The following is a 102,812-nucleotide window of genomic DNA, read 5'->3' on the forward strand; positions in this document are numbered from 1 at the left end:
CAGCTTTTCTGTGCAAGATGAGGTAAGGCTTTTTCAGACCTTGAGGATGCACCTAGAGACTGGGATGGAGGAGGAGTTAATGGGGAAAAGAACCAATTTGTTCTTGCAGGTCACTTCCACTGGTTTTGCTTTTATAATTAAAGTTTACTGGAGCACTTGAGTATCATATACGGATTAAAATAAATGAGAGCCTACTGGTATTAGCTAGATATATGGAATATTTTAAACTGCTTCAACAGGCTTCAAAAATAATCTCCAATATCTCCAACATTTAATGAATAGTCCGCAAATAAAAGGGCTTTGAGTAAAAGACACGTACCTAACTTGACAAAATTAACATCAAAGAAGCTCCTTTGCTATAAAGTTTTGCTATCAGATGGAGGAATTGCCTCTATTCCCAATAATAAAGTTTTTGAATTATTCTGCCCTAGGTATATATATATATATAAATCTTTCCAGTAAATAGAATTGTTCATATTTTGGTCAAGATGACAAATCACGAATCCCTTCACAAAACACCAGTTCTGTAATTTTCTCAATAGTTTCACTGCAAGACAACAATGTTATTTTGTACATTTTAAACCAGAGACACTCATTTCTTGACAAGTATTACTTAAAAAGTGGAAATTCTCTAAGCTACACCAAAACAATGGCATTTTCTTCAGTAATCAATTTTATATGACTGGGTTGCTAGGCAAGGCTTGGCCAGTTCTTTAGTTCTGTACCATTTGGAGTCACCTACAGTTGTTTCAAATGTGAATGGCATATTGTCCTGTTAAAATCTCTGCATCTTTTCTTCAAACTCTTTTTACACATTTATATTCAGAAAGCTATGGAAATAAAAGCTAGAGGAAACAAAATCCCAGTGGATAAGCCATCCTACTGATATCTATGAAGAAGTATCTTGGCATGCCTGAACAGCTCATTGCCATTGCTGCAATCTACCTGACCATCACTTTACAATGCACAGCTACCAGTCAGGTGCAAGGACATTGTATCAGTTTAATTAATAAATGGATTAAAAAGTGGTCAAGAGAAACACTTATATTGTGTGCATTTGGCTTCCACTCTGAGGATTCATCACCAATCTTTCTACAGCCACCAGTTCAGTACAGAAGGATTGTCAGTAGATCAAAGCTCTCCCTGGGTAATACCTAAATACCTGACCCCCAGCACCGACCACCTCCTCTGATTCCTCTAAATATGCTGAATACCCAGCAGATCATAGTAATGACACAGCAAAGAGACACAAGTGCCAAAGATTTGCAGTTCTTTCATTTACTTTTCCACCCTGGCATTATGACCAGATCTGTAGATATTTCACTCTTATTCTTAGAAAACAAGTCAGTTCTTTGTACGTTGCCTTTCATTTTATCCGAAAGTTCTAGGGCTAAACTGATGCTCAGGGGTGCATACCCTCACTCAGGAGAAAACAAAGGTGCCTGTTAATGCTGTCTGCTCTGAATGACAAATCTCATACTGGAAACAAGACAGGAAAATCCTGACAGTGGATTCTACCTACTGCTGTGTGTGATAAGGCAGCACTCTGCATAGTAATAGTGATTGCAGCTTCCTTATTCCCTCCTGGGCGAGCTTTGCACAGGGTCAGGTTTTTGTGACCATTTTCATTCCAGCTCTGCTGTGTTATTTCAGTACTTCATTGCTGTACTGTCCACACTTTTTATAATATGCACAGTAATTTTCGTGTTTACTCCAGCTTTGCAACAACGTTATAAAGGCTACCAAATACTGCAGGATGCAACTGTTCATTAAACATTTTAACATCATTTATCAGCCTTTTCCAGTTATTTCCCCTCACTCTTCAGAAACTCCTCCTTCCCTAGAGAACCACAGTACCCAGTGTCAACCTTTAAGAGCATTATACCTTCTTATCTTCCCAAACATTCAATACCAGATACAGTAGTGCCTGTGGTTCAACCTTACAGGAACTTCCCCTCCAAAAAATCTGCTTTTCTAATTCAAGCTTCAGGCATAAGATAATTCTTTGGCTAACCATCACAAATTATTTGTTCAATCTGCTTAAGGGAATCATTTATTCCCATACTCTGATTCCCAGGTGCATAAGATAGAGGAACTAATTATGCTTGTAACTTCCAATAGCCTTGGTCACTGCACTGCAACTACTCCAAAAAATGGTGAACCACAGTGGGAAAAAGCTCACTTTCTGCAGAAATACTCAATATGCTGTATGAAGTATAAATGTACCTGTATCCCACTATCCTTCACTGGGCCTTTTTCACTTTAGCCAGTTCATCTGACTTAAGCAGTGACATACATATGCTGATGCCACCTGATGTAATTTATCCCTGCTAAGGCTCTGACATAGTAACTTCTAAATCAGAAATCAACACTGTATGTTTTCTCATTCTGTAATAAATGGAAAATACTGTGATTCAGAGTTACAAAAATGCTCTCAACAAAAATGCTGAGAGAGGTGTTTAACCTGATCCTTGCATGCAACTAAGCTATATTCAGGGCAAAACTAAAAATATGCATTGAAAACCACTTTGTCAGCTGCTCCCAGCAACAACAGCTGGTAAAAATCCTTTAGCATCTCTCTGAAAAGGAAGTGAAACCTGGGGCATCATCATAGCCAGCTGTTCACCATCTGGGATTTCCCTCATATTGGCAGGAACATTTAGGTCTGTATTTCAGGTGGCTTTGTAGCCCCCTTGAACAGACACATATAATCTAAGACAGAACTAAGGTGCACAACTCAGAATAGATTGGTCATGTTTTGGATCCCCAGCTTGCTCCCCCAAGTCTGAATGAGCAGTTCAATGACTTGGTCTAGACACTACTCAATTAGCTCTTTTTCCCTGCTCACCTTCCTCTTCTGTCCTCCCATCCCTGCAGTTCTCCTCAATATTACATTACAAGAACAATAAGGTTGCCAAGTTTAGCCCCAGAAACAACAAAAACCCCCAAACGAACCAAAAACCAAGCCCCAAACAAACCAAAAATCCAGACTCAAGTAGATTTTCAGGTATGGAAAATTCAGTTCAAAAAGTTACATTTTGGCAAAGACCTTCTCTTCAATTGTTCCCAACAGAAAGTCTCAGCAGTACTAAGCAATTCTGTCAGCCTCAAGAACAGTAAATACTTCAGTAGTGCTGTGCATACACACACACACGCACACCTATTTTCATACTGTGCACAGATTTCCTGCACAATAGGCTAATTTCAGTTTTCACATGCTTCACAGCTTGGTTTTGATCAGTTACAGAAAAGTGGATAAAGTACCAGTGTTGAATATTTATTTGCTAGCTTATTTCATTTCAGTGGTTAAGGGGAATAGCGCATGGTTTCCTAGACAATACTTTCATCAAATTGCTTCTCAATTGGTCTGATGTCATCCAGAGTTAATGTGTTCATAATGAATAATGCATTAGGAAGGAATATTTTTCACAGATACAATAAGGAAATAATTTTAACTTCATATCAGCACTGTTTCAGACTTTTCAGTATAATTGCACAGTCAGGTTTTTTGTTGTTTGTTTGGGGGTTTGTTTTTCTGGGGCTTTTTTGCACTATTACAGCATGAACAAGCCAAAAGAAAAATCTGTCTTGCAAAGATGACAATACACTGAGCTCAATTTAATCAGTCTGAAAGTTTGTGGTTTGAGGACTATACATCATCATGGTAAGCTCCTAAGAGCTGACTGTAGAGGCTTCTAGTCATGGACCTCTGTGCATGAAATCCTGTAACTCATTAAACCACTGCTGTGCCTTCTCATTGCTGGAAATCCAGAGCACAGATTTGGCCTTCCTGTTTATGAAGCATTCTCTGAAAACAGCTATTTTCCTTGTGAAATAATTCATAAGCTGTTTTAAGGAGCTTCTGTGATAAAGGTTTTTCCTTTACAGGGAAATTGTTCATCACAGTTAAGTTGGGCCTGACATTGACAGGTTGTTTTGGAATGAGAAAAGATTAAACCCCACATTTCTCAGCTTATTCTTAACGTTTTAATTCCTACTCTTTACAGTGTCTACTTAAGAAGAGCTGGAGACTGCAAGTTATGTGGGCCAGCCATATTTAAAGGTACTCCTCAGAGCTGCAACAAGCATTTGATTTACATCAATTCTTCGAATAAAGCAGTTTATCCAGCCTGGCTTTCCATCAGCCAGTGACTTTCTGTGCTTCAATGAACACTGAATTCTTTGCAGCCATCCAACCAACAGCAATGGAGTCGAAGGTGCTTGGGCCCTACATCCTCACTGCAGGGGCTTGCAAACTGTTGTTGTCCTTTCGAGTAAGGATTCTTCCTGGAAATTCAATCAACATAACACAGTTCTATTCTTCACTCTGATTTCTGTGTAACCCTTTTAACTTGGACACCCCTAAGCCATCCATCAGAGGGTGACAGGAAACTCTGAGTACATGAGTGAAGAAGGTCACAGGCTGGATCTCTCTGTGATGGTCTCAGTGTCAGAAACTGAAATTGGAGCTTTCCTACTCTAATATGATGAGAAAGCTGAAACAACTTTTTAATGTCTTCATTTTTTCTCATCTTTATTATGAATATAGATGTTTCTGAAGAATTCAGCCATTTTCCAGTCAAATGTTTTGCATTTCATAAATAAAGTGATGCCTGATGAGTAAGTAGAGACAGGTTGGAATGGCTGAATGTATCCAGACCAAGGCATCCAAATCAAGAAAACATTTGGGCACATTTAAATCCTGCCAAGCACCACTGCAGGTGGGCTTCATTCACCCATGACCTTCATGGGGACCAAATCAGGATTCCAGGTTTGTTCAGGCCCATATCAAGGGCAATCAGGATCTTGTTAAGTCTCTGAACACTCAGTTCTCCTGGTGAGCAGGTGATGTGTCATGGAACTGCTTCCCAAGGAGCCGGCAGAGGAAAAATGTTATAATTTCATATGAAAACAATCAAAGCATTTAAGCAAGCAGAAATATCTTAGCAGCAGATGAATAAATTGTGCAGAATAAACTACAGCACCAAGCATATGATACAAAAGAAACCTTAATTTAGATGCTAATTAACCCAAATGTAAGAATTGCAGGGTTAATTAAGCAACATATCCCTCCCACAATTTTATCTGCTGCAGACACAGGTGAGATGAGAAAGATCTTACCATTTGATCAAATTAGCTACAAGCCACAGTGGAGACTTCTGATAAACATTTTTTGAAAGCATTTAATTATGAGCCCTAAGTAGGATGGATTCTGCATTGCTTTACATCCATTTTTATTACTGGACATGACATATCAAATGATCAAGAAAACAGTCACTTCAACAGCTATGTAATAAACCTTCTCCTGCAGCACAGTTGTTAAAACAAAACATACTTCTAATCAATTTACTTCTAACCAGTAGGCAGCAAACTCATTAAGTTTAAATTAAATCCTTATTTCAAGCACAGAGTGTAACCACTCTTGGTACAGTGACTTGTTCCATGGCAATTCTCTTTTCAAGCTCTGTTCTAAGTTATCCTTTTCCTTGTCTGTGACACCACAGCAGCCACCTGAAAAGCAACATTCTCTGCTTAGACTCAGGCAACTGGTTTGTTGGCTAATGGGAAGAGAAGCCTTCATGTAGGTAAGATCCCTGACTAGACTAAGTTTATTCTTTGGCAACTGGGAGAATTCCATTACTGTCTTCCTTATTTGAGCATTGATCCTGCAAGAACCATCAAGATCTGCCTTCCCCTGTAACATCTAAAGACCTTCCTTCCCTAACAAGCCAGCCTGCAAACAGAAGACTTGCTGTTGGGAGCAGACCTCAGGCACATCTTTCTAGCTGACAAGTCTCCATTCTCCATTTGTACCAACTCAAGAGTGCAAAGGTAAAGCAGCCAGGCAGGGAATCTTTCACATCTTGATGGCATCCAAAGGTGCACACTATGTTAAAACTCCCATGAAATAACTAATTAGAAAAATGGTTAGAAAAATATTGTAATTGCAGGCCTTTAGCCTCAGCTGATATCAGTGGGAATCAGGTAGCTCAGTATTTTAAAAAAATAAGATCTAGAACCTAAATTGTTTTCTTCAGCTATTTAATTCCAGAGATTTAGCAAAAAAGGGCCCTGGCACAGAATTCAAATCACAACTCATTGCTCATAAATAGCACTATTTTATCAGCACAGTAAATCACAGGAGGAAAAAATATCCTCATTAAGAATATTCAGAATGCTGCACAGGATTTTCAGATTAGTTGAACTTTGATATTTAAGCAGTAACTGCTGAATTTGGCTTATCAATACTTTACCAAATGACAGAGGCCCAGACTCAGGATGCATTGGGGATTTACAGAAAGTCGAAGAAAATACCTGATCTATTATGTACCAGGAAAATTTATAAGTTGCAAGCCAGCTCAGTGTCTCCAGTGCAAAAGCTATCTTGGTAGATAGGCCAGAACCCCAGTTTAAAAAAGCTACAGAAACAATAACTAATTCTCCAAAGATCATCCTGAAAAAAAGGATAAAGTAGCATTTCTCCTTCATGGCTTCCAGGTCCAAATATTTAACAGGGTATTTTTGACCATGCACTGTCCTGTACCAAAGCAGCCAAGATAGGGGGAAAAAAAATATTATTGTATTTTCCAAATCTGCTGTATATTTTTCTAAGCTGTTTCTTAACCAGTCAGTTATCTTCATACATTTAAGCTGGAAAGTTCCTTAGCATAACACTAGAAATTCTAGTTTAGTTTCCTGTGCTTTCTGGAAGTACCATGTTCTGCAGAAAGCAAAGGAATCAAAAATATTTTCACTGCTGTCCCATGAAGCAGTTGCTTCATCAGTGTGCCCTGAGCTTAAATCCTGAATCACTGCTGTCTCCAGAAAACAGCCTTATTTGAGAGAGTTTATGTTGCAGTTACTGGTTCCCAAAGTAACCCAGATTAATATCTTTTCAACTTAATGCTCAAACTACCAGAAAGTGTCCCAGTTAAGCTCACTCCAGAAGAGTTAATGACAGAAAAACACTGAATTGAAAATTCTTATCTGTTTGATAAAAAAAGCAGGGTAGAGAGATGTCTTACACCAGGGCAAAAGGAGAATCAAGACATAGCAGACTATGCCATATTTTTCTGTCAGCACTTCAGAGCTTGCAAACATTTATCTCCCCATTTTATAGGGCTCAGTCACTTCTCAGAGCTCTCCCATAAGCCAGGCACTTTAATGTTATCCAAATATTGAGCTCCCTACAAGTCAATAAAAACATTTATTGACTTAAAGATTCAGTCTATAAAAACACACAATTAGAGGACTTCTGTTATAAAAGAGTGACAAAGTAGGAAGAGAAACTGGCAGGTAATGGATTTGACATTAACTTAAAAAAAAGTAATCCTCTGGCATTACTCTTTGTAGCATGCACACTATGAAGCACAGTAGTTGTAGTCACTGGAATAAAGCTTATCTAGTATTAAAATAGGTACAGAAAAATGTGCACTTACAAAGGCACACAAGGTTCTACTCTGCAAACATTAGGAAGAAGTGGTCCTTGGGTCTTATTGGCATCCTCAAGTTGGTTCATCTAAACTGTTTATGATTATTCACTTGTTTATCATTCCTATCACATACTGAGGTGACTCAGATGAAAACCCTCCTGCTCTATGTCAGCAGCAAGATTCTGCAGCTCTTGCAGTGCAGGATGTCTAACAGACCCAATACCCATTTATGTTCCATCAATCACTTGTATATTTGTTTCTGTCCATTTTTTTCCATTTCTGTTTTTAACACTATGAAGCTTGTTGCACGGTGCTCCTGGAAAAGGAGGGCTGCTGCTGCAGCAGAACTTCATTTTAGCCCAGCTGAAATTTGAAAGAACAAACCCCACATTACTCTCAGTAAGTGCTGCAGAACAATATCTTCCTGTAATGCACCAAGGAATCACACAGAGCTGAGAAGATGCTCCTAAGGACAAAGAAAGTCTGCAACAGAGCACAAAAGGGAACCGATGTCTGCAAAAAATCGGTTTGGTTTTAGCTAGGGGTGAACACAAGTTCTTTCCCTACCATAAAAACCTAGTCCCACTCCTAACTGGTCCTCTTTATTAAAGCATTTATTAAAGTATTTATTATAGCAAAACGTTTTCCCTACAGTTGAAAGGGTCTCTACAAATAAACAAAACAAACCCTCTTCTCTTTAAAAACAAAAAATGAAGTTACCCTTCTCTGTTAAAGGACCATTTTTGTTCTGTGAAATCAATAATTAGCAGTAAGGCTGTATCTGATTGTTTCAAAAAGCCACAGATATGCCAACACGGTCACAAAAACGTAGAGAAGCATTGTTTGTTCAAGTTTTATGGTCATTAGAAAACACCATCTTAGGGTGGATATTTAACTATGTGCTTTTGCTTTATCTAGTAATTTCAGATTTCTTTCCTTCCCAAAGCCACAGGTATTAATAAAAAATAATTTTAAGAAATATTTGGCAAATTTATAATGAATATGCACCAACAGTAATAAAGGAAAAACATTAATTGGTGTTTTGGAGCACTAGACAGCATGAACCTAGCCATGGAGAAAGCAGGAGTTAGTTGAGAATTAAAATCTTTCTAATTCACTTGTAATAGCTGCATAGCAGTTATTAAAACTTCATTTGCAATGTAGATTTCCATACCCACTGAGAAGTTGTATAGATTCTATATGCCAGCAGTAAAATCAATATAACATTCTGTAATGCATTGGCAGGGAATCACTTACTCTTCTTGCAAACACAATTCATCAGGACTCTGACAGCTTCCAGGCACACAATGGATTCCATTAAAACAAGGATTCATGTTTTTCCTCCTCAGAGTACTTGAGATCTATCCACATTTAGCAAAAGCCCAGTAATTACTCTTGCAGCCCAGGCCTGAGGAGGGGCAGGGACTGAGCTCTGCTCTGGGGGGACCAGGGACAGCACCCAGGGAACGGCTGGAGCTGTGTCAGGGCAGGCTCAGGTTGGATCTCAGGGAAAGGTTCTTCCCCCAGAGGGTGGTCGGGCACTGCCCAGGCTGCCCAGGGCAGTGGGCACAGCCCCAAGGCTGCCAGAGCTCCAGGAGGGTTTGGCTGATCCTCTGGGGCACAGGGGGTGACTCCTGGGGATGGGCCTGTGCAGGGCTGGGAGTTGGACCTGATGATCCCTGTGGGTCCCTTCCAGCCCAGCACATTCTGGGATTCTGCTCTGTCAAACTGGCTGCTTTTTGTGGAAGTGGAAGTGTCAGTGCTCATAATGAATCCTTTAATTGTCCACATAAATGGTCTAAGTTCTTCTGCAGAATCTTCAGTATGAATGCAATACTCTCAATTATATAAAACATCAATCCTGTCTCTAGTTTTTTTTTTCATAATTAAGTCAAATTATGCAGAGTCAAAGAACAAACAGTGCTTGTTTGGGTCAGGAGCCACTAGGTGAATGGTGGCACTGTGGTAGTGAAATGAGAATGGGAAAATTATGACCTTAAAAGGCCATAAAGCACACAGTTTTTTAAAAAAAAGCCCAAATAGATTTCCTCATCTGATAAGCTTGTGTTGTCAGTGTTTCATACGGAGTCAATGAAGTGTAAGGTAAAAAAATTACTACATAAAATAGCTACAAAAGAACTATAGCTTTATATCACTGGATATAAGCTTAATAATGATTCTTGGAAATTAATTTTATCAGTTATACACATGATTGAAATAGTTCCAGCATTATAATACTGATGAGATAATTAAAGTAATTAGAAACTACACCTTGAACAGTCAGTCAGTAAAAACACCTTGAATCATAATCAAAACCTTTTCTTTCCTAAAGGAAGAATCTTTTTTCCATATTGCAGATTTTTCATTGCCTCTTATTCATTTTCTTCAGACAGTGATTAGAATAAGCCTTGTCAGTGGTTGGAGAGAACACATTAGGAATGATTTTACATAGATAAGAAAAAAATCAATATCCCATTCCTGGCATTCAGAACCCTTTACATCTGACCTTTTACTCCCCAAACATGCTTTCCCTTGTTTCTCAGAAAAGCTCACTTTACAGGAACATCTGTCTTAGACAAGACATTTGCTCGTACACTTAGAATAAAGGTTTGAATTTTATAATACAGAATACTACAAGCCAGTTTAACAGAATTCATTTGCTCTGGTCCAGGCAAAGGCTTAGTTACCGCTGCTGTAAATGAACTTCTGGAACACTCCTTTTCCAAGCATCATCTCCTTTTCTCACCAGTGTTACAAAGGCATGCAAGGAATACCATTTAAGACAACTTGAAAATTCTAATCTTTGAAAAATTCCAGGAGTGCAGCAACTAAGATTGATTTAATGCAAGAGCAGACCAGACTTTAATTCAGTTCTCAGATTAAATGCAGCTAATATTTCATGTTCTACTCTGAAGTTCAGAAAAATTCCATCTCCCTGTTTTTCAATGTTACCATTCCTTAAGATGTCAGCTTCTTGCATATTTTTAAAATTTATTTTTAATTTTTATTTCTGGTCAAGAAAAATAGTTTGCTAATACTTCTACTATATTTGTGTACAGAGGTGCCAGCCAGATCACATCTTATTTACGCTGAGTGCAAACACCCAATGTTTAACGAGCAGTTAAGGGAAAAATATATGTAAGGAGTTTTACTGTATTCAATTTGAGAGCACTGAACACATCCCAAATTCCAACCAATCTCTATTGAAAGGCTTAAAAGTTGGCCAAGATTTCTGTAAATAAAAGCCAAAGTCCAGAGAAAATGGAAAAAAAAAAAGCTGCTTCAGCAGCAGTTCGCCTTTTCTTGCCACAGATAACCATTTGACTGTGAAGCTGATATGATTTTGACAGTTCAAGTACAAATTTGCCTTGATTATTGATAACTGCCAGACACCAACAATTTTCCTGGCCCTTAAGACAAGTTTTTCCAAATTAGAATGCTGTATTAAGATCTCCTCCCATGAATCGATTATGGAAAATCACTACTTTAAAGTATTTTTCCTTGAACTTTCACATGTAAATGATTAAAACAAGGTCTTAGACATGTCCTTTTCAAGCATGTAAGATTCCTACTAAGAAAAGTTAAACAAAATTGTTTTGCATTACATGGAACTTACTCCAGGGAAGCTGAAATACTCCAGCAGAACTGCAGCCTGAAGAAAAGTGATTCAGAAATGAGCCATATTAACTCCGGCTCCTACCCCTGATAGTTTCTGTCTCAGCTTAAAATCATCGTACCATATGTCAGCACAGTAAAAGCCATGTTCCTTAATTGAGGCAATGTTTTTAAAACCATGGCATTCGAACACTTGTGCGTTGGTTTTGTACCGTAAACCCCCCGTGGGGCGGGGCTGGGCCGTGAGGGGCCGCGAGGGGCCGCGTGCGCAACCGCCGCTCGCGCGCGCCGCGAGGGCCCTCGGGCCGCGCGCCAGTCCGGCCGCGTGTCCGTCCGTCTGTCTGTCTGTCTGTCCGGGAGGAGCCTCCCCACCTTCCCACTCCCTGGGGCAAAGGGCTCCAAGGCTCGTGCCCTACGGGGCTCTTCTGGGCCTTGCTGTCCAGTCCCTCCGGGCCTTGGGGCTTTCCTGCCCCGGGCCGCGCCGCAGCGCTGCTGTCTCAGGGGAGCTGCGTGGCTGCTGCGCCCTGAGGGGCCCGTGTCCCACACCGGCCGCAGGTGTGAGCCGGGAAACTCTTCTGTGGCTACTGCAGACTTACCTGTGGTGGTGGGCTAGAGGAGTAGCAGCTGCGTCGAGGCCCCTGCTAAGTTATCCGTGTGGGAGCGGGCAGGGCCGAGGCGAGGAGCGGCCTTTTCCTGTATTTGGAGAGAGTTCTCCTGCAGTCCGCGGTGTGGTTTGGCTTGTGCTGGGGCAGATTGCAGTGCTCTCCTGTCTGGGGGATGGGAGGTGGCTGAGTAGATGATATTTACTGTAGCCTAAGCATCTTTATTGAAGGTGGTGTAACCATGAGCTGTGGCTGAAGCTCTGTGCTGTCTGGCACTTTCCAAATGCAGTGTTGATGCTTATCAGCTCTTCCAGTATAGTGCATTGGAAAGCAGTAAAATGTTTTACGATATCAGTGTGATACATTTAATGTAAACGTGACTGTTGCTTCTTTCCAGTGGTAAAGAGGTGCTATTTTGACTTAATTGCAGGTTTGAGTCGTGGTTGGACCAGAGCTCCCAAGCTTGCCTTGCTCGGATCATGAGGAATAGCAGAAGACACTGCTGTAGTTGTGGCTAAAAGGGTGAGGTGCTCTCAGGGTATTTCAGCCAATGCCCTCCAGAAAGGGAAGAAATAAAATTTTAAAGTAGCGATTAGAACTAAAGCTAAGTGCTACTAAACAAATAGCACTCATCTGAACTACTTGAGGGCTAAAGGTAAGTTGGACAGTCTTGTGAAGTGCCTTTATTAAACATGTGAGTAAACGGACTAAACCGCAGTTGCCACTGCGTGGTTTGGATGTATTCCAGTGTGTCACACAAATAAGAAATTTATATAGTTATGCTTATTATTGTGAGAGGGACTTTTCTGCTATTTTTTGTACCTGTATGGACTCCATAAAGCATGTCTATTATTCTGCTGATGTGGTGACTAGATAAGGAGCTGGTCTGCATGTTTAATTCTTGGTCTTGCAAGCTGGTGAGTATACTAGATCTAATAAACCATGCATATAGCTCACTGATTTACTCATTTGGCTGTGGTTTTGCATGCATTTGTATAGTGTGCTAAACTGAAATTGCCCTACTGGATAATCCACATAGAAACATATCTTTTTGAAAATCAGTAGGAAATGTTGGCCACTGCTACTTATCATTCTTGAAGGAGGTACTGAACGCTTCCAATTACATCAGTTGGGTGATTTTAATACCAGCATTAAGGGTATTAATATCAAATGATGTAGTTATGCTACTGCAAGCAGTATGATCATTTGAGTTAATGCCAGGGAGATCTTTCCTCCTTCCGCACCAAAGCGCACCGTAATCGTACCCAGAGCTATGCATCTTTTATGTGTTCTAGTTCATGGGTATTCTGCCTGCAAAACTAATGGGTACGGGTTTCTGCAGTGCAACTTGCATATTTCTGGCAAATTCTAATTTTCATAATGTAGAAATGTAAAGATGATAGGGTGTGTTTGGTAACGTTGGCAACTACATCCAGAATACAAAAATTACGATCTAAAACTGAGGTTAGAAAGAAATGGGCTGAAGGCAGTGGAAGGCAAGGTCTGCCATATCTGTAAGTGCATTACATTTTCAAATGTCTGTGATTAGGAGTGTAGGAAAGCTCAGTCCAAAGCAGGTATGAGGAGCATAAAGGCCAGATATACAGCCTGTGAGCTGTTTGGGTTTTTTTGAATTATTGAATGACTACAGAATGTGTAAATGATTGTTAAATGTGCCAGAAAGGTGTGTGTGGTGCCTTAGCAAGGAAGAAATTTTCTACCTTTTTTATAATGCATTTGTGCCATTTTAGAAACTCAACACCTCTATTTGTAAATGTGCAGTGGAATAGTCTCAACATATTATAAACAGTGATTAGGTAACATCCCTTTGAAAAATGTAGTTTGTGTTGATTTAAAAGTCCTAGACATGTAGAAAATCCTGTGGTGATTTTCATGTGACAGCTATTATTTGGTGCTGTTGCACACAGAAGAACTATTTCTAGAACAGAGTTATTCTGATAACTGTGTTACACTCTACCCTATGAGCAGTGGTTAAAAGATTGCACTTTAGCACTACCTACAAATCCATGAAACTTACACATGCAGCTTTTCGTAGTCATTTTTTTCCAGATTATGATGAATAATTTCAGCTTAACATTTAATAAAAGTAAAAAGCGCTTAACAGACCTTTCTTGTATGCCTTTGGTACGAGTGATGGAATTCAGTAATGCTTAAAGGAATTTCCTTTTTTTTTTATTGTCACTTTATTAGCTGATATGAGAATTAATGGCAATTCAGCTGTGTAGTCTTAATGGCCTAATCATTAATTTGTATGGGAGTTACTCTAATAACAATTAGAGAGAGCTCATTTGTTATTAATGTGGGGGCAGCGAGCATGACTTTAAAATAATAATCCAATTAACATGCATTAAGTGGAAATTTTATAGTTACCCATAGCATGAGTGGCTGCTGCTGTAATTTGAAAATAGTATTTCATGGCATCAGGCAACAACCTCTAACAGCTCCTGCCGGGCCAGCCTGGCCTGTGTGAGAACGGCCTGTGGGGCTGTCACCAGAGCTGCAGGGTGGGCATGTGCTCTGCAGAGAGGCTGCCCTTACACCAACCCCCTGACTCGGTACAAGCAATGGTTTGCAGCCTCACGAGGTTCATCCTGTGCATCTGTGCTTGTAATCTGGCTCCTGGTTTTGAAAGGTCCCGTGGAGTGCCCTGTGGATGGACCAGTAACCTCAGATCGGGGTCTTTTAAAGAACGAGCCGATCAATCCTATCGGATGTCAGGAACTGAGTGTGCTAAGCTGGCAGCAGGCAGGAGGAACCAGCACTGATTGCCCTCTGTGACAAGTTTCTGCAGTGCCTCTTGAGAGGCCACAAAAAGGCATTTACAGAGGGAAGCATAATCCCTCTAGGTATGAGATGTACAAAGTACTGATTAGGCAGGAGGGGAAAGTAATTGGTGAACTGGAAACTTTGTGTTGATAATATGATAATACAAATTTCTAGGCTACTCACTCAGTGAAATAAAGGTGTAAAGGCAGGCTTACAGCTAGATTTGCTGGCAGCCCAGCTCTAAGCTCTAGAGGTGACCATGCCTTTCAACATCCTGTGCTGTTGCACATTAGTACAACACTGTTGACTAGGTGGGTAAGTTGCTGTTATAGTACAGAATATAGTTGAATTTCTCTTGCATCACTCCTGATTTTTGTTTTATTTAATTAAATGGGAAAAATAACTTTTATTTGGATGGAAAAAGGCTTTAAAATGAATGGTCTTTTTCTGAAGTTGTGTCTTGTGATAGTTACAATTGTGAGAGCTCCTGCTGCCCCTGCTACCAGTGCTGCCTTAGGTGTAGGTGTTGATGCTTTCAGCTGACTGCTCAAGGAAGGAAGGAGTGATGCACCTTTTGCATTACAGTAGATAACAGTCTGGAGTGACCATGTAGCCCATACCTTAAGAGGAGACAGCCTTGTCTAAATCTAGACAAATCTAGAAGATCACTGTTTCCAGCAGTCACTGCTCTGTGACCAGATGTGTGCTGAATGCCACTGATCAGGACACCTTTAGGCAGAAGAGGTCACAGCTGCTTCCTTTACTGATGATCCCGTGCTTTGTGTGAGCTGGGAGGAGAAAGGTTACTCTGTTAGTGTGGTTTGAGGTGTCTTGCAATGACAAGTCCACCTGAAACACGGGGGTTTTTGCTATTGCATTTGCCTCTGGCCTTTCCCAGTCCTGAAGGGTGAAGCAGAACATCGTGTTAGCACAGAACATCACACAGGGGTCGTGCAGTCTTATGGGAATGAAATAATCTCTGAATGTGGGAGGTTTTCTGGGGAAGAGGCCATTCCTGGTTCTGGAGGAATGAAAGCAAAAGAGTATGGGACATTAGAAGACTACACTAACACTCCTACATATTTGGTAGAGTTGACCTATGGCAATACTATTTTTGATAAAGACTGGTGGTATTCAGGCTAATTGTGTCCCTGAAAATGAAATGTCTCTGGGAACTCTTGCTGTTTGCAGCATCCATACTGAAAAAGCATGATTTTAGCTAGATGGCTAAACTCTGGGGGAGCTAATAGAGGAAGAAATAATGTACAAGAGTCATGAATGTTGATCTGTATCTGGTGGAAACTGGTGTCTGAATTAAAAGAAAATGTGCTACCCTGAGTCAGGCTGAAATTTTTACTTTTCCTGATAGAGGTAAATATTCAGCCTTGATGCTTCTACTTTCTTATATGCTGCCTTTTTTTTTTCCCAAGAAAAAGGCTAGAAATCAGAGCCTTAATATGATAAAATTTCTTCAACCTTTCTCATGACTGTGAAAAAAAATAGTGAGGAGTGGGTGCACAGGATGAAAACATAGTCAAGTGGGTTGTTAACCTAATTTTATCTGAGGCCAGTCAGGTCCTGCTTATCCTGATGACAAAGATAAGCTTTGGTGTAGCATCTTTACAGTGAAACTACATTTTCCTGTATTTTACAACCTCCTTATATGCTGGAGAACATGATAGGGACTCCAGTAAATTTGAACAGGGTGCTCTGCTGGTAGTGGCCGAGCTACAGCTGTACTGTGGCATTGGTAGCACAACAAGGTGCAGCCTAAATTAATACTTCTTTCTTGTACAATTTTGAACTGTTCTGAGTGTCTTGAATGGCTCAAGATTTTGTGCTAGTCAGCTTTCTTAATTTGGCAAGTACTTAGGAAGCAAAGATGACTGCAAATATTGTTGGCAGGCATTTAAGGTCTAAAGTGTATATTTTGAGGTGGACTGGCTTTCCATGCTCTTCCCTGTATTGCCATGTATGAGAAACAAATAACGATTACTCTGGATACTTTTCACTTTGCAAAGTCTAGTGAATGAAAACACCTTTATGTTAACCAAGGAAGTTTGATGTGGTTGTACTTAGCTATAATGGTCAACCAGTCCTTACCTCCTGTGCTGTGGTGCTTTAGGTTCCGTCGGAGGGATTTTGTGTGAGAAGTTTGAACATGAACGTGTGTTCTTCTGTGGCACGTTAATGCTGCTGTAATTTAGTGTGAACAGCTTTCTCTGACTTTATAGGACTTGTTGTAATAGGAAGGACACTGCAAGTGAGGCAAAATAGCCATCCTGGAGTTCTGTACCAATACCCCAGGGAGCTTGTTCAAACTGCAGTGTGTGTATGTATAAAAAATAAAACTTGCAGAAAGGCAGCTTGAAAAATGGCAGTGAGAAGAATGACAAGTTCTAGACAAGTGACTTCTTACCCACTACAGAAATTACGTTTGCTAACAAAATGTAGTTGTGTTCCAAGGGCTGGCTGAAAGGCTGCTGGTGGTGTTCTGAAGGAAGCATGTCAAATTTGGAAAGCCTTCTCAACATACTTTGTGCTGAAAGTGTATTGAACTGGGAATGTTCTACCAAGTTCTACATCGCCCCAAGGCAAGTGGATTATTGTTGAAGAAAGAGGAAATATTGACATAAGCTGAACAATAAGAGTCAAGAGGAGAGGTGGTCCCCAGGTGGACTGAAATATTTTAGCCCTGTATCAAAATCCTTGGGTATTGAAAAAATTCAAAAATCGTAACTGTTTCATGTTTCTCATTCAAGGGGTAAGTGGTGGTGTTCAAGTACCTTGTTGACCTAGGAACAGTGTGACTTTGTTACCTATTCCCTTCTGTCTTTTAGATTTGAGAATAAAATAGAGAAGACTTTTTTCTACTTGGGGTACTTCACTTCTGGAGAAAAGCACTTGAGAGTAGAGGCTCATCTGAATCAGTGTTTTCTATTAGGCTGAATAGAGATACCGTATCCTGCTTGGCTGAAAGAGATAAAAGTGCTGCTCCTCCTGTTGTATTTATCATACCTCTGTCATGCTCCATGAATGCAGTAGTGAAAATACTTTTGGTTCCTAGCTTATTGATATTTGCAGCAGCAGAAGCAAGTACATCTTGGAACTGTGTAACGTTCCCAGAGGATTTTTAGGTAAAATTGTTGTGAGGGGAAGTACATTCTGTTCTACAGTAACCACCCATATCTCCTCCTCAAGTAATCTGTCATTTAATTTGCAGCTACATCGTTGCTATTACTTGCTAGAGATTAGGGAAAAATGAGAAAGAAGAGTTAGATGTAGGCCTCTCTTCTGTCCAGTGAGCCTTTGAAAATTGTGTGCAATGTCCAAGTCAGGGTCAAGCTGACTTTGCAAGCAGTCATCCACATCCACCTCTTCTGCAAATTCACAGCCTTAAGGTGAGGCTTTAGTGTCTTCCTGCTGACCCCTTGGGAAGCTTGTTTGTGACCCTCAGTTTTCACTGCTAGATTTAACATGGGAGTTGGAAAGTGTCCAGCTATACCAGTTTATGGCTGTTAACTGGTGATTTTGGTGGTTCAGAGCAGTGTAAAAGACTAGCTTCTTTAGTCTGCACATCAGCACTGAACACGCAGAGATGGCATTTAGGCAGTCACGGAAGAGAAAAAAATCATGTAAGCCTTTGATATTCACAACCTTTTATGACAATACATTTCAGAGAAGTTATTAATAGTATCAAAAAGTGCTTTCTGAATTTTTAACCCTTCTGTGATAATAGATAAAATGAAATGCACACAGTAAAATTAGAAAAAACTAGTTGTGCCTTGTCGAAGCTGTTGATGGTGTAAAATTCTCATATCCTTTTTTCCTTTGGGTGACATGTTTCTAGTCTCTAATCTAGCCTCATACAGGAATTGATACATATCTTTCATTCTTGTTGCCTTTCCTGTACTGGCTTAGTTCTGTTATACTCATTTTGAAATAAGGAGAACTGGAAAAGCTCAAGATAAGATTTACTCCATGAATTTATACAGAAAATGTTAATATGTCACTCTGTTCTCAGTCCTTTATTCCTCACAGCATTTTTCACATCACTTCTGAATACTCTGAATAATGCATGTTCCAACACAGGTCCATCTGGGACCACACTAGTAAACTTCTTTTATCATGAAAAATTGCTTTCCTACCTACTTTGTTGTTTATCTTTTAGTGGGTTATTAAAGCTTGAAGGCTGCTGCCTTTTATCTGCAACAGCTATACTTCTTTAAGAGCCTTTGAGATATCTTGACTCAACTCTTTGAAAATCTGAGTTTGCTTTTACCCTTGTCCACAGCTGTCCTACTCCTTCAAAAAAATCCTGATAAATTTGTTTTCTTCCTTTGGCAGTGGTATGCCTCTTTTTACGAAGTTGTTTTAGCCAAGATATCTGATATAATACAGAATGACTATATAAAGTCTTATAATATTATGTCAGCATATGGAATAGGTGATGGGGTGGGGAGTGTTACCCTCAGAACTACATGAGTATCTGGTAAAAGCCTGTATAAGAGCAGCCAGAACTCAACTGCTCCTCTTTCCTTTTACCCTTTATCATTTGCAGCTTTGGTTCTGCTAGCATCTTTACTTGGGACATCTTGCTAGTCGTGTCACACACTTTTTCCTTCCATCTGTGAGGCAGCTGAGCCATCCAGGAAGGTCTTTTCTGTAGGCTTCTCTATAGTTGCCCAGGTTCTTGTCATCAGCCTTGCTGTAAACTTCCTGGGGTAGCCCCCAAAGAGCTTCTGAAAAACACAGTAATGCTCAACAAACACCTGCTTTCATAGTGGAATGTTCTATGCAAACTGAATAAACAACCAGAGGCAGAGGGGGTTAGAGAAAGTCTCATCTTGGGTGCTGTTACCAGAACATGGAGCCATGGGCAGTAGTTACACTTAGCCTTAATAAAAATTACTGCCTTTACTGAGTGATGTACTCAGCTTGTTGGTTCAACAGAATCCCAAGACCTGAAAACTAGTCCCTCTTAGAAGGTAGTACCTAGTTGGATACCTAACCCTTTACAACTTGCTGTTTTAAGCTGGCTGTTGCTGAATGGATCTAATCCTCAAAGGCATCAGGCTTCAGTTAGAAGTTTAAATTCAGTCTAAATGTCTGGCTGGGTAAGATAACTGGATGCAGAAAGCAAGGTATTTGAGGCTCACTTTCAAAGGGTTGTGCAAGGTCTTTGAGGCTTGTTTTCAAATGCTCAGACTTATAGCTCTGTGGGTTTTTATCTGTTAGCTCATCACTTTCTGGTGGTACTGGCCTAGTGGTATATGCAGTTCCTTATCAGATTTCCCATGTGAATCATGTCTTGATGTTTTTGTTTCCCTGGAGACTCCAAAGGTTGTCTCTGTCCTTGTCTGCTTTGGGTTGGATGAGTCTTGTTTACTGATCAAATTCTTTCTAGTGGCCTCACCTTGGATATTGTGGCAGTTTTGGGCACCCCAATGTAAGAAAGATACTGAGCCATTAGAGAGTGTCCAAAGGAGGCAACAAAGATGGGGAAGATTTAAAGCCGTGTGAGGAGCAGCTGAGGGCACTTGGTGTGTTCAGCTGGAGAAGAGGAGACTGAGGGGAGACCTCATTGCAGTTACAACTTCCTCATGGGGGGCAGAGGAGGGGCAGGGACTGAGCTCTGCTGTGGGGGGACCAGGGACAGGACCTGAGGGAATGGCCTGAAGTTGTGTCAGGGCAGAGTTAGGTTGGATATTAGGAAAAGGTTCTTCCCCCGGAGGGTATTTGGGCACTGACTGGGCTCCCCAGGGCAGTGGGCACAGCACCAAGGCTGACAGAACTCAAGGAGTGTTTGGATGATCCTCTCAGGCACAGGGTGTGTCTCTTGGGGATGGGCCTGTGCAGGGCTCAGGGTTGGACTTGATAATTCTTAGGAGTCCCCTCCAACTCAGCATATTCTGGGATTTTGTAATTGCCAAAACACCTTCAGATCCTGAGTCTGATCATTCTTCCCTAAGAGCCAGCAGCCAGAGGACTGAGCTTGCCTGCTTGCTATATTTCACAAATGTTCTGTCATATCTCTGGCCAGAGCTCTGATTGCTTCCCTTACTCATCTCATGAGGATGTATCACACTGTGACATCACCTTGTCACATAAACTTCATCAAATACAGAACAGCTGGATGTCAATCTTTAAGGTCTTTTGGATTCTCAGCAAATACTCATATCTACCCAGGAGATATATTATTATTTCAAAGCCAGACCTTTAGTTGAAAGTAAGTCATATTATACCTTCTGGTTAAGGAGGTTTTCTTGAGTGTGTTTTGCAGTGAATATTGATGTTGGCAGATGTTTATCTATAAGAGAATTGATAAAACATCTTTTCAGAAGAAAAAGTGATTTGCTTACGTGCAAGACCAGCATGTTCATTTGCCCTTGGAGGCAAATAAGGAACCAACCTCTTTGATACAGAGTTATTTTTGTCTTCCTCTGAACACTGCTTATCATGCATTATGCATGTTTTTTTTTTTTTAAAACGCTGTCAGCAGATACAACCAGCCATTAACCTCAAGTACTTCCTATTTAAAGATAGCACCTGTAGTCAGTTCATTCAATTGTGTGGGACAGAGGCCTTAGGTCACTTGCTGATGATGGCAGAGACCTGATCCTGAAATGGTATGTCAGCATTTTGCATCCTGTTCTCTTTGGGAGAGCACAGCTCCATGTATCTGGAATCTGCTTTAGTCAGATCTTCCTGTTCTCTGGACTGCAGGGAGTTTTTTCAATATTGCCTTTTTGTGTTACAAAGATAGGAAGATGGGACTTGTTTATAAAGCAGTAGATCAAGAGGTGGTGGGAATAGATGTGCACCCCTGGGGCAGAGTGCCCTCGGCAGAGAGGGAATAGTGTTCCTGGTTAATGTAGCATATTTGCCACTGGACAATGGAAGCATCCTCAGAGCATGCAGCCAAAGTTCAGCTGGAGTTGAAGTTGGCCAGAAATGTGGGGGACAATAAAGAGTTTTTTCAAATGTATTAATGGCAATATGCAGCATAGAAATAGCATTGGCCCATTCCAGGATGAGGATGGTCACCTCACAAACAGGGACAGAGACAAGGCAGAGGGGTTTAATGCCCTGAGCTGGAGGACCATGACTGTGAGAATGAGCAACTCCCAGTCCACCCTGAACTTGTGCAGGATCTGCTGCAGCTGGATCCCTACAAATCTGTGGGGCCTGATGGGATTCATCCAGGAATCCTCAAGGAGCTGCTGATGTCATCACAAAACCTCTCTTGATGATTTTTGAGCGGCCTTGGGAATCTAGGAAGGTCCCAGCTGACTGGAAGCTGGGAAATGTCCCAATTTTCAAGAAGGGCAAGAAGGAGGACCCTGGAAACTACAGGCCTGTCAGTCTCACTTCAGTGCCTGGTAAAATTCTGGAGAAGATTATTCTGGGAAGCATTGAAAAACACCTGAAAGACAATGCAGTCATTGGTCACAGCCAGCTTGGCTTCAGGAGAAGTTTATCCAACCTGATTTCCTTTCATGACAAGGTAACCCACCTGGTTACCAGGTGGGAAGCCAGTTGATGTAATCTTTTTGGATTTCAGTAAATCTTTTGATCCTGTCTCTCCCAGGATCCTTCTGGACAAACTGTCCAGCCCACAGCTGGATAAACACATCCTGTGCTGGGTGAGCAATTGGCTCACGGGTTGAGCACAGAGGGTAACAGTGGTGACCTGTCACTAGAGGGGCTCTGCAGGGCCTGTGCTCTTCAACATCTTCATAAATGACTTGGACACAGGACTGACAGGAACAATGAGCACGTTTTCAGGTGACACAAAGCGACAGGGGTGGTCCTATGCAAGGCCAGGAGTTGGACTCAGTGATCCTTGTGGGTCCCTTCCAACTCGGCAGATTCTGTGACCTCTGCAGGCTAGGCTAGATCTATGTTGAGCCCTTGTGTCCTGCTGTGTGAAGCTAATAGGCTATGTAGCTGGTTGAATATTTTTTTAATGTAGAAAAGCTTAGGCCACTTTTATTTAGAAAGATTTTCTGGGAGGCTGATACCACATTACTGACTCACTGTGAGAGAGGATGGTGGGACAGACAAGAAGGCGTGAGCAGCGAGGGAACGTCGTCTGCCTGAGCATTTGTTGCCTAGATTTTGAAAATACTGTTAGTTCCAATTAGAGCCATCTATTCAAATTTGTTCCTCAGTATTCTGTTTTGCCTTGTGTTAACTACATTCATGGTGTAGACTGACAAGATGTTTAGCGGTCCTGGCAGAATTATGGTTGACTGATGTAAACATTTCCTGCCAGCATATGTTGAATAGCTTACTTTTGTCAAAGTCAATTCATCCTGGTCTCTTCCTGTCTGGATCAGTACCAAAGCAGAGTCTGTACTTGCAGGAGTGAACAGCTAGTCAATCTGTGAGAACTCTGTTATTCACTGTATCTCCTGAACTGTATTTGCTGCTGCTTTGTTGAAATACTCACTCATTAATTTGGAGGGAGAAGACTCCCTCCTGCTAAAATTTAGAACTGTTTAGAATAATTCTGGGATTTTGGAGTTTCACTTGGTACATTTTTTGGCAGGTGAGCAGTGTCTGGCTTGTTTGGTGCCTCTCTACCTTGCACCAGCTGGAGCTTGACCCAATGAGTAACAGACATCTGTGCAGAAATTGTACTCCAAACTGCTTATGTAAAAATTTCAGAGGGATGAAGCAGTTTTGCATTTACAGCTATTGTACCTACACATGTGAAATATGAACAGGCCTCTAATGTGCTGGAGAGTGGATGTTTTGGTAAATTCATTTTTAGGCAGTATAACCTGTAATTCCTACCAGCCGAGATCAGAACCCGACCATGTCTAGAGTTTGTCTTGAGGGAAAACACGTTCTGAAGTGGCTGATAGTTAATTTCTGAGATAACATACTTTGAGTCTTCCCTGTGTGAAGTGGATGCTATTTTATTTGCATTCAGTACAGCATTTGCTGTTACTTCCAGGACTGACTTTAACTCAGTGCATGTGTGTTGTGGCCTATCAGAATCGTGTCATACAGACAGGAACAGCTGTAGTGCCCGTGGTCCTCGTGGCTCTGTGTGAGTTTCTCAGATCTTCCTGAGGCCCTCAGCCTTTCAGGACAGGCTGCAGCCAGCCTGTGCTCTGACAAAAGATCAGTGAAATGAATTTAATCTCAAAACAAGCTGTCAAAAAGTATTTTCCCTGATGCTGCTTGTAGAATCACCTTGACGCAAGTGAGAGTTGGAGGAGGCTCCTTTGTCACTGTTTAGCATCTGCTACATTTTTCCTACCAACCTGGGTGGATACTGTAACATCTGCTTACATGAGTTAGCAAAAGATTACAGGTTTGCTTGGAAAATTGTATTCCAAATACTAATGCTGTAGTTAGTGTTCTGCTTCCCCCTCAATTTGTTAAAACTGTAACAGGAAAATTTAAAACTACCTTCTCTTGCAGTGGAAGTTGCTTTTTCTGAATGATGGATATAAGTGTAGCTAGCACTTTCTGGCTCCAGCGTGCCTAATTCATCTTGTGATTTGCAGAAACATGGTACTCAAGCATACAGACTACTTTACTACTTGCTTTCCCCCAGTTCTGCCATCAGAGGAATTGAAAGTGTACTCTGATCAAGCCCATTGAAGACAGACTTCCCTGCTGATGTTTGCTGAAATGCCCCTGTATTTCAGGAGCTGACAATGGCCTGGTAGTGGCCTATCTCTGACACAGAGAGGCAGGACTGAAGGTACTGGACCAGAGTGTTGCCAGGCAGCTGTGCCTCTGCACAGCATGAGCAGACAGATCCTCAGCTGCAGGACCATCTCCTTGCACGGCAATGGATAGGAATGCTCGTGTCCTTAGTGTTGTGGGTTAGCCTTAGCCAGCAGCTAAGTACCACAGAGCTGCTCACTCACTCTCCCTCCATGGGATGGGGAGGAGAATTGGAAACAGGGTAAAATCTCTGGGTTGAAACAGGAACAGTTTCATAATTGAAATAAATATACTGCTACTACTAATAATAATAATTGTAATGAAAAAGAGAGAGAGGAGAATAAAACCCAAGAAGAATAAGTGATGCACAATACAAATGCTTACCACCCACTGATGGATGCCCAGCCTGTCCCTGAGCTGCAATTCACTCCTGGCCAAGCCCCCCTGGTTCACCTGCTGAGCATGAGTTCTGTGGGATGGAATATCCCTCCGGCCAGTTCAGGGCACCTGTCCTGTCTGTGCTCCCCCAGCTCCCTGTGCACCTCCTCTCTGGCAGAGCACGGGAAACTGAGGAGTCCTTGACTCCGGGTAAGCAGCACTTAGCAACAGCCAAAACATCAGTGTGTTGTCAACATTATTCTCAACATTACTCTCATACTAAATCCAAAACCCACAGCACTGTACCAGCTACTAAGAAAACGCTAATTCTACCCTAAGTGTCCCGAATCAGGACACTTAATCAAGCGATACAGCTACATAGGATGGAAAGGAGGTCTGGTATTTATTTCCCTCTGTAAAACCAAGCTGAAATATGCAAAAAAATTATTAAGAACAGTAGAATTGGCTGTAGGCATGGAGTCACATTTCTCTCTTTCACTCGTGGAGAAAGCTTATTGATTGTGATAAGTTACTGATCTTACATGAATTAAAGAAGCATTTCCCCTGTTGCTGGAGAGCAGTGATGTTTATTTTCAGGACAAGAAAACTTGACTATGGGCAGAAATTAGTGCTGTGCCACTGGCCCTTTATCTTCATCGTGAATAATTATCTGGTACTGCCTGTGTAGGAAAGAAGGCTGTGTATTTTTTTCTCACTGGATCCAACATAATGTAGTTCTGATATTGTACCCTGTCAGCCAGCACATCCTCCTGTCCCACAGCAGGAAATGTTGTCTTATTACAGCCCACTAAAGTGCCAGTTGGGCATGTAGTGAGCCTGGGACAGCTGTGCTGTTGGTGAAAACAACTCAGATCAGCACCAGGGTTACTGTCACTGTGTATGGCTACACACTGAGGGAGGTAGAAAACACCTTATGGAGCTGGAGGTCTGCTGGGGTAAATATAGAGCGTTTTGCTAAATGATCCAAGTGATCTGGTGAGTTACTGGGATGGGAACATCTCTCACCATACCATTTTTCAGTGAAAACTTAGGGAAAGAGTTGATTCGATGACTGAATCTAAGTGATACTTCTAAAGTAACAAGGAAAGAATTAGTGCAGTTGTATTAAGATCTGAGATTCTCATCTTGAATGTAGTGTATGAGTTTTGGTCAACTATTTCCAAGAGTTCAGGTAGAGTAAGAATAAATGAGGAGAAAAGCTGTTAAGCTACTCTAGGAAACAGATCCAATTAATGAAGAGAAGCTAATCTTGTTGGGAATATTTAGTTTAGTGCAGTGAGTGCTGGATTGTGGACTGTAAACCGTTAGGAATAACTCTGGGAATGGAAGAGAATGAAGGGACCTGGAAAGAGATGGCCCGAGAGCATGTAGGTGCAAACAAGTGTGAAGAGGCATCTGTTGCCAAATTAGAAGACTTCTGCCTAACAATTGGTTGACTTTGGAACACTTTTTCCATAGCAAGTGGCACAAAACCAGCTGGTTGTAGTATGAAACAGTTGGAGAAACAGCTGTGTTTTGTGGTTGCCTGAAACAAGAGGACGAGTGATCCAGGAGGCACTTGTAGTAGTTTCCCTTTGTCAGTGGCTCTTTGCTAGGAGTTTGACTTCATTAGGTTAAAAGTTGTGGCTGTTGTCTGGACTGAAGTTATTTTTGTTGTATAAGCAGTAAAAGACAGAATAGTTTAGTGTATTTTCTAGCAAGCATAATATTAAACATACAGGGAGACTGAAACCCTGTTTTAGCCAGGCTTAATATCTCTCTCTAATACTGCAGAAAAAGCTACTTTAGTAGTTGCATTGTACTTTTCTTTTAGAAGGATGAGCTTGAAGGTTTGTTCTGTTCCCCCTAAATTCTTTACAGTAGAAATGAACCTAAGGAGGTTCATTCTTCTGCTTTCAGGATGGAAGTAAGGACCAGAGAAGGGTGGTCTGGCAGGTGTACTGAGCACTCACCTGATATTATGTTGATCTCCTTTTGTGAGCAAGAGGCCCTTGAAGCCCAATAGAATCCCAGTTCAAGCAGCAGCTGCTCCTCTTGTTTCTGTAGGGTCTGCTAGATCCTGGGGCTGTGCTGATGCAGTAATAAAAGGTGGACTTGACAAACCCTTGCTTGTCTAATTACCTTCTGGGTTTGTATGCTCATCCCAGGTTTGTATGCTCATGCTTCAGACCCAGGAAGCACAACAGTTCCTGCCTACTCTGAGTCTGATTTTAGTGGTTTTGGACCTCTCACATCTGCTCAGACTGCATGGAATGTGCTGGTATTTTGCCACTTTTTTCCTGCACAGATCATGTTGAAATATTTCAATGATCCATTGTAAATACCTTGCAGAATTTTTTCCTCTACTCACAGATTGTCTTCCTTCATTAATCATTGTAGTTAACTTGTATTTGCCTTGCTATTTCATGTGCTGTCAAATACAGATATGCTATATGCCCTCTTTAGCCATGTGTTAAGGATATTTTCTAAAACAACTCTTAGTTTTAGTCTGTACACTCTGATAGCTGTGACAAAGCTTGCTGTAGAGCAACTAATACCTGTGAAGGAGGTCAGAAATTCAGGGTTCAAAATGAGATTTCCTCATCACCATAACCTTTTTTCAACATGTAGGTCAAACTGCCTCCAGAATTGCATCAACACCCCGTGCTTACACCCTGACACCGTTCTTAAACTTCCATGATCATTGAGCCTTCCACCATTCTCAGCTCTGCCTTCCTGTGTCCTCAGTCACTGACTGTTTGGGTGACAACAGGTGTATAACTTCCCTGAAATAAGACCTCTATTAGTTTTAGTAATTGTGCTCTTATGATATATGTTATTAGCCTTGTCACCTGTCTTCTAGATAAGCCAGTGTGTCAGTAATTTATTAGACTGAAGGAGTGGAGCATCTTTAATAAGATCTTACTTTACCTGGATCAAAGCCAGGGAAAGCATTAACTCATCTACTTTGATCTCTACCACATCAATTCAAATAACTTAATGAAATTATTGGGCTTTCTTATAGTCAGCAGCTTTTTTTGTGTACTACAGTTTAATCCTGTCCCAAAAATACGCGTTTTGACCATTTGGAAAAGTGCTCAGAAATGTTCATAGGTGAGAACTGTCCAGTGTTTCATAGTGACCCCTCATATCACCAACAAGTTGATCAGACAATTCTATTGTTTTGATGAGCTTGCTGTTTTGGTTTAATTTTTTATTACAAGTACTTCTGCACTGTTCCCTTTCAGAAGGGACAACATGATGGCTGTAGCTGAACACTGGAGGTGCTTTCATAATACAAAGCTTCAAGGAGAATCTGAACAGTTAGCTCTGGGTAAGAAGCCAGCACATCCAAAACCCAGTCATTGTTCCTAGGATATGTATGGGATCCTGAAGGCCCTGTGTTGTGTGGCAAATTGCAGAGCTCTGAAGCTGCCTAATCTTCTGTAGTTTTGCTGTAATGAGATGAAATGGGAAGGGCAAAGTTATTAGATGATACCTCAACTACAGCAACAAATAATCAAGGAATGAGGATTACACAGCAGATGAGTGGAATATTCTCACTTTGATATCAGACCTGGTACTATTATGTAACTGTAGCAACTATTTTTAGGGTCCAGGCCATTTCTACCCTTCCTCTTGAAAGGCTAAGCCTTAGTACACTTATCAGGTGCACTTCCCAGTTTGCACACAGGTTATATGAAAGCCTATGCAAAATTTGAACACTTGAAATATCTTGTGATTCATCAGTAAAATGCTTCCTGCTCTAATCCCTCGGTTTTCTCCTAGGCCTGCAGATCAAATCTGCAGCAGATATCCAAGGAGTGTTTTGTTTAAACCACCTGGGCTATACCTAGACTAAGGAAACTAGTTAGTTCCCTCTGTGTGCTGAACATGAGATAGATTCAGGTGTGCTAACTTCCTTTTCAGCTGTGGTGTTTCTGGCAGCAGTTGGAGCAAAGCTCAAATTGTGTTCAAGTACGTGCATGATTCTGTTATTAGCTGTCAAATTACTAGAAACACTCCTGTGGTAAATCTGATTAGCCAAAATTAGACTGGCTTCACAGCACGAGGTTCAAACCTCCTCTTTCAGAAAATAGTTGTGACTTGAGGGATGATTTGGGAAACACACTATGCTGTGGTAATTAATTGCATATGGTAAAGCATTTCTGATGCAGCAGACCTAATCAGCTCTGACTAAATGAAGAATCTTGGAAAAATCTACTTGCATCAAGAGTGTTATTCCTTAGGTATGTGAAATGTAATTGTGCTGAATCAGGAATGCTGTGCTACAGAAAGTAAATTTAGGTCTTACTGTACAGAATGAAGCGAGGACATGGAAACCTCGGGGTATTTTGTTGTTGGATTCCAAATTTTGGATATGAGAAAAAGAAAACTGCTAGGTTTAAACAAAAGCCTTGGGCTGACAGAGACTGGGAAAAAACCTCCATCTAGAGTCCAGGCAAGGATCCATTGATGCCATGGGTTTGGAATGTCCTGCCCAAGCCCGGAGAAACCATGCCCTGATTTCATCAAACCTGTGCAGAAAACCTTTTGTGTTTTATCTGTCCTTTTGTGTCCCCTGTATCCCCTGCATTTTGCAATCCTGAATACCTTTCTTCCCCCATAAAATCCCCCAAGTTGAAGTAGGGTTTTTCCTATGATGTAATTGTAAGACCTCCAAGATTTGTTAACCTGGGCTTTTCCCTATTCCTTCATCCTTGTGAAACCCTCCAATTTTAATAGAATAATTATGCAAACACCTGATGAATATGCAAACCCCCTGTTGAATATGTAGACCCTAAACCCTTTAAATATGACCTTATGAGTCCAATAAAGCATTCCAGTTTCTTGCCTCCCCTGGGATCATCTTAGCTTTATTGACCTCTGCATTTTGTCCAGACCATTTTTCTTTCATGGAATCTCTAAGCTTTTATTTAACCATGGTTCTGTAAAGCCAGGTATTGCTTAGGATGGCAGCCCTTAGTGACTGTGGGCCTTGGCTTTGGCAGTTGTCAGGTGTGCACCTGAGCCACTGTGTCTGTGCAGTTAAAGGAAACCCTGGCAAAGTCCAAGCTTGTGTTTCTTGGAGCTCTGCAGTCAGGATCCTGCTGCAGGGTTTGCTGGAAGTGGGATTTGCTCTTCCTGTGGCTTATACTAGGGTTGCTACTCCATTAAAACTGGTCATATAAGTAAACTGCCTTCATGGACCTGTGATGATTGTGGTTCCAGCCTGTGGGTGCTTGTAGGGGGAGCTTGTTCCCTTTCCTGTGTGTAAAGTCAAACCATTGCAGGCCTGGTGACAGAGCTTAGCACATTCTGAAACATCACCCATCATTTGGTGGATGATAGGCAACGTTGCTTACAATTTCAAAATATGCTTGTGATATTAAATCTCTATCAGATTCCTCTTAGCAACTACACAACTAATCTCATATAAATTCTCAGGTCATTCTTTGTACATAAGAACATAAGACTGGAGTCCAGTCTCACCTGCTGAGCTAATAAGGCTCTGTGTCAAAGGCAAGGGTAACTCAATATACATTGGTGTCAGTAGAAGCAAGCTGTGTGATCTGCTGCAATCTGACACTGTTCTCTCACTGTCATCACAATTTTAGGATATTTTACCTATACTAAAACACATTGTTCCTTTATAGTAAAATCTTCTGAAGGCAGTAGTCCTTTCTGTAGCTACACAGTTGGGGGAAATAGTTCTTTAAATGTGGAATGTAGCTGTTGCTGTATCTGTTGATCTTGGATTCCCCTAAGGAAACCATATTGCTGTGAGGGTCACCTGGCTGGTTGAAGAACTGCAGTGTTTTGGTGACAAGGGAATGTGACACACATTCTTGGACCTGCTCCTAGCTTTACCCTTCTGTTCCCATAAGATAGAGAAGTCAAAACTAGTTCAAAATTGATCTCTGCAGGCAGAGAAGTGTTTTTTTTCATGCTTTTCAACTCATTTGATGAGTGTGAAGTTCAAGACTCCCTTCTGATTTTCTAGGAAAGTAGCAGCAAATGGATAAAAACTGGAGTTTGATCTCTTGCTTGCTTTTAGTATCTATTGGCATATTATATGTGCAGTTTCAGGGGAAACAAATATGAGAATTTGCATAGAAATCAAAAACCATTGGGTTTTGTTCTGAAAAGAAAATCAGTGTTTCAAATACCTGGGCCAACCTTGCCCTCTGGAAAGCCAGCAGCATGGTGCCACTCACTGCTGTGAGTGTTCTTCACTGATACAGAGCCAGTTAGAGTGGCCAGTCATGTGGAAGTAAGAGCAAGGGGGGGAGTCTTAGCCTTCTGTTTGTGCTTAGTGCCCTGCTGAGGCTTGTATGGCAAACTGAGAGCTTGCAGGCCAACAGTGAGGTGTTGAGTGTTTGGATGTGTGAGGATTTTAATACGACACTTTCTACAGCATTGCAATGTTTCAGAGGAACAGCATCGGGGTTCTAAATACTTTGATTGTTTTTCAGAATAAATCAGACTGAATTCCACACATTGTAAACCATTTTTCTCAGGGGATCTTTTATTGATTACCCCACGGTAGCACAGAAGTCCCAGTTCTTGCTGTAAGGTAAGTGCCCATGTCTATCCTGGTTTTTTCTAAAGAAAACAGCGTTTTGTTAGTGATGACTTGACAACACTTGATCAAGTGTTGACAATGTAAGACTACAAAGGACTGGTAAAACCATCTGAGATGCCTGACATATGACAGCTGTTGGGAAGAAGGAGCTGAGAAGTAGAGAATAAGTTGGAAAGTTTTATGATGAAGGAAAAGTATGTAGTACAATATGTGGCCATTCATCCATAGCCTTGTTTTAGAATTTGTCTTTGGGAGTTCCCTGCCTAATGCTTAACAACTCTGCAGCATTCTTTAGGTTCTGCTCAATTAATGTTAACAAGCTGTTGTCAGCCTTCATGAGAAGACAGAGCTATGCCTGTGATGTGGGCTTTTGTTGAGGAATCTGTGTACATGTTCTAACCAAAAACGGTGGGCAGCAGTAAGTCAGTTCTGGTACACTCCCTTCTTGGATCACTGGAGTCAAGTTTTCTTTGCTGCATTATTTATATTATCTAAATTATTTGGTTTCCCCTTACTTTGACACCAGCATATACCAAAACAAGTCAAAAGCCCCCATCAGACTAAGCCCTGGCATCCAGGTTATCTGACAGCACCAGGGGAGGAAGGAGAGGAAAGATGTAAAATATGGTATTTTTTTGGTGTGTGAAACCCCTGCTACCCTAAAGTCTAGAAGAAATTTGCACATCAGAATGGTAAAATCAAACCCAGCATTTGGGAAGCTGATAGCACTGTGAGGGGTAGGCTGTTTATAAACATCACCTTGAAGAGAGAAAAGTCAAGTTTGGAGTGTATGACTCAGCAGGCAAACAGAGGCTGCTGGAGCTATCAAAACAAGTAGGTTTAGCCCTTGCTTCCCTCTGCTCCTGACAATTCACCTCCCTTCCTACCTCCCAGTGATCTGTAATTGTTGGCATGGAGATTAGGAAAATAAACAGAAAAGGCATGTTTAATGTACAGGGAAACGCTGAACAGAGCGGTGGAATGTCAGTTCACAGCAATGGTCCTCCAACTTTGAACTGTACATGAAAAGGAAAGCATTTAATGTACTGTCTAGATAGTTAGTTGGGCTAGAGGTAACAGTATTTATGCATGAGTATGTTTATCATTAAAACAACAAAATGTTCTACCTGGTACAGTCTGTTCTTATTGTTCCTGCCTTTTTAGCAATCTCGAAGATATAAGACAATGGTGTTCTGACATAAATTAGGTATATAATGTAAGGTTGGCTTCTCACTGTGATTGTATGAAACTTCTGAATGTGGGGAAGGATGTGGGAGGTGGATCCTACATCTTGACTTTTGAGGAAGTTCTCAGTTGTTGCTGAGATACCTTTCTCCAAGCAATTTTGAAACTAAATGGTGGTTTAGATTTTATCCCTTCTTTACCATGCCTTTCCTAGCCAGCATTTGAAAAGTGGAGTTTCATCAATACTGTGGTAATGGTAGAGTCCCATTTGGTAACTCATAGCTATATTCTATTTTAGAAACGAAAGAAGACTTACTTAGGTTGAATCAGCCTATGAGTAACTCCTGCTGAAGACACAGTGTTGTAAGTCAGGCTTTTACAGCTTGTCTCTTATTCCCCTTGAATGCCTTTTTGACTGCATGGGAAAGGGGCTTAACTTTGGCTGTAAGCCTACTGATTCTAGGTGCTCTTTTGTTTAATTTTTAGATTTTGGTCTAAATACTAAATGGTACTTCTAATAATATTTGAATTTTGGAAGTAATAAAGCATTTGTTCGCTAAGGAGAAAATGTAAGACACTGAATATGCTTAAATTGTTTATTAAAAAATCACGATTGCTGCTTTTGCTAGGAGTAGCAGTAATAATGAAATAAAAACTAATTGTTAAGTTATTAAAACTATCCTGGCCAAAATGATAACCAGATTCTGACGTCTTGTTGAGTTACCTCTAAGCAAAGCTCTGAAACAGCTTCAGGCTTTCACTGTTCAAATTCTATAGACAGGGCTGACTAAAATAACCAGTGGAACTCTTCAGCTTTGTTCTGTAAAGTTGTCTCAAAACTCCTGCTGTAACTGAGGGGTTTTGCTGCTGTTATAACTGACCAAAGAAAAGCACAAAACCTGAGCTGTTAGAGAGACAGTGAACAAAGCAATATGCTGATCTTCCAAGGGGATGTTTGCAATAGAGGTGAAGTGCTTCAGGTCCCAAAGATGCCGAGGGACCTCTGACTCCTAAAGGAGCTGTAGTGTGCTTGTCTGTTTGGAGTTGGAATCTGACCTGGAGCATGTGGAGGTGGGGGAGACATTTTTACTAACTTGGCTTCCCTCGGGTCATACTCTCCCAGAGAGGTGTGAAGCCATTTCAAATGAGATAAATGAATCCATGCAACAAAAGCATTTGCTGCAGTTCACCATTCACCCAGGACTTGCTCTGTTATGCTGATATTTATTGACTGATTTTTTTAAAAAGCAAGAACAGAGTTGCACTGGCAGAGAGGCACAGGAATTTGGCATTGCTGCCCATACCCTCACAAGAAACAAAGAGAAGTAGCAGGGCAAATGATTAGGATCCCCACGAGTTCCAAGAACGTTAGGGGAAAAGGGATCGATGGCATCTGATGAAATTTCTTTGCCTGTGTGACCATGGTGAACACTTTTAGGCTCTGTGCACTGTTATTTGAAGGTAGTGTGAAAACACAGAGACAAATCACTTCCCTATTTGTGTGTTTTCCTTCTGTGCTGCTTCTCAGTTTTTCTGTTTTCATTCACTACCACCTTGCCCCTTTCAGTGGAAATGAAATTTAATACTTGAATTTCCTTTTTTGAATCAGTGCTGATTTCTGTCAGTCAAGCAAAATGAGATTGAATATTGCTGGCACTGAAAGTGAGGGACCAATTACGCTGCTTGTCCCCCCTGTATGTGCTGCAGACTGCAGCATGCTTTCTCTGGGCACTCATTTTCCCAGTTTCATGGAATGGACAGCTGGAATGAGACTCCTGCTCTGGGCTGCCTGTAAATCTCAATGAGGGAAACTCTTCAGAGGATGGTTTTCAACACCTTAATTAGTTCTCTGCAGTGTTGTTTTTCTCCTGACTGCGTGAAGTCTGACATCCTGGGTTAGGGTGCAAAAGCTCCGTGCCTAAAATATTACAGGAGCTTTAATTAGATGTTTTCTGAACTGTTGAGAAGATATTCCTTGATGGTCAGATTTTCTAGAAGTGCCATCTTAAGACCAAAACCTCTAATCTTGGAATAAGAGAAGACCTGAGTTGATTTCTCAGAAATCTTGTTTGACTTTGAGTAGGTATCCTAAGGCCAGTCCTCTGTGCGTGGCCTTATCTTCAAATAGTGAGTTAATGACCAGCAAGCTCTTTGCAAAGCCACAGTGAGCTGTTGGGGACACACTGTGCTGTCAGCAGGAACTGCTTCACACTTACTGCAGGCTTTCTGAGTTCATACAACTTCCTTCTGAGGGGTAGGTGTTAGTAGGAATTTGTGTCATTCTTCCTATGTAGTTTCTTCCTTCATCTCAAACACTTTTATGGTTTACCCTAAACTTCATGAAGTAATCAAATAACTAATAGAATACCCAGAGAAAGAGTGTAATGGAATTCATTGATCTTTGGGTGTTCAATCAGTCAGAACCAGGAGTAGAAAATACCACTGGAGGGAAGAGTGTGTTTATATATGCAAATGTGTATATATATATATGTAATTTTGTCATTATGTCAACTGAAGCCCTGATATGCAAGTGAAATTTGGCAAGCAGACCTAGGGTCCTGTGCAAATGTACTGGCTAAAATAGAGAAGGGGATTTTCCATCCTGTTCAAGGGTATCAGCTGGGGTAGGACGTGCCAATTTAGTTTATTTGCCTCAAATTCTGACCTTTAAAACTGACAAATCAGCACTTTCTTGCCTCTGGAGGATTTGGGACAGGGATCCAAGAAACGCTTAAGGGTCTTTTACATGTAAATATGAGGTACCTGTGATAACCTCTCCAAGTACCTGTTGTTCTAATGTGTTTGTTTATTATAGGTATGATTTCCCTGTAAGTGTGATAGGTAGGGAATAAAAGAAATATGTTCTTGAAATAGTTAAAAGTATTTCTTAATTTTCACAAATATGTCTTTGCACTGAAAGTAATTACATATGATTGATAAACGCTTTTGCCTTTATAGAGTAATTATGGAACATTGCAAAGGGATAATAAAAATAACTTGTTATTTTATGAAACAGTTTAAACTGCAACAACTAACAGACAACACACTTAAGCATAAGTACAAATGAAAGAAACATTTAGTTTTATAGCTCACTGTAGTTGGGGAATCTCTTAGCACTCTATACTCGGCTCATAAAACTTCAAGTGTTTCTCAAGAAAGCAAGTTTGCATTTCCTTGCAGTTCAGTAGGTCTCAACAGTCTTCCAGCACTCTTAAACTAGAAATGAATTAGTCTGAATAAAAATAGTGTTAGAATGCCTTAGGGTTCAAGCTGATGTTAGAGCTTGATGATGCCCTGATTTTATTGGGATATTGTATAGAGGCATATTAAAAGACAAATTCTGCCTGAAGAATATAGCAGTTAAAGAAAGGTCTGTGAGGGAGACGAAGGTGTGAAAGTGGATTGACTCGCCCCAGTCCCAGAACTCGTCGGTTGCCATGCCAAACCTGGCATTGCCTGAGCTCCCATCCAGAAAAGATCAAGCTGAGACATGTTCACAAAATATCAGGGGTTTTGCTTTTTATCACTTTTTTATTTTCAGAAAAGACAAATGAAAAGTGTGAAGCTTCTCCATATGTGTGGGTCAACCAGCTGCCCTTACCATCAGTGCTGGCACTCCAGCCAGGCACGCTGTAGGAATCTGTGCTTGAATTTGGGTTTGTTCTGCTGGAGCCTCCAAGCACTCTGGCCACGAACAGAGGCCGAAAAATGCTTCATGCTTGCCCTGAATTCTGTCCTGTTCTGAACACATACGAGTAATTGTTAAAAGCTCTACATCTTTTGTCAACATGTAGGTACACATTTAATCCTACACATATAGTGATGCAAAGAGAACCTTTCAGTTCTGAATGCTGATCCAGACTGTAGGTTATATAGATTTCGTGTGGATTTTATGTCCTTCCTTAGTTGGAATCCACGTGGGAGAGGGAAGAGGTGTGATAGAAAACCCAATTTATTCTGAGCCAAAAGATTATAACCTTGAAACGTTTTATTGAAGCGCTTTGATGAGCTGAGATAGATGTTTCTTTCATGAGCAGATGTTCCTCATGGCAAGCAAACTGTGCTCAATTATGTGCATTGTTTTCATGGTGGCAAATAACTGCTGCCTCGGAGGGGCTGGTTGGTACCACGGAGCTCTCATTTCAGAGGAGCTGAAGGCGTGGTTCTAGCAGCAAAGTCACAACGACAGCTGACTCAAAAATTACTTTTAGGGGTTTTTCTGTGTATTCTACCTGGTTCACTGTAGGCAGGGGATTGCTATAGCAGTAAAAAGGAATGAGGCCACTCATTTATGGTCTCTATCAAAATAAATAAATTCTAACATCTGGAATCCAGGCTTTCAGTTTAGGTTTTGTTCTTTCTTTCTAGTAGATTAAGAGGAACTTTTCATTATTAGTCTCTGCTGCCTTTTTCTTCCTGAAACTGAAAACCATGTTCTCAGGGGTGTCTGAGGACAAGATGTGACTCTAGCCATATTAAGAGTGTGAAGAAGACATATTTGAGACTTGAGCTTAAATAAAATAACTCTTCAAATGCTTAATTTTCTGAACACTTGCTCTGAAATGCTTTTATTCCATTTCACACAATGAGACCTTACTAATTTTGTCAATATGTGTAATTAAACAAGAAGGAACTTGCAAATTATTATTTTAAATACCCTGTTGAAAATGTGGAGGGGTGTGTGTGTGGGAAACCCTGTTTTTGAGCTACTGAACCTAGAAATGGAGCTGGCTGTGGTGGTAAGTCTTGGACATGGGAGAGCTGTGAGAGTGAGGAGGGGTCTGATGGCTCTTGGGAAGGGAGGGGTTGCTTTGCCCACAGGTGCTGCTGCTGAGAGGCTTCCTGAGCAAGTGGTCAGAGAAGCCCTTAGGAAGAGGGGTGGTGGTGAAGTGTTTGCTAACTCAACTGCTGGCTCCAGATATTTTAATCTCTTGTGCTGGTATCAGTTTATGCTCTTCACAGCTCTGCTGGTTGCAGGTAATGGGACATGGCTCTGTGGGAACCTGTTTTGCTGAGGATTGTCTGCGGTGCCTAATCCTGTTCATGAGGGGCAGAGGCTGATTTTTATTTTTTCTTCATGTTACATGTATGCAGTGTGAATGTGGCTTGTGCTTGTTGGCTAGCACAATATTCCAAATTTCTATGAAGCAGAGAATTTCACGCTTTCACAATTGGAGTCAGGTGAATAACTAGCAAATGCTACTTTCCTAACTCCTGTGCAGTACAGCAGTTTGAATATTTGGCCTATATCTTCCTTTTTGCTCCAGTAAAAATAGGTACAAATTATATAGATTATTACTTTAAAATGATACTAAGCAGTCAAACTTGCTGAGCGATACAAACATAAGCTGACAAGAGTCAATTAAAGCAATTCTGTAATTAGGAATGCATGTTATTCTTGTCAGTAATCCTGTCCATGAAACTATGCCTGCATGTAAGTGGGTTTAATTGCATGTATTGAAATAAAAAGACTGACTATTGCTTATTTGGTTGTAGAATTCTGTTGTTTTCAGAACTCTGGCATCTGTGTACCAAGGTAGGTATTTTAGAATTTACCTGCTAACATACAGCCTTGTATTAGTGTCCACTGCATAAAGGCAGGAGAGAAAGTAACAGTGCAGTTACAAGTTACAGTTGGTCTTTGGAGGAATTCCAAGTGATTTGAATGTACAAAGGAACAGGAAGATGTGATTGAGAAAGTTAGCTCTGTGCTTGGACTCTGATTTATGGTTCATGAAGTCTGGTTTTGAGTGGACTTGCACTTTTTCTCCTGTGCACAAACAGCCAGAACTTTGACATGAGTGTAAAAATACATGAATCCAGCCCTCTTTTCCTTAGTCCAGCTTGACAGGCACTGAAAGCAGCAACTGTGAAGGAAGTGCTACTCAGTCTTGGATTGCAGAATGATCAGGGCAGATGGTAACGTCAGGAGATGGAGCTGCCAGATTCTAACCTGTCAGTTCAGAGCATGGGCAAGCTGCAGCTTTACAGAGGCTTAACACTGCCAAATTTGAAAGATTTTAGAGGGCTAAATAAGCAACATTCCTGACAGCTTGATAATTTCCAGTCTCTGCTCAAAAGCAGATGGATATAAAAGCTTTTAGACTTAACAGTTGTTTAAAATTGTTGACAAAACAGCGTTCTTTCACTGAGCAAATAAACTCTCTCTGCGTGGTTGGAAGAAAAATCCCAAGTCTGAGACAGTCTTTGTGGGAAATGTCATCCTGAGTGACTTGGGAAAGGGAAAAGTGATTAAATGAGGTCTCAAACATGGAAAATGTTAGGTTGCTTTGCCTGTTAGTGCTGGCAGCTTTGGCTCTCTGGTAGGCACGTAGCACAGGGAACCTGTTGTGGCAAGGACTTGTATGCCCGTGTCTTGCTGGCTGCCAAATGTGGCTTGCCAACCAGTCTGCTTTGGCTGTGCCTTGGATACTTGGCTCTCAATGCATGCATGGCATCAGCTGTCTATTAGAGGCAGTTTTCTAAAGAAAGCCTAAGAAACAAGGGAGATTGAAGTTTGTCATTGCCTTCTACTCAGCCTTTTTCTGTAAGAGGTTGCTGCAGCAGCAGCAGTTGATCTAGATGAGATGGGTAAACATTTGCAACATTTCAGGATGAAATTTGGTACAGGTGGAAGAATGGAAGTTGCAGAAGTGTATTTATATGAGCCTTGTTTTATTCAGTGTTGGGCCAGTTTGTACATTTTTTTTTTCCCCCCCGTGCACACTGGAAAAAGAAAAAGGTCTAGCTTCTCTCACTTGCACCATCCATAACTGGATATCCTGTAAACAACCTAAATATGCCATCTAGACTGGACCTTTCCTTGGGTTCAGGTTTGTGAAGAGGTTACACTGTTGCATTGCACTTCTGATATGGTACAAACAGGTTGCAGCCAAGGTTGACTCATCCCATGCTTTCATGCAGTTCAATATTCACCTATTGGCTTCTTTAAACCCAGGCTATTAACTACCTTTTCAAATTCCATTGTTCTTAGCAAGACAGGGTCCTTGGAGCATTCCATTGCACCTTTGATCTGGAAATTGTTGGCCCTGTGGCTTGCCTTCTGATGTTTTATTGTCTGGTCAATTTGGACAGGAAAACCAAAGATAAGCCACAGGGTGAAATAGTTTCCTGCTATTAAATCATACATTACAGCATTTTATTTCTCTGATACTGTATTTTTATTTATCTTCAATCAGCAGTTTGTTCTACAGATGTGTTTATTCATTGTCTTGAAAGTCATTGTTCTCAGATCTATGTGCAAAGCAAAGTGTAAATGGTCTGCTTACTAACATCAAAGGAAAAAAATTTAGGTTATTAGATTTCTTGATATTGAATTCTGTCTGCATATTCTTTCATGCCTCTGCTTCTGTTGAGTGCCTGGAAAAGGAGTTGTTCCACCTGAGATATTTTATAAATCCTACGTGGTAAATTTTTCTTCTCATAAGGCAGGAAAAATCAGGAGCCTTTGCTAATATTTAGATTGGTGTCAGCAAGGTTCAGTCCTTTCTGTAGATATCTTGTTGACTACTTGGTCTTTGGAATTTTGGAATGATCTGTAGCAAAAACGTGTCAAACTACCCAGAATGATATTTTGCAGGTTTTAAGGAATCTAGAAAATCCAGACATTCAGTGCAATTCTGAAAACCCATGACTGCTCCTTCAGGCACTGACAGTCTGAAGGGCTGTCGAGTTTGCTTTAGCTGGGGCTGTGGGGGTGTCCCTGCCATGGCACTGCTGTGGGGGTGTCCCTGCCATGGCACTGCTGTGGGGGTGTCCCTGCCATGGCACTGCTGTGGGGGTGTCCCTGCCATGGCACTGCTGTGGGGGTGTCCCTGCCATGGCACTGCTGTGGGGGTGTCCCTGCCATGGCACTGCTGGCTCCAGCCCCCGGGGGTTGCACTGTCCCAGGGCGTTGGTCAAATGGCTGAGCCCTTGTCTGCCTGCAGCATCTTCCACCTGCAGCATCAGAGAGAAATGGGACTAGAGTTCCCTGCCAGATCCTGAGATCCCGCTGGGGACTCTCTCTTGGAGCAGTTAAATGAGGTCCTGAAGACGTCCCCATGCCCAAGGAGCTTTGAATAAAAACTGTTTTAAAATACAATTGAGGGTAAAATACAACAAACCCTTGAATATAATAGTAAAAACCTGAGGTGCATTGGGGTCAAGCTTCTCAGTTGCTTCATACCGGGGTTTCATTCTCTGGGGTACCACAGATCTATTGACAAATCTCCTGTTCTCTTTTCCATTTCTCATAACTCTCTTCATCCTCAGTCCCGACATCTCCCCCTTTTCTGTTATCTGAGAAATAGATTTCTGTTTTTAGTAGCATCTTTTGAATGCACAGGACTCTGAATAGCAGGAGGGTTCCAATACCGGATACCTTTAATAGATTATATAGAGAGGGTCCTTATGCACTGAATAGTGCTCAGTCTAGAATTCCCATTGATGATTTTGACCGAACCAAGAACTTTGTGCTGTCTGCAATTAAAATCAGAGCAGACGCTTCTGCTCCCCCTCCATCACTGCCCTCCATCCCGACAAGAGAACAGCCATTCAGAGGGGAGGCAGCTCTTCTCCCCTGCTCCCCCCTTGGGGCAGGTCTGCAGCAGCTGCCACAGAGTGTCCTCACTCCCCTAAGCTAGTGACAGTGACAGCTGTGCACTGACACGGCCCAGCAGCTGTGGATCCCTCCAGGGAAGAGTAGCACTGCACTTAGCAGGCTGCATTTTACGGGTCTCCATGTGGAATAACGAGTCTCCCCTCTGGAACACTGAATTGGAGAAGTTCCCCTCTGTACCCCAGGCACAGACCACCCTGGCTGTTGCACTTCACAGCTGTTGATGCTTAGTTAGATCTTTGCTGAGGTTGTAGTAAAACAGGCTTTTGACTTTACAGATTCCCCCAATTCCATTCCCCCAGTAGTGGCCTGGAAGCCACCCTGTCACTTGTACAGTAGGACATTAAGGTCTTGGAAGGGTGGAACCAGCCTTTCAGACTGGCACAGGAAGGTGGACTGGGCTAGCAAGAGGTGACTGGTGTGTCCGAGGTGAGGGATGCAGGATGTGCTGTCTGGCAGCTCTGTGGAAAATGTGTAGGTATGTGGATGCAGGGAGGTTCTGACTGACAACAGAAAACAGTGCTTAAAGCTGCTGGGCCTCATCCTCAGTGTGTGGTGTTTTGTAGGACTTTTAGCAGGCTGGGAGTCTCCAGGCTGTTGCTAAAAGCAGGGTGTGCACGTTTCTATGCTTTACTGTATCAATTGTAAAGAGTAATGGGGATTAGGCTTATACTCATATTTTCCTTTTCTTATTAATTACCTGTCAACTGAAAGAGAGAAGTTGGAAGATTGTGTACTTGTTTCCTTTCTGTTTGCTGCTGTAGCCCTGCATCACTGTAGCCAGTGACAGTCAATTGTCTGAACCTGCAGCAGATTTTCAAATGGGTTAGTTTTTATTTTCCCATCTGTGCTGCCTTCCTCCTGGCTTGTGTTCGTTATATGTGGGATCCTTCTCTGGCTTTGTTCACGTGTGTTCCAAGAAGAAAAGTGTCCAAGCAGAACATACATTTTGCAACAATTGTCCCCAACAAAGTGCAAATTTGAGAACTTCAGTAAGTGAAAGTATTTTAAGATGTTTAAACTGAGATAAAATGGCCTGCAGTGATCTTGCAATTGTGTAACTGTGAATAGTTTCTGTCTAAAAGGAACTAATGTAACTAGGGAAGACAAAAATAAAGTTTTATTTTTTTAATCCTATGTGTACATGAGATTTCACAAAGGACAGTCCTGGGAATACAGTGTGTATTATTCTCTATTCAAGTGCACAGCTTTGAGTTGTGCTTCTGTTGTGGGCTTCTTATGGAGAATGATTCAAGCTATGAGATAATTAAAGTATGAAAATTACCTTGGAGGAAACAGTGCTTTGTGAGTGGAGTGCTATTCTGTGATGATGACCTGGAATTCATTCAGAGGTTTTTTATGGAACACAGGCTTAAATAACTTCAGAAGAACTTTCAGGAGAAAGCGATGAGGAGGCTGTAACATAAAAAGTGCTTTTGTTGTCGGGGAACTAAGCTGCTAAAGGGGAATCAGAAAAGCAATAATATGGCTTTGCAGTTAAAATTTTGTATTGGGATTTCAGAGGCCACAGGATTTCATGTCCCAGGCTGGCAAACTGCATCTCTTGTGAGATGGGCAGCTCAGTGTCTCTGCTGTCATTCTTCCCCTTCTGATGAGTGCAGTTCTGTCTTGATATGTAATGCAAGTGAAAGGGCAGAGATGGAAGTCTCTGAAAGCAGGTCTGAGATAAAGTGAATGTCTTAGTGGGACCAATTAGTGTAAGGTGGCTTCTAACCCCTCAGTTGTACCAAGGCTGAGTCAACTCTGCATCTGTGTGGAAACAGTAATTGGAAGAAAATCCTTCTGACTTCCTGGTGGGCCCCACACCTTTCCTGCCCACACCCCACTCTTCTGGAGTTCCTTTAAGACCTTTTTGGTTTTAAGCCCTTCTCTGAAGAGCAGGTCTGCTGAAATCTTTTCTTGTGGCTTTGTTCTCATGCTCAAATCCTGCTTAATGAAAACTTTTTTTTGGTCCTAAAATGAAGACATTTTGTGCAGAGTAAAGGCTTGGCTGACGCTGCAGATTTCCCCTCAGCAGGGATATCTGCCCTATTGCTGCTTATGTACATGAGGCTTGAGGCTTGCAGGAACAACTCTTGGTGACCTTTCCTCTTGTCAAACTGCTCTAGGTCTACTGGTTATATGCTTAAGGTTTCATGATTAGACACATGCAATAAATCTGGGTAGCAACTCTTCGTGTTTTCATCAGATTCTCTATTTTTGGCTGAAAGTAAAATTTCTGATTCAAAGGCTTAATGGCAAATATAATTAACTTTTTCATTAAACATTTTTTTTATTTAAAAACCGTAATGTTCAAGAGCTTCAAGCCTTTTTTTTTTGCAAAGCCAGGTGCTCTTACCATAAGATAGATGTAGCTGTTGGTGTTGGAAGACATTGTCTGTAATTATGTTTCTTTAAACAGCCTAAATTGGAAGATGGCCTAAAGGAATAGGGAATTGCAGAGATGATACTTTATCTGCTGATCTCCATTTTTGTGAGAAGAAGAAAGCAAACAATCTACGTTCAATGAACTTGCTGAAACTTTAAGGAGCTAAATCAACTTTTGTGTAGATTCTTGAGAGGATACTAGAGAAAAACTGGGATTCTGCTGAATGAAATAGCTTCCACAAAAGTGAAGAAAAAGGTTGGGCTGTAGATCTCTGAGACTACATAGAAAAGGTTAGTCTTTGTATTGGATCATGGGAAAAGGGGAAGGTTTGGCTGAATAGTGTTTTATCTGAATTGGTTCTCTCAACCCAGCTATAAATCAAGGCTTGAATTGTGTACTAGTGAGTGTAAGATACTGAGATATAAATCAAGGCTTGAACACTGTACCTGTGAGTATAAAACACTTGATGTTGTACAAGTCAAGGCTCAAAACCTGCCTGTATGAAAAGTTTGGAGAGATAAATGGGGGCACTTGGACACTGGCTGTTTGGAATATAAAAGAGGGTTCTATGTCTCATTTTGACATTAGTTCTTGTACACATGTGTACATCACAACTGCCAATTCAAAGAAATCCTCCAGTCTCATACCTGCCTGCTGAGATGGCAAGCACTTCAAAAGTTATTTCCTGCATGCAGTCTTCTTCAAAATTAATTTCTGTACTTTGCCTGAAAGAAAGAGAATGTTCTTTTGATAGCAGGAGCTTGTGTATTTTGGTATCAAATATAATGAAAATTTCTTACATCATTTAAATGTATATCTTGTTGAAAGAAGGTGGCTGCTTTTCATCTGCTTACAAGGTGGCATGTTTTTAGCTGGGGAATATGTTGTCCTAAGCTTTCTAGACAATCTGTTTTGAAGAGGGATTGTGACTTGGTTGCCAAGCAATTTACTTTGGCTAATAGTCCTTTTAACTTGTCGTTCTGTGGGAGGCATTGTTTGCCTACTCTGCTGAAGAATACTTATCAGGGATTTTCTCTTTGGGTCCCCCTGATTCATACGGGTTAAATCAACTGCCTGTAAGGACCCCACATCAAATTAATACGGGGGGAACATTCTGGGTGGAATCTGAGGGACGACAGGGTCATGGATGAAATGTAAACATCCCTTAATTACTCTCAGCCTCATTCATGGCCCCTTGATCCAGGCAGGGTTGCAGTTGTCAGTCTCCTTGAGGTGCTGGAAGAGTCAATAGAGGAAGCATTGTAATTTATCTGCTTTTAATTAGTTACTTCTTCATTTTCTGTAAATGGCCCTGATTTGTGATGTAAGGCTCATGTGATCTCTCAGTGATTTAGTAAAAATGTTATGGAAGAGATTAAATGCCTATATTGGCAGTCTTCCTGAATGCTCTATGTTAGTTATTAAAACTATTTTTATTTCCATATTGTTGAAAGTCATGGCAAAGTTTTATTAGTTCCCCCCTCAACATTTTGTTAGCAAGCCAGAGATTTGCCATCTTCCTAGTTTCCCATGTTTCTGATAGAAAGAGGAGTGAGATTTACTGTGCTGTGCCATCTGTGCAAGGCAGGAGACATTAACTTGTTTGGCTATAATACCTTCACTTCAAGTTGAATTACAGTTCGAATTTCAGTGTTGCAGAGATGCATCACAGCCTTTGCTTTAGAGTTGTAGCTTAAACAAGGTATATGAGAATAAAGTAAATAACTCAGGGCGAGTGCTCTTTGTTTAGGTGCAGGACCTCTATGAAGAAGAGGACACTTGGCACAGTACAAAAATCTGGGAAGCTTAATGAAATTACTGAGAAGCAATGTGGAAACAGTACCTCTCCATCCATGCATTGTCTCATTTCCAACTATACCCCTTCCCAATTTTCTCATAAGCATAAATAGTTTTCTCCAGAAGAAAACTTTAATCTTTCCTGGAAATGCAGATGGAAATTTAAGGGTAATTGGCAACAAAATAGAATAGTAGTATACTTTTTAGGTTCATTAATGCAGTGTATTTGAAGATTTTTGTGCTGATTGTGGCTCAATTTCTGGACAGAAACAAGCTATCTCTTCTGTTCTCTAACCTATGTAACTAATATTAGTCTTCATTCTGGAAGATGCTGATTATCTGATTTCTCGTGGTGGAAAATGGTTGAAATGACCTTGAGGATCATGCTTTCCTGATTCATAAGGTAAATATTCCCTTCTTCACAGAACTCCTTAGTGGAAGTGAATGAGACACCCCACTGCACTGCCTGTGGTTTAATCTCCTGTTCAGCACAGGAGCAGAAAATCCAGAATTCAGTTTCTGCTGGTTCTGAACACAGAAGGTGTGGGGGTTCTGACTGCCCAGAGCAGAACTTGAGTTGCAGATGGTTTGTGTTCTGCTACAGCAAACTATTGCCCAGTGATACAGAGAAACCCAAGCTGCCTCACCTCCCTGGGTCAGCAAAGTGCTAATGTAGGGAGAGGTCCTGTGTTGGAAGGCCTGGAGCTGTGTTTAGGTCTTGTTGAGTAAGACTAAAGTCAGGGAACACTAAGATTTGTATCTATTAATTGTTTACTCAGTTAAGGGGGAAAAAGCCAAACTGATCATGTAATTAAGGACTAACTTGCCTGCAACTAGACAAAGGATGATTTGTAGCTGTAACTCAGTCTGGGTCCTTCCTGACTTGTGAGTTACTGGCTCTGAGCTATAATACTGTAGTGTAGATTTAATGCTCTCCAGATATATTTTTCAGGAACCTATTTGCATGTTTCTAAATTTTATAACTTTTTGCTATTTCGTAGCTCAGTTTGACTTTCCCCTCCTTTGTTCTTTCCTTTGTTGTTGTTTAATCTCCTTGGTGACCTCAGGCTGAGCAAGTAAATGGCAAATCTTAATCCATTTCCTACTTCGTATCATAAATGTGATCAAATTCCTCCTTTTCAGAAAACCTCTTTAGTTAAGAGTATTTATTTTTATAATTGCTACATGGAACCTCTTGTAGTAGGTATAACTTTTAACCCTTTCTTGTTGCTTGGTTCCAGCTCCCAGATATCTAAACTTTTCTGTTTACATAACGTTTCTCAGATGATCTGAGCTGAATTTAAAGCAGGAGGAAAATGTGCAGTAGATTCTTCCTTGCAGTAAGGCTGCCAAGCTCGTGTCATCTGTGCAGTCATTTTGATATTGAAAGGTATCTAAAGAGCAGGGCAGCAGCTCTGCTACCTTCTTCCTTCCTCTTTGCTTCCACTTATGTGGTTAATATTAGGGATATGATCAGGTTTCTGGGCATCCTGATCACTCGGGCTCTCAACGCTGTTAGTTACTGCGCTGAGGTGAAGAAACAACATTTCCATACCAGCTGAAAGAAACACAGTATTTCTGCAACTGTGTTTGCACGAGGATTTATGCTGAACTGTATTGGCACAGTTTAAGGATCATCCTAGCAAATTTAGGAGTCATCCAGGAGGGCTGGGATAATTGTATTTGCTGTAAGTAATGAAAAACCACCACCAAAAAAACAGCCCCACAACTTATAGATGTCAGTAGAAACAACAGTTGCAGCTGAAACTTAAAAATTCATAGCCTGAAATCCCTGTATGGACCATCCATCATATGGGCACCTATTCAAATGAATATTTGTGAAGTATCTAATACACCAGGTGCTTGGCTCTGTTAATGACAGGACTGTGGGTAGTAACCTGTTCAGTTCCTCCTGGGTATGTGATGTGTCCTCTGCTGGGAAAACTGAAGTGGCAGCTTAGAGCTGGGTGTCTAAATGTTCCCCTGGAACAAAGTGAACACTCTGGGCTTCCTTTCACACAACAGGAGGAAGCATCTTTCAAAGATCCATCGAACTCAAAGGCAATTAATCACCAGAATAGTGGTTTAGATTATTTTAAGTGGAGTTCTAAGGAAAGAGCTCACCTGAGGGCTGAGTAAATGAATATTCATTCCTTGGAGGGAGGATGGAAGGGAAGGTTAAAGAGACCAGTGGGCAGATTTTTGGTAGAATATCAACCTGCAGATCCTAGACTCTTATTTTGAACATCATAGAGCAGAAAACAATGAATTTCTTCACAGGAGGAGGGAAAGGGTCTCAGTTTAACGACACGGTTGCTCTTGTTAGAGAAAGATGGCTCAGAGGAGTGCTGGTACTGCTGCACTTTGCCCAGAGAGGCAGAGCTTTAGAAGCAGTGATGTGTCAGCTGCTGTGTCACAAATCTCAGTGAGACAGGCTCTGAAGGAAGAAGCACAGAACACTGCTTATTCTTAGATTGCTCAGACATGGTATTTTTGTGGTGGTTTTTGAGAATGCAGTTAATTACGCCCCCGTGATCTCTCGTTCTGTACATTGTGAAACAATAATCACTGCTACTGAAGCCATTCTAAAAGCAGAGGGTTTGTTTCTTATTCACTGCAAGTAAAGGGGTTGTTGCTGTTCTTTTCAGCCAGCACAGTGTCCTTCATGTTTGTGCCTCAGGTTCAAGCTCAGGGTATCGAGCGATTACGTGAACCCGTTTAGACCCTACTGTGAATTTGGTTCATTTCCTTCTGGCAAATTTTAGTCCTCCCCTAGAATTTCTACCTGGAGAAGGCTGATGACCTGCTGGCATCCTTATGCTGGTAATCTTTTTTCCTTGTTTTGGGTTTTTATTTTCCCTGTGAGAATGCTACCAGAGAATTAGCTAGCATTCATGCCCACAAATTACAACTGTCTCTAAGTATATATGTAGCTTCGCTGGTTTTCCCATTTGAATTTTTGAATTAACTTTCTTCCCTACTTCCCCCAGGCTTTTACGGTGTCGAAATGTGAGTTAGCTTGCTAAGAATCCATGCTAATGTCATCTTGTATTCATGGACTCCAGCATATTTATGCAGGATAGGTTAATTCAGATTAGCCCAACTGTTCCAGCCATTGGTGTTCACAACCGGGAAAATCTCACTGAGCTACCACAGTGTGGTTCTATTAGTGCAACGACTGAAGCATGAAATAACCCCCTCAGCCCCAGCAGAAAATGAAGCAGCAAGAAAGACCTCAAAATCAGAGCTTTTGTTTTCAGTGTAGCTTTACCAAATATGCAAAGGCATCACTGGCTCACTCACGATAACTGAGTTATGTGATTATGCAACACCCCTGATAATGCTGTCTGAGCACATGGGGGAAATTAAGGTAGAATTTTACTTGTACATCATTCTAACAGTCGATGCACCTTATGGTGAATTGAGTTCCTCAATCGGAATCACGTTTTATTTGGAGTGCCCATCATCCAATTACCAATGCTCAGTTCAGATGCATTGTAAGGGCTTGCAAATGAGTTAAACCTCGATATTTTTTTAACAAAATGACTTCTAACGCACTGTGATCACTTGTGATCAGAGAATGAGTGCACTGAATCTTCCATTGAGGTGTGGAAGTCTTTGACATTGCCAGTGAGAGCAGATGAACTCCCTGCTGTTGGTTTAACTGGTTGAAATGTGTCAAGGTGCTCTCCGTTTGGTGGGTGGGTTCATCTGTCTTACCTGCAACAGGAGCACTGCTGTATCTTTGAGCATGCACTTGGAGTTGGCTTGGGAATTTTTTTGCAGCAGTGCTGGGACACATCCCATGAGGAAATAGTAACACGATGAGGAACAACAACTGAAGGTCATGCTGTGGTTCCATGTGACAGCCCCTCAAGAGGATGCATGATAGGGACAGCAGAGTGCATTTAGGGCCTGTTTTGTCCAGTCGTGTGTGGAGCTGGGAAATAGTTACTCTCTTGAGCTTTGTGCAGCAGCAGGATGCCTCCAGAGCACTGGGGGCCTGGTCTTGACCTCAGATAAGAGATCTCATGCCTCTCTTGGATAGTGGAGCTGCTCTTTCTTTTATTTATCACTTTCTTTCCAGCACAGTTTGCTTGTTTGGGAAGATTCATGCAGCCTTTCTAGCACAGGTATGAGCACTAACCTGGACAAAGCTTGTCTAACTGGGTAAGAAGCCCTTTTTAGAATTTGGGTCTGTTTTTCAGCTTGAATGACATGAGTTGAATATTCTGCAGCTTTTATTGTTTGGCCTGTAAACTCTGCTGAAAGGGCACGCTGTGTTAAAGGAAGAGGAATCAGCTTTTTTCCTACCTCTCCTTCTCCTCAGCTAGAAATGGACCCACTGATTGTCCAAACTGGGCAAAGAAAGTTCCCATGCAGTGCATGACGAGTTTTGCCTGTGTGGGCATTTCTGTGTCTGCAAGTGAAGACAGAGCCACGTGCACCACATTGACCAAAGGCAACATTTTCTCTCTGGGGACTTGTCCTTTGTAGTTTATGAAATCAACCTTTGTGTAAGTGTGAAAAAAGCTACAGGAGATTTTTGTTCCCGTGGGAAATCAAGTTTCTTTTTCCAGTACTGGAAGATAAGAAACCAGCAAAATCCAAAGTTAGAGGGGAAAATAAAGCTGATTTTGAGTAAAACAATGCAAATAGTATAAAATTTCAACTAAAAAAAGGAGTTGTTGCCTGTAGAGAGTACTGAGGCAAGTGGAAACTGACCATCTGAGCTGAACATTTGGATGCTTCTGTTAATACAGCCTGACCTGCAAGGAGGAGAAGTGAAGTTGCATACATTCAGTATAAATATTTTTATTCAGAACGCCATGGAATCTAGTTTGCATTTTCGTAGAAGTCACTCTCTCCTTAAAAATAAAGCTTGCTTGTGTGTAACAGCTTTGGTCCAACCTGGGGGGGGGGGGGAAGTGCTTGACAAGACCCCGAAAGCTGCCCCATCTGGTTTCTTGTGCAAGTGCTCCTTGGATGCTGCTCTGCTGGGCAGATTTTTTGACAGGGGCTGCTGGTGTCCATATTTTTCAGTCCTTCCCCATGAGCAATGTCAGGCCTTGCTGTGAGGGCAGGCAGGGGCGAAGCTGAGTTGCCTGGACTGAAGGATCCATATCTGGAGGTACTGGGAACGCGGGATAGGCAGGTTGAAATTTCACAGCTCTGAGAGAATGAAGAAAAAAAGCACACCCAGAGAGTAGACTGCAAAGTCTAAAGGACGAAATTAGGAGGATATAGGAGTAGGGAAAGTGGTGGCTGTGCAATGATACAGTGTAGGGGCTCAGGGGGAATTAAGGAGCATAAGACGGCAGAGTTGGGGGAATCTTCTCCATTTCTACCTTCCCTGCCCCAGCATCCTCCAAGGCCTGTGATATGGGTGGATTTAAGCAGTGGGACTGCTGCTGCTCCCTTTCCTACTGCTATCTTTTTTCAAGCTTTGTACTGATGTCTCAAGTTGCTTTCTGTGGTGCTGTGACACTACAGTGCTCTAAAATGTCTCAGAATTATCCCTTTCTCCTGCAAGGGGGAGAGACATAAGTGCTGTACTAAAGTTCAGTAGACTGGGATACTTCTGGAAGTGTCTGTCTCATCTCTACTTGTTTTTTCTTACAGTTTATGCCTAAATTGTTGTGAGGGGTTACTCATCATGTCTGCCTTGTTTTTCTGTTTGTTGTACTGCATCACTGCAAGATGAGATAGAAAACAAATAGCAGCCTCATGTCTGATTTTTCTTTCTTTTATGTTAGAAGTAAGGATTTAACCTAAACTACTCAAATGAAGGCTTTTTGCCCTTTAATTCTTCACCTTGGTGTCTTGGAGTCAGCAACAATCACATAATAAAGTAAAGTGAGAGAAAAGGAGAAGATCCCATTGATTTCTCAGTTGTAGTGCTAAATCCAGCTTGCATTTAATTATTCCTCTGATAATAGAACAGCCACTATTGTTTTTCTTCTAATGTTCTTTGAGTGGAGTTGGCTGTATCAAGATGTTTCAGGCAAAATCCAGTCCATACAACTTCATGTACCTTAGAGTTGACTAATCACTGGGGCATTCCAGCTACTGTATGGCAAAGGGAGCTGATAAGCTGATTACTGAGAGTGCAGAAAATTAACGTTTCCAAGTTCTGAGCAGAGAGATAAGGGCTTCCTGAAGATATACTGACATGTGATGTTCTTTCTTGGCCTTATCAAATTGTTGATGAAACTGCCCCCTCTGTACTGAACCCTGATGTAATCCTGTTCTGCTGTGAAAGATTGGAGCTGTTGACTCGGTGGTTTTTTTCCAAGTATTCTGTAGCATATAGCTGTTACTGCCACTGAAAATTCAGCAGCTGGTCACTGGCTGATTGGCCTTTAACAGTGGCTTGATTATCCCCAGCAAGAGACATCTTTGCTTTAATAATGCCCATGTAAACACTGTATTAGTTCACAGCCTTTAAGGTCTGTCTGTGTAAGCTGCAGTACAAGGAGGTCTCAGACAAATGGTGTTTCTTGCAGTTCTGGAAGCCTCAACTAACACTAATATAGCAATTTTGTGAAGGTTTGGTGGTCATTTGGAAGAACTTGCAATCAAAATGGCAGAGGAGGAGAGGGAAGAAGGGAAACAATGCACTCAAGGTTGCAGAGTTCTCTGGCAAATGCTTCCTTCTAGACCAGCTCTGGTTCTGTCCTTTCATGTCCTCAGAAGATTTCTGAAACACTAATTAGGAGAAGGCATTGTTATGATCTAAACTGGGATACCCCAGAACACTTTGTAGATGTCCAAAGTTAGCACTGGTCAAATGATATTAAGATGGTGAATTAACAGACAGATCCTATGGACAAGTTGATTGATGAAAGAAAATTAATAATAGGACCAAGGCAAAACTTCCTGAAATTATATAAATTCTTTCAACACAACCAAACCACCACCTCCATCCCCTACCAATGCCCACACCCCCCCTCCAAAAAAAAAAAAAAAAAGACTGCAGAACAATCCCACCTTCTAGTGACCATTATACTTTGGATAACTGATCTTTAAGATCTTTAAGATCTATCACAATTTGAATTTCATTCAACTTTAGTATCCACATCAAAGCCAATGTATCATAATGGCAATCTCAGTCCCCTCTCAAAAGCTGCCCTAGAAAAGTGCTTTTTCAAATCAGTGTCAGTAGTAGCTGTTTTCAGGTACTTGAGAGTAATAAACACTGAAGGGGCAAAGGGAATGTTCAGGACCACCGAAAATAAATTTTTATGTAACTGCTCCCTGGATTCTTTCCATAAGTCATGCAGCCTAAATTGATTGGTAGGAGGTGAGTGAAGCTGCAGCCTATTTCTGGATGGGGATGGTGGAAAGAACTGGCTCTGCTTTACTACTGAGAGCTGACAGCCTGCACAGGGGCCTGAAATCTGAACTGCAACCTGTCTGCTCTCTAAACATAAAAGTGATCTGATGGTGTTATTTTGAAAGCTCTACAGCTCATATATGAAATATGACAAACATATAGGACAGGTTATAAATTCAAGCACAAAGTGGGTGGGCAGGTGCCTTGTCATGCTCGGTCTTGGTTCACACTGAACTTGTCCCTAGCTTGCAGTTCAGTTCATGTTGCAGTGTTCTTGGTGTCTTATTTCACTGTCCTCTAAGGGACATGCAAGTTGTAAAATTGTTTGTATTAGTTTGGCCTAAGAAATGTGCATTTGTTCACATGAAACCTTCTCTGATGGGGCTGATGGCATTAACATTGTACTGGCTGATGCTCAGCCCTGTTCTACAATGCAGGAAATCATTTTTCTACATAATGTTTGCATCAGGTGGGACAGCTGCACTTTTCACAGGGAAAGCAGCCACTCTAAAAAGCTAAAAAGCACCTTTTGCTTTTTAGAGCCACAGGCCCTGTCAAATTCCTGGAGTGTTAGAGTCTGAGGGAAATAAGTATCTGTCACAAGTAGGTATGTGTTAGTGTCTAGAACTCTTTAGACTGCTATAAGGACTGGAAAGAAAAGAAATAAAAGCTGTAGTAACATTCAGTTCTGGAATTGTAGGGGAGTTGGAAATGGTAGGGATGTCTGCTTGCCTCTTGCTCTGGCTCTCTGCTCAAAGCAGATTCATTAAGAGCAGGCTGCTCAGCACCTTGTCCAGTCAGGTTTTGGAGATCACACAGCCTCCCTGGGCCCTTGTTTCAATATATCACCACCTTTGCAGTGACTTCTTTACTAGGAATAGACTTAGTTTATAACTAAGATAATGCCAGAGAAATTAATCACATTAATACTATTTTTGTTTTACCTAAATCCACATTTCTTGTTTGAATGCAAATAATTGTGCAGAGCCCTGATTTTTGGCCATAGCTCAGCCTAAAGCAGGGTATTCTGTACTTTTCAGACTACATGAATTGTTCATGTAGGGTTTATATATGGAGATCATTGATATTTTTTGTGGATGGATCCTTGATTTTGTTTGGAAGCATTATCCTTTGTGAGTTATTTGACCTTTACTCAGTACTGGAACAGGTCTTAGTTGCTTTTCAGACGGAAATCACATGTCTGACAATCTCAGTTGTATACTCCAGTAACACTGGTCCAAGTAATATGAGAGTGGATTGTTTGTGTCTGGAGATGCAGCTACCTCATTTACTCCAATTTATTTAGCAAGAGATATTTACAAGGCTCAAGAATTCTTTCTTTAAATTCTTAAATATTAAACCAGAACTGATTCATAGGAGGTGTTTTGGACCCATTCTTCTAGGTATGCATCAGGATAGTTTCGACATTGAAAATATATTTTATTCCCAGTGTTTTGCTATTCTATAAAGTATCCTTCAGTGAGGGAATGGAACAGTAGAGGTGATTTAGGTGACCACTTTGACACTGAAATAAAACAGTGATTTCTTAAGTGTTTATGAGGGGCTCAGGGTTTTTGAATACTTTTTTCTCCTACTTCAGGTAGCTTCTTCAAAGACTCCACCATTTACTGGTGCTACTGCAGAAAAGGAAAGTAGGGTGCATTTCTCTTTGATTAAAGAAAGATTTTTTTCTTGTAGTGTAAGAAGGCACAGGTTCCAGCAAAACAGGCTGAGAAACTAGCCTGAGGGCTTGTGTAATGTATAAAAATACTGTGCTCTGCAATAGAACCAACCTGCAAATTTAGCTCTAAATATCAAAGAAGTGGTGGAAGAAGCCACATATGGGGAGGGGTGATGTGATGCCTTGTTGGGAGGAAGGCATTAGTTGCTGTTTTTAAAGTGACTAATTTTGGAGCATGGGAAGCAGACTGCTTGAGGAGTGGCTGCATGGTCAGGGAATCTGGATGTGCCAGATGTCTGGATGTGCCAAATGCAGGACACTGGTACTGCTGCAGGTGATTGTCTGGCCATGCTCTGATAAGGGCATGAGTAAGATTCATGTCTTTCTCTTAAAAGCCTGAGCCACTTTGAAGACAAATTGATGGCTTCTACCCTATGGATTAGGACTGATGAAGTGTTTTAAACTGTCATATGTGTACTTTCTTGCCCTTTAAAATGCTTCTTTAAAGGATTAAAACATTAAACACGTTTACCATAATGAAGCATCAATTGCTAGAATAACAGAGCTTGAAGGGTTTGTGCTCTGGCAGTTAGGAGCTTTCTGCTCCTGGAAAGATAAGGTGCTTCCAGGCAAAGTAGACTTGCTGAAGGTTAATGTTTGTGTGCTTGATAGTGGTGGGTCACTGACCAGTGGCTGCTGCCTTCTGGAAAGATCACTTAAAGTCAGTGTCACAAAAAGTACTTTTACTTAAGCATAATAAAAAGCGTATGAAAATGGTCGGAGTATAAAACTTGTTTTGCCTTCCCCACTGATTATTCTCTAGTCTTTTGCTTAAGAATTGAAGTGTGTTTTCTTGTTAAAACCAGCAGCCTGATGGCACTGAGCTGAGAGCAGGAGCAATCTCCCTGTTTTAAACAAGTGCAAGTTTGCTCAGCTGGGTTTTATGCAGCCCATCATGCTGTTTTGAGCCTTAACCTGCTCTCCTGCCTTATATTCCATCCCAGTTCTAGATATCTGCCCTCAGCCCCACTCAACTGTTTCTCTGGCTTTATGCTAGACTTTTTTCTACCTTTTCAGCTTGTTCTGGAAGTCCCGTTTGCTTTCTTAATTCACCTTCTCTATCTTGCCATGTTCTCCTGTCAGAGCCACTCTTGCAGTTGATTTTGAGCCTTCCCTGTTTGGTGCACACCTCTAAATTCTGGTTCCTTCAATTTTTGTTCTTCCCTTTGATTTCCATTTTCCTGGGTGAGCACTCTTTCTCCTTTTCTGGAGATTCCTGTTGCACAGGGACTCACTGAGATGGAAGTTATGCCTCTCCACTGGGGAGGGCTGCCCCATTGCCCAAAACTTTATCACTTCTCCTGTACAAGCTTGTGTGTGTTGGCATAATTTAAATCTGCTTGTACATTATCTATCATGAACTTCTTCAAACTCTTCCATGGTTTCTCTCCAGCTTAATTACAAAAATGGCATCACTGTAATTTGCATATGCATTGTGGTAACTGTGTGTGCTGTGTCATGTGTCAGCACGAGTCATGTGGCAGCACTATGTCCAGTAATGGAAAACATAGAAAATGAGTTTTAAAAATTGTCCCCAGTGTGGGTGGTGGCTCCACATGTACAGAGAGTGCAGACATATTGGGACATTGTGAAAGGGATGACAAAGATGGCAGGAATCCTGGAAGTTGTTTCAGTGACACTTAAAGCACAGTCTAATTTCTACTTGAATGCTAAAAGTTCCCGAGTGTGACACACAAAGGGCTTTGTAATAGTAAAATGCTGTTGGTATAAGTAATTTCTTGGGTTTTTTGTTTCTGTAGTAAATGTCAGGGTACTCCCTGTGTCCTCATACAGGCCCAAAAGTGGGAAGCTGTTGACCACAGCAAGAATAGTTTCATGTTCCCACCCTACAGAGACGCTTGAGTGAGTGTCTCTGCCAAGCAGCTGGCTGTAATAATTTCCTGGTATTGTCCTGAATTTCCAAACATGAAGAAATGATTTCTAAGTGTATCAGAGTTGTCTACAAGCCCTCTACTTGTGCAGTTAGTACCTGGCTGATGTAAAAACGCTGCCATGTATTTCCAGCTGTGTGAGTGCCCAAGAACTGTTTGGGTAGATGTCAAGCTGTTTCTTTTCAACTTGTCTGGTCACCTTGGTATTTAAAATTTGAGAAGTAACCCTGGAAAAACCATCATAATTCTAATTAGGCAATACTTCTGTATAACATCTGCTCTGGTTTACTCCTTTGCCTTAGGAATAGGTAAATGAGATTGTATTTGCACAAGTGGATTTGCCCACTAGCCATGAATCCCACTTCCTGCTGTTTGGTTTGGCTTCCTTTTGAGATCCAAATACAGCAATACTACATATATTAAACACAGTTTTTCCACTTTAACAATGCAAAGAAAGGTAAGGAATAGCAAGGGATTTAAAAGTTAGGAAAAATGAGTTCTCTTTCATTTGCACAAACAAAGAGGAGCAAAGCAACATATTTGTTGCTTGTCCTTGTAACAGTTTTGTTTGCACAGTGGAACATTGCTGATTAAACTCCACTATGCCAACTGGACTTCATCTCCTAAGATTTTCCTTATTAAAAACACCCAAAAGCGACTTCCCCTGGCATATTGTAGAAATCTACATCTGAGAAATGGTTTAATTGTTAAGTTAAACAACAATTGAGTGCAGTCCTCTGTCTTAGGAAGGTGCAAAAGAGCTCTAATATTTGGGGGCAGCTGGATTGACAACTGATTCCTTTCCATTTTTCCATGCAGAAGAACTACTTGTGTCATGATGCTTGTTAAAGCCAGTGACTGTCCCTATTTTATCTTGTTGCTCAGTCAGGTGAGCAAGATGATCTGCTTGGATATTCCTAAACTGGGGTAATCTGTGCTGATGGGATGGCTCTGGATGAAGCAGCTGAGCCCATCTGTTTTATATAAGACCCTGAACATCTTAGAAGAAGGAAGTCACTGGTTTTAAAGCTTTTGCTACCACTGGTCTTGTATCAAACTCATGGGTGTTCTGAAGGATTGCTTTGTTTTATTGTTCTTGCAAGGGGCTGCATTTTGAATCCATTTAACAGAACTATGAATTTTCTCCTAAGTAAAAACGGAAAACTTGATTTGTCTAGTAATCTGAAAAGCCTGAGAGGCCTTTGGGATCTTTCTAGTTTGCTTGCCTGGCTGCCTTTTTAGTGTTTATCCTGTGCTGAAGTTTTCAGGGGATTAAAATGAATTGATTGTGCTAAGATTCACTCATACTCTGATCAGCTTTTTTCACTGTAGAACGTTGTCCTATGTAAAGTCGAAGAATACTCCATTTGCTTCAATTTGTTTTCAGGAAAAAGGTCAGTCTGTAACCACTAACCAGCCCCTGCTTTTGTAAAACAACACAAGGAACAGCACAAGCCGAAAATATTATCTCAAATTTAAATGCATTGATTTTAGGGGAAATGCCTGGGTTCAGTGGACAGCGACTGGGGTTTATGGAAACATGCCTCTTTGAAGGGAAGTCTAATTTCCATATAAATATGATGGTTGGCACACAGTGCATACTGCTTGCAATAGTAATGGAGTTTACTCAATGAAGCTATTGTTTTCCAATACATATATATCTCAGTGAGAGGGAAGTGTTTTGAGAAATAGAATAGGCATGATAGCAGTGATGTCCTTCCACTGCTAACCAGAGGACATTAAAATTGATGCTGTGAACTCACTGTGAGCAATTCTTTGTAAAAGCAGTGTTGGAAAACAGCTGCTGAAGTGGCACCTTCACACTTGTGAGCTCTCTGAGGCACAGGCTGCCCAGCCAGCAATGCAGTGCTGTCCCTGCATGGGGCTGGAGCTAATAAAGCAGCCTGAGATTCCGTGAGAGTGAGGAAAGCAGACATCCCAGCTCTGATGTGTTGGGGCAGTGCTGCTGTCTGTGAGTGGATTTGTTCTTTTTTTCTTTTTTTTTTCCTGAAGTGATTTTCAGTAGCTGCAAATAAATGCCTGGTGTAGTGCTTTCCAGGAAAGCACATTGATGTTTCTGTATCTCAAATGAAGTTTAAGCTTGCTGCCCCTAAATTGAATGGCTGCAACTTCCTGATTGTTCAGAGTAAGTACTAGTCTGAGGCTAAGCAGGCTAATTGCACGTGGGCAAGACTTCTGCATCTCAGGATTTTCAACGACAGGATATGGAAAAAAATGCATTGGGCAAGGAAAAATTTGGTTAAAATTTAATTTTGTGCTGGGAGGCTTTTTTTTTAGATATCAGAAAGGTGCTTTGTTTAGGAGATAACTTGAAAGTTCGAGGTTTGTGTGACTGAGTGGGATGTGTTGTTTGTTTAAGGAGTTGTCACTGAATCACAGCCACTATTCAGTGCAGCTTCCAAATTTCACACTGGAGACATTAAATATCAGCCTGTGTAGCTCACTTTTGTAGCTCCTGTTCAGTTGGAATATAATATTACTGAATGTAGCATTGGCAAGTAGTTATGGAAATCTGAGTGGTTTGTGTTGTGTATTTATATATGAAAGTTGAACCACTGTAGCAAATTTAAAATTATAATTTCTCTTTTCCATTGCCATTAAATTATGTAATCGAGTAAATCAGAGTTGAAAAGTCATATGTGCAATGATTTTTTTTTTTTTTGCAGTACATTACCAGCCTTTAATATTTGGAGCAAATTAAGAGGCAATTAAAAATATACCTAAAAGGTACAAGAGTGTGCAAGACAGACCCTCCTGTACCTTCTCTTTCGAGGTGCCCACATACTGTTCCATTAACCTTCACACTGAAATAGATGAATAACTTTCCTGAAGTGGCTTTTTCTGTGCTTTCCATCCTGAGAAAACAAGGTTCCCTGGGTTCCAAGTTGCTTATTAACAGTTTTGGATCCAATAGGTTCAGCCAGGGAGGAAGACTCTTAAACCTGCATTTAGGATGATATATTTAACCTCTTAAAAAGTCTGCTCTGCTGGGATCTGAAGGAAATAGGACTTTGATGGGGTTTGATTTTCATTTAAGTGGTGCAGTTCTGTATTGACCTGCCACTATCTGTGTTCTGCTGAGCCCCCACTACCACCAGTGTGGTGATTTGCACATTTTTTTGAAGTTTGGACTTGTTTATCTACAAGTCAGAGCATATCAAATGAAACTCAATACTCTTCTGAAATCAATTACGTTGTAAGTGAAGCAAATTTAATTCCAACTGCTTTTCTTAAAGCCAAGAGATCTAATAAAATCAATGCATGTAAAGATGCATGAAGTTTTATAGGGAATTTTGTTTAGTTTACATACCCTTGCAGAAATAACATCTTTTCTAGTGTTATATTTCCCTAATGAAAAAATATAATTTCTAAAGAAGATATTTTGGAGTAGGCTACTATAAAAGGGAAAGTATTTAATATTTTATAATTACATTAGTTTTCTACTAACAGCTGGGATTGGTTATATTTATCCATGCTATTCTAACTGAACTTCAATGGAAACCTGATAAACAAACCAGCCTAATACACCACACAGCAAGGGATTTGTCTTAAAATCAGACAGTACTCCAAGAACTTTTTCTTTGGAAATGACAAGTGTAATACAGATTCACCTTAAGTCCATTGGATTTTTATGCAAATAGGATAACCAAACAAATCCTGATGTAATCCATTTATTTTACATCAATTTAAAAATACAGTAATTGGTGCAATATCTAAGGGAGTCTGGCACCTTTTTTCCAGATAAGCTTGTGAAGCTCTGTACTTGGGGAAGGGCCGCCTGAAAAAAGAAAGTGGCAAAATATCTTTGCAATTAAACATTAATTTTCTCTTCCATCTGCATCTGTTAGAATTCCATGTCTGTCTTTAAGGTTAAGCTTTATGTAGCTCTTGCAATGTGTGGTTAGGAGAAACTCCAGGTAGCTCAGAAAGCAAATTTGCCTCAGTTTTGTTTCCAAGAAGAGGAAAATATTTCCAAAGGAATGTAAGTACCTTATACACAGTACTTCTTTGTGTACTCTGGATGCAAACAGTCCTTAGGTTGCCACCAGCATCAAGTCCCTTTATCTCAGAATTTTGAGTTGCACTTTCCTTCCTTCTTGAGTATTTAAGCCTGCAGAGAATTCTGAGGGCTGGGTGCCTGTACCCTCTGCTGAGCTGCTGCTGGAGAGGTTGAACTCATTGTGCTGGTTGATGACTGCAGAGGGTAAATGCCACGTGACAGGGAGACATCCAGTCGTTCAGACGTGGAGTTAAAGCACCGAGAGGTCTAAAGAGGAGCACAGACATTTTCAGTTGGTATTCTAAAGGCTTGTGTGAAGCAGAACACACCAATAGCTGGAGCAAAGCTACCAGAGCCCCTGAATGCTCAGTAGGTCACTCTGGGCACATTTCCCCGTTATCAGCCCGTGCATATTCCCTGTAGATGGCTAAAGCATTGGGAATTCTGTGGTTCTTTACCAAGTTCTGGGGCATGCTTGTGGTTTCGGAAGCAGCTGAGGTTGAGAAGTAGGGGACATGTCTCTGACATGTTTGCATTGGGTCTGTTTTCAGATTAGCTTAATCAAGTATGTTAGACCTGCTTTTAATGTGGAAAATGCCAGGTTCTGAAAGTAGATTAATTACAAGTAATGTACGCTAGAAAATCTATGAAGGAGTCTATTCCAGGGTGGCTGGGTTAAGTAGTTGTCCTGTATAGGATTTATTTAAGGAGAACTTAAAACTTTCTGGGAGATGATCTCTAATGCTAGGAGAAAGGCACAAGGAAGAATTGCTCAAGAAAGCTGTAGGATCTCTCAGGGATGTTTCTGAGGACAGGTTAGACAAGTATCCATCACAAAGGTCCTAGTTCTAGTGATTGTTTGTTGGAATGAAAAGGACTGGCTGCCCTTATTTTTGAGCACTTAATTCTGCTTGAGCTGTTGGGAAAAATGGCTCTAGTACTTGTGTGTGTGTGAGTTCCCATTTCTGAGGAACTGTACTGCAAGATCTGTTTTTTGATGCCTACTGTCAAAACCAGCAGCTGGGAGCAGCTGGGAGACGGGTCCTGCTCTCTGAGCTCTGGATCCCAGAATCTCTGGGCCTGATTGCCCTGCACGTGTGTGCAACAGGGAGTTGAGTCAACTCATGCCAAATGATCAAGCTCAAAGTTGGGCACTGCTCTTAATTTGTGACATTCAGTTTTCTATCCTGGTTTTCTCTGTAGCTGCTGTACTGTAGTAAGGCTTTGATGAGGCGTGTATTGTAACTGTATCTTAAAGTTCAGGGGTGAGGGTTGAAGAGAATTCTCACTCCATACATCCCACAGCAAAAGCAGAGATCTGTCAATTCTCTGATAGTTCAGGGCCAGCTACTCAAGAGCTGCGTGTGTGTTTGTTAACTAAACACTGTTAAGGTTAGCCCCAGCTCCTTAACCAGCTTTCTACCACTTTACATCCTTTTTAATTCCAATAGAAAACTCATATCAGCATCTAGAAAAAATCCTTTCTGCTTTTTTTTCTTTCCTTGGTTTAACGGGGCACTGTCAGGGCTAGTGGACTAAATTTAGACCTGTCAGCTGTATTTTGGTTTCTGGGCAATGATGAGTCCATGCAGGTCCTGCTCTATTCTGCCAGTATGTTTTGTTCTCAGCAGCACCAAAACTCCTCAAATGTAGGGGAGAAAGTATCTTCTGGTGTCAGAGAGATGGCTTCTTGTTGCCCTGGCCAGCAGAATGCTGTTTCTATTCTTGGCATTGGTAGTCATCCTTTGTATAAAAGGAGGGAACAGATGTCTGCAGAGGGAGCCATGACGTGCTGATGGGGTGTGATGAGTTTGTCCATTCCCACAGCCTCACCTGTGACGGCCCCTGGGCTGAGGGCTCTGTGCACTGGGACAGTGGAAGTTGCAAGTATGGTTTGCATCTGAAGTGCTCTGGAATTAAAATCTGCTAAAAGCATCCACACTGGCAGATGCATAGAGTGTTTGCACCCAGCATGAGGCTTAGCATTCAAAAGTAGTTAAGAATCTGTCTTTATTTTATCCCAAATAGTTTCTACTTAGCAATGCAACGTTAGGCAATGAGCTTTGAAGAGGGCTTTGTGTTCAGAGCAGCATCGTGGGGCGTTTCCAGGAGTTATAAAGGGATGTGCTTTGGAAGAGAGAAACAGAGGTGGCAGCAGCATTAACCCAGCTGCTTGGAGGACATGCCCATGTGCTTGGCTGTTGGGCTTTAGAAACAAAAAGACACAATTAAGTTCAAGAAATAGAAGGAGGTATAATGATAAGCCACTGCAGTGGCTTGATGATGAGAGCTACTGGATCAAATCCCTAAACAAGGATGGAGTGGGCCAAAAATTTAAAGATGAATGGCACCTGTGCAGTGCCACTTGGGAAGAACCTATGTTTTAGTTGTTTTTAGGATTGAGTTGATGCTGAAAGGATGTCTACTGTCTTGATCCAAAATCTGTATTTCTGCTTGATGGGAATTCTGGGCTTTCAGTCGGACTCAAGGCTTGTCTTCACCAGGCAGAACCGATGAAGGTGCAGTTTGACACTGCAATGTCTCCAACAGCAAAGCCAGCATGAGAGGTTCCCTCCTTCCACACAGGCATTCCTGCCTCTGTTCCTCTGTTCATCATCTGCACGGGTGGCCCCCACAGCCTGCTGGGGGTTGTGCTGAACAGCTGGGAGTGAAGTGCTGTGGCCTGAGACCTCCCCACAGATGGGAACAGCGGTGCAGCACGGGTCTGGGAACCTGGAGCTGAGAGGATCTTTGCTTTCAGAGTACTTGAACTGTACCATTACTTTCCTAATATGCAGCCTGTAGTAAAAAGAACACTGTGCAAAGCAGGAATTTCAAAATGTTATTCTGTCTGCTGCTGTTAAGCAGAAGGAACTTTTCTAGACGAAAAAATATTTCCTCTTTGTAGTCAAAGAATGCTGATAAGGTTTGTTGCCAAGGGAACCATTTAATGTACATCCTTGAATTTGATAGTGTACCTGTGCAAACAATTATACAGAGTCAATGTCCCTTTATTTCTCAGGACAGAGGCCACCCAGAGACAGCAGTCTCTTTTAGAGGGAGAAGGCATCATGTCTTTCAGCACACGTGGTTGACTGATTAAGTGAAGGCATCTCTTGCTACCTTCCTTTTTTTGTGTTGGAGAGCATAATTAATGACATTGCTCTAAACTGCATTTTGATAGATATCCAGGAATGGAAACCAGAAGGGCATTTAACACAGGCTTACGTGGAAGTGGAATTTTACCTGCTGGCTCAGTTAGCATTGCTGCTGTGAAGAGCAGCAAACTAGAAATGAGCTTTGTGTTCTGGAAGGGAGGCTGGCAGGTTGTCAGGGGCTGCTTTTGGGGGTAGGTACATTGTGGTGAGAGTAGAGGACACTTGTGCTGTGAATATGAGGACTCATTCTTAAGAAAGGAATGTTGTTCCACAGAGGAGAAGGCTGGAGTGAAAAAAGTCTTTCCTTTAGAAGGGCTTTGCTTCAGTCAAATGCTGCTCATTGAATTAGGGATCCTTTTAAAATCATTATCAAAACATTCAGTTTGTAGCTTTCTGACTTAATGCCGTCCAAGCTTGTTCTGAAAACAGGGTTTTCTCTTCTGCCTTTCTGTGGCACGTCCCCACAGAAGCACTTACAAAAAGAATGTTTGATACCTTTTAAATAGTCTTGTTTCTCTGAGATTGTTTCCATTTGATACAAGAGAAAGGGGGTACAAATTGACATTTACTGGAATAAAAGCTGGCCTTGTGTATTTTTTTATGGTACCAAAGGTTTAAAATGCAGCATTCCTTGATTTCAGGCTTCATTTGAGCACTTTTACTCTTTAAAATTAAATATATTTTAAATCAGATATGAGCTTACCATCAAGTTGCAATTAGAAATTAAAACATTTTGTGTAGACTTAGATATATTAGCAAACAAATTACTCCACTGTGTTACTAGTATAGACAAAAATCTTACCTTTTGGTGTTTAGCTGCTGTCAGTTGAACATAAAGGTTCGTGCTGCTGACATGACCAAGTCATAATCACCTTTCTTCACTGGCTGTATTATTACTAGCAGAAAACTCAGCATTTGCAGCAGAAGTTTGGTTACCACCCTGCAGTAAAACATGGTGCTCAGTGCTGAGTACAGGGCAGGGTCTGTGAATTGTAAATCATCCTGTGCTTTTACAGTTAATGACTTGTGGGGTATGGACAGATACTTTTGCATAACTTTAATGTCTGATTACAGGTCAATCTAAATAAGTTGATCTAAATAAAGTGACTCTGCATTCAGGAACAGAGTGGTTTGCAGTGGGGAGCAGAGCTATAAACCCTTTTTAGCTCATGTGGAACTGGCCTTTCCTTGACTCAGCTCAGCCAGACAGGTTGTCAGTGAGGGGAGTGGTGCTCTAACATGATGATGTGTTGAACATATGGAGACTGTTTCCAGGTCTTGGATCAGGTGGGGAAGGTCTGCAAGGAGTGGGTAAGGCAGGTGTTAGGAGATGGAAGGAACTCCACACTGTATCTCCCACACTGGCGGATGGTTCTTGGTCTGTGCAGAGCCAAATTCAGGCCTTGGCAAAAAATACAGTACAACTGTTCACAATGTCAGAAACCATGTTCTGCCAGGCATTTCCTACAGCAGCTGTGTAGGATGAAATGACCTTGACTCTTTTGTCATGAAGACCTGACAAAATTAGCTCGCCCTCCTCCATGGCCTGTGTCCTCTGGGAGCAAGTGCTGGGGAGAAAAGTTTGTGTTCTTTAGTGAGAATGGGTCTGTTTGTGCTTACTGAAGCAAGAAGGCCAGGTTGGGTCACAGCTCTGGTTTGTGTTCGTGTCAAATAGAGGAAGCAAATCTTAGTATTTCTAATATTCCTGTGGGAATTGCTCAAATGATTCATTTTTGGATTACTCCAGTTGTTCAGTGGGAGCTGAAGCATTGGGGCAGAAACTGAGTTTTAAAAATAAGCTGTAAAGAAGTCCAACCTTTGGTCTTTCGTTTTTTCAGACTGTAGCACTTTGGGCAATACTTCACAATGAGGAAACGTTACACACTCAGACATCGCTTTTGCTGTCACTCGCCTTTTCTTCTCAGACTTTGACAATATTTTTAAGAATAATCTCAGTAAATACTGGTAAACAGCAATTTTAGAGCTGATGAACATGTATGACAATAGGGCAATAGCAAGCATTCTAATAAAGCCAATTTCTTTTGCTTTCTCGAGGTATCCATGGGGTCCCATCTTCTGAAATGGAAGTTGATACCTTGGTTATCTGATGTTTTCCTTCTCATGGACTCACTTTGAAAGCTACACTAGGTCAAGGTAACTGTAGTGAGCTGTTCATAATCACTGGCTGCTGGAGATTTAGCAAAGACCAAGAACTTGGAAAGCCAGATGAGAGGTATCAGTTTCTTACTGATACTGCATTGGACAGTAGAATGTTGGTGTGGATGGACCTACTTGGAAGGAAGTTAAGAGAATGTCGAGTAGAGCTCGTGGAGCTGGAAAAGCACATGGCAACATGTTTTATTTCAGCCTACAGTTTGAAGGATGCAGAAATTGGGTGAAGGTTTAGGTAGATTAAGGGTTTAGTTTTGGTGCACACCCATGGCACTGTGCCTGTCCTTGGAAAGGAGCAAGGAATGAGCTTTTTCTGCTCAGCCTTACCTAAAAGTTGACTCTACATTTGTGTGTGCTGAATGTAGTGAGAGATGGGAAAGCCCCTGTTGCTGGTAGGCTCAGTTTTGAAAGAACTCTTATTAAATGAAAACAAATGAATGATTAATGAAAATTAGGGTCATTTTCCCGAGAAGACTTTCACCCTGTACTTTCTTGAGGCTTCACGTGACAGGGAATCAGTCACCCATTTGCACTTCAAAAAATGGCTTTGGCAAAACATTCCTGATGTAGATAAAAATAATGGCTTTTACAGCTGAAGCTGTAGGACCGTGTTCAAAGGAGAGGTACAGCAAGGCAAAAAATACATGCAAAGGCAGCATCTTCCTGACTTCTAATTTTAATAATTCAAATTGTTCTGGTACTCAATGGAAATTGAAGCTGGAAATGGATATGGTAGCTGCAGACAATGCCATTCAAAGTAAAAATGGGGCCAGTGAGTATCCCTGGGAACATAAGGAATGCTGGCAGTGCTGTAGCAGCCTGTCAGGCGAGGGGGCTGGGACAGGCTGGATCGATGCAAGGAACAATTAGATGCCAGCCTCTGAGGAACAGGTCATTAAAAAAGAGATCTGGGAGGTGCAGCCATTCAAATGGCTTTGTTGGTCCTTCAGCCATGATTTAAGGCTTTTATGAAGGTGTTTTCTAGTTCTTTATTATCTAGTCAGCTGAAGCAAGATTAAAACCCAGGCATGCCGTCGATGCTGAACTTGCAAACCCCGCTTTCAGATGTCTATACTAAAGTTCACTGCCTCCCTGACCCCCTAAATGAAAGCTGCTCCCTTCATGGTTTCTGTACAGCTATCACCTGTTTCCATAGTCAGGTTCACTTGTGCATACTTGTTCTCCTCTAGGCTAGTAATGCCTGCAAGTGAGGCTGTTTAGCCTGAGGGACAGGGACTGAGCAAGCTAGAAAGGGGGTTGCATTGATTTCTGACAAGAATTTGTGACAATGCAATCAGCCAGCCAGGTTAAATATTAAATTTAATGAGCATTAGAGCAAATGGTAAGTTTGAGATCTGAAGTCATTAGCAAGTCATAAAATAAAATTTTCCTCGGGAACTGCAGCTTTATGGCATTTTGGATATCCACAGAGGGCCCGATGGTGAATCCTGTGCTTATTCTCTTATTTTACGAGTTCAGCGCTGAAATCAAGAGGGCTGTTGACAAAGCCAAGGTATGACTGAGTGCCAGAGCTGTAGTGGCTGGCAGTGCCACTTGGGACACATTTAGCTGCCCCTGTTCCTCAGAGGTGCTGCACTCAGCTGGGTCCCACACCCCAACAGAGATCCCGTTGCAGTCTTGAGATGAAGGCAGTCAGCTGAGGTACAGGAGGTCATGGTTTGATGTCTGCCAATGCTAGATCTTTCTGCATGCCCCTTCCAAAATGTACTGCACCAGCTTCCTTTTTAAAAATTGGGGCTGGGAAGGAAGAGTTTCAGAAGTTCTTTGATATCACGGTAAAGCTTCCATGTGTACCAGTAGCACATACAATCAAATGCTGATTTTTCAGGGTTGGGTGTTTATTTCTCTCTGGCCAAAACTGAAGATTTTTCTGGACGATTTTCAGCCATCATAGTCATTTCAGAATGAGCAGTGTTTGTACACTGAGCTGAAAGCTATGAGGACACAGATGAAGCAGGGAAAGAAAAGACTGAGCCCTATTCATCTTGGCTATCATGTAATCATAGAATCAGCTGAGTTGGAAAGGACCTCTGAGACCATCAAGTCCAACCCTTGATCCACTACTGTTGTGGTTACTAGACCATGGCCCTAAGTGCCACATCCAGTCTCAATATTTAAAACAAACAAACAACAACAACAAAAAACCCCAAAAAACCATTTAAACCTCTCTGGGAGCAGAGGAACGAGGAAAGCATGGTGTGAGACAAAAACCATCCAGCTGTGTAATAGTTGTATGGCATTTTAAATTCTCAGACTGAGCAGCTAAGGGCCTTTCCCAGCACCCACCAAGGCAGGCTGCAGAGTACACCCGTGCAGCTCATAGCCAGTCTTGGATAGTAATGCAGTGGTACCAGGCTCCTTCCCTTCCATGGCAGTATGGAACAGTGCTTTGTGTTCATAGGGACCGAGCTTGGCTCTGGCAGGAACCGCTCTGAGCAGGCCATGCTTTTTAAACACTTTCTGAATCGGTACTTCTGTCATAACAAGACCTTCATATAAGCTCTTCAAATGAGGATTATCATCCTTAATTTCTTCCTTTGGAAAGCAACTTTCTGTTGCTTTCTCCAGTATGTCTGCAACTTCTAGTAAGTCCTTACAGAGGCTCTGGATCCCGTATAACTTTGCCTCTTCTACCAGTTTCTGGCTTCTCACGTTTTCCACATCTGCCAAGGCACGCTTTTGTACTTGTCCGTGACTTCCTTCAGTTGTTCTTCCAGTTTAGTCTTTTCTTCAGCTAACAGTTTTTCAGCAGAGCTGGTTTCAGCCTTCTGCTCATTTAGGCTCTGACTCTGGTCCTCCTCCAAGTTCTGGCCAGTATTTTCCTGCTGTGTTGCTGCACAAAGCAATGGTGGAGAAGTTCTGATGGTGGTGCTGAGCTGTGGGAGCCGTGGGCACAGCACACCCCACATGCACTGTGCCACTGCTGCCAGGGTGCCCTCCTGCCTGCTGGGCCTGAGCCTTGGGCAGAGAAATACAATATGGGAGCTCTAAATCCAAGAGATGGTAAAAAATGCTAGAGCCAGCTGGCAGCTCAGGAAGATTCAGGTGGGAAGATTGCACTTGGCTGTGGGTGATGCCATTAATGTTTGCACCTTGGCCTTGCAATCTAAATTCAGAATACCGAGAAGCCCTTGCTAAACCACCTTAGCCACATGTCAAAATTTGTGAAAAGCAAAAAGTTAAGTCTGGATTCACACTTTTTTTTTTAACTAGTAGCTGTGTGTAAAGGTCTCATGTATTTGGAGCTCATTTGCTTTTAGATGTTTCTTATATCCCAAAATCTCCCTTCAGCACTGACGCTTAACAACTTTTTGAAAAGAGTGATAGTTCTAGAGAATGTTATTTCTGTGAAAATATGTGAACAAGGAGATGTTTCCAGGAGTTATGGGCTGAAAATTAATACAGTGATGTCAGGTATTAAGACAGGAAGCAAACAGAATAAATACAACTGTAAACAGTAACTCTTTGGTACAGTGTTTTCCTAACAGAGCTGCAAGGAGCTGCAGTGCTTCATGATTCTGTAGCTCTGCCTTGTCGTGACCTTGAGGCTGCACTGCAGCACTGTGTGAACAGAGCCCAGGAGTTTGGTTACAGTTCCCTCAGACTGAACAAGGTTTGGGCTCACTGTTACCTGTATTAGCATGCTAATTGAGGTTACAATTATCGAGACAACTGCAATATTCCTTCCTGCATTAGGAAGTTTTATAGCTTCCAGTTGTAGGCTGCAGCAATATAATTTTCCCTGAGTATTTCATAAAAGGGACACAAATGCTCTTGGTGATAAAGTAATGTAACAATGCACGTAAGGCAAACCCTGAGGTAGCTCTATATTGTTTGTGGAACAAATATAAGAACCACTTTGGAAAATGATGCATTCTCTGGAACTCATTTTTCATTTTTCTCCATCTGCTGTATTCCCTTCATATTTTCCAAGCCCTGATTTTTTGCCATCCAGAAATAAAGTAGTTTAGACCTATGTTTGTACTCCTAACTTTGAATTTTGAAATGGTGCTATAATGAAGATGTTAGCAAAAATGATGGAAAGTGTTTCATGGTGAGACCTACAGGCACAGGAAAGAGTATTGATAGTGTAGTGAAAACCCATAATAATACAGATTTTCAGGAATAGGAAAGAAAAGGTACAGTCAAACTGTGCAGTAGTGTGGCTAATACACTGGAATCTTACCTGCTAAACAAGTAAATCAGGATTTAATACCTTAATTTTGAGTATTCCAAATGTGTTATTGTCAATTTATACATGTAAATGCACCAGTAGTGCTGGAAAGCTTTGTGCACAAAGTATCTTGGGATTTTGGGAATGTATATAGATACATGTGTGTATATGGCATGTATGATTCAGCGTGGTCAGGTTCCCCTCCCTCAGTAGAAAGATCACATTAGAATGGGGAGAGGATAGTATTTAGCTCCCTTGAAGATGTTCTGGATTGTGGAATACTTGAGGAATCCCAATCTTTTACCAGTGGTTGTTTTCACTGCATTTCCATAAGGGGATCACTCCATCCATGCCCTCCTCCCAACCAGCCCAAACAGAAGAGTCTCTGCAAACCCTGTGGAAACTTCCACAAGCTTCTACCCTTCCCTCTGGATCCCACTGAGAGAACTGAGTACACTCAAGGACTCCTGTATGCCTCCTGGATGAAAACCTTCCTGGTAAGAGCTGGGAAGGACTGTCAGGCTCCATCTCAGCTCTCACTGTTAGTTATTGAGCCAAGACAAATCTCCAGATTTGTCTTCCCAGCCGTCCTGACAGGACACCTTTTCCACATGTTATGCTGCGTGGTATTTCTGGCAGGGTTCCTGCAGTGGTCCAGGTATCCTCTAGGACTGGATTTCTAAATGCTCTTTTGCAGGAGTACTGCAGTGGAAGAAGTGACCTAATGGGATAGATCCCTTTGCAATGTCCATTAACATCTTTTTTTTTAAAGTTTCTTCATTTCAAGCTTAATATTTGGAGCAGTTGGTAATTAAGCAGCAGCACTTCAAATGTGGTACTGGCAGATGTCAGTGACTAACTCTGTCAGCGTGATTTGATGGAGGTAGTGGATGGCATTTCCAAGCCTCCCTGCTTTCGGCACAGGTTTGTAATGAGGAGCTTGGGCAAGCCAGAGAGTAATACTTGGAGGATTATGAGGGGTTAACCTGGACATGGATACTTTTGACTCCTGGGGAATCTGACTGCATCTCCTCATTTGGACCAGGTTATAGCAGTACAGAGCAGCCAACGTAATTAACTGGTCAAGTTTTTCCTGCTGTTTTACAAAGAGTCAGGGTACCAGTGAATCTACTCATCTCTCGGGAAATTCATAGTGAAAAAATCTGGAGAGAAAGTTGGTTGTTTCAGCAGAAATGGATTTGCAGCTGCTGAGGAGAATCTGATTATGTGCTGCTTTCAAAGAAATGCAATACGTCATTCGCTCCTGGACAGAATGTCTTTTCTGTGACTAAGATTTTCAGACAGCCTGGGATATCTGGGGAATAGAACTGGACTTTTTCTTTGTACACTAATGGGTTCTTAAGTTCAAAGTATGTTAGAAGCATGTAGGCATTGGGAAATGTTACAGTTTTCTAATAATTCAGTAAAATATTAAAAATCTCAAGATGGGCTTCTGGCTGGAAAGATGATGTCTGTGCTGACTTGAGATGGTGTTGTTCATCTGTTGAAGTATTGGCTCTATTATCAGCTTGTAATGCAAGAATTAGAATGCTAGTTGCACAGGAGAAATCAACTATAGTTGTCTCATGTCTCGGAGGATGAATTTTCATCTTCAGCTTTGCACACACAAAACTCTTGTTCTACTAATAATTGGAGCATTATGGAATGAGAGTTGTGTTCACTCACAGAAATGAAGCAAAGCAGTAATGTGGTAGTTTTGGCTGTAATATCAGATATTTATTGAAAATATTGGTGACTGGTATCTGTTGGAAGAGTATTGTATTGTTGAAATGCTGGTGGAAAACAGCAAGAGGCATTTTGGCAGAGAAGCTGCACCACGTCCCAGCATGTTGTCCCTGCTGAAGTTTTCAGCCTTTCTCCAGAACTGGCCTCCCAGGAAGCCCAGACTGGCAGTTGAACAGTGATACTGAGGCAGCTCCTGGGTTGTGCAGAGCTTTGCCACTTACCAAGGTGGTGCCTGGGAAGTTTTACCATCTTCCTGATACCCACAACAGTGGCACCACCAAATCAGTGGGCTGGGTTTGTCCCAGCGTAGCCTCTCCTGAGCAAAGCCCCTCCCAGCAGCTGGGGCTCCGGGAGGCAGCGCTGCTTTTCAGGGAGGTCACGCAGAGTGCTCTGCACTGGAGAGCACGTAAGAGCCAGGGCTGCCTGAGCTGGAGCCAAGGAAGTAGAGTTCATGGAACAAAAATGCAGTTCCCCAGACTGAAATAGCACCAAGTCCTGCAGGATTCTTTGCTGCCATCTGGTTGCTGAGAACACAGAGCAGAGCCTGAATTACACCCCCCACTGGGGAGGAGGCAGCACGGGTGAGCAACTGCATTACATGTGCTGGGAGTGCTTTAACTGTGTCAGTCCCTGGCTGCAACCTGAGGAACCCTTAAGTGCATAAGCTTATTGTAGGCATGACTCCAGTGGAAATCACTTCTGGAAGAACTCTCTCTTCTTCTTGTTATAGCAGTAGAAGCATCACAGACAAATCCTGAGGAAAATGGAGGAAATCCACCATTAATTTTATCACCAAGGGGAGCTGAGTTTAACTACAGCTTGTCACTGTTTTCAGGACAATACTACATTTATTCTTGCCTAGGGAAGCAGCTGTATAGGTCAGATCTGTCCAAAAGATGCTGTGTGTGGTTCAGCCAGCATGCACCTTACATCAGCTTTTGCTGAACATTTGGCATAATGAATGAAAAAACCACATTTTTTTTACTATCCAATCCTAATTTCTAATTTGCTTTAAGGGAATGAACCACCTTAATGCTAAAAATTCCCCATACTCATGCTGTTATTCCCTTCTGTGTCTGAACAGCTGAGGTTTTTTTTTTCTTCTTGTACTCAGAAATGATAACTGAATTTACTGTGATTTTTAATACAACTTGGAGAAAGCGTTTTGGATGACTTTATCCTAGGACATAGGACTTTGATTTGGAGGAGTCATTGTTACTGGAAGCAAGAGTTTACCCACACCTCAGTGAATTGCTTCTATTCAGTGTTGTCCTTAAACCCAAAATGCATGGGACATTCATATGGGATTGCTCTGCATAGGGAACACTTAGTTTTGTGCCAGATGAATTTAAATTTAAATAGTCTGTAGTTTGAAGGATTCCATGAAGTTTCCCTCCCACTTAAATAATTTTTTTATTTAGATGCCTCATTAGATCTCTTTAAAATTGTTGGTTTCGAGTTTGGTGCAATTCTCATTTGCATGAGACTGACCAAGTAGACCCTTGAGTGATTTTCTTTCTTGCAAAACATAACTGGACACTGTTCACAGAGTATCCTCTGAAACTTCTTTGTGGATGGTGAATCAATGATTTTAACTTGCTTTGCCTATACATCTTGTATAGTTCAAGTGTTCTAACTGTTCCCTGGCAGGCAGATTTTAAGCTCGGCTGTGTTCCTTCCCCAGTCCTTCTTCATCTTTTACACAGGTCTGGGAAACCTTCCTGTCCACGTCTCCAGTGTGAGCCTCTGCTCAGGGCTGGGCAGCAATGGGAGGGTGCAGTGAAAAAGCCCCAGTGTGGGTTAGGATGCCCAGTGAAGGTCTGGCTCAGAAGTGCCCCCACTGTGTCTCGGCTCACACACGACCTGGCTGTGCCTGGGGGGGAAGCTGCTTGATTCCTCTGAGCTGTGATTTAGCCAGGTTTGCACCATGTCTGATGGGAATCTTTCCCAGGGGATCAGTAGTGCACAGGAACAATTATGGTTCACTCTGCAGGCCTTGGGAATCTGTTTCGAGTTTCAAACCATTTCATGGCCACACTGAGAGGATGAGAGGGAAGGCAGATGCCTTAGTAGCGAGAGAAGGAAGGAAAATACACATTAGTTGAATACTAACAGAATTTTAAGTGGTTTCTTTAGCTGTAAAAGCCTCACCACCCTCACTTCCTGCCCATGCTCACAGTCTTCAGTGTTGCAGAAATACACATCTTGCACCCATTAACAGTTTAGTGATGACTCTGTGCAACTCCCTTTAGAGACAGGGAAAAGAGTGTGGGAGCAGTTTGGAGTCCCAGCATCTGTTATCCCTTCTGCCAAATTGCTGCAGCATGGCAACCAGATGGGAGTTATGCCATTTCTCCTCAAGAATGAACCACCCTTTGAGTAAGGCTTTTCATTAAGGATAAAGTCCTGGAAACTCAGGCACAGCTCTCCCACTGTGCCTGGTGGGGGTTTTTTTGGAATGTCAGTATATTTTGATTAGGGACACTGTATAGTGGAGAGTTAATTTAATAAGGTTTATATTTAAAATGAAATTATTTTAATCTCGTAAGAAATGAAGGAACAGAAGAAATCAAGGGTGTACAGCATATGGTGAACAGGAAAACCAAAGCATTATTCTTTGATAAAGGTACTGATGTTTACATCTAGTTTTAGCCACATGCTTTCAGCTTTCCTCATCCATTTCACGTTAGCACAGGTGAAAATATTTAATCAGTGTTAACATAGTTGCCTTATTTTTAAGTGTGGCTAAACGTTTGGGACACACTGTTCAAAACTGCACTGAAATGTAAGGTGTGTACAACTTGTGTACGGCAGTGAAATGCAGAGACACCTTTGGGCATTTGAACAGAAACTGTTCTCTCAGCTTGTCCCTGTAATTCTGGTAAGTGCATGTGCAATGGCAAGAAAAAGCGTGTAAGTTGTGGACACTTTTCCTTCAGGAGTCTGTCTTTAAATTTCATAATGTGTCTAGATTTTAGATTTCTAAAGTCATGCAAATTTAATCCAGGCAGTGATCAACTGCTGTTGCAGGTTTCTTTAAGCATTGAAAGCCATTAGCCTTCGAGATATTTGCAGAGTAATTTCATGTACAGCTTCACATACTTGCAAAACTTTGCCAGCAGTGCACTCTGAGTAATTTCATCCACATCTATATCTGGGCAAACCATTTGCTGAGGTATTTTCTACCATCTGTGAACATTCATCTGCAGTTTATGTGCCAGATGTGTATTGGCAGCATACATGCTACCAAAACCAAGGATCCAGAACTGTAATAGTAAGCTCAGTGTTGCAAATAGAGAAAACCTTTGCAATCTACATGATTGGTTTGCTAAATGAATGCATTACATTTATATACAAAGAGCAAAAAGATTCCTTGCTGCTCCCCTTTAAATGTGTGTCTCAAGGAAGCCATTTTCACAGGTGCCCGAGCCACAGCAAATGGGGAGTTCTGTTGATCCTAGCTGGTGACAGTTATTTTCCCCTGACTTGAATATTCCAGTTGTTTTACTTTGCGTTGTTCGACCTTGGCTGCCTTGTGGAGGATTTCAAAGCCACCGTTGTGGTGTTGGATTTCTCGTGATACCACCGCTGAACCCACTCCCTTTTTTTTGGTCAGTGCAGGGGTTAAGGTGACAGCACTGTATAACCCTAATTTAGCACAGCCTCAGAGAAAGAGAAGACTGAAACAGAGATTGAGGTAATGCAGCAAGATATATATATCTATCTAGGACAGGGTGTGGTGAGAAATTCTCTGAATGTTCAAGTCGTGTGGGAGGTATGCATACAAATCCACTTAACAGTGGAGTTACTGTGAGGCATATTCTTCCCACACAGTGTATTGGAAGAATTGAGGAGGTGTATTTTAGGAGAGCATAAGATCTGCTAATAAAAGCCTAACCCACAGGCCTGCTAGGAGAGTCAGTTCATGCTGAGCCTTGTGCTCTTGTGGCTAAACTAAGTACCCTGGTATCAACTGTGTCTAAATTTGACTTTGATATCTTTATATTACCCATATCTGTGACTGCAGCAGACATTCCCTAGGGCAGCACTTAAGCTGGTGAGGCCCCCTCATGAGTAGGCATGAGACTTTGCTAATGAGTCCTGAAGCTTCTCGAATTCCTCCTCCACGAGTTGCTGGCTGTTGTGGGATGTCAGAGGTCTGAAAGGCTGAAATGAGGCCCCGGCTGAAAGGCAAATGCGCTGCCCCAAGGATCAAAGGAAGGCTTTGTGCAGCCCCAGCTCAAGCATGACCAGAGTCTTTCTAATCCTCAGTTTCTGTAATCAGGGCTCCATTAGAGTCTTTGTTTACCTGAACAGCAGTACTCCTAGATCCTGGTTGTGAGGGCTTTCTAGATGTAGCTGCAGCCATCCTGCCCAAGCTGCCTGCAGCCAGAAATGTGCTTCGGAGGTGGGAGTTGTTCTCTCTGTCTTGGTAGACAAAATTATGGCAGATGCTACCCACAAACCCTGGGGGAATTAGGGATGCAGTAAATCGGGCCCTTGCTGAGGTGGGTGTGGTCCTGTTGTAGGGAGCTCTCTCTGCTTCTTACAGTCCTGGTTAAATTCAGTCTTTGTTTTCAGGAGTTCTGTAGTCTCTTTGTATGCTCAAGAAGAAGTTCATTCCCCCATTCTGATTTTTCTGGAGGAAGAATCCATAGTTCAGATTCCTGTATGCCTCTCCTGGGACATGCCATGGAAATCACAGCAAATACATAGGAGAAAGCACTTCTGGGGAACCAGTTTCTCTAGCCAGGCGTTGCAAAGTGGTGATGCCCACCCCTTGGACTGGGCTAATTCATGTCCACCTCACCCAACAAGACACTTTTTATGATTTATGGACACTCATTTCAATGCATTTAACTAAAATGGATTTTAAAATGCACTTATTCCTTACATTTAAAGCAGCTATTTTAGTCAGAGTAGTTTAGTCATGGCTTATAACCACTTAGTCCTTCTCTGCACACCACCTTTAACCTCTGCTACTTGTGTTTGTAATATGCTTAAACTGCTTTTCATTTTACTGGAATTTATTAAGCTACTTGTATAGGCATTTTTAAATTATGACCTGATTCTTTGAAGTCACCCTACCTGGTATTTTAAATATCAGCTCTAGAACTCCTTTTAGTGTCTAAGACGTTATTTCTATTTGAATTGTTAAACCTGTAATGCTGAACTTTGTCCATGTGCCAGTTAATTATGTTTTCGTGCCGAATGCTCTGCCTTGAGTTGAACAGATGATGTGGGAACACTGGCAGTGAGGGGGGCCAGCACCTTCCTGTGTGGGGTGTCCCGAGGCAGAGGGGCAGATCTCACCTCTTCATAAAGGGGAACACACGGCCGGGCTGGTTGAGGCTTTTCCAGTGTAATTTGTTTCTGGGGTGGAAACATTTTGATTTTATGGGATTTTATCAGTCAGTTTTTCTATTTCTTTGTATGTAGTGGTAGGGCCAGGCAATACCTGTTCCCTCTACCCATAATTTATAAATGGAAGTTAGTATAGAATTGGAAATAGGAGCACAGCTGCTTTTCCAGTGTGTACGAGAAGCAAATGGTTGTCATAAATAGCTGTGTTTATTTGGCTTTGTCCTGGCTGGTTTAGAATCTATTACTGTTACCTGTCACTCATTTTTCAGTTTTCTGCAAAAAAAATAAAATTGTAGTTTGGAGGTAAAATAGCACAGAAAAAAAGTAATTTTTGTTGTCAGGTGATAGCATATAACTAACCCAAAACACAGCTGCAAGAAGAAATGACAAATTAAAAATTAGCTACTGGAGATAAAAAAAAGAACGAGTTCATCTGATGGCAAGGAACAGAAGGACAATTTCCTAAAATCAGGAAATTAAAAGGAAAGGTAACAGTACTGCACTCTAGCATGAAATGAGGCATGTGCAGGAACAACACAGTCAAAAGCAAAGTCAGGCTGAGGAATGCCACACACAGATGTGTCAGTCTGACTGGTCTTTTTACCTTGCTTTTAATGAAGAGCTGGCCAGCTTGGGGGTGAGGGATTAAAATGCAATTTTTTGTCACTGGCTTTTGAGCCCAGCCAGTAGTGACTGATATTTGCGGTAGCCTTTGGATTTTTCTGCAATTACTATGTGATATCCCAGCTATTAACTGACAGAAACCCCTTAAATGTTGGTCCTAGTGAAAAGGGCAAATTAAATACAGTGTCCTTTGAAAGATGCACCCCAGAATGAGGAATACCTTGAACGTCTGGTTTGGTGTGTGCAGTAACTTAGAGCAACAGTGGAGTCATCCTAAAACAGCTTCCAACAGTTGGGGCTTTAATGTGTGTCTTGTCTTAAGCAAATGTACTAGTTAGTCAATAAGGTAACAAGAAGGGTTTGTTGAAGAGTTCCTCTTGTTTAGAATAACTGTAGGTTGCTGCAGTGGTCCAAGCTTGAGAATTTTTCTCCACAGATACCTGTTAGCAGAGTGTGGCATTTCTGTACTGGGAATTTGAGTTCCTTTGCTGGATCTCTATCCATCTGTCCTCACAAGTGCTTAACCCACTTGTGCTGAAAGGATGGATCCATTGGCAGGTGATCTGAGCATGAGGCTTAACATGGTGGGAGACCTTGCCTGGATCTGTCAAAAGCAATTTATTTCTTATCCATGGGAAGGTGAGGGCTGATCCTATTTGTATGGAGAAGTTACATCCAAAGAAGACCCAAACAATAGACTCCTAAAAAGATATTCTTTGTGAAACGAGTCTACACCCACCTTTGTTATTTTCCAGGTAGGATATTCTGCCTGATAAGTGTCACTGAGTTAGAAGAGCTCCAAATGAATATTGCTGCTCTCTGGGAGAGCAGTACAGGGAAGGATTTGTGCAGATAAACTCCATGCAGGAGTAACAGTTGCATAATTTGAAAACTGGTTGATCTTTTCTTGCAGACCTGTGGTTGTTCCATTTGTCCCCAAAGTCTGGGGACAGGCTGGACAGGCCAGCTTTAGCAGCCAGCTCCTTTTCAAGGGGAATGTGGAGTAGCTGCATGAAAGGTAAGAGATTTCAGAGGTGTTGTCTGTGCAAAGTAAAGGATCAGCCAAGAAGTGCTTCTCTGATCTTGAGTGAAAATCTGAAGAAAAGCTCAGATCCTCTAAGTCGGAATATTCAAACTGATTGAATAGTTTCAATGGTCCCAGTGTTAGAGACATTTAATTTTGAATAAGGGCCTGTGTTAAAACACACTTGGAGGAGATACCCTACGAAGACAGAGGAGACTTAGCAGTTCAGAAACAAGTAAATAGTGCACCTCTCTCAGATTAGCCAAGATTTCTGTTTGTTTCACATTAGCAGAGAAGGATTAAAGTCTAGTTGGATATCATAAAAAGAATCTGAAGTCATGGTAACTTGTATTAGAGTGGCTGGAGGGGATAGCTGAGGCTGTCATTGCAGCTCCTAAACTGTAGTTGATGGGATGCTGACAGAAGCCTGTAAGTAAAAATTCCTGTGCTGAGTGGTCTGGGAGGTCAGTCTTAGAGGACCTACAGCATGTTACCAAGGTGCTGTCATCCTAAGGAGGCCTATTTATGCTGTAAAAGGAACTACACACTCTTCTCTGCAGGTATAAATTTATACAGCTCTAGTCACATCAAAGGAAGGTTCTGTAACCATTCGGGTCTGGACTTACAGATTGAATAATTGCTGTTTCTTTCTAGTGTGCCAAAACACTTCATTTCCAAAAGAATGCTGTATTTTTAAATAATGGAATTGGGAAATAATTTCCAAAACGTTGAACTGAAAACATGCCTGCCTTGGGCCACACAAAGGGCACATTTTTCCCATAGTATTCTCTCCCCTGAAGTAGGAGCAGTAAGCAAATCCTCTTTACCTAAGCCAGAGAAAGGTGGGGAAATGTTGATAGTTTCTACATGAGAGAATCAGAGTAATGTAACATCCTAAGCCTCAGACTGGCATATGTGGGATTGCCTGGGTGCTTCCAGAGTCTTACAAGAGCCTGAATTAATTCCTGCAGCTGCTAGTGCAGGGGGCAGCTCCTGTTGTAGGGTGGAGAAAATCATCTGTGGGCAGCAAACACAGGGAGGCTGAACCTGTAACATTGCCATGACAGCTCAGGCTTGTGCAGGCACAAGGCCGGGGAAGGGAGACAGGAGGCAGATTTGAATGATGTGAATCAAGGTGAACTTGGAAAGAAAACTACTAGAATATCTGGGTCTTTAATGAAAGTTTTAAGTAGAGGTCTGTGGACTGTGCTTGCAAATGGAGGGCAGTGCCCTTTTTAGCAAGTGAGACAAGTTCTCCCAAAATCTGAACATGCTATCATTGCTGTCGGGTCCCTCTTAAATTCACAGACTGTGTAGTGTTCTTTGTCAGCCTTTCTAGACATGTAACAATTCATGAAGCACTGTTGGAGCAAGAGAGCCACTTCAACCTCTCGACATTTTCTGATTAAAAACAAAAGAAGGTGCAGAACAGTCTGAGACTGGATTTTCTTAAGCATGAGTGTTGCTGAAGCCAAATAAACACTCGAGGCCCTAGTAGGATTCTAAGCAGAAGATCTGAACTAGAGCAGCTTCAATAGACAGTTAGATTTGATAAATCTCTGGACAGCAGTAGCTGCCTTGGATTTGGTCTGGGTACCGTGCTGCTCTCTATTACTGAGTCGTATTTCCTCAAAAAGTGTAGTCTGATTAGCTGGTCAGAACAAACTGCATGATCCAAACTTGGTGTTAAAAGTTTGTGTTGAGCTTTAAGTCTGTACAAATATGTTTTGGGTTGGAACCCAGATTTATCTTCAGAAGCGCTGGTCTGTGAGAGCAAATGGTTGCTTTCAAGGAAGGACACATTTCAAGACAAAAAAATGTCATGTTGTAGGACATTAATTATTCACTTAATTTTTCAATGCCTAAACACACCTATATATGCTTGTGAATAATAGTACTTTTTCTGGGAGGTTATTTGATTATTTGTATTAGTTTGCTATCCAGAGAAATCATTGTATTCCTGGTAAATGTGCCATTTCCCTTCACAATCTATGTAAAACCAATTAGCAGAAAACACATCAATAGAACAAAATGTGAACAGACATGTTTCAAGGGGGCAGTGTGAAGATAGATCTCCATGATATTGCTTTCACTGGAAGGAGGTTTTTGGAAAAGAATAAATATGTGAGTGAGAATAATGATGGAAGATTAGGAAGAACTTAGGATGTCCCTTGGGAGGGGATAAGAGATAAGGACTGTTATAGGGAGGAAAGAAATGCATCCATTGCAGAGAAAATTGGCAGCTAGGAAGAGATAGCAAAGTGAGATTTGCAGTATGTAAGTGGGCTTAGAGGAGTAATGGACAAGGTGAACTGTAGAAAAGAGTTCCTGGAAATAAAGGTAGATTTCAGTCTGGATAGCAGCTGCTCTCCAAACCTCAGAAGGCTGATGTTCAAAAACTGTTAATGATTGAGGTTGCTACATATCAAAACTGATCCACGTTAACCATATTAAATGGTGTGTTGAAAGTCACTTTAAGAGTATTCTAAATAACCTGAGAGATTAAAGGAGACCCACTGGCTGGATCCTTAAATCTTGGAACTGTTTGTAGTTCTGAAAACAAGTTATGTTCGGGACCCTGAGCTTCTAAGTGGCTTACAGCTACTTCTCATGTAGAAGATGGTGTTGTGCCTCCCCTTCTCTGAATGCAACAAAGTGCTTTAGTTTGTTTCTTTGAAGATGGGGCCTCAAATGACCTCTGCAGACATCTGACTGTCCCACTGAAAGCCCCCCCACTGCCCTCACCGTGCCCTTCCATGCATTGTCCCTAAGTACCTGTGTCTGGGCTGAGAAAACTGCCTGGGCCAAAGTGCTGGATACGTGGGGTTTGAGAGGCTGTGCAGGAGTGCAGGGTTATCTCCCCTCATCTCCCTCAAGCAGTGCACTTACTGGGAAGCTCTGACAGCCATTCATTATTCATCAGCTGTCTTCCTCCCCGGCTTGGAGCACAGCTGTGATGTGGAAGAGCAGCCTTGTGGAGATGGAGACTAGATTATGCAAGGGAATTATCTGCTCCAGTAAAGGTCTGGTTTCCAGGGCTTCTGGCATAACTAAGCAAAAAAAAAAAAAAAGTGCAAATGTAGGGACAGAGTGTTATACCTGAAAAAATTAAGATATTACTGCAATGAGTAACTCATTCCTGTAGAACCAAATCCAAGGTAGATTTTGCTAAGGCATTTTAATGTGGATGAGCTTTCTTCCTGGTTTGGGAGCTGCCTTAGATGCACAGAACACCAGGAGTTCCAACCTGTTTCACCCAAAGCTGGGTGGCTGTGGAGCAGGTGAGCTGTCAGATGCTGGCTTTGTGGAGTGCAGGTGTCAGATCAGGGGACCTGCGAGTGCCACCTGTCTGCTGTTTATCTTAAAGTTAGAGAAAAAGCTATCCAGCTTTCACCCCATAGTGCCAACCTGAAAATGCCTTTTTGGAGAAGAAAATAAAGGAATTGTGACTGGATCCTTTGGCTTATATGTAAAGTAAACACTTAAGAGGTTTGGTGCAGTGGTGAATTTACCTACTTTCTAAGGGTGTCCCCATTCAGGGATGCTTAGTAGTCCCCTCTAGACCCTTCAAACGACCAGATAAGCTTCTGCCTTACAAAGCAATCTCCTCCAGCTTCTCTAGTTTCCCACAGGGACAAGCATAGCATTTCAGGACCTTCTGCCCCATGTTCTGTATGTAGGGCTTTAAACCCAAACCCATAAAAAAAAGATTGTGCTGTGCATGTAATTTACCTTGTCTGCCTCAGGCATCAAATATCCCACGTGCAGATCAATGGCTGAAGTAGTTGGTAGTTGTGCAGGAGATTGGAAGAGCTGCATGTACTGAATGTACTGAAACAATTTTGACTTAATCACGTTTTGAGCCTTGAAGCAAGAGGGCACCAAGTCTGTGATTAGCTACAAAACGAGTGCTGTCTGTCAAAGTGTTTGAAGTCCATGTCACACAGCTTTGTGGCATGAACTGTGTGATTAATATTGAGCTCACTTGATGGCCTGAGAGCTTCCCACCACCCCTACAAACAATGCAGACCTGCAGTGCAGAAATTCATTGGTGTTTGAATGTGACCGGTATGAAAATAACACCATAAAATAAAACAGCAAGAACAGGAATTAAGGTCCAAATCTTTCCTTTTTTAGGGGTGCATTGAGATCTTGCATGAGAGCCAATGACTTCTCTGGATAATGTTCAAGCAGAATTGAATATTTTGATTATATAATCAACTCAGCCTTTAACAGCTGTAACCATCTGCTAAAATGATATTAGTATTTTATGAGAAAGCAACTGCATAAGGAGACTTTAGAATATTTTAAAGCAAGTTTTTAATTTTATTTTTTTTAGCTGACCTGTTATTATAATGGTGCTTCCTTTGAGAAGCTTCCTTGCCTTCTAGGCAAGGCTGTCAACAATTGACTTCTCAGCTACCAGTGCAGCATCCAGCTCAACCTCCATCTTTGGGACAATGGACAAGAAAAGTACAAAGCAGTGATCAGCTTGCCAATCGTTGTGAGTCATAAATAACTCCTTGTTCTGTTCTCAGCTTTACAGATCTTACCTGGCTGCATGATACTGTACCAAAAGCATAAAAGGTAACTTTTTTTAAAATACCTAATATCTGAATCAGACTCTAGGATGCCAACAAAGCTGTTTCACAAGGGAGGATGCTCCTTTCTTTTGTGCTGCTTGAAGTTCCTCACCCTGCTGTGCCGCGTAATGAAATCGTGCAGACTGTGAATGCTGATTTTTGTAAGCCAGGTACAACAAATGGTTGCTGTGCTTTCAATCAGCTGTGAGCTGAGAGGAACCTTGTCACACTTCATCTTTGGAGGCAGCTAATGGACAATCCAAGCAGGTGTTAATATAACATATTTATATTCATAAACATTAATATGCTAAAGCTATCCACTGACTTAAAAGGAACTCATTGTCCAAGGCTGCCTGAACAGGATGGCCTCAGAAGAATACAAGGTTTTAGGGCAGCTGAAGGGATCTGTACTTTGATTTAGATGCTTTGTTCACATACTGTGGTCAAAATGTTTTAGGGATAGAAAAAACTCAGTCTAAGACACAAGCAAGGAGGGCCTGAAGAGCTTGAAAGGACTTCAGGATAAAGTTATTTTTGCAGATCTGTACAGGGCCAATATCTGTGAAAATAGTGGACATTTGCAGCATACTTTTCTTGGACTGTAGCAGATGTGTCCAGTGAGGGTGAAGTGGCAGTCAAGAACCACGGCATCCAAGAAAGCAAAATAATAGTTATAGGTGGAAGATATTGGTGGGATGCCACTCCCAGCAGACAGGCAGCTCACTCCCAGGGACAGCCTGAGAATGAGCTGAAGAAGCAATGTCTGAATGATGCTCAGCTGCTGAAAAAAGCTAAGTGCTTCAAAGTTCTGGTTCTGAGATAGCCTAGCATTAGATGAGCTGCTCCATCAAATTCAGGAGTTGCTAGTTTATAGAAACAAGTTCAGATTTAAGAGCAAGATATTCAAGGCAAACTTACATCACCGAGATGAAAGGAGGCTGTTTGCTATCCAGGTGAGGTGGCTGCAACCTGAATTTCCCAGGTAAAGTGTGCTCTGCAGTAGAGCACTCCAAAGTAAGTAAATATTTTACTAAAGTAGGAGACCATTTTGTGATTTAAACCAGGCATCAAGTTCCCAACCAGGTGCACTTGCCTTGCAGATCAGAACTGCTGAGGAGTGATGGGTTCCCCAGCTGTTTGTGTGATAACAGTCTGTTGCTCTTTGCTTACAGGGCAAGCATAATTTAAGATCTAGAAACCCATCCTTGCCCTCTTTGCAGTCAGACTCTGGGTGTGTTTGGCCTGTTGTGTGGAAGCTGATGGCCAGTCCTCCTGCAGTCCTTGGGGGCTGCTGAACTGCCTTTGCAGGCTGTTGTGACTGAGAGCTCTTCACAGGCAGGTGTCACTCCCTCCTTTGGAGCCTGAGTCAAAGCCAGCTGAAATGAGGGACACAGCCTGATGGGAGCTTGGCTCAGGCACCCTGTGCCAGCCCAGATGGTGTGGGGGAGAAATAGAGGCAAACTGAGAGTTTTGAGCAGCTTTTCACATTTCTGTCTTGAAGATGCCAGGCAGTAATGACAGTCTAAGCCAGCTCCTCTTTCTGCTTGATGTGGATTTAAAAAGAGCTTGTTACTAATGCACTTTTGTGTTTAATGGACTGTGCAAAACTTCTTTTTATTCTAAAAATCTGCCTATCCAAAAGGTATGTCTGCATTCTCTAGTTCCAGGAGACAACTTCAGAGCAAAGAGGGGAACTCTGCAGATGCCTAAATACCTGAACAGTTTACTCTGATCTGCAGAAGAACTTGAGTCGATTCAGTATTTAATTTATAAGTCTAGATTGTCATACGCTGATAGCAAAGTTTATTATGAGTGCCAGTAGTTAATCTTAGGAAATTTACAATCTGTTGAACATAAAAAAAGTTGTAGCACTGATATTTTCAGTGCATCTGGAAACCCTGTGTCCTTGGGAGATGCTATGACTTTACAATGGTGAAGCCATAAAATTAGGTATAGTGTATCCAGGCCAGTAATGTTATGTCTTTCTGGATCTCAGAAGTCAGAAAGTTGAAGTCAAATATTTAAAATAAGATTTATGTTTTATCATTATATTTGATCACACTGACTGCCCTTTGTAGAATGTCAGAAGAGTCTCTGCACTTTTTTTATAGTAAAAAAGGCAAATGGAAATATATTAAAAACCTGAAATTGCAATATATAAAATATATTTGAGATTTTTCCAACCCAACAAATTCAGCTTTTAATATTTCAAATGAAGTGCATAAACATCTTGCAAAACTAATATTGATAAATATATTAAATTCAAAGTGTAGTTTAGTCACAAACATTTTGATTAATTTTTCAGAAACGTACTTGTGGAGTGGCAAGAACACCTCCCATTCTTGAACAGTCATAGAAAATTAAAGTATCTTCTATGATTGTTTACCTAAAGTTTGTCTATAAGTATTAAAAATTCAGTATGGTGAAGTCACAGTACAAAAACAATTTGAATTTTTTATAGCCTACATAAAAGCCAACTGCAGTTTGTGCTTGACTAGTGTTGAATGAGGCATGAACTGAAATCCAGCTGTGACTGTTCTGATTTTCATTCATGTTAAGTTGCATTGGAGTCCAATTCAAGCAAACCTTCACTGTGTGTCAAGCTGTCCCATCAATCCCGTTGCAGTACACAAGGCAAACACTGCCTGTGCAAAGGTGGCAAAAGCAGACCTTGTTTCTTTGGAATTGGGCTCCAGGTAGGTGTGTGTCACACAGCTAAAAACCTGCAACCTCAACAACAGCAGAAGACAGGTGGTCATTTAAATCATAACAAGCAACTGCCAGAACAGCAAATATTTTAAATATATCTGTATTTTAAATTTAACGAGGTAAGAACAGATCATGCCATTACACAGCTTTGGCTATATAGTTCCTCTGGTAGCTGAGAAAATTTCCAGGTGAAGGAAGGATAATCATGGAATCATTTAGGTTGGAAAAGCCACTCTGCCCCCAGGCTGTAACACTGTGTGGGGTTGTTGGGACCCAAGTGCAGGACCCAGCACTTCACCTTGTTGAACCTCACACCAATGACCTTGGACCCACTGATCCAGCCTGTCCAGATCCCTCTGCAGAGTCTTCCTGCCCTCCAGCAGATCAGCACTCCCACCCAACTTGATGTCATCTGCAAACTGAGTGCCCTTGATCTCCTTGCCTGGATCATGGAGGAAGGTGTTACCACAGAACTGGCCCCAGCACTGAGCCCTGGGGTATCTCATGGTGACCAGCCCCAGCTGGTGTCACTCCAGTCTCCACTGTCTGGGCCCAGCCACCCAGACAGGTTTTTACCAGTGCAGGGTGGTCCTGTGCAAGCCATGGGCTGCCACTCCCATTCTCCAGGGGAGTGCTGTGGGAGACACTGTCAGAGGCTTTGCTGAAGTCCAAGCAGACACACCCACAGCCTTTTCCTCCTCCACTAAAATGGGTCATCTTGTCATGGAAGGAGATCAGGTTGGTCGAGCAGGACGTGCCTTTCCCGAGTCTGTGCTGTCTGGGCCTGCTCCCCTTTTGTCCTGTGTGTGCTGCATGATGCACCCAGGATGGTCTGCTCCATGACCTTCCCCAGCACCAGGGGCAGGCTGACAGCCCTGTGGTTCCCTGGGTCCTTCCGACCCTTCTTGTAGGTGGGCATCACGTTTGCTGACCTCCAGTCAACTGGGACCTCCCCAGTTAGCCAGGACTGCTGGGAAATGATGGGATGTGGCTTGCCTGTGCTTTAATTTCATGCACTATAAACACAGTCTGCTTGAAGGGAACAGTGCCCTATTTTCCTCTCTGGAAAGGCATTCATCAGGGGACTGCACGAAGCATCTCTCTCAATATGGGCTGCACTTTGTGCTCAGCCATGCAATCAGTTCCTGATCTCCTAACGTGGGCATCTAGGGGAAAAACACCAAAGTTGCACCAATTAAATATACAAAGTACATATTTGTACTGAAGTGTTTGGCTTTGCTGCCTGTCCATGTGTTCTATAGGTGAAGGCTGACTATAGATGCCACTAACTCAGGCTTCCATGGGCCTATTTAGATTTGTTTTTCTCTTAGAACAGCAGTCTTGTGGTATTTGGACATTTCTGTTTGGGCCTAAGTATAATTAGCAGGTTGATTAACAGAAGGCAGAACATTCACACCTCACAAAGGTCAGGGCAGGAGCTGTGTTTGGTTAGGGATATACAGAACCTGTCATTTCAGTGGGTTGAATGTTGACTTGAAAGCAAACCTCAGTTATCTTAATGTTGACAGTCACTAAGGTCACAGCATAATCTATCATTAGAGAGTGCCTTTTTTTGTAATCATGGCATTTGTCCTGAAGAACTTGGAAAAACCTCTATACTTAGCAATTCCTTTATCTCAGAAATTATAATCTCTTGTTGAAATTGCTTTCCTAGGAGAAGTATCTTGTTTTCTGCTGGTCCCTGTTTGACCAATGAGAATGAAGTACCTTTAACCATATGTTCTTTACTATATATAGTGTGTGTGCATTTTAACATTTTAAATTAACTCATAAAAGTAGTTATAAACAATTTTTTTTCAAAATCTTTGATAAATCTTTCCAGTGAGTTTCACGTTGAAATTTTGTTTAGTTTTTTTTTTTTTTGCATTTATGATATCATCCAGTTCCTAGTAAAAGAAAACAGTGGAAAGGAAAACTGCAAAAAAAGGGAGAAAAAATAACCAAGTATGTTGAATGTAAATTTAGACAGCTTCAGAAAGCACAATGTTTTTTGAAAAACATGGAGATTTCAACCAGACTGTTGATTAAAAACTGGGTCAATCATGTTTTTTCATTAAAAATGCAGACATTTGGGTTAGTTCTTATTTTAGCATCAAGCATGTAAATATGCCATTAAGAAACACTTTCAGTCTAGCATCTGAATTTCAAGAAATAGTACTACTTTCCTGTAATCTGTGGTGAAAATCTTGTGTCTGAGTTTTTTCCTCAGGCATCAGTGACATATTTGTACCGTTGAATTCCTGGACTTTCCATATTACCTGGCAGGAACATGGAAAGCTCTTCAACAGATGCAGTTTAAATGTGTGACCTTTTCACAAATCTTTTAAGGATTTAAATTTTTTTTTCCCCAACAAAGTTATAAACAATAATAAGAATATTTATGGTTGGCTACTGATATTTTTAAGAGCCTGTTTGAGTTGAGGAGGAAGCAGGATAAGGGAAGGGATTCTGAGCAGAGATCACCAGTGTTGCCAGATACTTCACAAATGTGTTTATGAGCCAGGAAAGAAGCTGCTTCTCTCAAGGCTGAGGGGAATGAATCACTGAAGTGGGAGGTGTAGTGCCATCCAAGAAAAGAGAGAATCTATTCTCCTTTGCACCCAGCCAGCTGCTCAATAGATGAAATAACACTTTCAGATGCATTGGTGTGTTGCAAAGCAAGGCAAACATCCTCAGCTCTCCGTGCTCCACTCCATCAGTCCCCGTGGTGCTCAGGCCTGGCTCGGCCCCCCTGTGATGTACGTGGGATAGATGGAGCTGGGACTGTGATTGTCAAGCAATCATTTAAAACTTCTCACTGACCCCTTCTCAAAAACTCTTCAGCTTGCACATTCAGGAGTCAGTGCTGAATCCCCCACTGTTGGTGACCCCCAGTTGTTGAGGAGACACTATTACGGTTTTTTCTTCAGCAGCAACAAGGGGAGTCCCTTAGGGCCACTCACACTGTTGAATGAGACACTGTTGTCTGAGGCATGGCTTCTCTTATCACCTCTCCCAGGATTTGGCAACTGGTAATTTTAGGCCTAAAGTGCTGAGTTTTGCATTATGATGTGAAAAAACCCCATATTTACAGATATTCTTCTGTTGGTTCTGGGTTCCAGGCACGTGAAGATGTGTTTCCATCTCCAAAGTAAGAACAGTGCTTAAATTTACAACCATTTCTTGCTTTTGCCTTGAACACCTAATAAGCTGTAAAAACGTTCTAGCAAAATGCATTTATGCAATTTGAAGCCTGTAAAACATGCATTTTAGAATGTATTTGCTATTAGTCTGTCTTCCTAGTGTTTGCTTAGGATTTCTCCAAGATTTGGACCTTGGAAGTGAAAAACATGATGTGGTAGTGCTCAGTGTTGTTACTGCCTTTCACAGAGGACTTCAGAGCTATTGTAAGGACTGGCAATTAAACCCCCCCTCATCTCCTTGCTCAGTGCTGGGTCATCTTCCCTTTAATTCAGGGTGGAACTTCCATTTGTCTCTTCTCTAACTTTTATATTTCAGATTTTGTCTTCATTTGTCCCATCATTTCTCACACAGTGAATCTCAATCTTCAAGGGACACTGAAATTTGTGAGGGTCTTGAGACTATGACATGTTCTGTAGAAGTGAAAAACGTGTGTGTGGTGAGCAGAAAAGCTTCAGTACAACAGTGTTCCCAGCAGCAGCTCAGTCCTTTCCTTGTACTGGCAACCTGCTCTTTCTGGGAAGGGTGAGTGGCTGCCACTGGCACAGTCTGACTCCATTCCTTGCTGGGTATGTTTGTACAAGGACAGAGCTACAGCAGGGTCATGTTTCTGGAGCTGGGAGCAGCAGAACCAGGCTGCTTTCCTGTCCCCTGCTATCCTGGGTCAGGCCCCTCTGTTTCTGGGATGTTTGCAGTTAGACTTCTGGAAGGGTTTCTTAATTAGAACACTTCTAGCTAAGCTTTTCTGAAATGAAGTAGTGATGAACTTCCTAGGCCTAATGACATCCTATGTGAAAGCATTTGGGGCTGAGAAAATCTTAGTTAAAAATGGGTCAAAGGCAAGTTTCAGTAGTCAGTCAATCCAAACTTTTAGAGCTGAAGCTGAGTTGGGTAGTACCTCTTATATGCCATCCTAAATTTATATGCAGTTCTGGAACAGTGTCTTCACTAGAGGCAGTGAGAGGTATTGGCCATTAAAAAGTAATACTATACTGCACTAAAAAAGGTTGTATAAGGAGCCCCAGATTTAAATGGGAATAGATGAACTTCCTTTTTTATTTACAGCACTGTAATTACAGAAAGCAGTTTTTTTTCAAACAGTTATAGAACTTCTGCTTGTTCTTTTACAGTCCTGCCCATCTGCTGGCCACTGTCCTCCCTGTGTAATTACTGTGCTGTGGTGTACAACCGATGGCCATTCCAGAGGTGGTTAGAAGGCAGATAAACTCTACTAAAAAATCTCTGCTTTCATGAAGCTTCTCAATCCACAGACAGAAGGCAAAGAAATAGAAAAGTATGTTCTAAATTCAGTATGTTTTAAGTTTTATGCTCAAGTTTTTTAACCTATTAGGAGTTATTTCATCGAGCTCTTTATCGGAGTAAATTAGTTCTGCAAAACTCTTGCAAGGGGATCAGTGATGTACTTGGAAACTGTGCAGTTGGGGTAGTGCTTTTGTAACTTCCATAAATACTATTCTTAAAGGAGAAGTTTTTGAAGCCATGCACGTTGAAGCCCAAACTGCTGTGCAACGTTGATTCAAAACAATTCTCAAGACCACGTTTCTGTCTCAGGCCACAGAATTTTCTAGGCCCACTCCATCCCCAGTCTAATTGCAGCAAATAGCCATTAGGTTGAATCTTTATCCAGCTGTTTTTACAGGAACAAGCTTCTTCCAGATTCTTAACCTGGCATAACAGATCAGAATATAATAATGGGTGCTGGAGCATGTCACACCAAGGCAATTGCAATACTGAGTCATTGCAGTGTCACGTCTTGCACTGTGATGAATAGAAATAATATTCTGGAAAATGTCAGCCCTTCAGATTTAACACAAAGAATGTGTCTGGGAAACAGCCATTCTTCTCTTGCAGGCAGTTTTGAACCTATTTTAAAGGGTGTGCAAGTTTTTGTGTATGAACTGTGGAACAAGTTTAAGCAAGAAAAACAACACTAGTGGTTTTCCTCCATATCCAAGCTAATCAAATGATAATTTGGCAAATCTAGAAATCCTATTTCCTGTTTGGCTTCTCTTCAATGTTATGTCTAAGGACGGATGTGAGGGAGTCAGTAAAAATGAAGGAGGAACTATTCTAATAGACTGTAGTCACATGATACCAAAGCACTCTCAGAAAATCAATCCTCTTACTGAAACAAGGCATGCAAAAAGTTCTGTCCATTAGCCTGGCAAACAGCACAGGAGCACTCTGTTCTGAATGGCAGCTGTGTATTGAGACTCCTTATTCTGAGGTCCAGATGTCCATATCTGACAGGTAATCTGTAACCTTCTCACTGGCTCTTCCTCCTTTATTTTGGAAGTGATTGTTTGAGTTCTCTGCAGTTCACCTTCAGCCTACCTGGTTCTGCTCTAGATTTCTGAGTACAACACTACTGCTACAAAGTCAGGCTAAGCCAACTGTGTGCTGTCCCAGAGCTCAAGATGTCCTAAAGCACGGACTTACAACAACTGATGGGGGAAAAAAGCTTTCAAAATACACTGGAAGAAAATATGGCAGATGAATAACATGAAGTAGATCTAACATTGAGAAAAAATGTCCTGAAATATTGCACTGAAACAGTGCAAAAGACTTCAAAAGACTAATTCCTTGAGGTGGGATTTATGTAAGACAGAATATAAAACCTGTTCTTTAATATTGTGTCTGGGAAACCAAAATACAGGAAATCAGACCAGTGGCTCAGAGCTGCCTTAGACTTTGCCCTTTGTGTGAGCTCTGCCTGGCCGTAGGTGTCCAGGACTCGTTTCCTCTCCAGAATTGTCTGTGAACTGAAGACATCCTGCTGGGTTTAGCCTGTGCACAGGCTTGTGCAGGGAAGTGTTGAGTGGAGTGATATTTAGCTAGGGCAGCTGCTGCACACATGTCCACAACGTATCTAACTGGTGTTGGTGGTTCCCAGTGCCCTGAAATCCATTTGTGAGGCAACAGGGCTGTAACATGGGGTGTTCATAACTCTGCAGTTTGGTCCAGGCCACTGGGAAAATGTCAGAAGCACCTCATTTTGGAGGGCTTTTGTGAGCGTCCATGTTGGTGTTGTTCAGTCCTGGGAGAGCAAATAGTCTCCAGGTGGTTTTGGTGCAGTAGGCACGGGAAGTGAACAGTTAGAAAATGGGAAAAGCCCATTGCTTCGCTGCTGCTGCAGATATTTCCAGAAGTGTCTTCAGCTATGGAAAGAGCCCGAGAGGAACAGCATAATTGGAGCCCAATTGTGGAGAGCCTGCTTTCTAACCTGTGCACATCCAGCCATCTGTGCTGACTTTGGTCCCTTGAAGTTTTCCCATTCAGTCAGTTCTGTGCACGCCTCCATCTGGGCTGCAGCACAATGGTTTGCAGCTGACACGATAGAGCACAGCCCAGTTGCACTCCTTGCCTCCCTCTCTCACCCTTTGCATGGCTGTTGTCCTTGGCTCTGTGCTCCAAGTGCTGGTTTACACAGGTCACTGTGATTTGGTCTCTCCTGGCTCACGTGAGGGCTGGGGGAATTACCTCACACTCCTCTGATAATGGCACTGTTTCCTAGGCCATGTGGATTTTCTCATCCCTTGGAAGCTGTGAGTCAGAAGGCTCAGGGAGTCAGCTGCCCCTGTGTCCCAGGGAGATCTTGGCTGAATTGTAGTATTCTGCCATTAAGTCAGTTTAGTCAGGTTTTTTTTTTCCCTAGGAAACTTTGACTGTCCTGGAAAATCACTATTCCAAAGGGTTTTCCCTGCTTTTTATGCAGTAACTGTAAATCTCTTGCTAATCAGTGAGAAGAATTCTGCCCTAAACCAGATGTTATTTCTCCCTTGGAGGGACTTTGAAGTCCTTTTTGAATCAGTCTTTTGTCTGATTTGATGGCATTTGTCTGATTTGATGGCTCCTGTGGACTCTAGAAAGATGGACTAGGATCCTGGTTATTGCTTGGCACTGACATCTTCACCCTGCAGAGCTCAGATTGGGTGGGAGCTCTGTTCCAATAGGACCTAAACACTTGATAAAAATCTCCTTAAATTGGTGAGGTGAAAATATGGTGTCCTCATGATCAGTAGGTACTTTGAGCAGTAGGAAATCAAGAGCCACTTACAAGCTGCTGTTTTGTCTGAGCAGTGGTGGTAGGGTTTGTCTGTAACAATTGGTTGTTGAATAGCTGTTGTATCAGGAACACCCACATCTATAAATTTCTTTATCCCTGGTATATTGCTATACTATTACCTAAAATAAATGCATTATTAGAAAAAGTAAAAAGAAAAAAAAAGCAGCATATGGTTTTGCACTCTCTGGGAAATGAACTTGTATATTCAGTACTGAGTTTCTGAAGAGTTAAACTGGTGCTGTGGGCCACAGGCTCAGAAAATTTTATTCTTGAACTCTGAATCCTATTTAAATTCCTCACTTGCCATTGAATCTGGCTGAAGAATTTGAATTTGGGCTTCAATTCCAGAAATAATTTTTTCCTACCTTTTTTTTCATCTTTGTAGCTTAAAGAAAGTTGTAAAAGTCTGATTATGGAATAGTTTGGGAACAGCATATTGTCTTCCTGACTGGTGGAGTTATTGATATCCCTCAAAGCTCCCAGCTGGGCAAGTGCCACAAAATGCTCTTGGCTTTCACCTGGTAAAGGTCTGGTGCAAAATGGAGAGATCAGCAGGGCTTCAAAGCCTTCAAATGACAGTGGCATGAGAAAGAATTCAGAGAAGCACACAACTGTGCATTCTTTCAGCTGCCTTCAATAGCTTCTGTGTGGGGTGGATGCATATTGTTGAATTCTTCAACTTTTAAACCCCGTTTTAATGTTCATGCATCTGAATAGCATTATTGGCACCACGGAACATTGCACATGTGAATTGCAAGGCTTGTATTAATTGTGCAGAGACATTCTCCAATTTTTTAACTACATGAAATGTCAGTGGAATAAAACTATTGTGTAAGTTAAGCTGAAAAAGCAATAAGTAGAGGCTGAAAAGGTTCATTTTTCTTAGGAGTATATCTTTCTGAGGGAATGGAAAAGTAGTGCACAAATCAGATTTTAACAAGACTGATAGTAAATTAGTTTTTCTTGAAACGAGGGCAAACAGAGCTCTTGTACTACCATAATACAGTGGGGGAAAAAATAGTGACAATGGCACCTCCCCTAAGACACTGGCAGTTTCTCCCATTCAGCCAGGAAAAAATTCTTCCAATGGTAGGATTTAGAAAGCACTGATGTTTCTTATTTTATTATTTTGTTTATAAAGCCAGTAAGAGTTTCTTATGTGGTCAATTGTAAGGTACCATAATTTCTGTCTCTCTAGGAGCTTAGATTTCTTTCTGTGCACTTCCATTCCACTATTCCTGCTAATGTGCTGTGAGGAAGAATCACATTACACAGCTCTGCTGTGCAGCTGGGACTTCCTGGAGGTTTGCATTTCTAAGGCTTTCCCCATCATACCTTGCAACCCAGGCAGCAAATAAATCCTGTAGGTCACACACTGTAGAGAGCACGTGGCCTTTGGGTGGGGGAGGAATTGCTGTCTGTGCCCCAGCACTGCTCAGTTCTCTGCACATTCCACTGACCTTATTGACGGCTCAGGGTTTATCCTTGGGAATACTGCTATGTGGTGGGAGGAAAATGAGATGCTGTTAGCAAACTGATAATTGAAAGTAATAAAAGCCTTAAGCAAATGCATAAAACTCTTCCCAATCATGATATTTATGGCCCCAAACTGTTACAGAGATATTTATAGGTTTGATAGAAATACAAAACATATGGTATCTTTATCCGGAAATATTCTTTCAATTACATCCTGCATGGATCTCATAAACATCCCTCTTTCATCTAAAAATTCTTCAGTACATTAGGTAAGAAACATCATTCCATTTTGTAGAGGAATGTGGTAAACAAACATCTTGTTCTAACAGATGTTGAAGTGTCTTACAGATTTCAATCAGCAAAAGGAATATTCTATAAGTTTTGGCTTTGGCAGCTCCAAGTACTGCAGCTGTTAGGCCACACATAATGTATTTTGCTTTTCTATTTGCTATATTGGAGATTGTTTGGGATCAGCATATTTTTTTTTCCGGTTTTCATCTGTTAAAGCATAAGCATCTTAATATTTGCCCTTTTTTCCGTATGATAAAACTCTCCTGCTTTGCTAATGTAACAGGATCATACCTTAATGCTCCTCTAATATCTCTTTGTAAGGAATTTTTGAGAGCACCTTCTCCAGCTTTTCAGTCTGCGGAAACTGTGCTGATAGGAACCGGGCTGGCCTCTTCAGTGTGCACTGCTGGGTGAGAGCAACCCAGCATTAACTGGGGAAGTGCCTTCCAGAACCTGCAACTCAGCTTTGACCTGAGCCTGCCAGGAAGGAAGAGACTCAAAGAAGAGCTGTGAAGGTCAAGTCAAGCAGCAGTTTTTATGCTTCATCTTGTTTTTGAGGTCCCAGCCAGAGCAGCTCTGTCTCTGCCTTTCCTGCAAGGGGGGATTAGCACTGGCTCACATCTGTCACTTGGTTGGGACTGGGGAATGTTGTGCAACCTCTTTGCTGAGGTGGTGGTTTCCTGAGACAGGATCCATAAACCTTGTGCTGCTTGTGTTCTGCACACCTAGACAGGGAAGCAGACCTGGGATTTTTTATCACTTTTTGTGTTTTCTTTTTTGAACACCTTGATGGATCTTGGAAAATTCTGCTTTGCCTGAGGTACTGTGTCTGCAAGGGTTTCCTGGAGGCCAGGTTGTCCCTGTACCTATCTTGATCTTGTAGGAGCTGAATTGTAACACACTGTACACACTGTTTGAGCTGTTTGGTGCAAGCCTTGACATGGCAGCTCTGAGCTGGAAGAGACGTTTTGGACGAGTCCCTCAGGTGCATCATTGTCAGTGTCATTGCAGATATTGCTATTTCTTAAGGAAAGGTCCCCTCAACCTTGCTTGCCATGATTGCAGCTTGATTACATTAGCCCCTGTTTTGATAGATCATGTTAACCAAAATCAGGAATTTTGATTTATCTTATCCATAAACTGTATTGGCCTTGGTGATTGCTGTTTCTTGGAAGTTTTTGGCATGCTTAGGATGGTTTGTAGGGAGATGTAAGCCCATGGAATGGCTAAGTTCCTTGGTATTTGCCCCAGTTCCTTGGCTAAGTTCCTTGGTATTTATTAAAGGGCTCTAAAGCCCTTTGATAAAACTTTCCTTTCCACTTTTTCTGCTTTTTTTTTCTTTATTTCACTTTTAGTGCTACCCATCTCCCATCTATCTGCTGGTTTGTCTTCAATATTCATAGAACACCTCTTATTCTGGGTCTCTGAAGTTACAGGACTTCCTTCAGTGTCCTTCAGGCTTCCTGTTGCCTGCATACAGTTAAAGTGAGTATCACGAGGTGTAATTTTTTCCTTCCTCAGCTCCTTCTCTTTGTTTAGTTTATTGTGTAACCCGTTGTAGAGTGAAGTGTCTGGTTCGGGGGTTTTTTGTTTATTGTTGTGTTTTGGTTTTAAATTGCAGCACAGTGTGAGTTGGTGAAAAAGACAGTTCTTCCCATCTTCTTGGCACTTTCTAGATTCTTGTAAGAAGGTGGAATCTCTTGGCATGTCTTACAGGTGTGTCTGTATCGCTACATCTCAAGGGCAGATCATCTTGCTGCTCTTGTTCAGAATCTCTTGGCCTGGTATTTCTGTTCATTCAAAAAGTAAACCCCAGAGAAACAATGTAACTGGATAGGAAAATATATTCTCTTAAAGTCAGGGAGCACTAGAGAAGCTAATTTTTCTGATTCTCTGACACACGCACCACTGATCACTGGATATAAATTATTCAGATGTTAAAAGGATCACAGTTGTAAATGTAAAAGGAGTTTGTAGCAGTAATCACAACAAACCAATGTTGCTAAATTACTGAAACAAATTATTCACGTCATCATTCTGCAATATTTTCTGTTTGACCTTTGAACTCTGGCATGCTTTGGGTGTAGGTGCTGTGGGAGGAGGGGAGGCCACGATGGTCGTGGCAGAGGGATCTCTGTGGCTCAGAATGCAGAGCAGCAGAGTGGCAGGAGGTATCAGCAGGGCTCCTGGCTCCTCATTAACCTGGGCACGAGGGATTTTTCGGGATCTTCCATTCTTCAAGTGTGAACATTGCTTTAGAAGCACTTGAAGTGATTTGGGGAAAAGGTAATGGTTGAGCTTGAAACCACACAGTTAAAACCCGCCCAGAGCGACAAGGAAGAGTGTCCCTGATGGGATTACTGACCCAGGTATGGAGTGGTGACAAGCATGTGGCTGATTGGGCTTTGGGGCTGTTTGCAGCCTTGCCTGTGGAACTGGTTTAGTTGGGAGAATGTATCTGCCCAAGGCTGTATAAAGCACTCTCAGGCTCTCTGCCCCAGCTGCCTGCTCTGTGCTGTGTGAGCTATGCAGAAGAGGATGTGGAGTCTGGCAGGAGCAGGAAACACTGATGGAAGAGCTTTTCTTCTGAGCAGGTAGACTGAGGGCACTCTAAAGATCTTGAGATGCACTTAGAACTTATAACACACAGCATAAAAGTCAAATTTTCTTCTGGGTGTCTCCTTGGGAAGGTTAAATTTATCCTCATAACAGGTAAGAACCATTTCATTTGTGCATACCAGGACCCTACTGCTAAGTAGTGAAGCAGTCTCTCATTTGACTTTTTCTGGGTGTAAAGTCCCCTGTAGAGACAGTTTTGTGAAGCTGATGTTGTTGGATGCAGCTTCAGCATTTCACCTTTTATGTGTGAATTAGTGCTATGGAAAAACAGGGAAGGCTGTCACTGCTCACATTTGGTTGCTGCTGCTTCTGGCAGTGCTGTACCTGTGGAATGCTCTTCCAGCCAACTGCCTCACAGGCTGTGCAGCAAGCAGGTGCTGCCTGAAAGGGCCTGGTGGGTTTATCTTCCAGCGTTTGATTGAAGTGGCATCATCTTGGGAGACAGGTTATTCTGGGTATGTGAACCCCCACTCTGAAGCCTGAGAACTTCTGAGCTCTCAGTTGCATTATCTGTGGTTCACCTTATAAAGAGCTAAATACAGGCACAATGTCAATAGCCTGAGAATCCACCTTCATTTTAAACAGCAAATAACCAACTCAGGTAGGCTCTGATGTTCATTTGAGAAAGGGACAAGTTCGATACATGGAGAAACTGGGGGAACAACACTAAGTGTCAATGATTACCCTTTATGTGACAGAGAATTTTGGCATTAAGAGAGACCATGTCAGGTCCTGGTATAAGCTATTATATCAACTGCCACATCTTCTAGAGGTGTTGCAGAATTGTGAAACAACTTTTGGGAAAGAGGAACAATGTCTTTAGGGGGCCAGACTGTGATTTCAGCATCTACCAGCTGGTTTCTAGATAAAGACAGATGGCTCTTCTGCTCCAGAAGAAGGCATCCACTGTTGCACTCCTCTGTGGAAGAGGATAGGCTAACATTGCCTTGAATATCAAGCAATTTGCAATTCTTGTTATGAAAACAAATCCTTGAAAAATGTGTTGTTCTTGACAGTTTCCCTTAGGTCACTCCCACAGTGCAGGCACATCAGATATTGCCTCGGAATCGCACGGCCTGCTCTGGTCAGTGTAAGTGAATAATGCAGCTACTCTGGCTGGGAAGCATCTGTTTGGGGCAGCTGAACTAAGCAGGTTGTGAGACTAACAAGGTTGTGAGAGCAAATCCTTCTTTGCTCTAATTCCCCAAAAAAACCCCTGTAGTGGTATTGCACCAAGTGTTGGTTTGACCCATTTTAATCTAAGAGCAGAACTGCCAAATTTGAGGATAAGCATGACAACCATTACACTGATTTATCAGAGTAAAAGGGGAGTTGCATTAGTAGTTTGGGAATTTATTGTAGTGCATAAATGGCGTTTCCATCAGCAAAAAATGAGAAGGTTGATTTATACCAGATAACTCCAATAATTTCTGAATTTCCATATTAATAGGAAAGCGGTACTTCCATTTTTGCTATTATCCCCATATGTACCATCTTCTTATAAATATGGAAATTTGGTAATTATCTGCAGAACTCCTTTATTTTCAAATTATACCATAGAACTTAATGAACGGATTTTTTATTTTTTGTACTGTCATATTTTTAAGTGTTTTATTGGATCTGGACTACCTGTATTGAAAGATAAACTCTGTTTAGAAATATTTGATATGCCATCTACAACTAGATGACTGCAAACTAGTTAATTTTCCTTTAACCAAAAGCACAGAACTGAGACATACTTAGATTAGATGCTATTGATTTGTTTCCTTCTGTTTTATGACTTGAAGGGCAATGTGCTGAATAGGAACTTGCAAAAGATATATTGTTTATCAAAAAGGAATTAATGTAAACAGTATTGATGGTGAATAAAACTAATGCTAAACCCCTGCCTCAGCACCATTATGTGGTGATAGGCTAATATTAACACCTGCATGACTGAGCCCTTCCATGCATGCTGGTGGTCCTCTAGGAATGTGTAGGGAGAAAAACCTGGGAGTATCAGGCAGGACACATTAGTACTGACAAACAGTATCTTGGAGAAGAAGCAGTGTCTGGGGTTCAGGTGCTCCAGAAGGAGGATTGCACTGCTGGGCTTTGATTGCCCCCGTGTCACACAGCTCTGGAGGTGCAAGCAGGCTGGAGAGCAGAGTTGTCCTGTAGTTTTGGGAGGGCTCACTGGACATACTGAGCTGTTCCACATAGGCACATGTGTCCTTTGAGTCATGGTTTAGTGTTGATAGAATAAAAACCAGAGTGAAAGCTATGGATGGGGTTATTTCTAGTAAAAAAGCAAACCTTTTTCCCTGTTACAAAAGCCATCAGAGCAGATATCTGCTGATGGGGCTTTTCATGATGGGGAAGTTGTGAACTAAGTCAACCAGTGAGAAGTGGCCATGTCAAGGTTGTTCTTGTTTCTATAAAGGTGCCTATACCTGGGGAGGCATGGTTCTGTCTCAAATTGTGTATCTAGACGTTAAAACCTCCTCCCAGATATCTCATTTTGATTTCTTTTCTAACTGCAGTGTTCAGTTTAGGGGAAATATATTTCAGAGAGAAGCACCATTTACCAGGGGAAGCCTTTTTTCTTGGGAGCAAAATACCTTACAAACCCATGGCTTTGAGTAGTGCAATCAAGTGATCTTTCTGTTTCTGTCAGATGTTAAACACTTTATACTGGAAGATTAGAAATCCGTGTATCACAGAATTGTTTCACTTTAAAAGTGCAGGTATATGAGGTTATTCCATGCCTTTTTTCTCCATCTTAATCATGAGAAATTCCAGATGAGGTCCCTATGCAGTTTTCTCACTGCAGGCATTGCTAACAGGTTAAGTGACAGTCCATTTCATATTGCACCTGTGTTGTGTGAATTGACAGGAGGAGAGCTGGGGCACTGGGTTTAGTGCTTCTTGTTCAAAATTTGGAACAAGTGTCTCAACACTTGGCAGGGGGGAATATTTTTTTGTAACTCTACTGTATCAAAGTAAGAGTTTGTGTGCAGATAGCAGCAGAGGCTGGGAGCACAGTGTGGATAAGCAGTGGCTAAGATGGACTTCGTGGTGATAAACACAGAGGATATAGATGGTCAGATGTAGACATGGTGTTAATAAGGAAAACAGTTTAGAACAGGAATTAGCATTTCTGTGTATATGAATGTGGTGATAGTCCAAAGTTAATTACGAGGTATTGATTTTCACCTGAATGAAGGTGGTGCCACTCAGAGTGCTGTGAAGATCTGGCTTCCTTGGAATGTTCTTTCTGCACCACTTGTAAGATGTACACTCTGCTCTTGTGTGGCTGAAAAATGACACACTCCTTGAGCTGTGAATCCTCTTGTTGGGGGGAAGGCACATCTGTAAGGGCATGGACTGAAACTATGCTCATTTACAGCACAAGCCACTCTGATCATCAAAATGATTTTATCAGCCTCACTTCAGAAAATAAATGGTGTTTGATTTAGCTGGGCAAAGTGATATTTCAGAACTGGCTTCAGCAATCTTTCTGTAGGTTGACAGTTGATCTGCAGCAGATGAGACAGAGTAAACAGTCTATCATAGTTGAAATTGGAAGCAGGCACCTTGAAGCATATCTTGAATATGCTTCTGTTCCATATGGAATTATGAGAGAAGATTTTTTTGTAACGTTTCTGTGGCCTCCCTGTTAAAATGCTCAGTCTTGGGCACTGGAAAATAAAGAGCATGGATGCAATGATAGTCATGCTGCAGCTGATGCCCTGGTACATTTTTGAGGAGTCTCTCTTCCTTTGAAGCTCAGCCACTTTTTTAATCGTCCATTAATATTTTCTGTGCACCCGAATAACAGGCTATGGAAGTCATCTTTCTGTCCTGTTCAACTGTATTTTAATCAGGCTCAGGACATTTTTTCTGAGGAATTGAATGTCTCAGCTGTGAGGCAGATGTTTTTTACCACATAGAATGACAGAACAAGTAAGTGGGGAAAATGGGAGGATTGTTGAATGCATTCGGGTTTCTAACAGGTCATTGTCACTCCCATGCACTATTGCTTTTCATTGCCTTGCTCTTGAGGCAACAATAGATTTAGTCTTTGAATTTACAGAGTTCAGTTCTTTCTTTACAGATGCTAAGCCTACAGACTTGGCCTTCAATGAGCTCTTCAGTTAGAAGTGCTTTGCATATTTCTTCCATTTTCACTCTGCTGCAGAAGCATCTGTCCACAGGCTGATGACCCCACCTGAACTTGATTCCTGGGTGCATCTGGTGCTACTTCATCTGGCTACACAGTAAGATTTTCCTGTGAGTCAGCATTCACAGCTAGTTAGTGTGTTGGTTTCCTCCTTGGACCCCATTTTGGGGTGATTGCATGGTGTGGGTGAAGGTGGTAGGCCACAAATTCTAGCTCCAAGTTTTTCCAGCTGGTAGTGCTTCTGACACTGGCTAAGGAAAAAGAATATTCACTAATTACCTGGCAGCTTCAGTGTCCTCACTAATTTTAGGGGAGTTCACATGCTGCTACTCTGCTCAGTGGTTCAGTAAGCCCATGGGCATTTTGGCCCAGGAGTTCCTTTCCTTTGGGAGTGATGGAATGTAGCTGTTTGGAAGGAGACAGGAAAGACTAAAGCAGAACTCTTCAATGCATTGCACACTGGACAAACAGATCAGGATTCAGAGGGGCTCTTCCATAGTTTGGGCAAAGCCACCTCTCTTCTGAAGCCAACTCTGAGGCTGGTAGTGGGCAGTGGGCTCCAGTTCTCCCAGCCTGCATAGCTCTATTTTCCTAAAGCTGCACTGCCTGTCAGCATGTGAGGCTGGGACTCCAGGGATGTCTGCATGGCTGGACTTAGACAGAGGGTTTCGTGGTGACTCAGTGCCAAGGCTGGTGTTGCTGTGCTGCTCCTGGTGGCAGTCAGCTCATGCAAAATTGTCTTGTGTCTCTGCAGTATGTTGGTACAAAGTCACAAGCTGGGACAGGCATTCAGGGAATTGGTTGAGAAAATGGAAGGTGAAGGGCAACGGTTCCTTAAGTGTGCTGTTCCAACATCTCAGCTGATGGAGACTGGCCTTCTCTGCAGAATTCATGGAATGAAGCCTTTCTGTGCCAGCTGCAAATCTGTTCTGATACGCCCGTGGTTGGTTTTCAACTTGAAACTAGAAAAAATATGGTTCCTAGCAACTAGCACTCTCCCTCCTTATTGCCAGTGGTGACATAGGCTTTTTGTTCCGTGCCAGAGACCTGGAAGAGATTGTAGTGGGATGCACACAATTCAACTGGACATAGGATTCTTTTGCTGGCCTTGCTGTTGATGGAAAGCTTTTGCTTTTGTCCTCACATCTTTGGATTTACATTAGCTTCTGCTAATGAGACTTAAAAAGAATAAGAACTGACCTCAAATTAAGACTGGGCTATTCCTGTGGAGCCATCCAAATAGTTATTATATTGATCAGTTAAGCCCCATGAAATCTTTGTGTCAGTCAATGATGTGAACTGACAAGTTAAGTTATTACAGTGAAAGCC

At 41.7% G+C, this 102,812-nt stretch overlaps 1 protein-coding gene and 2 long non-coding RNA genes across 3 annotated transcripts; 1 reads left to right on the plus strand and 2 right to left on the minus strand.

Annotated features, from left to right (window-relative positions):
- Positions 1–3,973: 3,973 nt before the first annotated feature.
- Positions 3,974–11,416, minus strand: LOC135419931 (uncharacterized). Its single transcript, XR_010433209.1, has 2 exons — positions 11,050–11,416; positions 3,974–4,287 (listed from the first exon to the last, which is right to left on the minus strand). It is a non-coding gene; the product is annotated as an uncharacterized LOC135419931 (long non-coding RNA).
- Positions 11,334–83,090, plus strand: LOC135419932 (uncharacterized). The gene is made up of 3 exons (XR_010433210.1): positions 11,334–11,603; positions 12,081–12,172; positions 82,894–83,090. It is a non-coding gene; the product is annotated as an uncharacterized LOC135419932 (long non-coding RNA).
- On the minus strand, positions 67,578–70,855 carry LOC135419311 (grpE protein homolog 1, mitochondrial-like). The gene is given in 3 exon segments (XM_064665585.1): positions 67,578–68,102; positions 68,105–68,381; positions 70,851–70,855. Coding segments are annotated over 3 exon segments (699 nt in total). The 3' UTR covers positions 67,578–67,685.
- Positions 83,091–102,812: the final 19,722 nt, after the last annotated feature.

Source organism: Pseudopipra pipra, chromosome 10 (assembly GCF_036250125.1).
Source record: "Pseudopipra pipra isolate bDixPip1 chromosome 10, bDixPip1.hap1, whole genome shotgun sequence".
Lineage (NCBI taxonomy): Eukaryota > Metazoa > Chordata > Aves > Passeriformes > Pipridae > Pseudopipra > Pseudopipra pipra.